Source organism: Amblyomma mixtum, chromosome 10 (assembly GCF_055824585.1).
Source record: "Amblyomma mixtum isolate Tamu chromosome 10, ASM5582458v1, whole genome shotgun sequence".
NCBI classification, from domain to species: domain Eukaryota; kingdom Metazoa; phylum Arthropoda; class Arachnida; order Ixodida; family Ixodidae; genus Amblyomma; species Amblyomma mixtum.
In genome coordinates this window covers 167,801,701-167,945,879 of record NC_143021.1, presented here as the reverse complement: position 1 = coordinate 167,945,879, position 144,179 = coordinate 167,801,701, and the positions used below count along the sequence as shown (strand labels likewise).

Here is a 144,179-nt window from a genome sequence, read left to right as displayed (position 1 = left end):
AATTTGACCCAGGCTATGCTTTCTATGCCTTCAGAACATATGAACTGCATGTGGCGATCAGTCTATTTGCAATATAAGCTGAAAAAAGATCACAGGAGAAAAACGGAAAAAGAAATAGGCGCATCAAATCAAACCCTTGTTTATGGAGCAGTGAAGAAATTTCATGCAAAAAACAATGCCAGGCATGCCATATATATATATATATATATATATATATATATATATATAGGAATTAAAATTGCCATGGCTGTGGCTTAGGAACACCAATTATTTCTCCTCTGAAAAGAAGAAAAACTGTTCTGATTACTTTTCCCACACTTTCACTTCAGAAATTCCTCGCGCGTTTCCGTGCTCCTGTCCCATGGTGTTCATGTATTTCTTTTCATTTGATTTGCGATGCTTTTGTAATTCAGAGTTATTCGCATTCACAATTACCCTGCGTCCTACACGAATTATATATTTCTTGCGCCCTTTATGCTTCTTGTGACGCTTTTCTGCAACCTTGGCGCTACTTTTGGCTACTTTTGACACTTCGGCAGCTGGTTGGCTACTTTTTTGGCTACTTTTCAGCTTTTTGTGGCTACTTTTAAAATTTAGGACCTGGCAACCCTGCCTGCCATGGCGTTGTGGCACGTGCGCGGGTGGAGTCGCGTCGTTTCGCCACCGTTGGTGCGGGTGAGTGCGTCTGCGGTTTTCTCTTTGGAGCAGCTGCATGCGGCTTTGGCAGCGCTGCGAAGCCAGGGGACGCACCAAGCATTCCGGTCAAGAAAGGCCGCGTCGGACAGACCCCGGCCGACGGAGGCGAAATCCGCAGTAGCGATTCTGTGGGGGCTCACTTGCGTGCAAGTTTGTGCACGTGTACTGACGCTGAACTATCCCCAGCCGAAAAAAAGCGTAAGCACTTGAGAGTCTCGAGTGGCACTCCCACGCAGTCCTCTCTACAAAGCGAAGAATATTTGGACAGCGGAGGAGGCAGCAAACCGTTGAGAAAAAAGGTTAAAGAAACAGAAGGTGCAGACGAAATCAGCGCATGCAAAACGTTCAGGCAGGAAATTGCAAAAGAAAATGCCTACAATAATTTCAAGGGAATTTCCTTGTTGTTTGAAGCAAGGAAGGGAGCATTGCGGCACACAGCATTCCTTGAAAGGAGCGAAAGCTCAGAGGAGCAGACCAAAGGTGAAACAGTCGTTGAGGCTTAGCAGTACCCACTGCCGTGCGGCTCGGGTATTCTGTTCATTCATTGAGCTCAGGCAATTCTTTTATTCTAATTGCTGCCCTAAAAGAGCTGCAACAGCTACAGTTATCAGCAGCAGGTTTTATGCATATTGCCTTGGCCACCAGGGGCACTCGATGTTCTGCAACACTTTTACTGTCTGGAAATCATACAAAAAGACGCATCTTTTGTATTCTTCCCCGCAAGGTGGTGAGTTGCGACGCCAGGGGTTCCCGAGCATCCCCGCAGGGGGATGATGGTGCGTCACCAGGGCTCAGCCATGCCCGGGGAAAAGAGGCCACACTCTCACCTTGTGTTCCCAGGAGAGAAATTGGGGTTCCATCACGACTGAGAGCAGGCTGTCGGGTGGCGTTGCCATCATTGTTAAAAATGCAGTCCCAGCTCAGGAGCATAAACTGAAAAACCACATTAGAAGCTGTGGCGGCCATCCTGCACACATTTACAACAATTACAGTGTGCTGCGTATACCTGGGGCCACATCTCAACGTAACCATTCATCATTTAGAAGATCTTTTAGAGCAGCTGCCAGAGCCATATTTAATACTAGATTTTAACACGTACTCCAGCTTCTGGGGTAGTTATTGAGGATTTTATGTTTCGTAGTAACCTTTGTCTCTTAAACACTGGCAAGCCAGCCTATTGTTTAAAATGAGACGTATGGATTTATCTCTTAGTTCAACCCCTGTGTTCACAGATTTCAAATCAGACGTCGTAGACAACCCATATGAAAGTGATCATCTACCTGTTCTGACCAGCTCAAGACCTTCGCCAGGAGCGAAGGGGCACTGTCCTGAGAAAAGGCCAGCCTAGAAAAAATGGCTGCCGACAACCTCAGTCTACACACACTAAGTGAACATCCCTCAGTCCTCTGGAGTAGTTGAGCAAAATCACAAAGTATGGAATACACAAGAATGTAGACAAGCAGAAAAGGAACAAAACAAAGCTTGGGGAATTTTCCGTGGGCATCCGACGCAGGAGAATTTAATAAACTCTAAAGAGGCCATAGCGAGAGCCCGATGTGTTATCCGCTGCAGTGCAGCCATTCCCGGTGTAGGAGGGAGGGACTGGGCTGTGCGGCAGCACCACCTCTGCACCGCCACAGCATGCATGGCTGTCAGAGCTATTTTCAATCAGCCAATCATGAAAAGCCTGCACGAGGCATGCGCAAGCATCAGGGCGTGGTTACACTCATGTCTTATTAAGTGCCACTTGATTCCTTCGGGTAACTGCTGAATCATCGAATGAAGCTTGCTGGTTTGCCATTTGCTCAGTCTCACATAAGCAGAGAAGTTAGTAAAGCTGTTTGGCTCTGATATAACATTTGTACAAGGGAAAAAAGTGTATGACTAAACTCGTGTGCTTTTTATTTATCAGATACTCTATGTCTTTGGTGCAGGGAATAAAACAGGAATGATTAGTCTATGGCTGACTCGTAATGCGGGCCACCTGGAGATGCCCAGCTGTGTGCAGGCTTGTTGTTGTCATGCCTCTGTTATTGCCTTGTGCGAACGTGTTGGGAAAGATGTTTTCAGCTCACTCTCACGGGGTTCTTCAAAGCTGCAAATTTATTTTAAAAGCATGGAAACAGTGCAAATTGAGGGATTATTAGCAATAAACCAGGCTACAGTGGAGGACCGCAAATCTATACATGTGCTTCGGAAGCAGGCTGGGTGGTAGCTACTGTGAAGAAGTAACGTACTGCCACGCATGGGGAGGAAGCGAAAGAGAGGAAGTCCAGCATCCTGCAGCCGCACCAGGCTCTGGCCGACCTGCCTGGCATTTGTGAATGGTAACAGGATCATCACATCAAGGAAGCGTAGCACCCAACATTAATCCGGCCGCAAATCACATATGCAAACTTTTTTTAGCTTAAGGTTGCAAATGTTTTTTAAGAGCACAGAAACCCATGCAGTGAAGCTTGTTGGTCAACATCATGGCTGAGGTGTTATTAGTGCATGCAGTTAAAGCACATAAGTTTCCCCCAGCTGACTGGTGCCTTGCTAGACTGAAAACTACCAGCTCTGTTACTCTGACTGCAGTTAACAAATACGTACACTCCGTGAATAAACACACTGCACCTGGCCTTGATGAAATACATCACGGAATGCTGTCTCAACCCTCTGTAGATGCACTTTTGAAATCATTTCATTTCATTTGATCTCATTTCCATTTAAAGAAAATGGTGGAAACCGAGGCAAAAGCTGCATGAAGCAGCCTGAAAGGCCCCCAGTCCCAGCACAGTGGCAGCAGCAGAGGAAACACAGGCACAGTTTCTTGCAACACTGTTAGCAGGGGATAAAATGAGCCAGCCTATTAAGCTAGACAACCTGAATAAATTAACAAAAACAATTGACCGGACACACATTGGAAGATATGATTTTGTGGGTGTTCCACAAACGTGTGTATCAAACTACGCATACATACAGAAACCTTTAGCAGAAATTGCTCAAGAAGGAAAAAAAATAATAATTCATTGAAATTGTGTATGTTGAGTGCAAGAGTTTATAAGTTTCTTAAAGTTGGTTAGTGAGAGATTACAGATGCTTATTATGCCTTGTGCGAGATATGAATTCAGTAGCCTCGGAAGTGTATTACACAGCATGTGTTGTACATAGTTAGCCAAGTTTAGCTACTAGGAAAAACTGCGGAGTCCTGCAGAAAGCCTTTATAGTGCCATTTTTGATACTTAAAAAGCTGCCAACACCCCCTAGTAGTTATAGCCCTTATCACCTGTCTTTCCAAATCTTTTGAAAGTGTCCTGAATGTGAGATTGACGTATGTCTTAGAATCCCATGAACTGCGGTTTTAAAGAAGCATACTCTACAAGCAACCGTCTAGTCACTGTCCTATAAGCTTTTATCCATAGACAATGCTGTCTCGTGGTCTTCTTCGATCTAGAGAAGGCATGCGACACAACCTGGGTGTTCGGAATCCTGTGTGACCTGGCAGTCTTAGGCATCTGTGGGAGGTTGCTGAAAGTTTTCAATGACTTCCCCTCTGACCGTTCTTCAACTACGTCTCTGTGCCAGTCTGCCAAAGAATTGGGAGAGTGGTGTGCCTCAGGGTTGTATTTTAAGCACAACACTCCTTGAACTCATCTGTCATACTTTCAGTCTGTGTTAACGATCTTCACACCAATTGCATGTCCTCCAATGTCATCATCGTCATCATCAGCCTGACTACACCCACTGCAAGGCAAAGGCCCTATGTCTCTCTAATTAACCCTGTCCTTTGCCAGTTGCGTCCACTGTATCCCCTGCAAACTTCTTAATTTCATCCGCCCACCTAACTTTCTGCCGCCCCCTGCTACGCTTGCCTTCTCTCGGAATCCACTCCGTTACCCTTAAGGACCAGTGGTTATCTTGCCTTTGCATTACATGCCCTGCCCAAGCCCACTTCTTCCTCTTGGTTGCGACTATTATGTCGTTAATGTGCGTTTGTTCCCTCACCCACTTCGCCCTCTTCCGATCTCTTAACGTTACACCTAACATATTTATTTCCACACCTTGCTATGTTGTCCTTAACTTAAGCTGAACCGTGTTTGTTGGCTTTTCCGTTTGTGCCCCATAGATGAGTACTGGTAAGGTACAGCTGTTGTATACCTTTCTCCTGAGGGATATTGGTAAACTGCCATTCGTGATCTGAGAGAGAACCTGCCATATATGCGCTCCGCCCCATTCTTCCAGTTATTTCCCTCTGATGATCGGGATCAGTAGCTGCCCTAAATAGGCATATCCCCTTCCAGCACCGGTTGTGAACTGCTGGCCTCTTCCGAGACTGTTCAACATTACCCTGGTTTAATCTCAAGAGCTGTGTGGCATGTTTTGCAGTTCACCTCCTGAGTGGTTTAACATGGCGGCAAGGAGTGGCTCATGCTAAAAGTGAGCTCCCCACCTGTGCGAAGTGTGTCACGGCCAGGTGATGGGACAGACAACTTGCAACAGTGGCTTCCGAGGAAAGGCCGATGCAGAGCAGGCAGATGAGGGCAGTAGATTTGTGGGGATAACTGAGGGCCTTGTCGTGGCTGTTCTGCTGCTCTCTGAATGGCTTTCCACCAGCTGTCCAGTGGTGCTTCTGACGCGCAAGTGCTGGGAAAATGCGCCCTCAGTTGTGAGTGAAGAATCCCCGGAGAAGCAACCGACAGGTGGGCCACATGACCTTGTGAGAAAAGTGGCAGCCGAATTGATGGCTGGCCGCTCGGGAAAGCATCACACCAGGGCACATTGTTTGACCGCTCGTGGTATTATATGGAAGACTGAACGTCAAGTCATGTGGTGACCGCTGATCCAGATCATGAGAGGGAGAGTAAGGATGGGGTGGAGCGCACATATGGCAGGTTCTCTCGGATCATGAATGGTAGCTTACCAATATCCCTGAAGAGAAAGGTATACAACAGCTGTATCCTACCGGTGCTCACCTATGGGGCAGAAACGTGGAGGCTAACAAAGAGGGTTCAGCTTAAGTTAAGAACAACACAGCGAGCTATGGAAAGGAAAATGATGGTTACAGTAAGAGTGGGAGGTTGAATCGGGAAGAAAAAATTGGCTGGGCCTTAGCTAAGGTTAAGCCTGGATATCTCGAAGCGAAAAGTTGCGGTGATGCTTATGGTTTAGCTTATGGTTATGCTTGGTGATTTAGCCTATGAATATGATTACAGTTACAGTTAGCTTATGGTTATGATTTATGAGTAGTAGTAGCAAGATGATCAGCCATAAACATTGAGATTGTCTTTGCTGTGTTGTTTAGTGAGACGTTCTTCTCGTTGTTCGGGTGTCTCGGACGCTCATTGAGCTTTCAGCCTTTCACCTCTTCGCTCCTTTTGAGCCAACTCCCGTGGCAGCACTTCTGTATCGGTAGCATCACTCTCTTCTCCTTTCATGTGGAATGCGCACACCTATTCTCTGGCAAGCGGTTATATAGCCGGCCTCCGCGATAAACACGCACTTGCGGCGAACGTCAAACGATGACGCATAGCGCGCGGCAGCGTGCGCCTGTTCTATGGGCAAGCGCACCTTATATACCCCTCCTTTCAAATGCGCACGGCTGCGGCGAAAGGTCAAGCGGTGGCGAGGAGGAGAAGCGGCGGCACCCATGCGCCGTGTGCGACGTCACTCGTGCTCCGGCATACGCCGGCTCACGCAAAGCGCGGTGTTGGCTAGCGTAGTGAAGCTTTTCGCTTCAGAACTGTGCTTGGGCAGGGCATGTAATTCCGAAGGCAAGCAGTGCAGGGTATGTGGGACTAAGGTTTACGGGCGGTGGCACAGGAAGGGGTTAATTGGAGAGGCCTTTGTCCTGAGTCATGCTCATGAAGGGGTTAAAGAGTGGGGGGGAAATTCCAGTGATGATAATTTAGTGAGATTAAATTAGGAGAGTGAGTGGTGCACATGTTTCTGACCATCTTTGCAGTTGAAAAATCTGTCCGGCACAGTTGCTGTACCCGGTTACATTACTTGGCTGCACTCTTGTGGGTGGTTATCACTGCCTTGACCGAAATCCAAAACACGAACAAAAAAATTGACCCTTGTGGTAATGCAAATTTCACAGCAGCTAGGGTGCAAAGTGGCAGTTGGAATGTTTATCCAGTCTGGGTTACGCTACTACACTCGCATTCTGTGCGGGGGTTGAGCTCTGGCGAATGGCATCGCGGGTGATGCCATTGTGTTCAGATCAGTGACTGCATTCTGGCTGCGGAGCGTTGTCATGCATGACATCACTCACTTTGGCACAATCCAGTGTGTTTATTTACTTATTTATACAAAATACCTACATTGCCCCCACTGGGGCATCGTTGTAAGGGGGGAACATCATAACAGCAACATATGAAATACAGTAATTGAGGCAAATGATGCAGTATACTGAGAAGGCCCATGGACTATGGGAGGAAAGGCAAAAATGAAAAGAACGTTGCAGAAAGAAGAACACGCCCGCCACAGACGCGGAGAAAATGACATTCAAAATACAACACTGTTTTAGCTGCACAAAACTAGAACACAATGCACCAGGGTAATTAACTTAATACAACCATATTAACAGGTGGTTTTGCAAAGCGTCGTAAAAAGGTGTGGGAGGGGAAGCAGCAATTTGTGCAGGCAGACTGTTCCAATCATGTGCTGGGAAAAAAGTATGTTTGAATGGGTTAATTCGGGAATTGTACTCGCGCACTTCTAGTGGGTGGTCAGTGCGGGCGGAAACGTAACTTGGCTCATGTATGTATTTCTCTTTTGGAATATCACTTTTTCCATTAAGAGCATTATGAAAGAAAGGGAGTCTCAGATATTTTCTCCTTTTTTCAAGCAACACCAATGGCACAGGTGCCCCATGGCTCTTTCTTTTTTTTTCAAATTCAAATCAAATCAAGTTTATTTCATATTTACAGTACATGGTTGTGGGGTATATACATCAGGAGGCCCAAAAGTCGAGACTGCACATAGGGCCTCCTGGCTTTTAACAGCACAGGTGGCAGTTGTGGAGCGCATGCAGTATATTTGAACGGGCATGTACCTGCACAAAGAAGAAGACGGGACACAACAAAGGAACGCACACGACGTATACAGAGCGCAACTTCCGACTGGTTTATTTTCATAGAAGGCAGATACGGTACCTCGATACAGAAGCAGTCCCTCGATCCTGGCACATGCAGAAGTTAAACTTGGGAGAGACACAAGAGAAGCCTCTGATATTGCTAACACTAGTGACAAATGCATTAGCACTGCTGGACAAAGAGGTAACATTCTTAGATGGACACGTGTGAATTCCTTTTCTTGTTTGCCTTACCTTCGTTTTCTTGGTGGCTTTTGTTGGCCTAGCCTTTGATTGGTGTCTCGTTAAATCAGCCTTTCTACACCGGTTTCACCAAGTTACTGGCCTTTCGGCTCATAGTTGTTTCTTACTTTTTGACACTGGTATTGCTACGATGAGCAAATTTTATGCATTGACCACTTTGTTCTTTTTATTCACATTGAGACTGCTTTTGCTGAGAGATGTTTTTTATGCTCTCTTCATCGTTCACCTCATGCATCATCTTTCCTTTTGTCATGGTCTTTCGTGCATTTGATTATTGTATGGAAGGATATCAACTTTGCACGTCTTGCTATACGATGGTACACTTGGCTGCGGGATGCTGACGTGAACAGTGCGTATATTTGCCTGTTAATCTTGTGATTGCCCAGCGCCGGTACAAAGGTATCTGCCTTCTACGAAAATAAACCAGTCGGAAGTTGCGCTCTGTATATGTCGTCTGTGTTTTCTGTCCCGTCTTCTTCTTTGAGCAAGTATGTACCCGTTCAAAGATGGACCAACTCGCTCAGACAAGAGTTTTACATGCAGTCATTTGGTGCAGGTGTCCGGTGGCTGGCCACACACTCGGTGCGCCTCCTCCTCGTCTGGTGCGCCTCCCTTCCCCGAGCTGTTGGTGCGCCCTGAGCAGGGGTACCACTCGGCCTACAGCCAGCCGGGCACTGGGCGCATCTATGACAAGAAGCCGTTCCGGTTCGAGGTGAAGAAGGGCCACGTCTACCACTGGTGCACCTGTGGGTTCAGCCACACCCAGGTGCGTCCCCCCCTCACAGGGTGGCCACACTTGCAAGGGCCGGTTCGTTGCTGGAAGGGGCAAGGGAACATGCCTACTTAGGGCAGGGCAGGTAGAGACCACCGCTGCGGGTCATGAGAGGGAAATAACTAGAAGAATAAGAATGGGGTGGAGCGCATATGGCAGGTTCTCCCAGATCATGAATGGCAGTTTGCCAATAAAACCTCGAGAAAAGTATAGACCGTTTACAGAGAGCAGTTTGGTCTGTCCACGACAGATGGCGCCACTAGGAGGTCCGCCACTTCTGGCCTTCGAAACCAGCGTTAGCAGCATCGGCGCGTAGTGTGAAGCGCTGCTGCGCAGCTTGTGTACGAACGTCAAGTGACTCTTAAACAACCCAGCTATGATACGGATGTCATGAGTATTGTTCAATTAATTTAGCTGTTCGTTAAATTAATATCAAGAGCTAATATCTCTGTGGTGTAGTGCCGGAAAAATAGATGAGCTTGTTACATAAAAAAAACCGCGACACAATTGCCGTCCTTTTTGGTGGAGCTGTCTTGTGAGTTCATGCTGCTTCCAAGCAGAACAGAACGTTAATATGTTGTTCCACGAAAAAATAAACAAATCACAAACTCTGCGCGCCAGTTTATTTCAGCGCCAGCAGTAGCTGTGGGAATGGCAGAACGAGCGTACATGCCTGCTGTCACCGTCGACAAACACTGATCCAATACATCGAATGTTGGGTGCAATGAGTGCTCCCTTGGCATCGCACAGTGCTCGCTAAACTGTCGTGCGCTAGCACAGGGGAAGCGGCAACTGAGCTTTTGCAGAAGACCTCAAAGGAGACGCTTCGACATGCAATTCTGTCACCCATTCCAAAGCTCTACAGAAGTGCGCTAATGCATGGGACAGCGGTGAAATTTATCATGAGAGGACTTTCCGCTTATGCCGACTGTCTACATCAGCGGGGGCTGAACACCGGGGCAGTTTTCAGCTTTACTTAGCAAGAGAGCACGGTCGAAGGTCACCGAGCTGCTGAAGGGTCCTTGAAGAGCATTCTTTCTTTGGAAGCCGGAATGTTAACGGGGGATAAAGTAAATATCTGGACGATCGGCCGGCGATCACACGCACGAGGATGATCGGTTTTAAGTCACGTGCACAGTGCTGAGCAGCGAATGTTCCTGATAGCTGGGAACGCATATTCCTTCATTCGGCAAAAATATTGAGCTCTAAAAAGCAAGCTTCCAGACACTGGCCCGCTTTTAATCTGCAGTTCAACAACAAGTTATGCAGTGCACCAATAGCGTTACAAGGTGAATTGACTGAAAAAATATGAACACGCCGTTAGCTGACCGCGGTCTGTTGACACATTCGAGCCGATGCGGGCAGTTTGAAGGAAACGAGTAAATGTGCTGGTTGAAGCAAACATTTTCCAGCACCAACACGTTCTGTGCGCAATCACAAGAAATTTTTGTGGCGTCTGGCAGCTCGTTATCCACAGCGAGAGCCGGAGAAGCGTCTTGCAGCTGGGCACCAGCGCGCCGGCAGCCGCCGAAACAAGAAGGCCCGAAGGCCGGCGATGGCGGAATGGTCATGTGACCAAATATGGCGGCGCCCATGCTCCCGCGCTGTAAAGCGTCTATACAACAGGTGTATCTTACCGGCACTCACCAATGGGGCAGAAACGTGCAGACTAACAAAGAGGGTTCAGCTTCAGTTAAGGACAACGCAGCGAGCTATGGAAAGAGAAATGGTAGGTGTAACATAAAGAGATCGGAAGAGGGCGGAGTGGGTGAGGGAACAGATGCGCGTTAATGACATCCTAGTCAAAACCAAGAGGAAGAAGTGGGCTTGGGCAGGGCATGTAATGCGGAGGCAAGATAACCGCTGGTCCTCAAGGGCAACGGAGTGGATTCCAAGAGAAGGCAAGCGTAGCAGAGGGTGGCAGAAAGTTAGATGGGCGGATGAGATTAAGAAGTTTGCGGGGATACAGTGGCTGCAGCTGGCAAAGGACAGGGTTAATTGGAGAGACATAGGGCCTTTGCCCTGCAGTGGGTGTAGTCAGGCTGCTGCTGCTGCTGATGATGATGATGGTGATGATGTTACTTTGCTTGACACAAGAAAAGAGTGGGAAAATAGGTTTTTTTTTTTTATTTATTAATACTGCAATCCCAGGAAGGGATTTTCGCAGGGTGAGCATACAGAAAATAGGTAAGTACAAATATTAAGAAAAAAAAAAGTACAAAGGCCACAAATTAATAATAAGCAACAAAAACACAACAGCAAAAATGAAAGGCTCAATGACGTAACACAGCAAAAAAGTACAATAAGGTTTGGGGCATATAAATACACTACTATCAAGTCATCAGTGAACATGGTCAACAGGGAATTAATTAAATGAAGAAAGAGCACCAAAACGATCACAATATTAAATTCAGGTCATAAAAAATGGGAAATGGGAATGCATGACAGAGGACATTATTGTGCACTGAGGTTGCCGATGAATGATGTTACAGATAGCTGTAGGACTTCGTCGTTAGTAAGTTGATTCCACTCCGTTACTGTTCGCGGAAAAAAAGAATATTCAAAGCAGTTATTACGCTGGGTGGAAGGGGTGATTGTAAGATTGTGACGTTGTCTTGTAGAATAACCTGAAGAGAAGGATATTAGTCCATCAATGTTAATTTTAAAATGACCTTTGACCAATTGGTATAAGAACTTTAGTCGAGCAACGCGATTCCTTTTGGTTATAGATATTAAAGCAGCCCTGTTTAAGAGGTCACTTACTGATGTGCGTCCATAGCAATTGTAAACAAAACGTACTGCTTTCTTTTGTATTTTTTCAATTTTATTTACGTTTGTTTTGGTGAATGGATCCCAGATTATTGCCGCATAATCTAGTATTGGAAGGACAATTGATTTATACGCTAGAAGCCGAACTTGGGGTGTGGAAAGTCTCAATGCATGCCTAAGAAAGAAAAGTTTACGGTTTGCATTATTTACAGTTTGATCAATGTGTTTAGTCCAGTCAAGGTTGTTAGTAATCCATAGCCCTAGATATTTGTAGTGTGAGACTTCGGAAAGAATGTTGTTATCAAATGTTGTTATCGGTTTCTTAGACTGATGAAGCGAAAGAAAGTGCACGCCACGGTACAAATTGGCACCGTAGGCGTTGGAACATGTCACCAGTGTGCTTGCACTGGCTTTCCTGCACACTGTCGGTTTTCTGCAGCAAAAGCATCATGGAAGCTTGGGCATCAGACATGAAAAGAGGGCACTGTAGGGCTCTAGGGAATCGGGGATATTCAAAATTCCGCAAGTGCGCTTTCCCACATAGCCATGTTGCCCGAAACAAGATGGCCGACTTCGCTATAAAGGAACTGCGTGGGCTGCAGGACAGGCGCTAAAGGTGTGGACAGAATGTAAGAAACGTATTTCGGAAGAATCGAGCAAAAAGCCAGTCTTTCTTGCTTTGTTTCAGCTGGAAACGCATGGTGAGCCATCCTGTTTTGGGCAACATTGTTATGCGGGAAAGCGCACTTGCGGAATTTTGACTATCCCCAATTGACTTCCATTCAGACACTCGTATGGCATCGTTGTTGTCAGGGTGGAACCAGTGGAGCACAGACGCAGGACAAGAAAAAGGAGGCACACACACCACACCGCTGGACTTGCAACTGATTTATTTGCAAGAAAACCAGCACATTTAAAGGTTTCCCTGCGCACACTCTGGACGATGGGATCGACTGTGTTAAGATAAAAGAAAGCTATATTCTTTATCCGTGATAAAAACCGAGGGATCGCTGACACACATCTGCTTGTTTTTCCTGATTAAAAACGCTTCCAGAATTTCACGCTCGCGTCTTGTTCTCCCCCCGACCGATGATGCTCGTGCGGTGAAGCAAAGGAGAACATCCCTCGCATACCTCAACATGCGAGGCCAAAGTGCTGCCAGTGCCTGAATTGAACGTTGTTCGGTGCTGCCTCAGACGTGCATTGGACAATGGGATGCAGTACACCACCCCCACTTCACACGAAGAGAACCTCGTCTGGTGCTTGGTTTTACAGGTCCCCTTTTTCTGCGGACCACCAGAAATATGGGCGCACAAACCAGACAGTTTCCGGGGGGCAGAAAAAACCGTAGTGACACCGAATTTTTGTGACACTTTCTTTAGACCATGCGATGTCTTGTTGCAGTGAGGAAGCACTTCAATCTTCTTCCTGTTCTCTTGCGATGGACTAACAGACTTGGCCGACAGTTTCTTCATCTTATTCCCCAGCCACCGCAAGCAAAACCGACGGGGGAAACCCAGAATCCGACAACCGCGCAACCTGCTCGGCCAGGCTTCGCTGCATGACATGTGGGCAACTTTTCTTGAGAGCGTTCGAAAAACACAAATTTGCGATGCTGCGTTTCACCAGCTTCGAATGAGCCGATTCATATGGCAACAGCGACTTTCCAGTCCTGGGCGCATACTTCCAACACACGTGCCCATCGGGTAAAAAAGTCAATTCTAAATCAAGGAACCTAATGGTCTTGACAGAAGGAATCTCTTTGGTAAAAGCCAAGTTGTTAGAGCATGCGCTAAAAACATTTAAAAGCTGGTCTGCCACAAGAGTGAGCTTGTCAGTTTCATTTAATTTTAAAATGACTAGAAAATCGTCCACATATCTGAAAACCCTAATAACACGTGTGTCTTGAATGGAATCCTGTAGAATTGAGTCAATTTTTGCTGAAAAAATTTCGCAGAGAACTGGCGCTACACACGAGCCAATGCAGATACCTCGGTTTTGCACCACGTACTTGCTGTCATATTGAACAATTGTCGAATTTAAATACACCTTCAACAGCTCAAGGAAAGATTCCAGAGATATGCCACACTTATTCTGGAAGGAAATTGTCCCGGTTCTTTCAATAAATTCGCGTACAGCACAAAAAAAAAAGTGTCTAAATAAAGTGTCACAAAAATTCGGTGTCACTACGGTTTTTTCTGCCCCCCGGAAACTGTCTGGTTTGTGCGCCCATATTTCTGGTGGTCCGCAGAAAAAGGGGACCTGTAAAACCAAGCACCAGACGAGGTTCTCTTCGTGTGAAGTGGGGGTGGTGTACTGCATCCCATTGTCCAATGCACGTCTGAGGCAGCACCGAACAACGTTCAATTCAGGCACTGGCAGCACTTGGGCCTCGCATGTTGAGGTATGCGAGGGATGTTCTCCTTTGCTTCACCGCACGAGCATCATCGGTCGGGGGAGAACAAGACGCGAGCGTGAAATTCTTGAAGTGTTTCTAATCAGGAAAAACAAGGAAAACTGTGTCAGCGATCCCTCGGTTTTTATCACGGATAAAGAGTGTAACTTTCTTTTATCTTAACACAGTCGATCCCATCGTCCAGAGTGTGCGCAGGGAAACCTTTAAATGTGCTGGTTTTCTTGGAAATAAATCAGTTGCAAGTCCAGCGGTGTGTGCCTCCTTTTTCTTGTCCTGCGTCTGTGCTCCCCTGGTTCCACCCTGACAACATTATGAACCAACTGGCCCCGCAGTTTGCGCTCCTGTATGGCACCATCTTCTCTGGGGCTACCACTGGCCCCAACCACCACACTATGCCTGTTAGTAAATGTGGCACCCTCTGGCACCACTGGCAGTTTGTTCCTGAAAAACGATTGTGAGCACCCCACTTTTGGGTGCTAGCTCTGTTTGCAGTCTGGTTGGCAAGCCTGCTTGTCCTCTGTGCGTGGGAAGCGAGATGTGGGTAAACCTTATTCCGGTCTGGCACCAGTGTGCCAGCCCTGCAGTCGCTAGGTCGCCATCACGATGGGTCATCTACTCGAAGGAGCATTTATTGCTCCCGAGTAGTACAGTACAGCCACAAACAAACAACTGCGTGGGAGTGTTTCGCCTCGGGGTGAAAAAGGGGGAAAAGTTGTGGGGTTTTAATCGGGGAGATAATTTCGTTTTCCCCCCTTAACCGCGGCTGACCCAGTTTAAAAGCGCCGGACCCCATCCTGTGGTCGCGTACGCTACCGACCATGGTGGGCCTTGCTCTGCGGGAACAAAGGAATGACACTCTGGCTGACATTAACAAGGCATTTATTGCTACAGCAACAATAACGCCAGCTAGCAACAAAATACACTGAGGAATCGTGGATGTCCGACTCACCAGCACGGTTACGAGCGAACGTTCGCCCACGGTAGGGCAAGAGGGAAACTCCGAGGCCGGACAGGACGAGCTAGCCCTGCGCCGAACGTCCGTGCACTTTGCCGGTGCCGAGCAGAAGAGGCCCGTCTCTCCCCCGCGCGCCATCCGTGGAGCTCGTGTTTTCTGCGATGCCAGCGCCCTCCCCTGTTAGTTAAAGTAACACAACTAAGGAGGGTGCGTTGCGGGGGAGCTAACCACAGGGGACAAGTTGAGGGTGCATTGCGGGACAGCGAACCACAGGGGACGAGTGCGTCCCCACAAAGTGCACGTGAGAGTAGGGGGTCTCCTTGCACAGCAGTGTGGCTCCAGTGGGGCTGTGTGGAGACCCAAGGGCTGCGTGGTTGTGCACTGACAGTGGGCTGTTGCTGTTACACAGGGTGCGCACAGATCCTTGAAACCCTCGAAATCTGCCCAATTCAAAAATCCAATTGTCAAGGCCTTTAAAAGTACTTGGATCTTTTTTTACCTTTGAAATCTAGAGGCCCTTGCACTATGTCAGTGTGCGTTAAAGAGCGCCAGGTGGTCGATATTTCCAGAGCCCTCCACTAGGGCGTCCCTCATAGCCTGAGTTGCTTTGGGACGTCAAACCCTCATAAATCATAAACCAAACAACAGTCGGCCAACTCGAGAAATTCTTGAAGCCACAGAAGCCGCTAGGGTAAAGGAAGCATGTGTCAGCAGTCCCTCTGTCAGCTGAGGTTTTTAGCAACAACTGGATGACACCGCCCTTGTCGCCATCAACAGCTGTGGTATGAATCATCTCTTGTGATCCTACCTTGGCAAAATCATGAGTGCTCACTCACACAGGCCTGGTGGGCTCAAACTCGCTTAGGTTCACAACTCATTTGGGCTCACCCAAACTCATCAGAGGTCAGCCACTAGACTCACTCACGACTCATTTCGACTCGGGACTCACCTGGCCTCCCTCGCCCATTTCAACTCATATGAGACTCGGCCAGTCTCACCTTGACAGCGGAATCGGTTTTACGGCCCAGGTTATGCGCCTGAAGGAACAAACTGCAATACCTCTGCTTGTACTTTTTTTTTATGGTTTTGTACTAATACTCTACAGTTTGCTAACAATTTCCTACAACCTTTTAAATCATACGTCAGCACTGCTGGTTTGTGTCTTTTTTTTGGTCTATGCAGTGCTGCCCTTTGTCCAGAATAAATTTATTATCAGGGTTTTAAATCGGGCTGTTGCAGTCATTAAACCGTATATTACATACACCCTTCTCGAGAGTGGCAAGAGCCTCCCGTAAAGACTTTGCTTGTTTAGAACTGCTACATTGCTACTGTCTATGTTGTTGCTATATATAGTTGTATAAACTAACTTTACCACCATTCAGAGTTATCTATGTGGATGAACATTCAAGGCCCGTGTAGGGAATTCCTTATCTAAGCAGTTTTCACCAGAGAATGGTGTCCCTCAAGGCGGTGTTCTTAGCTGCACGCTTTTCGTAGTCAAAATGAATTCATTAAAGAGCAAGAGGTATTAGACCCAAGCCTGACATCACACTTAACGGGCAGAGAGTATTGCTGTCCAAAGAGACCACCAATTTGTTGGTGTCATAGTCGACGTCACACACATTGAGGACTTGGCACTCTAAAGATGCTGTCACGCCAGTCGTGGGGCACAGATCGAGGCTGCCTGCTGAGTCTTGTAAATGGGCGTAGTTCTGTTGCGTGTAGACTATGGCTCGGTAGTGACCACCTTGAAAATGCTCGATGCAGTGTGCCACCCGGTCTGTCGTTGGCAGTGTGCCACCCGGTCTGTCGTTGGCTGCTGGTGCTTTCCCTGCAAGCCCAGTGGCCAGTTGAACGATGGCGGCAGTTCACAAATGTGACATACTCTACGAAGGTATCATCTCATGCTGACCACCCTTGCAACACGCTGCTATTGTGAAACCCAACCTGCTGTCTGAGACCCCATGTTTACCCATGCGTGAGAGCCTAATTAGTATCCCCCCTTTAAGATCATCGCGCCGTTTGTTCCATTGCCGCAGTGTTCAACGCATTCATGGTTCAACCAATACGTACAATTCCTCGTTTTTGCCAGCTGCCATAGTGGAATGTCCTTCCAGGCAGTGTTGTGCATCAAGTTAATTCCCTAAAATTTAAACAGACGTTGATCGATTTATTCCCCTAATAAATCCTGTTGAAGGCCCTTTCTCTTTCTTTTTGTTTTGATTACCTACTCGCCTGCTTTTCTATTGAAGTGTTGACAACCGTATCTACATGTGTCTAAATTTATGCTCCCAGCTTTAACCCAAAGGGATTACTGTTCGCCCCCTTATGTAATGCCCCCTGGGGGCCCGTAAGGGTAAATTAATGATGATGATGATGATGATTAGAGTTGCCACATTTGTCCAAGACGTGCCAGTCTCTGATATTCTGGTGACTTCTTCCAAAGACGTAATTTCTCCCTGGGAAGTGCGTCCAGTTGACACACCTTTTCGTGGGGCCACCAAGCATGGGTTGGCACAAAACAGCACTGCATGTCCCTGCAAGCAAGGTATCAGTGATGCCCCTGATGCCTCCAGGACTTCTTCAGTTTCATGTGCAGTTTGCAGCTGGGTCAGTTTTTCGAAACGAAAACAATGAATAGACACACAAGCCTGTATACTGCAGAATGTCATGGCATCCTGTTGGCTGTCAGATCCATCCTACGCAAGAAAATCCCAGCCTGTGCTATTTTGGTCAGATTCCTTAGGTGCGATTATCGCCCTGTCCTCTGGGAAAGCCTGTTATGGGAATTCCCTCCTGAAATGCACATTGAACCTCAAGATTACAATGTGCTGGGTCACTGTGGCATTGGTGGAAATGAGGAAGCAGATGGTTTTTTTTTTATTTATTTAGTTACCCTCAGGGCCGTTAGGCATTACAGAGGGGAGTGGGAATAACATACAACAACAAAAAACAAAAACGACAGCTAAAAAAATTGAATATGGTTACAGCACACACTGGTATAAAATCAACAACAGCATTGAAAAAAAGCAACATTGCAGAAAACAAACTACAAAAGAAAACATCAGCCAATAAACTAAAACAAAGTTATACACATACTTATATAAAATTAATAACAGCCTTATAAGATTAATGACAGCCTTACGAAATGTAGCAGTATCAGTAATTACAGCAATATTGTGGGGAAGGTGATTCCAGCTGACACAAGTTCTGGGTATGAATGAATCGTGAAAACACCTTGTACGACAAGGAGGGATCCAGACTTTTTGGTGGTGATCAATGCGTGCTGAAATACACTGTGGTCTCTTTTAATAACTTCTCTTTAGGGTAAGGATTATGATAAATTTTGTGAAAAGTACGTAATGAAGCTATTGACCTGCGACAGGAAAGAAGCGGTAGGAAAAGGTTAGCTTTCATGGCAGTTACACTACTAGTACGATGATAGTTGGAGAGTATAAAATGACAACCGCGGTTTTGAACTGATTCTAAGTCAGAAATGAGAGATTCAACCCCAGGGTTCCACACTGATGAAGCATATTCAAATTTAGAGTGGACCAATGTTTTGTAAAGTAGTAGTTGCCAGTAATAGGTTGTTGCGTCAGCTGGCGAACTGAGTCTTATCGATGTTAACCAACTTCTATACCAGGGCCTCAGGCCACATATTAGGACTGGACTCCGCAAAGAGTGGGACAAACAAGCAAAGAGCAGACAATAAAACCAAGGATTGGAAGGTGTGCCACGGAAAAGCGAAATCGATTCAGAGGAGTTGCTCTCTGCAGACTCGGACACCGGCAAAACAGTGTGCGAGATATGGAGCCCACATCTCAGTTGTGCACTCATTAATCTCGTGCCTGAGATTGGACACCTGCCAGAGATATATGCATTCAAAATACCAATGGACCCTTCTTTACTTTTAGGTGATGCCTGCATGGATTTTAAGTTTTTAACCCACGTGGGCTTTTCAGAAGAGATCTCATATTCCGAGCAACCTCAGCCCCTCCTCACTGCAATGGATAGGGCTGAGCTCAGCCAGGGGGCCTCGCCCTTCTTGAGGGACTCTGGTTGAGACTGCCTGGCTTTTATGTGTGTAACGCCTCTTGCCACAGATTTTAGGCGCTGTGCATCGCTTTAAACCATTCCACCTGACTTATATACGTCCTCTTGACACACATTGCTAACTGCTCGTCAGCCCTCTACACCCGGCGTTGATATTAACATGTGCTGTATTCTAGCCCGTGCCGACCAAAAACCTTGTGTCTGGCACTCTTTGGCCTTAGATGCCCTTGTGGTAAAAAAAAAAAAAAATCTGGCATCGCAACAAAAACTTCCCACAGGAGCAGGCATGAATGAAGTCTACGGAGTAGTATGCGCAGGAGCAGCCCCAGGTAATATACACTACACCATGCTTGCACACCTGCCTGAGGCAGTCCTGAAATTCTACAAAATATGGCTTTCAGGGAAGGTGCCTGAGACATGTAAGGAATCCTTTCTTGAAACCACCATCCAGTCCTGGTAGTTGTAGACCAAATGCACTTGCCAAGGGAATCGTTTGCAATTGTGGCGAACCTCCAAGCAACCTTTGCTCTCGAATCCTTCTCGACGTACATCAGTGTGGTGCATGCTCCGCCAGAGGTCGTCTTGGAAGCACAGTGAACGAGGTGTTCATGCCCAAGCCTTGCCTGGAGGAGGACACCACTGGGAGGTTTGGCCAGCAGGTCTATTCCACTGGTCCCCGCAGGGGCATCTGCAGCTGTTGGCGAGTGGCGACGCGAGGGTTTCCTGAGCATCCCCGCAGGGGGACGATGGTGAGCACCACGGACAGCCGGGTCCGGGGGGGAAAAGGGGATCCTGGTGTCAGCCGATCTCGGCGGAGGCAACAACGCACCACTTTGGCCCCAGCTTCGTGTAGACGGCACCTCCGGCCTGACCCGACCGGGGGAAATGGGCCTTTTCCTGCCCTCCCCTCCGTCTCTCCTGTCTCCTCCTCGCTTCCTGGTTTTTCCCAGCGGCTAGGGTCGGGGAGTAGCTGCCCTGGGCAGCCGACGAGGGCAGGGCTTCCCGTCCCCTCCCACGGGGGGTGGCTAGCCGAACAGTGCACGTATTTCACGGCTCCCCCTCCCCAACAAAGTGATTGCCCTCACAAGAGGGGGATGTTGCAGCTCAGTTCCTCACGAGAAAAGAAACGTTGTTCACAGTGAAATAATGGAGCAACCAGCCGGAAAGGTGTCCCCTTTTCAGAGTTGCTACAGAGTAACACAACTAGGAAGTGGTGGCCTACTGCTTGAAATCAAAGATAGCACGCAACTTGAGGAAATCCCAAACAGTGTGTCTTTCGGAGAGACTGCTGTCTCTGTCACCGCACACTGGTCCTTGAATACTGTCAGTGGTGTAATTTCTGCGAATGATTTTCTCCTGCGCACCGAAAAAGAGATGTGGTAAATGTGCACCAAATAAAAATCACAAAAGATGGCAAAGAAATAGGAAGCAGACACTCAGTTCTTTGAAAACGTAGCACAAAATAGGACACGGATGACTCAGAAGTGGACAGGACAGGCGCTAACTTGCAACTTTATTTTTGAAATGCCACCGCATCTAGGATATGGGATCTGATCACCACCATCAAGCAATGAGCATGTGCAAAGAGCACAATCAAGATTACAGTGTGTGGAAAGTAAGCAAAAATTACGATAAAATAAGAAAGAGAAAAACACGGTGCCGGGGAAACAAACAAACAGAAAAGAGACATCGCGTACTGAAACTTATACTGAAAAAATGCGCTTTTCAAGCTTGTCAAGGTTAACTCTTGCCCTACCGCGCCCATTGAGCATCGTTAGCTAACCATGATTTCATGCCCCGATTTCAGAACCTTCTGCATTGCTAATGACCACGCTGCAGATACAGCTTGTAGGCAAGGAACCAAAGTTTTGTTTCTGATTGAGTTTTTTTCTGTTCCGCGAGGGGGCACTTTCTAACGCACTGCGAAGAAGTGAAGACGCGGACCTGCGCTCATTGCCCGCAGATGACGCCTTTGGCGCTCGACTTCGGAGCCTTCCGCGTTGCTTACAGGCACGATGCGCATCGGGCTTGTAGCCAGAGAACTCAAGTTCTGTTTCTAATATAGTTTTTCTTGCCCCTACAAAAGTGAATTTTTTTAGCGCGTTCAAAGATGCAGTGCCATCGAAGTCGCTTGGCAGCCTCCGCATGCGCGGCAAGACATGGCAAATCTCAGGACTCCGTTTCGTCTGCGAGTGATTTAATCGACGTCCTGTGCAACAACGAGCCTGAAGATGTCAAAAGGCGCTGAGGATGAGTGAGTTTTCACAGGATGGAGACCAGCCTGAAGCAGAGGCGGCCACGCTCCAATGCACAACTATAGGGTTTCCAGTCATTGTTTTGCAGCAACAATACTATTAGAGTTAGAAGTGATTTTCTTTTTGCAGGTAGTCACCAATAGAGGAACAAACATTTTGCATATTTCAGAAAAATTTTAACATTTTTTTCTTTTTTGATGCAAGCAAGTCTTGCAAGTTTTGTTCAATTTTTTCCTAAAATTTCATTTTTAGCAAATAAAATTTTTTGTTGCAACATGCAATTTGTTATTTAAACATATGAATAGAAAGCACCTTTATTCAGCTCTGTTTTGGGTATTGCAATAAATATTGAATGCAGTAGTTTTAACAGGAAAAAAAATATACCAAAACCTTCAGAAAGTGGCCATTTCCCCCATGGTAGGGAAAGAGTTAAGAGCCAAACAAATAACGTGGCAAAAATGAGGAGATAAAAACAGATCGACTAAAAGATGAAGGGAGTGTACAAGGCTCCACGCTAAGACAAGCACGTGGTGAAGAAAGGCAGACTGGCAATGGGGAAATTACATTTATGGGCACGGCAATGGAAGCAAAAGGTAGCAGAAAATTAGGCCCAAAACAGACGAGGGCTGGGATGTTGTATATAGTAAAATGAAAAAAATCTGAAAACTAGGAAACTATGAAATATATGCATATGAAAAAAGACTGAAAGAACGAAACAGAAAAGGATAAAACGAGAAGTGTAAAACATGAGTGTAGAGGGCTCTGTGCTAAAACGAGGGGGTGAATGGGATATGCAAATATGAGTACTCGCTTTTGCCTGCACCACACTGCCTGAATCCACTGAAGTTGGCTACAAGAGAATGCGTGCATTGTTTTAATTGGTTTGGCCATGGCTCCCCGAGTTGCTGCGGTCACCAAGCATGCACAAAATGTGCCTCAAGAGAGCATAAATCTGGCAACTGTGGAGCATCAACACTGCGAAGGCAAACTCCCAGCGTATTCCAGGTGTTGCCATCATGGTAGATGGAAAAGGAAATAGTAACATTGAGGGGGGATGTGGGGATCAGATTGTAAAAATCACGAAACGAGTTCATTTTTGAAAAGCACACTTTTTGCCATCTACAACACTGTTTCTTTGTTGCACTGAAATATTTCACCCAAAAATAAACTTTAAGCTCTCCAAATAGGTATATTTGCCTGCATCTACACATACACAGTGTGTGCTAGCTTACGACTTCCAGGCATGTTTTCTCGAAAGTTTGTTTTGAGCTTAAAGGTGCAGGGAAGAGGAATCTGAACTCATCTTTTTTCCGCGGGAACTCCATCTACACGTTCCGAGCATTCTTAGAAACTTCGACTGATTTCCCTGTGTGGTCGATTTCCCTAATTAAATCGGATTGAAGTCTGGCTCCCGCCTTTTTTTTTTTTTAATTCCCCCCATACGGTGGGTGGAGTCGACCAACGCGTGGAGTGCCTTTCAGCCAGATCTGTGGAGGCTTGCCGCTCTGCCATCGGTGGAGTAATACGTAGTAATCCATAGTAGCATATAGTCTGCGCGTATTTTTATTTCTGAGGGCTTATTTTGCGGCTGTATAATCTGTGAATGAAACTATTTATTCACGGAAACCTAAAAAACAAAAAAACCTCTGCCTCTCCCGTAACCGAGAGTAGAGTAAGCATGAAATGTTTACGGGCATAACACATTGCTTGTAGATGGTACTAGTCAAAATCTTGAAGTGGGTCTAGTGTTCGTTGTCGGCAGGGCAGGGGCGAGCAGTCTTCTTCTGTGGAGTATCACTCACAAAGCGATCGCTTTCCGCAAGACGCTTCCTACCTCTCGTTTTATCAAGCTTTATTGCTCGGCTTAAGCAGCTGTGACGGTGGCGGCATTGAAATGTAGGAGGATGCAGAAGCATACGCGGACACGACGAGACGCAGGCCTGACAAGAATGTATATACAGCGCGTTCCAATACTCCGTGAGCGTGTATACATCTGCCTGCCAGAGGGGGAAAGGGCATGAGCTGAAGGTCCAGCGGCCGGTCTTTTACATGCGTGAGTGTAGGACCGTAGCGCCTTCTTTGGGGAGGGCGCGAAAGCAGTTTTCCGCCGAAATCCCTTCTCGCCCTGGAGCTCCCCTCTTTCTCTAAGCGGCCTTCTTTCAAAGCCCCTAACAGATCACGTTTGACAACGAAGTGTATCGTGGCATTTATGTGCTTTTTGCACGCGTTGTTAGAAATCGGAAATTATAATTCCGAGCATTATCAAATGCACAGCTCGAGTGATATCTTGATCAACATTAAGAAGACACTGGCAGCAGCTATTTTTTGTGACTCGTTTGGAGAGCAACCGGCGCTTGTATGCCGGTCCCGTAGGAGGGCTTAGAGAGTCTCGTTGAATCTCGTTAAATCTCGTACGGTGCCCGGATGCTCTTGTTTCAGTACCCGGATGAGTGGAATTCAGCGCCCGGATGTTGGCTCTCGGCCTCGGCGTGATGTCACCACACTGCCGACAACGGGAGCTAAAAGCATTTCATGCGAAAGCAAAGCCTCCACGGAGCTGGCTGAAAGGCACTCCATGCGTTGGTCGACTCCGCACACCGTACGGGGAGGATTAAAAAAAAAAAGGCAAGAGCCGGACGTTAATCCGATTTAATTAGGGAAATGGGCCACACAGGGCAATAGGTTGAGGTTTCTAAGAGTGCTTGGAAAGTGTAGATGGAGTTCCCGCGGCAGAAAGAAAGACGAGTTCGGATTCCTCTTCCCTGCACCTCTAAAGCTCAGCTCAACTAGGTGCCTTTCATAGCCGCAACAGATGTGCCATGATGATGCTGTCGAGAAGGGGCATCCTGCACCAAGCTGCCTTCGACCCTCCTCCTGACTGTCTCCCACATCACGTTGCATGATAGCCTAGGGGGACCTGGTGTACATTGGCTCAATTTATGCCTGTGTCCCTCAAGAGGAAAATATACAACAGCTGTGTCCTACTGGTGCTCACCCGTGGGGCAGAAACGTGGAGGCTAACACAGAGGGTTCAGCTTAAGTTAAGGACAATGCAGCGAGCTATGGAAAGGAAAATGATGGGTGTAACGTTAAGAGATCGGAAGAGGGCGGAGTGGGTGAGGGAACAAACGCGGGTTAATGACATCCTTGTGGAAATCAAGAGGAACAAGTGGGCCTGGGCAGGGCATGTAATGCGAAGGCAAGATAACCGCTGGTCCTTAAGGGAGTGGATTCCAAGAGAAGGCAAGCGTTGCAGGGGGTGGCAGAAAGTTAGGTGGGCGGATGAGATAAAGAAATTTGCAGGGATGCAGTGGCTAAGGACAGGGTTAATGGGAGAGGCCCTGCAGTGGGTGATGATGATGAGACATGTATTGGCTCTCTCTCTTGTCCAGAACCCACGAGATGTAACCTTTCCTCCTCTAGCTTCGCACCTCTGTTTCCTCAGGCACGACACAAAGGTGCCTGTCCCCACAGCGCAGATAGGAGGCTGTGCGGACTTTCTTTATCCAGAAAACAAACCCAGCGTGCTTCCATAAGCGAGGTGCCCCCTCCTTTCTTTTTGGAATTTCACTCGTAGGACCTGTGTGCCAGGAGCCTTGAATAGACGACTAGCGAGCTGTGTCAAGTTTTTCTTTCACTGAGACATGCAGCACTGAATTTTATTCTAAAAACCATTTCTTTACTGCTCTTTTACCCCTGCCACCAAGCCCATCATATATTTTGCTCGAAACGGTCCGTTTATTCACGATAGAAAATGGCCTCCAGAACAACTGTGAAGGCCTTCTAGAAATGGCCTGCAGTTGCTAGCCAATGACGGCAACTGTGGCTGTCGCCAGTATTAGAATATGCATGTGTAGCATCACGGGTACACTCATTGACAAGTTAGAAAGGGTACGGAAACGCGCTGCAAGGTTTGTGACTGGGAATTATAATTTTCATATAAAGAGCTGAGAACTTCGCAACTGTATTGGGTGGAAGACATTGGCAACCCCAAGAAAAATCTGCAGGCTGAAGTTGTTGCGCAGCATTTACAATGATTGTACCGGTATTAATGAAAACACTTATCTAAAGTAGCCACATTACATTTTGAAGAGACTAGATAACGTGAAAAAGATAAGAGATATCAATGCCGCATTAATGTATTTAAGCATTTGTTTTTCCCTAACACAATCCTGGGCTGGAATAAGCTTCCAAATGATGTGGTTTATGCACCTGATTTCGAAAGTGCTGTTGAAATGATAATCTGGTCTATTTCTTCCAGGTCTCGTGCGTTTACCAGCGCTGTGGCGGGGTGTTATCACTCATACTACTTGTGAACTCATTTAGTCTTCTTTTAGTATGTTGTGTTATCCTTGCTGACATGTTTCGCACTATCTTCTTTTGTTATTGTATGTAGTCATATCCCCCCTACAATAATGCCTCATGGGCGCTGTAGGTGCTTTTAATAAATAAATTAAATAATAAATGCCGGTGCCAATGCACCACAAGCAAGGCGAACAGACAGCCCCCCCCCCCTGGTGAGAGGCCTTTTGGACCAAGGCTATAATAGGGCAGCCGCTTCATGGTCGCTGGTTTGCAGGAAATGCCATGGCTTTAGTGTAGACAGTCCCTATTCTTCGGCCTGTCCAGCTTCCGAATTATTCCGTGTATGTCACCAGGTGTCGCCAGCAGTTGGAGCATACTATGCCGGCGCATCATTCCTGGCTCGCTCAGTGTTCCTTGAAGTGCAAAAGAATTGGCCACCTGGTGTCCAGGCCCACGCTGGGAAAGTGGCGGGAGGGAGGTGCAAACATTATATTAATGTTGCTACAATCCGCTTGAAAACCATTGTGGCCATGAAACTGCAGCAAGCTATTCAACCCTAATCTGCCGCAGTGAAAACTGGCTTCTCCTCTGGTCATTGTAGGCGGAACACAAGCATTGTCACAACTCTATTTAGAAAGACGGCCTAGTTCGCTCGTGCTGCTCAGCTTTCCTGCTGGTAGCCTGCGTGAGCACATCGTGGAATGTTTTTATGGATACTTGAAGGAATGGGTGAGCGCTAAAAACCACGGAAAAAGGACGAACACACAGGACGAAGCGCTTTTCCGTGGTTTTTAGCGCTCACCAATCCCTTCAAGTATGTATTTCCAACTAGCCCCAGTAGTAGCTCTTTTGTCTTTTGTTTATATGGATGAAAGAAGAAATAATGAAACTTCCGCACAACCAGTTTGAAACAAGGACCATGGTGAAAAAGAAAACTTACTGTGACACACGCATAGCGAGGGCCTAGATGGATACAGCCAGAACACGAAAAAGGAGTGTAAACACTGTCTGAAGACATTAAAGGGGTAGAGACACCACATTTTTGTGTTGTACCTCTGGGTTGTAAATAATGCGTAGCGATTCAGTGAGCATGGAACACCATCTTAGAAGCATGAACTCTCATTATATAATTAGCACCAGGCCATCTCCCTTGCCCCTCGAAGAGCCTTCACGCATTTCACGCCGCCTACATAATCAGTATAGCATTAAACGCATTTACGGAAGAACCTTAGCATTCAATTCATCTGCACTTCCACGTGCCATTATTCTTTGGAATGATCTTCCCAACTGTATCGCATCTATCGGCAACCACCAATCATTTCAAGACCAACTGCACAAACATTTTCTTTAACGACATAGTGTCTTGTTTCAGGTTGTTCTGTGTCCTTGGTTCCCTTTTCTTCTCGTTGGTATTTTACAAAGTTTTGGTTTCTTGTGCAATTTCAACCATTTGTATGTTTTTTTTTTATGGCTACTACTTTTTCTTTTGATGTGTATTGGGCACATGCGATGCATTCTTGCTACTAATTTAATTTTTGTTGCTTGCGGTGATGTATGTCTTTTAGTACGTTTTGCCCTGTATGTTTATAATTGTGTTTAATTTTTGCATTGTATCACGCGTTGTTTTTAATTTATTCTTACTACTTGCTTAATCCATTGTTTTTGCCCCCCTTACTCAATGCCCTTCTGGGCCCTGTAAGGTATTTTGAATAAATAAATAAATAAATAATAATCGTATTATTTGTACCCAGCAGTTTCGGTTTCAGTTCGTAGTTGCCAGGTTTTGCCAGGCTCTTGCATGACGTCAAAAACCAGACAATGCGTTGTCACGTGGGTCCGGAAAGCCGTGACGTCGTGTAGGCATGTCGTCTGCTTGACACGCACGTGGTGCGCGTAAACACGGAGAGCCGGGCGGAGGGCAAGTCGCAATGCCGAATAGCTCCAAGTCGGAAAGAAGAGTTTTATTTCGGCGAAGACACCGATTATGAGGAATCGCGGGATGACGCAGACGAGGAAGAAGACGCCGCGGTTCGAACCCCGACAACCACTTCATTTTTGATCCGCTGGCCAGTGATTCCGAAGAGGAGGCAGGCGTCAGGCCCGACGCAGCTCAGATTGTGCCAGCGAACGCCGAGCGTGTAGGCAACGTCAAATGGTAAAGGCGCGTTCACACTAGGCCGACGATCGGCCAATTTCAGTCTGGTGATGGTCGGCGGCAGCGATTTTTGTGCCGTCGACGCGTCTGTCACACGCCGACTGAGCGCCGGTCGTCGCCCGACGAGCGCATCGCCGAGATAGCAGCCGTCGGCCGACCCGTGTGTCACACTCTGCCGACAACAACGCCGACCTCACGCCGACGTTGTCCTATCCCGACAGCTCGACGCTGCTGCTTCGTGCGCGCTGCTCGTCTGCTAGCTCCGTTGCCGAAGGCGTCGTGGAAATCGAACTTATCTTCTATTATGGGACGAGTTCGCACTAAAGTGATGTGAAGAGTAGGCCTTTTATTATAGCACAGTAGACTTCCAAAGCGCCGTCAACTGCGGCTTCGAAGCGAAATCACCTAGGCCTAGCGACGACTAGGGCAACCTGGGACCAGCGCGCAGAATTCAGGCGCGTTCACATTAGGCCGACGGGACCCCGATGCCAACGGTCGCGTCGGCCAACCTGGTCGTTCCCCGACTATCCAGTCACACTGCACCGACGACGACACCCCAACTACCAAGCGTCGTCCTAGTGTGACAACGCCGCCGACCAAGGATGCCAACGAGACCCGTCGGCCGACGTGTCTTGGGCAGATCGGTGGCCGAGCGAAAACATTCGCCGACCAAAAGCAAGTAGCGAGCTCAGAGCGCGAAGTGCAATCATTATTTAGACAAATAATGCACGCGCAGCAACATTCATCAAGCCACACCGATCGTCGCTTGCGAACTGCTGCCCCACTGCAAGCAGGGACACACGGAGCGGTGAGCATCGCTGCGCCGCTCTACCCAAGCTCCGCCCACAACCGGTGTCACACTTCGCCGCCGTGCAGCAGTGCCTGAGCGCTGCTTGGGATGGTGTACAAATCTCATAAGAAAATACAAGATCGCCTTGTTATCAGAAAGACTGCTCGAGCAGCGACAAAGCATGCCTGCTTATGTTTCGAGCTTTCAGCAACGGCATCGCTGGCGGGCGCTCCGGGCGAAGAGCTCTTCTGCTGCCTGGTTGCCGTGGTCGTCGCTAGGCCTATAGCCTCTTTCGCATCGAAGCCGCAGCGGCCGGCGTTTCGGAAGTCGCCTGAGCTATAACAAAAGACCTACTTTACACATCGCTTTGCAGTTAACAGCATCATCTCACAATGAAATAATAGTATGGTAAATCTCTGCGACGCCTTCAGCAGCGAAGCAAGTGGGCGCCAGGCGAGCCGGACCCCAACGTCGGGCCAGCAGCAGGTGCGAGGCGGTTGCGGCAAGAAGTTTGCTCGCAGCACAGTCGTTACCTTTGCCAGCAGCTCAGTACTGGTCAGCGATCCTCAAAAATGACACATTTTTCTCATTTCTTATCCCAGGGTTTATTATTTACGTCAAGAACACACTTTAGCTCGCTTTTATGACGCCGGCAGACGGGATCCAGGCTGGCCGGCCGGCCGGCATGCTCGGCGTACTTCACGTTCGCACAAGAAAATACATAACATCCATGATACCAGAGAATGCTTCCTAGATTAGAGCACCGGCAATATTCCTCTGCAAAAGTGGATCTTTCGGCAACGCCGGGCGTAAAGCACCGTCGCACTCGCGAGCGTGCAGAAAAAAAGACTCGTGAGCACTCGTAACCAAGGGTGCTAGGCCGCAAAACCGCAAAACTTGGTCCCGTACGTCAGAAAACTGTGCAATGACGTAGAAAATACTTGCTTGTGTTTTCTTCTCTGTTCCTACGTCACATTGATGCACTAGCGATGGCTCAGACTTCAAGAGTGAGCATTTTCACAAACTTTAAAATGAAATTAAAATATGTTCTAGACATCCGTTAAATTTAATACTTCGCTCTTATGGTCCTCACATACAAAGGAAACGTATGGCAGTCTTTTGTACAACCTTGGAATTTGATGTCTCTACCCCTTCAAGTGGCTTGAGTGACAAGTGCTGCTGCAGTGCACCCCTGTAGCTGGACGCAGTAAATGGGATGGTGGAAAGTGACCGGGCGTAATGCCAATCAAGGTGAGCCACGAAAGACTGCAGCCATGAGGGCGCTTGGCTACTTCCAGTCTGCGCACAGTGGGCTTTGTGAAATCATGCTGTGTGGTGTTGTTCACTTGGTGACAGCTGCTACCTGTACGAATGCAGTAGGACAGTGGTGGCAAGAGCGATAACGGAACAGGGATCCTTTTACGGCAAGAGGAGCCCACCCCGAGTCATGTTCTAGTTGTTCTTCATTGGCCGCTCCAGGCGGCCAGAGAGTTTTGGGGAAAGACGGCTGTTGCTGATCACTCTAACCGTAGCGTGTGGTTCTTTCGCCTCATGCGTGCTATTCCATCGTCGCTCTACTGCCAGGTGTCAACGCATGCATGCCTCCTCTCCCGTGTTGCAGCCATTCTGTGACGGCAGCCACCGGAACCCGCACCTCAAGATCACCATGAAGCCTGTTCGCTTCGTGGCGGAGGAGACTCGCTCCTACTGGTTCTGCAACTGCAAGCAGACTGCCAACCGGCCCTACTGCGATGGCTCGCACAAGAAGCCACACGTCCAGGAGGGGGTGTCCGTCATCAAATGACTTGCTGTGCTGCAATAAAACTGTGTAGTGCATATCTGCTCCAGGGACAGCTTCTCATTAGTTGAATTCCCGGCCAATTTCTTCTCGATCACGGCCAGGGTATAATCGACTCACCTTCGTTCCCTGACCCGCTGTGCTCTGTTCCCATCTCTTGTAGTTGCACTTACTGTGAGACAGCCGTTTTCTGTAAGCACGTGAGGTGCGTCGGAAAATTGAGAGAAAAACATAGTCTGAAAAGCATAGGCTCCACTTGAGTTGTTTCCCATGATTAGAGACTTAGTATAGCGTGTGAGCACTTATGTACGTTATGCACAAGCATTTAGCGGGAGGTTACTGTGGAAGTCGCAAGAGCACTTTTAGTTCACCGTACAACAAGCTGAACGCAACGATAGCCAAGGCTGGAGTGGCGCCATCTAGTGTCATAACGTAAAAACATTTTGTGTCCTACTTTTCGCGCTTAGCCAAGGCATTGGCCAAGCTTATCCAAGTCGTATCACGTAGATAGCCTGTTGCATGGCGTCCCCAAATTAGTCATGCTACGAGCACTGCAATGGGCCAGCTGACCCGGTTATATTAACTCTATGAGCTGACCACAGAGACGGCTACTTTCGGCAAGGCTATGACTACCTTGGCGCAAAAATCTAAATCAAGCCAGTCCACAGTCGGCGGTGTTTTGTTTATTTTATTTTTATTTCAGTATACTGCAAGCCAGAGTTGGCCCAAGCAGGAGGGGCATACAACTAAAAAAATTTCTAAAAGAGCATCAGCTACAACACCGCGAGTCAGTAAACAGGACACAAATCCAGAGTCATCAAACAAGATACTAGGAGCCATACAATAAGTTCTTGAGCTCCTTCTCAAAATTTCTAGACTTACATAGACCCGAAGGAAGGCCATTCCACTCCGCGACAGCGTTCGGAAAAAAACTGTTCTTAAACCCACTAGTTCGTGCAAAAATTGGTGCTAATGACTGCTCATGTACATGACGTGTTCTCCTAGTGCTCGCCAGCTTCACACAATCAGGAAGATCTGCCTTCAAATTTCCAGACATGTAATTATGAAGCAGTACTAGACGGGTAACTTTTCTTCTTATTGCCAAGAACTGTAAATTACTCTTTCGAATTAATGCAGTTGGAGAGTCTATCCTTCTATATTTCCCATAAATAAAAGGAACTGCTTTTCGCTGAACACGCTCCAGTTGAGCAATGTCTTTCTTGTTATGCGGGTCCCACACTGCTGCCGCATATTCAAGTCGGGACCTAACACAAGCCTTGTATGCAGTGATTCTGGTACTCACGGGAGAGTTTCTGAGTTTTCTTTTAATAAACCATAACTTCTTTACTGCTGATGAGCAGATGTCAGCTATATGAGTGGACCAAGTAAGTTTGTTCGTGAGGGTTACTCCGAGGTACTTATAGCTTTCTACTTCTAAAATGGGATGATTGTGAAGTATATAACTGTGAAATCTGGGTGCTTTTTTTCTTGTGATTCTTAATAATACGGTTTTGTTTGGGTTAATATCCATGCCCCAGCGCTCACAGCAGTCTGCAATTGCTTGCACAGTTTTTTGAAGTGACAAGTGGTCAGAATCACTTACTACCTCTTTAAAAATTATACAATCATCGGCAAACAGCCTCACCTCTACATCCTTTTCAACAATATCCACTAGGTCATTCACATAGATTAAAAATAACAGGGGTCCCAAGACACTGCCTTGAGGAACCCCTGAAGTCACATGCAGCATGTCAGGACAAGAGTCCTGGATTGCTACAAATTGCTGCCTATCTGTAAGATAGGCATGCACCCACTGAATTATAAAAGAGGGAAGTCCAATCGATTGAAGTTTAAACAATAATTTTCCGTGAGGCACCTTGTCAAATGCTTTACTAAAGTCAAAAAATAAGACGTCTGTTTGTCCGGAAGCATCCAGGACTCTTGAAAATTCATGCACTACAGATAAAAGTTGGGTAACAGTAGACATACCTAGGGTTAGGAACGGCGGAATCGTTATGCAGGATCCAAAATAGGGCAGGCTTATCACTCATTCGCACTGCTGTCGACGAGAGGAGGCAAAGCGAATATCACACGTTCCATTTAAGAGCAATGAATATGCCTAAAAACCCAATAATATGACAATTTCCCTCCAAAGCTGGTGACATGGGCGCCGCCATGTTGACAACACTATTTTTCCTGGCGTACGCAAGAGCACGCACGCTAAATTCGAAATATAGCATAAGTAATGTGAACGTATGTAAAACCTCTCTTTGAAATAGTGTGGCGCATGCGCAATACGAATGACGCTATTTTATAGCATTCGCTATGCCTGTGCGTATGTCTACGTATGCTATACTAACGCTCTCTATTCGCGTTGGAAAGGCCAAATGGCATCGTGGTGGACCAATAGAAGCCATCAGTGGTGACAAAAGCTGGTTTAGGTTAAATCGCCATGGGGACTTGCCAGTAGCCACGCAGATCCAGGGAGTAAAAATTAAAGTTGCACGTAAGTCTCCTTATGTGCGGAAATGCAGAAACATTTTGAGTTCCGTTGCCTCCTCTGTTACTTAGTAATGTAATTAATAACTGATGGGAATTATTTGATTAGTTGATCCATCAGTTCATTTATTTTATTATTCAATTTCATTAATTTTAAGGCAAGGGCTGGTACCACGCGCATGGCACCAGTGCTGTAGGGGGGTTATGCACGGAAATGCATCATACTTGAATAAAAAGGCAGCGTAAAAAAAAAGACGACCACAGGAGGAAGATGTGACAAGCTACTAAGAAAGGGCTTTACTTTCCCGAACAGTTAACGCCATGCAGGTGCACACGAGGCAGTGCTGGCCTCCTTGACAGGTAAATCTTTTTGCACATCTACAGTCGCAGAAATAACGGGTATGAGCAGCGAAAGAAAGCGCCAAGAACCAACAGACATTGAAGAAAAACTAAACAACAAAAGTCAAAACGCGCGTACGAGGCGGTGTTCTTACAGATGGCTCTCCAGAAAAGCGCGCTCGGAGGAGTACAAACTTTCTGACGCGCCGCTAATACTTCTTTGTGGATGTGGCAAGCAAAACTCTGTTTGCACTTTAGCCCAGAACCTTTGCTTCTTTAAAGCGGGGCCTGTTGTGTTATGTTTAGAGGATGCTCCTCCCTTAAACGATCATTAAGATGGCGCTAGCATCTTCCGCAGGAAAGGGAGTGATGTCGACCACCACGACGGCTTCTTGATGTTGCTTCTTGTAACCACGCTCAACCACCCCGCAGATACGGGGGCATAGTTTAGCCAACTTATTTGGCACCGAGAAAAGAAGCGGCGGCAAAAAAGTTTTATCCGCCATGGTGGCTCAGTGGTTAAGGTGCTCGTCTACGGAGCCGGAGTAGCCGGGTTTGTATCCGACCGTGGCGGCCACGTTTCAATGGAGGCGAAACGCAAGAGGTGCCCGTGTGCTGTGCGATGTCAGTGCACGTTTAAGATCCCCAGGTGGTCGAAATTATTCCGGAGACCTCCACTATGCCACCTCTTTCACTCCCTTCCCTTATGGCACAGTTCAGGTGTCCACCGAGATTTCCTTTTCTCGAAAACCAATTTACCACTTTTACCAAATAAGTTGGCTAAACTATGCCCCCGTATATGCAGGGTGGTTGAGCGCGGTTGCAAGAAGCACCATCAAGAAGCCTTTGTTGGGAGTGGTCTACATCACTCCCCTGAAAATGCTATGCAGGGGCGACGCAAGATAGATTGAACCTGCAGGGCAGCCTGTCGGTAGCCCTGTGAAGGCCGCAACAGATTTTCAGCGCACATCACTCCCAGACATCGGAACTCTGGGCGAAGGTCTCATTTTCCAAGGTTAATTCTTAATCCGCCGTGCTGGTTCCAGCCAAACAGACGACCCCTGTCTTCTTGGAACTGAGCCACGGCTTCAGACGAGTAACCACATTCTGGCAGTTGTTTAGTTTGGTTAATTGGGGTTTAACGTCCCAAAGCAACTCAGTAGAAATTGCAAATCCTTGAGGGGTATTCCACACGCAGTACTACAGGTTTTCTCATTGAATTTAATCCTAGTGCCAGTGTAAATAATCTAAGCACTGACTGATTAATCTGCATGCCATGTAATTTAATCCGAGTGCAAAATATTTAATCTAAGCGCCAGCGTATTTAATCCAAATGCCAACTCTGACAATCCCAGCGCCGACCACTTTAACCCCAGTGCCAATGCAAATAATACAAGTGCCAGCTGTTTTAATCCAGGTGCCAACCAATTTAATCCACACGCGGAAAAGGAATGTGGTAGAAGACTCCAAAACAGAGAACACAAATGCCAGGACTAAAGCTGAGATAATATTTCAAACCATGCGATGCGTAAGCGAAGTGCCCACATATTGCGTAGCTTTCATCAATATTATAACCAACACTGCCTTAATACAAGTGTTTTAAAATGCCATTTAAAACGCACAATATCAGCATTAAAAAACTGCACAGGGGCTCAGTGCTATGGCTTACTGGCTCTTTATTATGACAAGAGAGCGGAGGACTGCGCAAATGCGTGCACTGTTTATAACGAAACATTTAATTCACTGTCTTCAATAAAAGATACGATCATTTGTTGATAAACCGTACCTTAGTTTAGTCCTGCGTAGTTTGATGAAGAGAAGAAAGACAAAGTTTCAAAGCAGCCGGCAAGTTTTGCGCCTGCCTTTCCTTGCTGCCAGATTGTCGTCTGCTTTTGCACAATATGCTAGGACAAGACATGTGCGTTCATTCTTAGAAATCAGTGAACTTTCTTTGGCAAGATATAGCATTGATTTGAAATGGTTAAAACATTTTGTAAAGACACAGAAGACAAGAAAGTTTCAAAGCAGCCGGCAAGTTTTGCGCCTCCATTTCCTTGCTGCCAGATTGTCGTCTGCTTTTGCACAATATGCTAGGACAAGACATGTGCGTTCATTCTTAGAAATCAGTGAACTTTCTTTTGCAAGATATAGCATTGATTTGAAATGGTTAAAACATTTTGTAAAGACACAGAAGACAAGAAAGTTTCAAAGCAGCCGGCAAGTTTTGCGCCTCCATTTCCTTGCTGCCAGATTGTCGTCTGCATTTGCATAATGGAGTAAAGCTGGACGGTGGTGGTGCTTACTTGTATACTGTAAGCAGGTGGCAGTGCACGACGTTTAATTCATCTCGTATGGACATTGTAACGCACACTATTTTCTTCCATGGAAGCCAACGAGCCGTGCTCTTACGTCCTAATCGAACACTGAAAACGAGGACCACCATTCAAGCCCCAGATGCACCAAGAAGAAAGAACAGCAAAGTCTCTGAACATGACAGGGCCAGAATTCTCGATGTGTCGAGGCGTGGAGGAGATGTGAAAAAAATGGCAGACACGCTGGGCATCAATTTAAAGACAGCAAGATCCACCGCAGCGACCGATAGAGGCACATGAAGAAAGGCAGAACGTTGAAGAAATGAGGTTGTAACGGCTCTAAAAAATATTGTGGACAACAACCCTGCTTGCACGCAAAACACATGAAGCAGGTGGTGGAAGAATTGCCCAGAACTGCCGTTTACCAATATCCCTCATACAACAGCTGTGCCTTACCGGTACCCACCTATGCGGCACAAATGTGGAGGCTAACACAGAGGGTTGAGCTTAAGTTAAGGACAACGCAGTCGAGCTATGGAAAGGAAAATGATAGGTGTAACGCTAAGAGATCGGAAGAGGGCGGAGTGGGTGAGGGAACAAACACGCGTTAATGACATCCTAGTTGAAATCAAGAGGAAGAAATGGGCTTCGGCAGGGCATGTAGTGCGAAGGCCAGATAACCGCTGGTCCTCAAGGGAGTGGATTCCAAGAGAAGGCAAACGTAGCAGGGGGCGGCAGAAAGTTAGGTGGGCGGACGAGATTAAGAAGTTTGCGGGGATACGGTGGCAGCGGCTGCCGAAAGAGAGGGTCAACTGGAGAGACATGGGTGAGGCCCGGCAGTGGGCGTAGTCAGGCTGATGAGGATGGTGCCGTCAGCACAAGTAGCACTGATCGCCTACTGGATGCACACGGCTACTCGATGAAGTTGGTGACGCAGAGGCCGATTGACTGTAGCAGAGATGGCATGGAACGCACCCGCAAAGTGTGTGCGCAGTGGCTGCAGTGTGAGGGGTCCCACTTGTGCAGGTTTTACGTAGATGAGACTAACCACAACATATGGTGTCCGAGGAGCTTCGGCCATGTGGCTAAGGGATAACCTGCGGTGCAGACAATGACTGGCACCAAAAGAGCAAACCTAAGCATTATTGTCTGCAAATGGTGTCATACATTGGACGGCTGTCGACAAGGTTCACTGGGTCATGTTCAATGAACATATCAGCCCGTGTCAAAAGTTCAGAAGCGGTTTTTATTTTTGGCAATGCTCACAGCCAAGCGGAACAGGCAAGCCTGGCCAGCCAGACACTGCCTCCTTACAGCCTGTTTTTTAACCCTGTGGAGGAGGTGTTTTCGAAGTGCAAGTCGGAAGTCAAAGCTTTCCCCAGCGAGCGAAGAGACTTGGCGCTCATCATTCCGTCCGGATTGACTACAAGGGAGCATCAATGTGGTTTGTTGCTCGACACTCTATGCAGCAAATACAGTGGGTAGAGTGCGCTGCTTTCGACCACCACAACTTTCTTTTATACCAGCAGCTTTGCGTGGAGATGATCTGTAAAATGTGTGAGGCCACACTCTGAGCCACCCAATGTCCCCCAGAAAATAAAATTGCATTTCTAAGACGGCCCCTTATGTGCTTGTATAAGCCTAGATTGTTAGCAACCTACACCGCTATAAGCTGCCAGTAGCTATTCTTGACCTAGGCTGTAAGCTACTCAAGTAACACTTGTTGCTGGGCTAGTCGGTGCATAGTTCTACGTACAAACATTAGCGCAAAAAACGAGACAATCCCAAGATTGTCTCGTCATCTTGTCCACTCTTCTTAAGGTCTCGTTTTTTTGTGCTAACGTTTGTACGTAGGCTGTAAGCTCCGGCGTAGCTTCGCTCACTTTCCCTTGTAAAACTGAATAAGCAGTAGAGTGAAGAAGCGCTACCCCAGTTCTCAGCACGCCTGGAAGAACTCGGCTTTACACTATTGCTTCTACTAGTGGTGTTGAATCTTTGTCAACGCCTCCCGAAAACACTTTGCACCGGTTGCATGAAAACAGCCAGCGGTATGAAAACAGTATGAAGGCCGTAATTGCAACTAGCATGCAGATTCAGCACATATGACAATCGATAATCAGCAGTGCTTACCCAGCTAATTAAAACACGGCAGTCACAAGCGACAAGAGTTGAATCAAATACTGAGGTTTAACAGCTGCTCATGACTCTTTTATGTTGCAAGGTATGCGAAGAAAACGAAATAGTGCATGAGAATGTGACTCTTAGGCGTCGCACGGGATGAGAAATGATCTAAACTTCGCTTTATTTCTGGCATTTGTGTTGTGTGCTTTAGAGTCTTCTACCGCATTCATTTTCCACACATGGATTAAATTGGTTGGCACCTGGATTATTTGCGTTGGCACTGAGATTAAATTGGTTGGTGCTTAGATTAAGTGCTTAGCACTAAGATTAAATTACACAGCATGCAGATTGTATCTGCCAGTGCTCAGATTATTTCCACTGGCGCTAGGATTAATTTTTTTTTTGTTTATTTCTCCTTCGGGCAACATACAGGTATTGCCCACGAGGCAAGAAAAAAGGAGGTGCTGAACCTCCTGACTGGGTCTTGTCCTCGCCTGGGAGCAGCAGCAGGAGCGGTATTGCATTATACAACAAAAAAAAGGCTGTCTTTGCCATCGCTTACACAACAGACGCATCATAAACAGTTCTTGTAAACATATACAGATAATAAAATAATAATACACACTAAATCATATACCTTATATGTTTTTCAAAAAAGAGCTCTTCGAATTGTCGCGCAAAACATTCAGCATACTCATCTAGATGAATTATTTGCCGTTCTTGGTATCCTAAGTGTATACGACCTAGTAACTTATAATACCGCTTCCTCAATTTATCAGATATTGCACAACACACTGAATTTAACTACAGTACGTCTTCATCGCTCACTACGCACCAACACGTCTACTACAAGACATCGGCTCTTGCTTCCTACCATACACACAAATTATGGTCGGCAAACGTTGCAATTTACGGGTCTTCATTTGTGGAATAGTCTTGATTATAACATTCAAATTTCACCTACACTTCATGCCTTTCAAAAACAAATAAAACATTTTCTACTAAGTTCAACCTAGTGTACATTCGTTGGTGCTTTTTTTGTTTTTTTTCTAATTATAACATGTTTATTTGATGTTTTCACTAGTATCCAGTGCCTACTGCTGTAACATGCTTATTGCTATATAGTTGCCTTATTTGTTGCTGTCGTCTACATCACATGTGACAGCTTATAGTGGTCGGGGCCCTTAAGCAAATTTTGTTGGGTCCCTGAAGTTCTGTGTTTGTATTTCATGTTTTATGCTAAATAAATACTTACTTTCTTTCTTTCAAAAATGGTACAGAAATGCAATACATTAGGGTTGTTCGAACCGACATAGCATTCCCTGCTGAAAAAAAGCTCTATGATGCAACCACCCCACAGACCACACAATCCGCATGACAGTGGAAACACCTGCAGGTCGACGGCCTCTCTACCGTTTGCACTACGGACGTCTTGCCCGAAGCTCCTTCGAAGGCTGCCACAACAAAAGCAAGAAAGGTTCCCCCGTTCAGTTGCATCTGATTTGCACGATTTACAGAACCTTATCTCACAATTCGACCCAGACATAATTTCACTTCCTCCTATTAGGTCATTCTCTCTCACAAATTCCGGCCGGGGTGGCGGCTATATTTTTTCATCGGGCACATGTGCTGCCACGTGCGGAAATACGTCATAGCCACATGACAGCAAAATATAAACAAAAGCGCAAAAAATCGCCATAAACTTTTAAAATGTTCACTTAAAGCTTAAATGCTTACCTAAAATAATACAACTGTTAGTTTTTCTATTTAGATTAAGTGTTTATGAAGCTTATGATTTGAGGTAGCTAGGCTAGCGAGGCTGGAGGCGGACTTCTTGGAGCAGTACTAAATGAGTTTCGTCCACACCGTTGGTTCGAAGGCACTTAGTTCGCCCATACAGAGATACTTGATGCCGAGCAAGCGTACGACAGCGTACGACCCCATGCCGTGCTTTTGCCCATGTTTTTACCTCCCCGTCGCACTCGGACCTGGGGCCTCCGGAGCTTCTCCTGGCCGACATTCTAGGTCTCTGTGAGGAAAACACAGTCGTCGTGCACTTCGGGTCCTCGATCGGCCCCATCGCAGTGAAGAAAAGTCGGCACCAAGGGTGTGTGTCGCCGCCACTCGTATATTCTATATGGCGAGCATCGAGTGAGAGCTCCTTAGGTTGGAGATTGGTTTCCGCCTCAGCTGGCATGGATGGCGACCGCTGACTGCACGGTATTCGGTCATTTCAGCTCCTATAGGTGGCGCAGCTGCAGTACGACAAGACTCCGCTGCCATGGTGTGCGTCTCTATAGAAGCAAAGCAGCTTCTTGAAGTTGTGCATATTTCCTGTAAGATTCAGTGCCTAGATAACTCATTTTCAGACAGTAATATGAGCCCATGCTTGTGTTTGGCTACATTACAGGCTCGAAATAAATGTTCATCGGTATGAGCATTAAATTGCTAGTTCGCTAGGGCCACGAACACTCTTGTCAGTGTTCACACATACACCAAACTTTTGGCTGTGTCTCTTTTCGCCGTTTACTGTATGTACGATGATAAGAATCGGACTTTATTTTTGCAATTTTGGCGGTTTTTGGCCCTTAGCCGAAAGCAGAATTATACAGCTTAGTTTGTGGCTATAGCATGACTGCATCGACCCATTCGGTCTGACGCTGTATTTGGAGTCTACACAGGGTGGTGTTTACCCGCATATATACGGTATGTGAATTTCTCTTGGCTAGTTTCTTGATGCATCTATTTGGCTATTTGTCTCGGATCTCGGCTAGTTTGTCTGTAGGTTGGTCACATGTGTGGTATTTGAAAAGGCAATGTATACCGTGGTTTTAAGCAATAGCCAGCGGATCATTTCACCTTAATGGAGCAGCTGAAATTAGCCCTCAAACTGTGTTTTCGACTAGCGAAAGAAGAGCACTGTGACCAGACCAGGGTCATTGCCTGCGGTTATTCAGCTGCACTGCTCATTACATCCAAGAAACGAAAATACTACTGTGAAATTCTTGCCATTCACATCGCCATTTCGCAGCCACATTGCAGCCAGAAAGCCGTGTTTAATCTAGACGTGAATCAAGATGACAGCCGTAACGAACAGCTGCAATGCAGTCAACTGCGGACGGGAATGAAGGGAAAATCTTCGTCTGCTGCAAAAGTTCGCCACAAAATCTCACCAATATACTTCATATCAGCTCAGTGTCTACACACTGTACTGCTTTCACGCAGCTGCAATTTGTTACTGCGGTCGTGTGACCAACACTCCATTCAGGAATGCCGTGACAACACGGTGTCGTAGTGTCAACAAATTATTACGGCACTGAGAAGCACATGCGTCGTGGGGCTGAAACGCTTTGTTAACTTGCCCAATGAATTTATTAACTGTTTTTTTGCACTTTTTACTTGGTGGCAGGGACAACATTTGTTTGCAACGTTCGCCGATTTGCATGTCGTGGAATAACAAAATATTCTGACACATACCTTCATGCTCCAAACCATTGCGCTCGCGCTGCGAGGAGCAATCACTGGTTCGCTGCTTCAGAAAGATGCCACGCGACGCCGCCACCATCGCTGGAAATAGCCTTCGTGGATGATCTAGTACTGCTTAAACAACTGTCAGAATGTGCTTACTCATCTGAACCTGCGGCTCAGTTCCACGAAGACTGTGGCTGTCTGTTTCGCTGGAACCAGCATGACGGATTAAGCATTAACCTTGGAAAACAAGACCTTCACCCAGCGTTCAGAGTTCCGATGTCTGGAGTGGATCCAGATGTGCGTTGAAAATCCGTTACAGCCTTCACAGGGCTACCGACGGGCTGCCCTGCAGGTTCAACCTGTCTTGTGTCACCGATGGCTCTAGGCACCTGTTCTGTCTTTCTCCGTCCTCGTTAACATGAAACCGTACCACCTCGCCCAGTTTTCCACCCTTTCGCAACTCTAAGGGGCAATCGCTGCGTGATGGTTGCCAACCTGTGCCTGTCACCTGGCTGTCATGGCCGGGTAGCGAACGAGGTGTTGCAGGGCGGCTTTGAGGCTCGAGAAATGTTGTGTATAGGGACCGGGCGGCCATTGTATGGCATCATCGTCGCCTCAGCGGAACAGCGCCACCCGTGGCTCATCAGAGGAATGAGGAGGGAGCAGCGTATGTGCTCGGAGAGAATGGCTCTACGCGCCGTTCTGCGGTGCGGCTTTCAAAGCTTAAATAATCGCGCCCAGTTTTTATGATCAGGCAATCTCGTAAAAGGCCGACGCCATCGTGGGCTGCAGACGAAGCAGTGCGTTATCTCTGGAAGTGCCATCTGCCCATTCTATTTCTTCCAGGCCTAGAAATTGTGCATCGGGGTTCACCTCGTGTTCATCCGTGTGTGCTACTAGCGCCTGCAACAACCAATCGGGAGCAGGCGACCATTCGTCAACGGAGCGAACGATCAGCATCAGTGAGTGCCATGCTCGCAGTTCATGCGTGTAGTTTTTGTCGCCGGTTGCCTGTAGGGAAAACCTGGCATGTTGTAGCTTGTTGGAAAAATGAAAGCAAAATGTGTTGAAACTCAAGATCGCAGAGACCAATCGAATATCTAGTTTTTCGTGAAGCAGTTTCTCGTGAACGCTCTCGCTGCCTGGTCAAATGTTTAGGGGAATCCCCCAAGGTGGAGTAAATTTGTAATAAGGGAGTAATTACTCATTGGCATCCACCCAAGCGCAGCCATACGGCTACAAAGGAAAGCTATACAGCTTTCTCAGAAACTTCGTAGTTAAAGAAAAATTCGTCCTGGTCCGGGGTTCGAACCCGGGACCACCGCTACACCGGAGCAGTCGCTCTACCAACTGAGCTAACCGGGACGGCAAGCTTATGGTAGGGCGAGAGCGAATTGATCAATAACTCGAAGTGGGAACAGTGTTGGTCAAATGCCAGTGTTGGTTCGCGGTGTTGGTTCGCTGTGTTGGTTCGCTGCCTGTGTGACAATTTAGATGCAGATGCAATTTAGATGGCAAGTGCGACATTTTAGATGCAGAGCTTGCGACAGAGCGCCCCGTTGACAAATTGAACATTCTGGAAACAACAGCAGGTACATGACCGAAACGAATCCACATCTAATCATTGCAATGCTTGTTTTCGCAGATACACATGATGAAATTGAAATTCGGCCCCTCCTGCCTCTTGCATAAGGCTGTTCGTCCTAAGGGCGACACAAGCCAGTTCACTGAAAGCAATTCGCATTCTCACCTACTCCACTCCCGCCAGCACTCACTGGTTCACAAATACCAGAAAATGTGTAATTACACGGTCTGATAGGTTGACACGCTATTACCACTTACTGACAGGCCGAATCGCCGCACCTGTGTTGAGAAGTTTAAACACAGTCGGTGCTCATGTCGTTGCACTTGTGTCTATGGCACGGTTATGCATTGTGGACTTTTTTATAGTACATTCGATGTGATTTCAGTCGAATAATTTATGACAATGCATGGCAGAGTTTACTGTCCCGTGTGTCGTCATCATCATCATCAGCGTGACTACGTTCACTGCAGGGCAAAGGCCTCTCCCATGTCTCTCCAATTAACCCTGTCCTTTGCCAGTTGCGGCCACCGTATCCCCGCAAACTTCTTAATCTCATCCAACTACCTAACTTTCTGCCACCCCCTGCTACGCTTGGCCTTCTCTCGGAATCCACTCCGTTACCCTTAAGGACCAGCGGTTGTCTTGCCTTCGCATTACATGCCCTGCCCAGGCCCTCTTCTTCCTCTTGATTTCGACTAAGATGTCATTAACCCACATTTGTTCCCTCACCCACTCCGCCCGCTTCCGATCTCTTAACGTTGCACGTGTCGTTTTCCTTTCCATGGCTCGCTGCGTTGTCCTTAACTTAAGCTCAACCCTCTTTGTTAGCCTCCACGTTTCTGCCCCATGGGTGAGTACCGGTAGGATACAGCTGTTGTATACTTTTCCCTTGAGGAATATAGGCAAACTGCCATTCGTGATCTGAGAGAACCTGCCATATATGCGCTCCACCCCATTCTTATTCTTCCAGTTATGTCCCTCTCATGATCCCGTGCGTACCGGTGTGTTTTTGCTTCTTACACTGCCGTGGCTGCATTATTGCTCTTTGTAGTTGGGTAAAAGTCCGTGTCACCGCTTCCATTCGTGCCATGCTGTGGAAATTAAATTAGTATTTTTGTTCAGGAGTGCGAACTGCTGGGCTAGTTGGTTCATATTGCATGTAAAGGGAACCAGCGAAAACAGACGCAAGACAAGAACAAAGAAGGCACACACCACAGCGCTGGACTTGCAACTGATTTATTGCGATGAAGAATTGCTCATTTTAAAAGAATTTCCTGCCTGCGCACACACCCTACAGACAATACACTTCGCGCACCACATGGTGACATGGCTACTATAAAGATAAAAACTTGCACTCCTTTTCGGTGATAATCACGGACGGCTCACTGACGCATTTCTGCTTACTCTTTCTGATCAGGAATGCCTGCAATAGCTCACGCTCACGTTTAGATTTCCCCCGCCTGGTAATGCTGGCAGTGTGAAAACTAGGAGAACATTTGCAGTCCTTGACATGCAAGGCTAGACTGCTGCCTGTGCCAGTGCCCAAAGTTGTGCGATGTTGCCTCAGGCCCTCATTCAAGCATGCTCCGGTTTGGCCTATGTAGATTTTCCCGCATGACAATGGGATTGAATGCACCAAACGAACACTCTGCTGATGGTTAGCGAGAACCGCTAACCATCAGCAGAGTGTTCGTTTGGTGCATTCAATCCCATTGTCATGCGGGAAAATCTACATAGGCCAAACCGGAGCATGCTTGAATGAGGGCCTGAGGCAACATCGCACAACTTTGGGCACTGGCACAGGCAGCAGTCTAGCCTTGCATGTCAAGGACTGCAAATGTTCTCCTAGTTTTCACACTGCCAGCATTATCGGGCGGGGGAAATCTAAGCGTGAGCTATTGGAGGCATTCCTGATCAGAAAGAGTAAGCAGAAATGCGTCAGTGAGCCGTCCGTGATTATCACCGAAAAGGAGTGCAAGTTTTTATCTTTATAGTAGCCATGTCACCATGTGGTGCGCGAAGTGTATTGTCTGTAGGGTGTGTGCGCAGGCAGGAAATTCTTTTAAAATGAGCAATTCTTCATCGCAATAAATCAGTTGCAAGTCCAGCGCTGTGGTGTGTGCCTTCTTTGTTCTTGTCTTGCGTCTGTTTTCGCTGGTTCCCTTTCTATGTAGTATTCTTGTACGACGGCATTTTTTTTTTTCTTTCAGGTGGCGATGCTCCTGATATTGGCGCACATGTGGGGTGGCGAAACAAGGTTGTGGCCAAATCTGTGAAGTCCCTGCACCATGCAGTACTGAATTAAAACAGCTTTGCCAAGGCCACCCAAAAGTTTGATCTCTTAAAATTATGCACAGATTACAGTTTGGCAAGCCAGGCGCTGCGCTTCATTCTGTGTCCGGTATTAACCAGAGGCGGTGGTTTTGTTTTTGTTCGCATTTCATTCACTAAGTGCGCTGATGCGTAAGCTTGTTGTTGCAGCAAGTAGTTCACCAATTACGTCCTCTGCCAATGCAAATCGGGGCCGGTGGGAAAGCGGTGAAAAAACAGACAGTGCAGACGTGCTGAGACCTTCGCATTACATGGTGCGCGTACGTACTGGCGATGTTTTTTTTTTCTATTTTCGCCGACAACTGCCACAGCCTGCAATAAAACATTGATGTCTAGAGGATGTTGGTGTTTGGTACAACGGTGCCGCTTTTGTTGTACAGACGCAAACACGCGCTTGGCCGTTGGCTAAGCTGCCGGACGTTGCTCCCGATTATCAGCCCAGGGGAGGACGGCAACAGGGGGTATCGGGCAGGGCACGTGTCTGAGAGTATTATTTTTTTTTTTAATGCGATGTTGATTGCCTCAGGGCATAAAACGATATGAAATGATAGATGAGGACGCCTAAATAAATGAGAAAAGGTTCACTGATGTAATGAAATCGAGCAGTGAATGTTGATGAGGTTCTTGTGTCCAAGCAGTGTATGAAGCACTATTGTTTGGCGGAAGACCCGCTGCCGCCAGGTGCCGAAGTCTTGTCGGCTTCAGCGCCACAGCAGGTGGTGAATGTCGGCCTCAAGATTTTGGTTCTTGCAGACTGGACACCCGGGGCGGGGATGTACACCTTGGAATTGGGGCCACTTTTGTGTCCCGGCCGGAGTTGGGGCCACCCCGACCCTGCACGGGTAAGAAGACCACGAGGGAGGGTCACACCGCACACGGAGGGATTGGAGCACGGGTGTTCGTTTCTTGTTAAAAGGAGGGTGGTGCCATCCAGAGTGAGGACTCGAGGCGAAGACGAGCTTGGGGTCACAAGGCGGGTCGCAGAATCTGCACGGCTTTGCGAACTCGGGAGGACCCACTCAATTCGGATTGGCTGCGGGATGCATGCCACGAGACGATGGATGTCCTTAATGACACTCCATAATGTTCGTCCGTACTCCCCTGCCCACTCCTGGTAACATGGTGCATAGCCTCCACAAATGAGCACCCTGGCCTCTATGACCAGAGTGTGGCAGCAGCTCCGGTTTGAGGCACGAGCGGTGGGCTCTGCAAAACCTACAGCACTGACACCGATTTGATCAGGCAGTGGAGAGTACACTATGCTGAATGTGGGGGCAAGCAGACAAAACCGCAGAACACTTGGCCCTCCGCTGCCAAGGCCTCTCTAATCTCTAGTCCACCAAAAGTGGATACTTATTCCTTACTATATGACCTGATCGCACTCAAAAAGTGGTAATTTTGATAAGTTCATGTTCAGAACAGGAGGTGTGCTTCAGAAAACCCTCACACAACATGGGCTAATCAGTAAGCACAATCAACAGCATTCTTTTGCACATTCTGTTGTTCTTTGCCCCCTTACTGAATGCCCTTCTGGGCCCTGTAAGGTATTATGAATAAATAAATAAATAAGGTGCTGGTCAGCATTCCTGTTAATGTCCACACAGTAAGTACATGTCCCACTATGTATAACATTTTCAACATGGGCTGTCAGTGCCTCTGCTTTTAGCAACCCGTATGCTCAAGTATGCGCCAGAAGTAAGCGTACAGTTTTTTTCAATCCTCTCGCCACAGCAGCATATTGAAGAAAAAAACGGAGTTGGCCGATGGGTAGAGTGTTAAAATGCAACCGTGTCGTGTGATGGGTCCCGTTTCAGCTCACAGGCTCCCTCCAGCGGTGTTTGACAACTCGAGACCCGAAACACCACTCTGGAGGCCGAACGGCTGGCCCGGCAGGGGAGAGGCACTCTGCGCGCGAGACATTTTCACCTGCTAGTATATCGAGGACAAACTGAAGTTGGCCTGCACTGCATTCTAACAATGAACCTCAACCCTGATGATTTATTACTTATTTATGGATCCTGCGACCTTCTACACCAAATCATAGCAGGTGGGAAACAGTGTGTTAAGCTGCAAAAACACAGACACATAGGAACAAAGCAGAATTGCACATACAAAATCAGCAAGGCAAGGTCATCAACAACAATCATTTTCAAGTGCACCTCAAACAAACGCAACGATGCCCGCCTGACAGCATCGTCCGTGAGGTTATTCCAATCAATGGAAAAAAAAAAAAGAATATTTAAAACAAATCACTCGCAAATTTAATGCCACTATGGACAGAGAGTGGCGATTTCTAGTTTGGTACCCCGAGGAATAAGTAAGGATATTAGAGGTGTCAACTTTGAAATTATTATTAACTGAAAGATAAATTTTAAGCGACATATGCGATTTATGTTAAAAATAGAGGGTAAGCTGCTTTTTTCTAGATCACTGACTGATGCTTGCCCGTAAGTGTTATATATAAGCCTTGCTGCTTTCTTTTGGATTCTTTCAAGGTTATTTATGTTTACGTTTGTGAACGGGTCCCAGGTAATGGCTGCATATTCTAAGATTGCTCTAATAATAGTGTTGTATGCAAGGAGGCGTGTAGCTTTTAGAAGTGAAGAAAGGCACAAAAAAATGAAACAGAGGTATCACTGCCACAGCCATTCTAACACATAATGGCATCTAATCCGGTGCGCAGATTCCCGGGTAGAGGATACACTGCCTCCTTCCACTTGAGCTCTTCCCAGCTTTGAAGAAAACAAGTGTTTCATTTTTACACCCAACTTTCTAAGAAGTAAACGCCTCTTTTGCTACCATATCACTGCCCGCAGAACTTTTTCCAGGGGGAGGCAGTGGGTTAGCACCAAAAACGAAATATTTGTGCAACAGGGCAGAAAGCTGAGCTAGTTGGTATGCGTTCTTTCTGAAAAATCCAGGCACTAAGAAACAACGGCATAGAGGGGACACAGTGCTTACTCGCAACTACAAGAATTTTTATTCAGAAGCTTCGACATATACAACAACAAAAACCCTGCCCTGTTGCAGGGTTTTTGTTGTATATATAGAAGCCTGTGAATGAACATTCTTGTACATGCGAGTAAGCGCTGTGTCCCATCTGTGCCGCTGTTAGCGCCTGGATTTTTCATAATGAACTATTTGTGGTCTAAACTGGGCACACGAAACAAAAATTAGAAGCAGCATACTAGTGCTAGGCTTGGAGAACAAACATCGGAATTTATTAATTAACAAAGAATTGAGCTCAATAAGCAGAATCCGATAAGTTAATATCACCTGAGCGTGCTAATCAAGCTGTGTAGCTGTTTTCTGCTAGTGCATAAATAATATCCGCAATTCCCCCCCCCCCCCCCCCCCCCGGCCTTTCCTTCCGGACGCCCATGGCAGTGTGAGTCACTTTGTTTATGATTTTTTAACGAAGTATATACAATATGCAGAACGTGACACACACCTTGAGGCAAGTACAGCACTCTGGGGAAAAGAATTCCCTGCACAGTGCCATGCATGCTTCCCCACCACAGCGCGCAGCAGACACGGAGGACGAAAGAGAAGCCAGGCACGACAGGTGCTTGTTGCGTCTCCTTCGCTGTGGTGGAGCATCAATACTCGACCGACTTTCTCCACTCCCAGTGCCTGAACTGAATGGACATCAGCTGGTGCCAAACATCAGTTTTTCCACTCACCATCCAACCTGATGGGGATCAACATAACAGTGGTTTGAGAATGCAGTCACATGATGTCAAGAAGCCTTGAGAACAACCACATGGTCACCATACTTTGGGGAAAAAAAAATACACAAGATTGAAACAAGAAAATCAAAATTTTCCGTTCATTACTTTATTAACTGCTCACTTAAATAACTCCTTCAGAAATTAATCTTTATTCTATCATCAAAATAACAGCTCCGCAGATTTCCAGATGTAAGCAAAGCAATGCTTTGTTGTATGCCATGTCCTTGCATTTTGTCCATTTAGGCCTAATTCCATGCTTCATGACAACCAAGAACTGGTGCTACAACACTAAAAGAAGAGAATTGATAATTTGTTTTGTGAAAGCACCAGTGGGAAAAAAAAAAAAAAAAGCTTCTGAAACGAAATGCTCAGTGTTGCCTGCCATCACTGTCTTTGGATTGTGCCTACTTGCAATGTGTTATGTGCTTTATTTTCTGAACATGCGTCAATTAAAAACTGCATTTACAACAATACATACTGTGTTTCCTAATCAGCTGCTTCAGAACGAGTGTTCATCCTGAATGCAACTTACCTGGTTTGCTATATCTAGTGCGAGCAAACAGATTTCATGGGAATTTCTTATTAACAAATTCAAATCACCTTGCGACAGCAGCACACATGTATGGCCCTTGAAAAATTTTATAGCCGTTTAGATTGCTCATGTGGCCCAGGATCCCTGGCGAGAAAGAACTGAACAAAGCTAACTGATCAGGGCAGGATGACGAGGAATGCAGGAACAGGTTGCACTTGCTCAAGATATATGTCCAATCCTTCTGCGATATAAGGACCACCAATTCCCAACTGAGTTTGCATGGTATGGTAGACAAATAGCGGCACGCAGCTAGCAATACTTCACACTGCTGCATGCAAAACACCACTGTATGGGTAGGTGGCATGTTGGCTGCTCTCAGATTTTGTGTGCAGAAGAAACACTGGAGGGGCTCCAGGAAGAGCCTCACTACCTGAAACACGAAGCCTTCATAGAGAGACTGGAGACCTTTCGTCACGAGACCGTGCAGGCACCAGAGGCTATAATGGAAATAACATTCCGACAGACATCGCTTTGTGCCACACCAAGGCCTCGTAGAGCCCTGGGGTGGTATTCTCCCAGTGTCGCATTTTGTGCCATGTCCACTTTGCTCTTCGCTGATTGGCTCGAGCTGCGGCGACGGCGGATCCGCCTTCCTGCTACGTCATCGTGACGTCGCCTCCATTTACTACGCTTTGTCGAACAGCAGAATGCGCTGAAGCGGTTCGCGAGGGTGACGAACTAGGAAACTGATACTAGACGCCATGGATCCCACTCTCCTTGCTTGGTTTTTGAGCTGCAAAGAAGAGTGCCGTGTCCGCGGAAATCACGACTCGTTTGCCTTGACCGACGAATCTATTCGGCGGCATTACCGGCTGCCGAAGGGCACAGCACTGTGGCTACCGTCTGCTGAGCCAGGCTGCTGCTAGCCATGCGACCTTACTTTGCATGTCGTAAACAGACGACAAAGCAGACGTTGCCCACTGCAGTGCACACATTATGCTGCTTGAAATAAAAAATAATCATCTGTGCAATAATTAACAACTACTAATCAAAGATACGAAACTACTGCTGCTAGTAAATCACCAGTGGTTAATTTTCGCTCGTTTTCCGTTTCTTTGAACAACTGTACGCACATTTTTAGGCCCCGCCCTAATTTGACCTGTCACAAAAGGCGGCACTGGGAGAATACCACCCCTGGAGACAAGAGGGACGGCTGCTGAGGCACAGTCGTGACTCCTCCCACCGTGTTGCATTCCTCTGTGCAGCTGCTGTCCAGGAGAAGAATTGGCTGCCGAAAGTTTATTTCTCCACACTCATTGCAGTGGGAAAAGGGGGGGGGGGCTTGGAGTAGCACAGCAGTGCCCCATGAATACAACGACAGCAGTACCCCGTAAAAAGAAAGAAAGAAAAAGGACAACAGTGCAACCCTGACCGCAAAAGAGATGCCACATAAATAATAGGAACAATAGACAACACAATGCACCAAACCTATTTACAGTGATGCCACAGTGGACTCGAAAATGCACATGGCAGGTAATAACCGTTTCTTTGAGATGTCTGGTATACGAACATTATTTGCTGCCAATATGTTAAGGTGATTTCCTAGGTTATAGGATAAGGACTGTTTAAGATGTAAAGTACGGCAAAAGGGTAGAAGCCAAGGTAAAAGACATCGGGTACTGTACACTGGTGCGTACTGATGTAGATTAAAGGCTGCGAGGAACAGTTGATTATCATTTGTTTTAACTGCATTTTTGTATGCACATAAAATATGAACGGGTGCAATGTATCAACAGCCCGGAGCTAGACACCTGGCACTGTTGCCCACGCTTCTTTCTTCCCCTGAAGGCAGTGAAGAGGTGCACAGGCTATGCACGTGAGCCAGCTGCCAGAATCTCCTCTCGGGAGATGGGAAGCCCGAGCCACAGGGCAGTATTGCTAATCCTCGCAACGGTTGTGGAAGCGCAACAGTCTCTCATTTCATCTCGTTCCTTTTTCCCTTCCTTAGAGGCCCGAGGGCACAAGGGGGGAGCAAAGCCACGATTGGTACCAACGAGGACAAGAACGAGAAAGAAAAAAAAAATAACAGTGAAAAGGAATAAGAATGTACAGCAGCACCGAAAAGGTGATGCAATATGTAACAAGCAAAAAAAAAAAAATGAACACACGAGTAAACACAGGCTAAGGAACGGAAAAAAGCAAGGACAATTGTCTGTATCAAGCACAACACATAATTGAAAAGATTGCTCTCACGAAAAATGGTCCTTTAGTATTTCACGGAATGATTTGCGATTAGTGCATGATACAATGGTGTTTGGCAGGGCTATTGCGTGCGGGAAGAAAGAAGAACTGAGTGCTGACGTGCGACAATTGATGCGAGCGATGCTATGATTGTGGGAGGCCCGTGTACTGTCAGTGCACGTTAAAGAACCCCAGGTGGTCGAAATTTCCGGAGCCCTCCACTACGGCGTCTCTCATAGCCTTAGTCGCTTTGGGACGTTAAACCCCATCAACCAACCAACCAACCTATGATTGTGGTTCGAGCGGCTAGACGTCCCGTGGGGGGGGTTCTAGTTTTGCGTGGCGTGAGCGCGGATGATAACAGAAATGATGCACAAGACAGAGGCGAGATATGATGCGGCGTGACACGAGCGATGGAATGGAGACTGACTGTTTCAGTGCAGTGATGCTGGTTAATGACATGATGAGGTTAATGACATCACTTTCAGCACAGTGTTCCCTGCCTGACTAATAAGAATATCGTTATGGACCACTGGGTTGTGGACAGTTTGTTATGTACATCATCATCAGCCTGACTATGCTGAAAAATGTTACACAAAACTGATGATGATGGTGAGGTGAATTTCAGTGGCGGCCCAAGGGCATCTGCGGCCATAGAGTGCCGTGGCACGAGGTTTTTCTTCCCTCTCCTCAGGGGTGGGTGGGGGACCCACTCCCCAAGCATTTCACCCGCAATAAGCCGAGAGCTCCAGGCCGGGGGCAAGCTTGTGCCCCACTGTGTACCACCCGCACGCGAGGCGCATGCTACAGTTGCCGGAGATTGTTAGCACCCTCCGCTGTGTCACAGGCCTGGCCACCACCCTGGTCAGACCTGAAGAGACGACCTTTTGTTGAACCCTTGACTACCCCTTTAAGGGACAATGGGACATGTACGTCTCCACTTTGTTCTTCATACTGAAGGGCTCGTAAGAGGCAGTAGGATGCAGAAGTCCGATTTATGCTGGGCTACCACCTATCTTAAGGTTTCGAAACTTTCATGAAAATGATTTCAGCCGCATCCACTGAATGAGGTAGTGAGTCGAAACCAAGTAAGTCTCACAATTGCAGCACGCGTAAGAAAAATCATTGCATCATTCCGCAAACCCAAACAAATTACGGACAGTAGAGCACTAGTTACACCTTGCCTCTTATAAACACAACTGATTAGTTACAGTATGCAGATAACGTTTTTTTTTTTACCTCACTGAGAGTGCATTTCTGTAAAAATGTTTTCCACACTGCGTGTATGTTTTTTCTTCTTTGCCGCAATTGTACATCCCCTTTTCTACAGTCTTTAGTTGAACATTATATGAAAGTGCCATTTCGCCCTGTTGTTTCTGTTAAAAATATTTTTCATTGCATAGTCCACTCTTACGCCGAAGTTACCAAGTTTTTGTACGGGGTGCAGCCCCTCGTCAAGCCTTTAATAGGCTTTTTGGCTGCGCCCCTAGCATCTTTCTGATGTTGAAATAAAGGTTACTCACTTACTTACCTTGGAACTTCGTTCTTTCTTTTTTTTTGGCACCACACCACCCGTAACTAAACATTCAGAGCCAACAGCAGCAAGAAATGAGGGGGAAAAAATGGACAAAAATGGCTGGCATGCTGGATGAAGCTTGGATCATCAGCAAAGAACACAACCCGGTGAAAGTTGTACAAAGGCATACATACCATTGCTGTTCCATGACAATAAAAGTAGTGCAAACAAGCCAACAATTACAAGTTCATTAAGTGGCTTGTGGAAACAGTGTGTGGAAACCCATGCAGTCAATGGGACAAATAAGTCCCACTTTTTTTCCTGAACTATTCTTACTAAAATTGTGATATTTGTTGAGAACTGTTTCTGTGCACTGCATCTGCCCAAGTAATAAAGAGCTATAGCAGTCTTTACTCTCGGACAGCGTGCTTGCCGATAAAAAAAAGTGGAGGAGATTCTTTTTACAGACAACCACACAACTGTTCTTTATCTCCACCACATTCAACACACTGGCAATGCTGGAGGTCAGTGCATGGCTTCTGCTGCTTGGTCCGTGCACAGTCCACCTGCAGCAGAAGGTGATTGAGAAGGTGAAAAAACGAAGGCAAGAAAGGCACCAAAAAGACAACAAAACGTAGACACCACCACAAAAATTCAATCAGTTTTCTGTGCATTGCACAGTACGTCATGCCAATTTTTTTAACGCAATAATGTGAGCAAAAAATCAGAATTGTGCCACCTGCCCCCCACCCCCCTCCCCCCCCCCTGCCCGCCCGCCCGCCCGGCTTGTGAGCAAACTGTCCACCGTGGCAGCTGAAATATGGGCTGGTTGCAGGAGAGCAGCTGAGGTTGTACAAGCCCCGCCATGTTTGAAGCAGCCACTGGCCGGGGCATCATTTAACCGCCGCACCAGGCCGCTGAAGGGACTCATTAATGACACTATATCATGTCACATACACTCCAGGCGAAGCTAAAGTGTCCTCTCAACTTTCCACAAAAAGGATGAGAAACTGCATGACCACATAATCTGGGCCTCTCTGATGAATAACCTGGGCTGCAAAATTTCCCAAGCGATGAAACAGCACAAACGAACAAAAAAAACAAATACTAGAACAAAGTGCATTTCTTGAAGACGCTGGTGCTAACAAATGGCAAGCCTAGCAATGTCTGTGCCTTTTCTAGTGATCTCATGTAGGCCGTTTACTTATTTATTTGTTTGTTGTTCCTCAAAGGTCCCTTTCGGGACATTACATGAGGGGTGGGGACAACACAGCAAAAATATTATACATTAATACAAAATGGACAAAATATACGTTGATGAATAGGCTTCCTCGATGGTGGTCTTGAAGAGTCGATGATTCATGATGGTGGCCACTTCAGCAGAGAGGTCATTCCAGTCACGGGCGGTCTTTAGGAAAAACGACTGCTATGTGCACATTCAGGGTAGACAGCATTCGGGTGGTTATGGCGGGAAATGCGATGCACACGTGGAATTAATCGGTTGGCTTCTGGAAAGTGGTGAAAGAACTTGTGAAATAAGCAGAGACGTGCTGTGTTCCGACGAGTGACTAGCGTAGGCAATTGCAATCGTGATTTCAGCGCTGAGATGCTGGTATGATAGGAGTAGTCAGATGAGGTGAACCTGGCGGCATGATTCTGAACTGACTCAATGGTATTAATTAGGTTAGTTGCTGTGACACCGGCCCCCTCTCTTGATAGTTAAGGTAACTAACAACTTTGGTTGGTTGGTTTATGGGGTTTAACGTCCCAAAGCGACTAAGGCTATGGGAGATGCCGTAGTGGAGGGCTCTGGAAATTTCGACCACCTGGGGTTCTTTAACGTGCACTGACATCGCACAGTACACGGGCCTCTGGAATTTCTCCTCCAAAGAAATTCAAGCCGCCGCGGCCGGGATCGAACCCGCGTCGTTTGGGTCAGCAGCCGAGCACCATAACCACCGAGCCACCGTGGCGGCTTACTAACAACTTTCAAAAAAGGGAGAGTTGCAGGGCGTGCCCCTCCTCGAGACTGGCCGTGGGAGGGTGCATCGCGGGAAAGCAGACCAAAGGGGAAGACAAACTTCCGGCCAGGGCCTGCATGGGTGCTCAGGGAGTGTGTTCATTGGCAGACGAATGGATGCACCATCATGGTCATCTCCGGCAGGCGAACCTGTTGTCCCAGGTTCAACCAACCGTCGAGCACAGTCATGGACGCTGACGTGCCAAGTCCCGACACATGCAACCCAGCCTGATCTGTCAGGCTACAGGTGTAAAATCTCCTGTCCCGGGATTCCAACTGAGGAACCAAGGCAGCCAAGGGCTACAGAAGCTGTAGCGTCCCCTCGTCAGACACCCACCTCGCTGGTTGCAACAAACGGCGCGACAGCGACAATGAAGTATTTCCGATTCCCTGCCAGCAAAGCATACGAGGCAATGCAACTATTTCTCCTCACAACGAACAACTTTCAGAGCAAGGTCCCACTTGAACAAAATGCTTTTTTTTTTTTGGTGCAGACACGTATCCCCGTGTATCTTATTAGGTTTCACCAAAAATGGCTGCCAAAGACAGTTTGCCCTTTCACTCGTACAGCTGACATTTCCTGCGGGATTGGAATTAATGTGCAGACATGTGCATGCCTAGATGCGATGCGGTGAATGACTGCTTGTGACGATTTTACCAATGGCTTGGACTTTGCCCTTGCGAAACCGTGGCTTTTTGGCTCGCTTCGCTGATGAAGGCATAGCGAAAGCGTTCATTTCAATGCAAAGCTGTCGTGTCGATGGAAAGTGGTGAAAACAAACGTTTTATGAAAAGCGGTGGCTAGTTCCAAAGCTTCAGTTCTGGAGAACGTTAGGCCTGGTGACACCGAGCAGGCAACAACCCACAGCCGCCTGTCATGCCAGCTTAGGGTGCACGCTAGTCTCACTTTTGCAGCGCATGCCAGTGTCACGGTTACATTTTTTTTTCTTTTTCCCAGTCTGTATGCACCCCGGCATTGACAGGCACTGCGTGTGATGGTGGCTCCAGGCGGATTGCACAAAAAAGACAAAGAAGAAGACGCCAACACAGGAACACTTCACCGGTTTCCTTGCAGTGCGCATCGCGAAATGATTTCCAAGACCAACTGGCGATTTCAAGGGGCCTGTGACCAGTGCGCAGCGACGCCTCGACTGCTGTTGCAAGTACATCGGTTCACCTACTAGCCTCGTGCTTTGCCGAAAAAGTGCATTTTTACTGAAGGGCTAGATCTGCATCTGGGATGTGAATAATTTAACAGAACTTCTGTTCGTGCTAGGTGGTGCATGGCCTATTTTGAAATGAATTTAAGCACACACGAAGAGGAAACACACAGGACATTCATCTGATTTATTCCCAGGGAAGAGAGCAAAAATGTATACACAAAAGGAGACATGCCCAGTGAAGAAACACATCGTCAGTTCACAATGCGCGCTCGAGATGCCTGTACTCTGCGTGCAAAAGATTGACACACAGTCATGCCCCCTCTTGCTTCTAATAGTTCACGTGCCATCCTCTCACCGCCTCTGCCAAGTATCTTAATCTCCTTCAGCCGCGGCTTGCACGCTCTGCAGTTTGCACAATGCTCTGCCAAATGTGTCCCTCCGCCTGCGAATGAATCAGATGGAGCAACAGCGCCTGTGTTTCCTCCTCGTGTGCTTTGCTTAAATTCATTTCGGAATAAGATGTGAATAAGTTTCCTGCTGGACAGAAAGCGAGTTGTGGGCGGAGAGGTCGGCCCCACGCTCCCCTCAGGGGGGCCACCCACCCGTGGCGGAGAGGACAATGCTCCACGGCCCGGACTGCAGCCGTGCCAGAGACTGCCCTGCAATGCAGAGAGAAACAGCACTGGGTGGCGGGGAGCACTCTCAACAACGCGTCTGCCTCCTTAGTGGAGCCCAAGGGTCCCAGAAATGTAGTCACAACTGAGCTGGTGGCCTTAGATCTTACAGAGACTGGAATGTCATTGGGTCATTTCTTACGCAGCTTTAGTGAACTTTCTTGTTGCATTTTGTTGCTCTTATTTACATGAACTGATGGCCAGAGAGTTCCCATACCCGATGACGTTCTCTAAAGGCATGTCATCCCGAGACACTATGTCGAGAGTAAGAGGTCGCAGTATCTGACCCTGCAACTCGTTAAGCTAATTGTAAATTGCTATTTATATGTGGCCTAAACAAAAAAAAATAAGAAAGTCATCAGGTATGGGAATTTGCTGGATATCAATTCATGTAATTAAAAGCAACAAAATGCAACGAGAAAGTTCACTAAACCTGAGTGACAAATTACCAAATTACACTCTACTAATTCAAGATAACTTTTGATCTAATACCACCAGCTCAATAGTGATTCCATTTTTGGAACCAGGAGAGAGAAACACATCTGTGTGCAAAATTTCATGAGATTCTAACCACAAATAAAAAGGTCAGTTTTAACAAAGGCCCTCGTCCCCACTTAATATATAAAAACAAGTCATCACTGAGGACGATATACAGTATGCTCTCTTAGTAGATGTTGCCAGCCTCAAATGTTTCTGCATAAAAAATCTCACGCGGGGCTTGTCTTGCATACCATTTTTCTGCCCTTCCACTGTCTGTACCTATTCAAGGCAGAAGTAAAGAATTTGATTTGACTTGATTTACGGACACTGCAGCTGAGCACTAAGTCCAGTTAGAAGAGCACATGTCCCAGCTTGAGAAGGAGCAGGGAACCAGTCACTTGTGCAAAACACCTAGAAGACAGTGTGCTCAGTGCAATAGTGAAGACGCACTACCTGATGAGGAGAGGCCTCAGCAAGGACCTCGCACCAGATAATAGTTTCTTTGTCTGCAGGCACTGATCCCTGTCAGCATTCGCCTAGTGAAGTGCTCTAGCTGAGGGTTCTCCCGTGCAAATACTTCATCCATAGTATAACAAATGGGAAAATGCATCATTTTAACAATGGGAGATGCGTGTGTGTTTGCAAACAAAAACCTTGTCATCATCATCATCATCAGCCTCCTGACTACACCCACTGCAGGGCAAAGGCCTCTCCCACGTCTCTCCAACTAACCCTGTTTTTCGCCAACTGACCGCAAATTGCCACGGTGAATGGAGGGCATCTCCTTTGTGACCGAGACCGCTACCCCCACATGCTCCAAGGGTGTCTGGGAACTTAGGCTTAAAAGTGTGACAAGTGGTGTCACATGCACAGTAAACAAACTACAATCATCATCATCATCAGCCTGACTACGCCCACTGCAGGGCCTCTCCCATGTCTCTCCAATTAACCCAGTCCTGCGCCAGCTGCGGCCACCGTATCCCGCAAACTTCTTAATCTCGTCCGCCCACCTAACTTTCTGCCGTCCCCTGCTACGCATGCCTTCGCTTGGGATCCACTCCGTTACCCTTAAGGACCAGCGGTTGTCTTGCCTTCGCATTACATGCCCTGCCCAGGCCCATTTCTTCCTCTTGATCTCAAATAGGATATCATTAGCCCGCGTTTGTTCCCTCACCCACTCCGCCCGCTTCCGATCTCTTTACATTACACCTACCATTTCTCTTTCCATAGCTCGCTGCGTTGTCCTTAACTTAAGCTGAACCCTCTCTGTTAGCCTCCATGTTTTTGTGCAAAGTACAATAGATCAGCAGAAACGTCCATGGAAACTTAAAACACGTCAAAGGATTTCAGCATATCTTTCAAGTTAACCAAATCTTCTATTCATTACAGCAGCATGGGGAAGGCCATTCCAATCTTTTGCAGTTTGGATGAAGAAAGACTGCACAAATGTTTCTGTTTTTCGGCAATGGTATGATGATACCTGTTGCTTGTTTTTGAGACAAGCTGGAAACGAGCAGTGCTTTGTGACATAGGTGCTCTGAGCGTGAACACACAACTGGTAGCAAGCTTCGTGGCAATGGTGTCTAAAAGGGTGAAAGGTACTTTCTGCATCCATTCTGCATGCTTGGCTTGTTGTTCCAGACTTGGGTGTGTGTGTGTGTGTGAGGAATGTGAAGGGGTTATCTGCTCTAGCTGACAGGGCCCTCAAGATGACAATGAGTATATCCCTTTCAGGCGCCTTGTGCACAATCGTGTATACAGCAAACTTACAGCTTTTTCTGAGAAAATGTAGCACTTAGCAGTGATTTCATTTTTTAAGTCAAATTGAGCACCCTTCTTGTTGCTGATAAGTTCTTTTTTGGAACCATGTAGCGAACGCAGTAAGTAATATTTCACACAACAGCGACCTAGGTAGCACTTTGTCAGCCGTTTTTGTGCAGACAGATTTTGCCGCGAGTAAAAACATCAACTATTATTGCTCAATTTCGAGCGTGATGTGCATATTCGAAGCAGAAAGTGATTCCAGGATCCCTAGGGCGTTTACCTGACACACGAGAACACTTTGATGGTACTATTTCTAACAAATCTGACACTTTTACGGAATTCTCCACATCGTAGTAACAACTGAGCTGCTGGTCCTTCACGCTCGAAAACTAACAAACTCCCTTTCTGGAGGCCTGAACGTACTACTTGGGTGAACAAATAATTGATTTCGGTGAAAACAAAAAAATGGCGCCTCAAAGGGCTACACAGAGGACTGCTCACCCCGGATGGCGGCATTGTTGGTCATCCAGTGGCGAGCGCCCAGGGGCTGCGACCACCAGGGGGGCAGCCAGCCGACAGGATGCCTGCCCCGGGGAAGGGAGGGAGAGAAGCACGCGGTCGTCGTGACACCAATTCTATGGCAGCCACCTGAACACTTATTCAAGACGGCACACAGGTGGAGCTACCGTAAAAACCGTAATATAGGTCGAATTTTTTTTCAAAAAACCATGGCAAAAAGTCAGCCCCCGTCTTATTGGCAGAAAAACTGCGGAAGTCTTGCAACAATGGGCGGCTGAAGTCAACCGCTCCCATCACCATCGCCACCAGCAGTAGTGCGGTATGGCACAGCCAGTTTGCGTTTCCGCTGTCACAAATTGATTTTGGCTTGTGGCTGGGTGTTGTCGGCGTGGAAGTCTCTCCCCGCAGGGATGGTGCGCAAGTCTTTTGGAGAATGCAGCATAAGCAATGCGCCAGACAGCACAGACGATGATGCCCTATGGGGCAGCGAGAGGCAATTGCCATCCGACTCGAGTTCGGAGGACTCTGATGGCTCGGAGTAACGCTTGTGCACTTCGTGCCCTTCTCTGTGCTGCACACCCGGCCAATTCTTGAACACTGTTTGCCAGCACCTTGTCACGGAGCGGCGAAAGCAGCGAGAGTCAGCACACATGTACACATGTCCGTAATCGCGCTTGCTTCACCGCTCAGCACCGTCAATAAGGTGCAGAGAAGCACGCGGGTCGATGGTCGCTGATACTGTTAAAGAATTGGATGGGTGCACAATGACAATAAATACTGTCACCATTGTGCAACTGATTGAGTCGCATTTGTTTCAAGGTAAGAGTGTCTTTCCATACTTCTGCCATTGAAAAAGATTTTTCTTTTTTTCAGACTTGGTTAGTTGTGGGGCCAACCTGGTACTATGGTTTTCACGGTACTCTGATGGAGGAATAAATCCCTTCGTGTGCAGACACCAGTGGGTTGATGTGATCCCACCGGATGACACAGAAGGTGGCTGAGGGCAGAAGATGAACCATAAACAGCTCCCGCCATAATACCTTATCTACAGAAAAAAAACAAAAACAAAACCATTACTGCACTTGGACTCGATCGTAATGCGCACCCGTTTTTGACGGTCAGGAAAAAAAGTCTCTTCAGCTGTAAAGTGCACTACATCTTCATGCTACCTGCACAAAGAGCCAGGGATAGGGCATCCCACACAGCTCTGCCTGCTTTGCTGGCCTGTGGGCCATTTTGGTTTGGGGGTTTGACGTCCCAAAGCGACTGAGGCCACGAGAGACGCCGTAGTGGAGGGCTCCGGAAATTTCTACCAACTGGGGTTCTTTAACGGGCACTGACATCGCACAGCACACGGGCCTCTGGAATTTCTCCCCCAAAGAAATTCCAGCCGCCGCGGCCAGGATCGAACCCGCGTATTTTGGGTCAGCAGCCGAGCACCATAACCACGGAGCCACCGCGGCGGCCTTGGGCCATTTTCAATAACGAATCGGACAGCCACCCTTGCTGAAGGCTGGTGCGAAGCTCAGGTAAACAAGCATAAGCAGTGGGACTGTTCTTGGAGGCCATCCATTTTTCGCCATGCCTGTCATCACGTCAGGGTGCACAACTCTGCAGCCTGCAATCCAACCATATGACTTACTGTATACAGGCTTACGTTTAACGCATACTTAAATCAAATAATCACATTACAAACAAGAGCCCTTCGTATTATAACACATAGTAACCACACAGATAGATTAAAAGAACGTCTTGCTGGGCAAGTTGGTAACTGTCCATCTTTGGTTACAGGCGCGAAAAAAGACACAACACAAGGCAGAAAGACGGGACGAAGCGCCACCCACAACTGATTTATTTGAAGGCAACATGCACAAATATATGCCGTCTTACATGCAAGGAATTAGAGCGAATGGGTGAAAAAATCGTTCTCAGCCTTGTAAAAAGATATGGATGTGTCGCTTTGTACAAGGCTGAGAACGATTTTCTCACCCGTTCGCTATCATATCAATCAGTTGTGGGTGGCGCTTCGTCCCGTCTCTCTGCCCTGTCTTTTTTTCGCGCCTGTAACCAAAGATGCACACACTCGTTCGTGGCCTCTGCAGGGCTTCAAGCTGGCTTGTGCGGCCATACACGTGCTAAGGTACAACATCCCCTTACCGCCACCTATTTCCGTTTATCCATCTCGTCCAATTAGAAATTTTTTCAATAGCCATTTTACCTTCCACTTGTCAACAATGTGTACATTATTGCCCATGCCAGTGCCATAATTTGGAACCAACTACCTGCTAACTCAAAAACAGGTCAGTTTCCAATCGCCGAAATAAAAAATTGCTCCCAAAGCAACCAAAAGTCAACTCCATTATAAAACAGTGTTTTTCGTACATGCATATCAGATTTTGTCCTAGTAACTATTTATAATTTCTTGAGTATTTCGCTTTTCTTTGTATTTAACTACTGCATCGCTGTTGCACACAAATTTGATGCATAATACTGAGTTGTCTTGCTAGAATTATTTTTGCATTTCCTGCATGGGACCCAAGTCTAGCCGAGAAGGTTAAAGCCTCAGATGATTCGCACGTACCTTTTTTTTACCAGCCGTGTGAATAAAGCAGATTTGATTTGAATTTGGATCTCAGTAGGGCTGTTTTCATGATCGCTTGCCTGGGCATGGTCTCCCTTCGTGAAGCTGTTTGTGAGCCTCCAAAGGCACAGACTTACTTGGGCCTGTGCTGGTTGTTAACATTATTTGGACTTGATGATCTTTTTGGAAGAAACCCAAAGCAATCAATTTGCGAATCAGTTGCTAGATCCTTCAAAGATCTGCCCTGTACGGCCTCGGAGTTTAATGTCTCGCAGGTCTCCGGGAAGTTTCCTCTATCCAACTGTTAGGTTCCACGGTCATCATCACCATCATCGGCCCGACTACACCAACTGCCGGGCCTCTCCCATGTCTCTCCACCCTATCCCCGCAAACTTCTTCAAACTTCTTCAGAATGCGTTCTCGTAATCAATGAAGGCCGTACACAGGGGTTGGTTATACTGTGCGCATTCCTTCTCTACCACCTGACTGATAGTGTGAATGTGGTCTATTGTGGAGTATCCTTCATGAAAGCCTGCCTGATCATTGGGTGGATTGAAGTCTAGGGTTCTATTAGTGATGGTCTTAGTAAACGCCTCGCTGTCAACGATCGGTCTGGTATTGAGATCAGCTAAACCTTGTGCTCCCCTAAGCCTACCGACTGTTGCGCCAGAGAAAATCGAAAAAAATTGCCTCGGCCTAACCACCCGCTCGTTCAAAAGGGCTCAAAATTTGCACAAAGGTAGCCCTGCAGTGGGCGTGGTCAGGGTGGTGATGACGACGATGGCGCTAGGCCTGCCGCCATTAAAAATCATTCCAACACCATCCATAATGTAGTCCTGTCTTCATTGGCTTGTTGTCAGGTCACACTATTACGTTTGGGTTGAGTGCTTGCCTGATTTGGTCAAAATTAATCGGAAATCTTTGTCTGTGCAGACGGCAAACCAAAACTGCGAGCAGCCGCCAGCAGCGCCCTCCAGATGAACAAGCACGCACTCCACCGGGCAAGGAGGGCCTGGGGGCCCTCGTTACTACCGTGGGCACAGATGGCGCTACAGGCACGACTGCTGTGAAAGTTTGAGATGTTCGATTAAATGGAAAATCAATCAATCAATCAATCAAACAACCATGAGGTTCAGCGATGTCAGAGTAATTGGGGCTCGTGCACCCTGATGGGCCACATTCACCCTATCTAGGCGTCAGTGGTGGAGAACAAGCGAACCCTACCCGGTGTAGTCTGGTGCCCTGTTGAGGCTGCCCACCGTGGCCACCTGGTGGCAACCTGCAGCAGCAGAGCAGGTGGCTCAGGGGCTACCACCCCTGTCTGGTGGTGGTGGCCTACCCTCACCTGTGGCCAGATCCCACTGGAGGAGCACGGAGGCCGAGTAGCAGCCGCCGCCCACCGTCCTCCTCCTGCACACAGCCAACCCCCCCCTCCTCTGCACAAAGCTGGGCTGGTTGAAAGGTTGGCGCACAAGACTCGGACACAGACGGAGACGGGACAAGCGCTAAACATCAACTGAAGATTTACTACCACAAACAGGTACTTAAAAACACTTCAGTGGCACATGCCCACACTGGGTTAGAACGAGCACAAACTAATCAAAATGTGGACAACATGGACTACTTTTGCCTCGGCGTAGCGGGTCAGGTAGTCGGTCGCTATAATGATCCACTTATTTCCAGATGTTGATTTCGGAAAAGGGCCAAGCAAGTCCATGCCGATCTGCTGAAAGGGCCTTGAGGGGGTTCAATGGGGTTCAGAAATCCTGCTGGTCGGGTTGGAGGGGTCTTTCGTCGCTGACAATCTCGGCAGGTTTTCACATAATGTGCGACATCAGCAGACAGTCGGGGCCAGTAATACTTGTCTTGGATGCAGCGGAGGGTGCGAGAAAACCCGAGATGTCCAGCTGTCGGCTCGTCGTGTGAGGCCTGAAGAACTTCTCCGCGCAGACTTCCAGGTACAACAAGGAGGTAGGCTGTCTTGTTCGCTGCAAAGTTTTTCTTCATGAGGACATCGTTCTGTAAACAGAGTGAAGACAATCCTCGCTTGAAAGAGGCTGGGGGTGAAGAAACCTTGTCTTCCAAGTATTTGATGACGCATTTTATGTTGGGGCCCGAGCATTGCTGTTGTGCAAAAGAGCTGGAGCTGATTGGGTCCCAGGAACGCGTTCTCATCGTCGTCCGGCGGCGGTGCATCTACAGGGGCTCGTGACAGGCAGTCGGCGTCAGAGTGCTTGCGTCCGGACTTGGAAGCGACGGTTACATCAAACTCCTGGAGCCGCAGGCTCCATCGAGCGAGGCGGCCGGAGGAGTCCATCAAACTGGCGAGCCAGCACAGTGCGTGGTGATCTCTGAGAACCTTGAACGGTCGTCCGTACAGGTAGGAGCGGAATTTCGACGTAGCCCAGATGATGGCAAGGCACTCCTTCTCAGTTGTCGAATAATTAGCTTCGGCTTTGGACAGGGAACGGCTAGCGTACGCGATGACCTTCTCCACTCCGTCAATTTTCTGAGCGAGGACAGCGCCTAGGCCCACACTACTTGCGTCGGTATGAATTTCAGTCTCGGCGTTTTCATCGAAGTGCGCGAGGATCGGTGGGGACTGTAAACGACGCTGAAGTTCCTTGAAGGCTTCCACTTGCGGCGCTTCCCATTTAAATGGCACGTCTGCATTTGTCAGGAGGGCCAGTGGCTTGGCAATGCGCGAAAAGTTCTTGACAAACCGTCGGTAATACGCGCACAGTCCGAGGAATCTGCGCACAGCTTTCTTATCGGCCAGTGGTGGAAACACTGCGATAGCAGCGGTTTTCTGCGGGTCTGGGCGTACTCCCTCCTTGCTAACAATGTGGCCCAGAAACAGCAGCTCTTCATAGGCAAAGTGGCACTTCTCTGCTTTCGAGGGTAGGCCGGATGATCTGATTGGGTCTAGTACTGTTTGAAGCCGTTTTACGTGTTCCTGAAAGTTCGAGGCGAAGACAACGACGTCATCTAAATATACCAGACAAATCTGCCACTTCAGGCCTGCCAGCACTGTATTCCGCACCAGCCACATTTCAGCAAGTAAGGGATAAAGACCAAACGGCATCACCTTGAACTTGAAGAGGCCATCTGGAGTGTTGAATGCGGTCTTCTCGCGATCTCTTTCATCGACCTCAATTTGCCAGTAGCCGCTCTTAAGGTCCATCGATGAGAAATACCTGGCGTTGCAGAGCCGGTCCAGTGTGTCGTCGATGCGAGGGAGGGGGTAGACGTTCTTCTTTGTGATTTTGTTCAAGCGGCGGTAATCAACGCAGAATCGAAGTGCACCGTCTTTCTTTCTCACTAGAACAACAGGTGCCGCCCAGGGGCTCTTTGAAGGCTGAATAACGTCGTCGCACAGCATTTATTCCACTTGGTCCCGGATGGCTTGTCGTTCTCGCGGCGACACTCTGTAGGGGCTCTGGTGGAGAGGTCGGGCGTGCTGGTCGGTTACAATGCGATGCTTGGCAATCGGCGTTTGTCGGACCTTCAGCGATGATGAGAAGCACTCGCTGTAGCTTCGAAGGAGATGGCGGATCTGGTCTTGTCTGTTCCGGCGCAGGGCTGGGTTTATGTCGAAAGTGGGCGAATTCTCTTGGTCAGACGAATCTTCTTTGGATGGGTCGGAGAGCGCAAAGAAGTCTCGTGCGTCGGATATTTCCTCAAGGAATGCAATCGTCATTCCTCTGCTAACGTGCCGGTATTCTTTGCTGAAGTTAGTCAGCAGTACTTCGGCTTGTCCTTTGCGGAAATGTGCGATGCCTCTGGCGATGCCGATTCCTCTTGGCAGCTCATGCAATCTGTTCTACGGGTAGCTCATTGACGAGACGCACTGCAGCCGAGGAAATCTAAGGGTGGCTCACCGGTGGGCCGTGATGCATATGAATTAAAGCTCAAGAAGTGGTAGGGTTTTAATGTAGTTAAATCGAGTAAATGTGCGAAACCACATGTTTATCCTGGTTGGTTCAAGGTTTTGCTTTGCTGGGTTGTCGGCGCGTCTGGTGACGATATCAGACTTGGGTTCATCATCATTACTTCGCCAGTTGCGGCCACCCTATCTCCTCTAATTTCTTAATCTCATCTGCCCACCTAACTTTCTGCCGCCCCCTGCTACGCTTGCCTTCTCTTGGAATCCACTCCGTTACCCTTAAGGACCAGTGGTTATCTTGCCTTCGCATTGCATGCCCTGCCCAGGCCCACTTCTTCCTCTTGATTTCAACCAGGATGCCATTAACAAGCGTTTGTTCCCTCACCCACTCTGCCCTCTTCTGATCTCTTAACGTTACACCCATCATTTTTCTTTCCATAGCTCGCTGCGTTGTCCTTAATTCGCGTTAAGCTGATCCGATCTGTTTATCTATTTATTTATTTATTTCGTTACTATCAGGGCCGTTGAGGCGTTACAGGTAGGAGTGGTAAGTATACTTGTACAAATAAAACACAATAAGGAGAGTAGTTGGCACAGGTGATGAAGAAGAGCGGATCCAAAAACTTCTGGTTCAGAGATGGAGGCGATGCTGGCGGGCAGGTGGTTCCAGTCGGAGCTGGTCTTGGGGCCAGGAAAGAAACTGGTTAGTTCTGCAACTTGGAACACTCACTTTGAGGCGGTGGTCAATGCGAGATGATGCATAACTCGGAACAGCGAAAAGACCTTGTTTTAGCGATTGATTAGTGTAATATATTTTTTGGAAAGTGAAAAGTCTAGAAAGATGACACCGGAGTGAAAGATCTGGAAGGTCTAGAGTTCTCTTCATGTGTGTGGCGCTAGAGAAACGCGAGTAGTTAGACAAAATAATACGGGCTGAACGATTCTGAATTGATTCTAAAGTGTTAATCAGTGACTTAATGTTAGGGTCCCATACAGAAGACACATATTCTATTTTAGATCGGACGACCGTTTTGTACAGTAGTAGTTTTAAACTAACCGGAGCAAGTGAAAAGTTACGGTGAAAAAAACCAAGCATGCGATTAGCATTGTTAGTTATGTGTTCGATATGCGTTTTCCATGAGAGGTCATTGGTAATGTATACGCCAAGGTACTTATATGCAGAAACAAAAGCTAAGGGGGAGTCATTTAGAATATATGGATGCGGGTTAGCTTTGTAAGGCATTCGTGTTACTTTCACTGCTTTACATTTAGATACATTAAGCTTCATTAGCCAAGTGTGGCACCAAGCAGAAATGTTATTAATGTCAGACTGAAGAGCCAAGGTATCGGATGGGCTGGAAATTTCTCTGTATATTACACAGTCGTCAGCGAACAACCTGATAGATGATGTTATGAGATCAGGAAGGTCACTAATACAGATTAGGAAAAGCAGAGGTCCTAGAACAGATCCTTGAGGAACGCCCGATGTTACTGAAGAAAGATCAGAATCATGGTCATTAACATACCGAGTACGAGCGGCCAAAAAACATTCAGTCCATTTCAATACATCTGCTGAGTTTGAGAAGCAGAAGAGACACGATCTGTTGGTGCGTTGCAGTTCAACACGACTGGCTGCAGCGACAGCACAGCCAGCGAAGCTGATCTGTTGGCGCTCCCGCGGGTTTGAAACCGAGTCACGGCAGTATTTATTTTATTTCTGCTGGTGCCCCAAGGTCGGGGACACCACAAGGTGGGTTTGAGCGCGTTAAGTAGTGCTTTTGTACCTAAAAATTTCTGCTGGAGTCAAAATGCTCGTAAAATTTTGCAAACTGTTGACGTTATATTTGTCTCATTTCTCCTTTATACATGAGCATTGTTAAGAAAATCGGTGTTCAGGGCACTCCTGCGCGGATGAGGAAAGGTGGAACCTATAGGAGAGGAGAAATTCAAGCCAGCCTGTGCCACCATTATTGCAAGTAAACCGAAACAGTTTTGGTATGATTCCAATGCAGCATCCACTTAATCACCGAGTCCTTTTTGGCGTTTAAGCACAGTTTACAGCTGTACTAAGAGGGTTTTAGTGGGGCTAGTTGTAGTCAACAGGGTCACACACAATTGCGCTTTTGAAAGAGACCTGGTACAACACAGGGACGACACAAACTCTGGTGTGCAAACTGTCAACTGAAGTTTTTATTGCAATGAGCACACATATATAAGCTTCACATGTCATGAAGCTTATATATGTGTGCTCATTGCAATAAAAACTTCAGTTGACAGTTTGCACACCAGAGTTTGTGTCGTCCCTGTGTTGTACCAGGTCTCTTTCAAAAGCGCAATTGTGTGTGACCCTGTTTTTATTTATTCAATACTGCCAGCCGCCTTTTGGTGGCCAAGACAGCTGCACCTTCTGCAGCTGGAGAAACAGTGCCCCCCCCCCTGGAAGAAGACCCACCCTGGGGAGGCCTCCAGCAGCAGGGCAAGCAAGAGTGTGGCCTGGCCCTCCTCCTCGCCAGCTGCCGCATAGGCATCGTAGTCCAGCAGCGCCCTGAACACGAGGCCCCCGTCTGTGCACAGCTGGGCCACCAGGGCACTGGCCACCAGCTCAATGTCCAGCACGGTCGCATGCTGCACCCCCCCCCCCCCCCCCTCTCAGTCAGGGACAGGACAGCAGCAGCAGCAGCTCACCTGTGCCACCGGATGGTGGGGAGCCGTGCTGAGGGAGAGCAGCGTGGCATCCAGGTCCACCTGCTGCTGCACCCCGACCGAGGACCAGCCCCACTTGGGCTTCCGCTCACCTGCACCCTGCTGGGGGAAGAGCACTTGCAGTTCTTGCACACTAGGTGGCTAGGGTTACAAACTTGCCCAGCCCTTTTCCCAAAGTCCACATCTGCAAATAAGTGGATCATAATAGCAACCGACTACCTGACCCGCTACGGCGAGGCAAAAGCCCTACCGAACGGAACAGCAGCAGAAGCCGCCAAATTTTTCACGGACTGCATTCTTCTGCGACACGGCTCATCACAGACAGAGGAACAGCATTCGCAGTGGAACAGACGCAAGCCATTCTCCATTACAGCCAAACCAGCCACCACAGGACAACTGCATACCACCCGCAGACCAACGGACTGACCGAGCGCCTCAACAAAACCATCGCCGATATGCTCGCCATGTATGTCCATGCCGAACACAAGACCTGGGACGTCATCTTGCCTTACGTAGTCTTCGCCTACAACACCGCTGTGCAGGAGACCACCCAGGTGACGCCTTTTAGGCTCGTCCATGGCAGAGAGGCCACGACCACGCTGGACGCCATGCTACCCAACATTACCCAAGAAGAAAACATCAACGTCGCCGCCTACCTTCAACGCACAGAAGAAGCCCAAAGTCTTGCCAGATTACGGATCAAAGACCAGCAGCAGACCGACGCCACACACTACAACCTACAAGCAGAGAATGCAAGCCAGACAGATTCTCGGTTTGGACGACTATTTGCCGCCATGAATTGAGTGAAAAACTTTTGCGCCGCTATTTCGGCCCGTACAAGGTTTTTTGTCACGTAGGTAAACTGGTCTATGAAAAAGTCCCTGACCAACTACATCCCAGCAACGCTGGGTACAACCAGAAGTTGTCTATGTCGTCCGTCTAAAGCCATATTATGCGTGCTAAAGGACGCCGTGTTTCCACACCCAGTGTATATTTTTCCGCAATCCGTTTTTAATGGTTTCTAGTCACCTTATGTTTTAAAGCATTGGGCCAACACTCCTTTGAGAGAGGAGTAATGCCGCGAATCTTCGTAGTGTTTGTTCATTCTTCAAGGCTGCCGGCACGCCGCTTATTTTGATTCATCGCATCCAGGCAGAGCCAATTCTATGTCGTTCGAGAATGTTCTAGTAACTTTTCTAGCTTTCTCTCGAATGTTCGCTATCAGCTTTAAAAAGAGCACGGCCGAGGGTGGCGGGCATTCTGTTCGACGACTGCCGAGCACGCTTGTTGCTACGCCGCCGCCGAGTGATTCAGTTCTTTGCGGGCGCAAGTCAGCCCAAACAAAGAGCTTCGTTTAGAAGCCATTCTCGCTGTTTTCCTGTTCGCCGGACTGCAGTCACCGCTACATGACAATAAGGTTCGGTAATTTATTCCAGTCGCTTATGGTTGCAGGAAAAAATGAAAATTTAAACATGTTATTCAGAGCAGCATACTCTTGAATCATTTTACCATTATCAAAACGGGAGCTTGCATGCGAGGTTTTAGCGGTAATGAAATTATGATTGTTCATTAGGATCTGTTTATTGTACATTAGGTATAGGTACGTTAACTGACATTCACAACATCTGGATTTAAGTGTGTCAAGGCCAATTTACCTGATCATTTCTGTTGGGCTATCAGTTTTTTTTATATTTGTTGCAAATGAATCTAGCTGCGGTTCTTTTGAGTCTTTCTAACCTGGCTATGTTTTTGTCACTTAAGGGGTCCCACAGGTACGAAGCGTACTCCAAACATGGTCTGACTAACGCTTCATATGCTGCCAACTTAGCAAGGACAGGGCTTTTGAAAGCGCATGCCAGACAAACCAGAGAGACTTAAAGGCTTTGGTGCAGATGTTACTAATATGGGCATTCCATCGTAGATCTTCTGTACTAGTAACGCCTAGATATTTTACACACGGTTATTCTTTAAAGGACAACTCCGGTGATTTTTCAGCCATTTTAAGTTAGTGGCTGTTTTATGTTCCTAAGAACCTCCTGTAATGTGTACGATACAAGGTTTTCAAAAGCAACCCTAAAATAATTTTCAAACAGCAAAAAACGCAAAACTTGAATCCGAAACTGCAAAACTGAAACTGGGGAGGCTGTGATGTCACTGGTGTGTTCGCCGTGCTGTGAACTGCCCGAAGATATTGCAACTACCCTGAGCCGCGCTGTCGACAGAGTGCGGAGGACAGCGAGCCTTTAGAAAGACCTGGAATTCAGGCTGGTTCACAGCAACGCAATGTGCAGCGATTCCACTGGACACGTCGCTTTCAGCAGACAGAGATGACAAGTGAAGTGAAGTGAACAGACACGTCGAATCATTCCCCTTTCCGAAAAGGGGCCCTTCCGCCGCCCTCAGCAAGGCTCCTGGGCATTTGCACCCTCTCGTAGATGCTTCCATTCCCTGGCCTGTGGGAAGCTGCGCAGACCGGGGAAGTCCTGTACGGCACAAAGGGGAACCTTTTCAGACATAATAAATGACTGTTACGAGGACAGCACGGGCGCTTACTCCCAAGCGACAGCATGCGAAATATATAGCCCCCCTCCCAGCGTATGTGCACACGTACAAGGCACCCAGAGACACCATACAAAAATTTTAAAAACAGAAGTGTCAGTAACGCAGCTCAGACATGAAGGGCACTTACTGTGACAAGATCCATGCATGGTGTGTCTGGGTGCCTTGTGCGCAGACGCTGGGAGGGCCACATGTTTTGCTTACAAGGGCAGGCCAGTTGGTGAACCACGATTCTTTAAAAGACAGCGCTGACTTACAACTAAATTTATTCATGGAAAATACATGTATATATACACAAGGCAAGATGTGCGAAGGTGGCAAACTGGTAAAATGCGCCAAAAAAAATTGAGAAAAAACCTAATGACGTGTCGCGCGCTTCGCCAAGTACGCCCGTTCTTTCTCAAACAGCGCAAGAGAAGGGGTGCTGACGCAAAGGTCACCCAGAGCTGATATCCTTTGGGCCTCAATTATTTCCCTCGTGGTTCGGTCCACGCTTCTTCTGAAAGTTTGGCACCTATGAAACATGGGTTTACACACTTCCTGATTTTCTTTTGTGCATTCAGAGCAGTGAAGCAGCAGGTTGCGGTCTTTGTAGGTAGCCAAATCATTTTTATGTTCCCTTAATCTGTCGTTGAGGCAACGCCCTGTTTGTCCGACGTATATTTTTCCACAAGATAGCGGAAGTTCATAAACAATCCCTTCAGTACAATCTACATACCTGTTTTGATGCTTTTTCTTGCATGCAACCCTTGGCTTTGTCACGGGGCAACTCATGCGACTAAGGATGGAGAGCTCACACGGGGCGGAAAAGGCCACGCGAACATCTGAACGCTGCGCTAGCTTCTTTAAGTTGTGCGAGAATGTATGCATGTAGGGAATTACTGCCGTTTTTTTCTGCTTCCTTGATGACACTGTGTTCGCCTTTTTGTTCGTGCTTGAGCAAGGCCTCTGCGACAGATATCTGTGGATGCTTCGGGCGGCCTGCTGACGTTAGCCTGAACGACTGCCGAGCGAAACTGTAGTCTTGTAAGTGCTCACAAGATTTCTTCAGGGCGTTCTTGAAACATGAATTAACAATAGCTCTCTTAACCAGTTTGGAATGCGCTCATTGAAATTGAAGTAGTGGCTTGGTGGATTGGGGTTCATATGCCCAACAAACGTGATTGTCAGTAAATACAATCTTTAGATCTAAAAAGCGAATTGTTCCATGTTCCGGAAGTTCGTGCGTCAGAGTTAGTGGTTTAAGACCCTCACGAAAAATGGTGAGTGTATTAAAAACATCATGCTCGTAAAATCCAGAGCTGATGTTAAAAATCACTAAAAAGTCATCTACAAATCTAAAAACTTTAAAAACATTGGTTCCTTCAAGACTGTCGCGCAGTAGTCGGTCATATTTGGATAAAAGTAAATCGCAAAGAATGGGAGGCAATGCAGGAACCAATGCAAATTCCTTCTTTTTGGAGATAAAAGCTGTCTTCCCACTTTGCGAAAGTTGAATTTAGATAAAAAGTTAAAAGTTCTAAAAAAGCATTTGTGTGCTCTCTCTTGATTAAACAGTTGGAGTAAGCGCCCGTGTTGTCGTCTTTCTTGTGTTGTGTCCCCGTTGCGCTTAGAAATCATTTATTATGTCTGAAAACCAACTGGCTCAGCAGTTGACCCTCTTAAAGAACCTTCTCAGCTCCCATCTGTTTCACGCAGCCACACGGGACGACAGGAATTATCTGTGACAAGACATGAAATGCACTCCCATTCCACAAAGCACCAGCGAGTAAGCACAGCAACTGGCTGCGACGGAGCACGTCAGGTGAACACCACCCATACGCACCCATGGCCACTCATGACAAACACGAGCCAAGCATGAATGAGACGACACTTATGATACGCACTGTGGTTATGGCACTCAGGTCGAAAGTCCCCCGGATGAGGTGCAAAAAAAGACACAGGCACCAGAAGCCCACGTGCAGGCTGCATGATCGCTGCTGCGAGCGTTGAAAACGCTAATGCGAGAATGATGAGCATGGGACAGAAAGCAGCATGCCCTGTCTTCATCATCATCATTTATTTGACCCTTAAAGGCCCCTGGGAGGGGGGGGGGAGTAGTACATTCAACATGACTCACATTGGTGGGAAAAAAAATAATTAAAAAAAGAACAAACAAGAAAAAACACACACAACAAAAGCATAAAGAGAAATAAAGTCACCAAAGGGAAATGAAACAGTTTATACGGCAAGATAACACATCAAACGTTCTTTAAACCTTACTGGATCGCTTTCAATGACAACCGATTCCGGAAGCCGATTCCAGTCTCGAATAGCGGCTGGCAAAAGAGATTTCTTAAAGGCATTAGTTGATCCGCGTAAACGTTGGATGCTCATGGAGTTGAATAAACGGGATGACGTGCGCACAGGAGGGACTAGAAGGGACTCGCGTAGGTTAGGATAGTTGTGATATAATTTGTGCAATAAACATAGGCGAGAAACTTTGCGTCTAAGGGCTAGTGAGCTGATAGCGATGGATGACTTGATAGCGGTAATGCTGTGGTGAAAATCGTAATCTGAAGTAATGAAGCGTGCCGCACGATTCTGAATGGATTCAATGGTGTTAATTAAGTAAGCCTGGTGAGGAGACCAAATTGCTGATGCGTACTCAAGTTTAGTGCGAATGAAAGTCTCGTATGCTAGTTTACGGATTGATTGCAGAGACAGTGAAAGTGACCTTCTAAAAAAAACCCAGTGTTCTTGATGTATCAGCAACGAGTTGAGTGATGTGTTTTTCCCACGTCAGTTTGCTGCTGATTGTGACACCTAAGTACTTATATGATTCAACCTGTGAAAGGATAGTTGATTGAAGAGAATAAGGATACGTAATATTGGAATGCTTGCGTGAAATTTGCATAAATTTGCATTTAGTGATGTTTAGCTCCATCAACCATTCGAAACACCAATTATCTATTTTTTGTAAGTCGTTTTGTACGATAACCTGGTCGTCGTGAGAGGAAATGCGACGATATAACACAGAGTCGTCTCCGCGAAAAGACAAATGGACGAAGATATGCCGGATGGGAGATCATTGACAAATATGAGAAAGAGCAGGGTCCCAAGCACAGAACCCTGCGGCACGCCTGAAATCACTTGATGAGTTGCTGAATGATAACCGCCGATGACGGTATATTGAAACCGGTTAGTGAGGAAACAGTTAATCCAGGATAATGTGAGGGGATCAATATTGAGGCAAGAAAGTTTAGACATAAGACGTCGGTGCGGGACGCGATAGAATGCTTTTGAAAAGTCTAAAAATATGACATCGGTTTGAAATAATCGGCTTGAAGCAGCTTACTGTGAGGCTGCCCGAGTAACGCCGAGTGACTGATGTAAAAGCTCGTTAATCCAAACTTGAAGGAACTGGAAAAATGTAGCAATTATCCAAAGTCTGGACTATGAAATGATCCTGACAAAACTGACACAAACCGCTTTCACTGCCTTTTGGTTAAAGACATGCACCCTGCTTGTCTGCTGCTGAGATGGGCACAGTGCTTTCTACATTTCCGCCAATGCTCTGCTGTGCAGCTCCGAAAGAATGAGGGCCCCCTGGTGATGGAGCTGTCTCACAGCAGGCACGGCACGAGCGAGGGCGCCCAGTTGGGGGAATGCGCATCCAAGTGAAGATATTGACAACAGAAAAGAACACATCAGCACGGCAGAATCTTGAGTCATACAGACATCGTCTAACACACTAAACAGGACTCTACATTCTATCTAGGCTAAATCATTAAAAACGCTACTGAGTGCTACAAAAGGACGGATCCGTGCGCCGATTGCTTCATAGTGAACAAGGGAGCCGTAGCGCTCCTAAAACGTCGTTCCATCTTTATTGACTTTGGCCAGTGACCAGCAATCCTCATCACCATGATTCCTGACCAGACGGTATGCCGTCAAACCCTCGACTGCAGCTGTGCTCTGTTGGCTGGCTGATGTGTGGCTGCCATTTTTCTTTTCTTCAAATTTAAGCAGCGCTAACTTTTACGAGGAATACACAGAGGTCATGACAGGACGGGCGCTGACTCCAGCTGTGTTTATTGAACACGTTTTTCGTGGAACACACCAGAAAAGACGACCGTGAGCGCATGCGCATCTGCGTCTGACCACAGAAGGACAGGCCAAGAAAACGGGACGGGGGGCAAGAGTAAAGTGAGGTCACTTTTTTCCTTCTCAATGGTGACAGCAAAGGTAGGTTAAGGTGAGCAGAACGCATTTCGCCCCTTTATTTCAAGCAGTCTGAATTCGCTGGCATGCAGGGAGACAGAGGTGGGGCTGACGCACATGTCGCCTCTTGCCTTGATAGAAAATGCTTCGGGTAATTCCCGAGCTAATCTATCTTTGCTCGTGGTCAGAATTCTGATCCTGTCAAGCCGTGGCTCACAGTTCTCATCGTTTAGGTCCTTGCAAGAACGGCAATCGCCACGCACTGGAAGAGAAGTCGAGCTGACAGACACACACACACCTGCAGGTCCAGCAGCAGCAGCTCCTGTCCCATGGGCAGCAGCAGCTTTCCCCGGCCCAGCAGCCGAGGCCAGCCCCCCCCCCCCCCGGGGCACAGGTAGCTGGCGTGCAGCAGGGGAGGAGGCCCCCCTTCCCGGCCCGGCACCCCCTCCAGGGTCACGTGCCACACATCCAGCCGGCTGCACACAACAGGCCCCCAAGATTTCCAGAGGAATGCATAGGAGAATGTCTCCATCTGAGCTGCTCATTAAAGGGAAACTGCACAGATTTTAGAAATCAACAAGCTCAAGAGGGTCGACTGTGTGAAACTTGAATGAATGAATGAATGAATGAATGAATGTTTATTTTCGACAGAAATACAAAAAAAGTCTGTCGAGGAGGCTGAAAAAAAGGCAACGAATGCCTGACTAAGTGTCAGCCCCCTTTCTGAAAACACAAAACACTCGAGCAACAGGGGGTAAGAAAAATTACATAAAGTATATACATACACTTAAAATGGAAGGTAAGTAACATGCAATCAATAATAAAAACAGTGAACGCAAGTTACACTTTCAAGGAAAACAATCACAGCTGAATAGATAACAGGTACAAGTTCACTTTCTTTTGAAGTTTCCTAGGTAAACTTGCAGGTAAAGCATGCCAAGTCTTTTTGGGCTAACACTTGAAATGGTGACATAACCACCGATTAAAATGTGGACATCCTTCAAGCTTCTCAGCAGCGCACAACGCCAAGTGGGGGACGCATGATGACGTCATCGAAGGCATCGGTACATTTCCAACGCACAAACACCTGGTTTGAAGGGAAAAAAACAAACGCCTCAGACGACAAAGCCCACCTAGCATTGTTTGGCAGCGTCTAACGAGTCAGGGCAGGGTGTGGCTGATGCCAGCGGTAATTAGAAATCATACCTTCCGTGACATCACACTGAACATCCCTGCACACCTGCCGTGCATTGAGGAGAAGTGCAAAATTCAATCGTCGATTACATCACTATTTTAAATGCTAGTGCAAAACCACTTGGCATGGTTTACCTACAGCCTATACAGTTCTCGTGCATTGTTGCGCTTACGAGGGAACTTGGACACAATCAGGGACGACACAGAACAGATGTGCGCAAATGTGTTGTCCCTGATTGTGTCCAAGTTCCTTCGTAAGCGCAACAATGCACGAGAATAACAACCACCAACTAGCCCAATTTGAAACTCTCCTAAAGCCTATACAGATTTGAATCCTTCAATATCACGAAATTAGCGAAAAAGGGGTGCACGTGCCCTTTAACGGGAAATTAACAGATGAAAGGAGAGAAAGTACAAGGAGAAATGACAGATGATTTGCGTACTTAGGCCAAATTCAAATCAGCTGCGCTAGCAGTTCGTTTTGCACTCTGGCGTTGAGATAGCAATAATGGGTTAGCGACCCTACGTCTCTAGGGGTCTTCCTCCTGTCGAGCACTTCCCTTCTATGGCAGCTGCTGCCACCAGGGGGGGATGTGCAATGCCAGTGCACGTTAAGGAACCCTCATAGCCTGAGTCACTTTGGGATGTTAAACCCCCGTAAGCCAAACCAGGTTGCTCTTAGTGGGCAGCCTCTCAGGAGTGATGGAGCTGCCGCCTGACACGGCGAGCAGAGCTTCACTGCGTCCGTTGCGTCCGACTATTTAAAAGTTGAAATTTATTTTCTTTCTTTTCTACAGAAACAGGGAGCCGGGGCAAAAGGCCAATTGGCCTGACGCAGTCCCAGCACCTGCAGCAGGGGCAGCGGTGTGCAGCACATACCATGGATACACAAGCATGATAACATCACCGCAACAAAATACAAAGAATTGGTGACACTATTTACACAAAACGAGATGGACAAGCACTGTATTACAAAGTGTGGCCTCAGTATATAACACACAGGAGATATAATCTATATACATATTATAGCGCCCGGCGACGCTATAAAGCGCAGGCGCTGAGATCGGCGTTCCCGCGACAGAAGAAAATAAAGAACGACAGCGCGTGCTCGGAGCGCACGCCCGGCACGGGCAGTTCGGAACTAGAAGCCTGCCACGCTGGTCGTCTCTCTCTGGTGCTCCGCTGCGACCCCGCAAATCCTCAACAGTGGTGACCCGGACGTGATCGTGCCTTCTATCCCAGCGGCGTCCTAGCATGGCGTACTGGCAGCACCCAAGTTTCGACCCGCCGCTCCCGGCGTTCCGGCCTGCAGGCGTCGGCGGGTGGTTCGCCCAACTGGAGGCTGCGATGTACCTGAACGGCATCACCATCCAGCCGTTTAAACACGCAGTCCTCTGCGACATCCTCCCGCCCGACCTCCTGCGTCAGCTCACCTACTCTGCCTTCGGCGGCCGGCCATACGATGAGCTGCATGCGGCCGTCTTGGCGGACTTCGGCGCCTACTACGTTCCGCCGCCGCTCTACGACGTAGCGGACCCGTTTTCGCCGCCGCCAGCCTCTGGCCCTGCACCGGCCTCGCTCGCGCCCACGCAGCCTTCATCAGAACCCGGCCCGCCTCAGCAGCCCCTTGCCGCTTCGCCGCCACTCCAGTCCAGCATCTCCGGCCCGGCTTCTTTAGCACCGACCGCATCAGACGCTGCCGCATCGCTTCCGACAGCACATCCTGCTACCCCGGTTACTCTAGCAGCACTGTGCGGTGACTCCACAGCCCCAAGTCCGCACTCATTCCCTCAGCAGCTCGGTGAGGTGCCTGGCCCACCGCGGTTTGCCACGTCAGCGAACTCAGCGACAGATGCGCCTCGCGCCACCCTGTTCAGCGCCTCCGGCCATACCGCCTCCCACAAGGATGACACAGCGTCTACGGCACAGCCCGGTGAGCAACTTCTCTCATCTGCAATAGCGCCGCCGTCAGTCGAGCTCTTCCTGGACGAGTGCCCCATTCCACCAACTTCTGTGACCTACTGCGTAGCATCGCTGCCAGCCCAAAGCTCACCTGCCGCCTCATCGCTCATTCCGGCAAAGCCGTCAGTCACTGACCTGAGCGATCGTGCTAAAGGCGAAGTGAGATTGCCGCCGCCGCAGCATATGCCACACACCAGCCCCACTATCCCGGCGGCCACATCGCCTGCCCAAGAGGCCCCACCCCAAGCTCTTAGTACTGTCAACCACTTCTCGGAGTCTGACCCTGGCAGCTCGACACTGCCGCAGCAAGCGTCTTTCGTGCCTGACTTAAGCCACCTTCGGCAACGAATGGTCGAGCTTCACCCACCGAGTAGTGTGGCAACTCTCCATCCACCAGCTGTGTCTCTTGCTGTCCGCCAGCCGTCTGATGTAGCAGTCTCAACTACACGGCCTGTCACTGCCACAACCTTCTTGCAGACACCCACAGCCGACCATGCCCACATGCGCATCGACACTGGCGAGGTGCTCCGGACTGCCACTCCCGTTTCAGCCAAGCACCTGAGATTGAGCCCAGCAACTTGCTCCGGCATCGTCACAGCTGTCACCGTTGTGTCGACGGTCCCACCACATCTGCTGTCAGTCCATGGAGCCGTTTCGGCTGCTCCTGCGCTTGTGATCGCGTACACGGTGCGTGAGATCCCCATGGACATCAGCTGCAACGTTCCAACACCGCTGACACTTGTGTCAGCGGGCAGCACTACAGTCGGTGACGGCCCGACCATGGCCTCCCCTGCCCCCATGTCCATTGTCAGCTCGGCACCCTGCATCATTCGCCCTTTGCGCAGCAGCCAGGCTCGTCCACCTGAGCCGGCGCACTCCACCCAACTGCTCTTCCCGGCCCCTGACCTGAACTTACCGGACCTTGCAGCGACCCCGTGGGGACACTGTTACTCTAGCTGCCTGCTTGCCTGCCGTGGCTACTCCATCTCTGCCCCGTCGGCACGTACCTTCCGACGTTCCGTCTAGGCGGGGGGCCCTGTAGCGCCCGGCGACGCTATAAAGCGCAGGCGCTGAGATCGGTGTTACAGCGCGCGCTAGAAGAAAATAAAGATGGACAGCGCGTGCTCGGGACTAGAAGCCTGCCACGCTGGTCGTCTCTCTCTGGTGCTCCGCTGCGACCCCGCAAATCCTCAACAATATAAATGCAATGGCATAACAAAAATGCAAGTAAAGAAGCACTGCATACATTAGAGACAGTGTCAATAGAACACAACATACACAATAATTATACAAAAGAGATGCACAGGCACTGCACAGAAAACAAACTGTGTAAACATTGAATTTTTACCGAAGACTAAAAGCGTAGCAATTTAATAAAGTAACATGGTATGCAGTAAAAAAGTAAAAATAGCAAAATGTACGCCAAGAACGAGACAACCTTAGGAAACTTTTCATGTTAATAAAGGGTCGGTTTGTAACAAAAGCATCTTGATTTTTTTTTTTTTAAACCATTTAGAGAGATGGTAAATTCAGTTTTAAGGCTAAACACATTGAGAATAGTTGGTACGGATTCTTGGTACCACTTTCATTATTTTGCGGAACGGGTACCTCATTGTCGGGGTATCATTGGTGCAATCATCTAATCGATTTTTGCGTACATGCTGCAGCAGGCGAAAGTTATGACTATAGTTGGTGCAGTTCTCCATGGTCCAACTAGGAGAAACCCCCAAGGGGGAGTCAGCTGGATTTAGTCCACCCAGGGGAGCAGATCCCTTCGGCCTCACCCCACCGTGGTCAGCACAACTGGCGGGGCGGTCGTCTCACGCTCCATCCCAGGACCAATTTCTCTCCAATCAATGGTGCTAACCTTGCACACACTGGTGTAGTTTAGATTCGCGCATCATGTACACATAACTGTCAATACTTATCTGTTTTGATCCCGGCTGTGTCATGTGATGGTTGTTAGAGCGCATAAAAGGCAATACTGGAAGCGTTTTTCGAATAAAAGTTGGAAGTTCTGCACTCTATGTGAGTACGTCTTTTCTGTCTCTGTCCGTGTTTTTTTCGTGCAGTTTAATCATGAACGACAAGCAAATTCCTAGGCCTAGAATTTTTGCACCACTGACAGACCTGCAAACTAGCGCACATTTATTGTTGGTCAGACCTCATTTGCTTCCTTAACACTTTACTATGACAGGATGAATTACTAAAATATTTTTTCCCTCCAAACTGCGCCGTACTGGGACAACCTGCTATTCTATCTCCAAGTGTGATATAAGCAAAAGTGTTCAAAAACTAGCAGGGTTTCACAGCCTTTGTGTCATTATTACATTCTGCAGCTTCCTCTGCTTTCCACGGCTGCATTTTTCGTGCGCTACGGTGTTTTGTGATTTTGCATTACGTGCACACTTTTGTTATGTGCACTCCTGCTTGCGTCCAGGCCCGCAGAACAGGAACTGTTTCCAATTCTTAAGTCTGCTTCTTTGTAAATGGCTCAACTATGCTTCGTCTCACAAGATGTGTGCATCCTTACGGAGCTCTCTCCTCCAAGCAATCAAGCAATCAGCAATTGAAAACATAGTTTGGACTGGTAGATTTAGAAGGTGCCTCAAGCCCTAGACAAAACCTATGTGGAGGCCGGCTGTCAGGTTGCCATTTTCCAACATGGCGTTGGCGGAGTCGCCTGTGTCGCCATACTCTGACAGTCCGCTGTTTTCCCAAGCAGGCGATCCCAGTTGGCTTCTTGAAGTGCTTTGCGTTGAGAGTGGGGACAGTTCAAGTACGAATGCGCTCACCCAGGTCAGCGAGCGAACGCTTTACGAGTGGACAACGCAGACGTTGAAGGCGGGCCAAATGTTGTCCCCGAAGAAGCCAGCAGCGTTACAGTGATAGACAACGCACCATATCATTCTGTGAAGCAGGATAAAGTGCGGCGGATGAGTAGCCTCAAAAAAGGACATACAGACTTGGCTGTCTCGAAAAGTTGTCGAGTGGAGTAGCAACATGGTGAAGGCTGAGCTCATGAAGCTCGTCAACAACGTGAACCCAGGTGGGGACCGATACCGTGTGGACTGCATCGCCGAAGCTGCTGGCCGTCTCATTGTGCGCTTGCCACCCTGCCACTGCCAACTGAACCTGATAGAGCTTGCTTGGAGCGATGTCAAGGGCTTCGTCGCCAGTCAAAACAAGACGTTTAAGCTATAGGACGTGGAGCATCTGGTTTGGCAAGGCATCATGCAAGTCAGTGCTGAGAAATGGAAGAATAACGTGCAGCATGTTATTAGTGAGGAAGATGGGATGAGGAAACTGGACCATGTCATCGACGATGTTGCTGACCAAGGACCGCCTACTGTTGTCGCCCTGGAGGACGACACAGCTGAACGGAGTTGTGATGAGATGAGCCCCTTCAGCGTGCTCGCAAAAGTCGGGACCATCCAGTACTGTCACAGTGAGAGTAACGAAAATGAGAACGGCATCGTCTCTCACGACATATGGCAGATGCTGTAGAGGAGGGTTCTGGATTAATTTTGGCCGCTTGTGAGTTGACTTTCGCGCAGCACATGGGCTTGTTTTGCATTTCGCCAACATCGACATTCGACTGCCTCGGCCTGCATTCGACGCAGCTCAATAGTGTAGTGACCGTGATGGAATAAATAAATTCATATACACATGACAGGAACATTGAAAATAAATGTCACCTGACAACGCAGAAACTGATACAAACAGGTGGCGACAAAAAAAAAAGAAAAAGTGGGGCCAGTCTCTTTGGAACGGGCGTCCACCTGTCCCAGAACACACAGATGAAAGAATTAAAAAGACATCAAGTGCCACCTGCTAGAGGTAGAAATAAGCTAACTACTAGTACGCCTTCTTTAACATGGATGGAGCCACCTGTCAGTAATTGCCGAGGCGACAGGCACGTAGGAACCCACTAATGTGGTGCACGCCATTCCGATTGGAGGTGTGGGGACGCCTTCGTCCCCTGCGTTCGCTTTCCCGCATCGCACACCCCACTGTTGTTAGCTCCTCCGAAACGCGCTCTTCTCAGTTTTGGTTACTTTAACTAACAGGGTAGGGCGCTCGCGTCGTAGCGACACCAGCGCCACGGATGGCGTGTTTTGCCGCTCGCATGCGGGGGAAGGCTAGCTCTCTTCTCCCTGGGATCGGGAAGCGACCGGACGTTTCGCTCGCAGCTTCGCTCTTCGTCGACGGGCGCTCTTGGTCGGAACTGGCTCCCGCCGAGCCCGTCCCGCTCGGCCTCGGAGTTTATCCCTCTGCCCTACCGTGGGCGAACGTTCGCTCGTAACCGTGCTGGTGAGTCGGACATCCACGATTCCTCAGTGTATTTTGTTGCTAGCTGGCGTTATTGTTGCTGTAGCAATAAATGCCTTGTTAGTGTCAGCCAGTGTGTCGTTCCTTTGTTCCCGCAGAGCAAGGCCCGCCGTGGTCGCCGTGTGCTCGGTAGCGTACGCGACCACGGGGTGGGGTCCGCGCGGCTTTGAACTGTGTCAGCCGTGCTTAAACAGGGAGAACGTATTTATCTCCCCCGATTTAAACCCCACAGAGGAGAGAAATCCACCTTTCGTAGTGCTGCAAACATCTTGTTGGTTTATTGGTTTATTGGGGTTTAACGTCCCAAAGCGGCTGAGGCTATGAGAGACGCCGTAGTGAAGGGCTCCGGAAATTTCGACCACCTGGGGTTCTTTAACGTGCACTGACATCGCACAGCACACGGGCCTCTAGAATTTCGCCTTCAAGAAATTCAGCCGCCGCGGCCGGGACCGAACCCGCGTCTGAGACGGAGTGTAATGACACAGCAGGCAGAAAATATAAGCTTAGTTTTTGTGCTCTGACGTTTATTACGCGATATGGTTTTACTATTACCACGTCAGTCAGGCTGATGATGATGATAATGATGACATCCTGCTTGGAAAACTGGCTGTACTGCCATTAATTGGGAGTCAAAGAAAAAATATTTCCCCTGGATTACGGTGGCTAACGTACCCGTACTCAAAAACAAATATAAAAATTTTGTTACTGCCGCTAAAGTTCAAGAAATTGGCATGCTGCCAACTAATAACAATTAGCACATGGTCCATTTTGGGTAGCTAGTGTGAGTGTGTAAAAGACCAAATCAAAAGACTTGAAGGCCCAGAGATAGGCGAAAATTTTTTTACCCAACAAATGTCTTCCTATTTTCCCACAACACTTGCCTGAAAATGGGAAACTAGAAGGAAATGGATGCTGGCAGGAAGTTGTGCTTCCTTTTCTTCCCCACAGCTTGCTGCTTTTTTTTTTGCTTGTTTTATGGAGGCTCAACGTCCCGCAGCGACTCAGGCTACGAGGGACGCCGTAGTGAAGGGCTCCGAAAACTTCAACCGCCTGGGGCTCTTCAACGTGCACTGACGTCGCACAGTACACGGGCCTCTAGAATTTCGCCTCCATCAAAATTCAGCCGCCGCGGCTGGGATCGAACCCGCGTCTGTCGGGTCAGCAGCCGAGCACCGTAACCACTGAGCACCGCGGCGGCCCCACAGCTTGCTGAGAGTGACGCCCAGCATTTTTACCTGAAAGTTATGGCTGCCGAGATCACGTTGACATCGACCTTTGCATGCAAGCTCCATGTTACAATGAGTACATGGCATGCAAATGGCATTTTTCAATCCATGAAAAACCCAGCTATGTTGTCCGTGTGATAGAAATTCCCCAGTGAAAATGAGCAAATGGACGTACCGACACTGGCCGACCACGAGCACACGGTCAGGGTCGCACGGCCACTGGGTGACGCTGATCAGCAGCTGCCCCTCCAGGCTGAGGCCCCCAAACAGCACCGCCTCACGCACCTGCCACAACATTAGCCCACACCCTGAGCCGATGCATGACGACAGCAGGGAAACTCAGGTAGTTCCGTACCTTCACAGAGTGTCTCATAATCTCAAGAAAACTGCAAGAAGATACATGTACACGTGCTCTTCTCCGCCCCAAGCAAGCTATCAGAAGTTTGTCCCGTGATGGTTAATAAGAAAAAGCCGATTTGTACTATCAACCATCAACTAGGTTTCACCCATTGCACCACTAAGGTAGTGTACAGCATTCCACTCTCTTGCAACAGTGTGTACAGAGGTCAGACTGGACGCTGTTCCATTGAGAGAGCTAGGGAGCGTCACAATCTGGTGAAAGAAGGGAAGAGCGGCAATCTTGCTATCCACTGCTGGGACTGTAATGACGAAATCCACTGGTGGCTCCGAAGCGAGGCGCTCAAATCGCAAAAGAGCACTTCAATCCAAACCGCCTCGGAGGACAGCGACCGTCGTCGAACAGCGGAACATGCAGAGCGCGCAGCGGAAGTACTGGTTCCAGAAGTTGAAGTCTCGCAATCCTGGCGCCAAAATACTCGTAAGCAGATGACGAGAAGCGGCGAGAACAGCGGTGAGCAAGCACTTCTTTCGCAATGGAACCTACCAGTCGTTTTGTTCATGTTACGCCTGAGGTGCACCGCATTTTGTGAACCTCGTAGGCAACGAGGAGCACAGTTGTTCTCTAGGTAAGTTCATAAATGAATATATATCGCATGTCTGCAGAGTGTTTACGGTACGGAACGGTTTACGGTGCGACGGTTTACCAACTCTCCCAGTCTATCACTTTAGGGCGCTTCGCAGGGGCTTCTGCGAACTGTTTCTCGAAAAATGCTTCGAAGAGGTACTTTTCGCTGTCGCTGCTGCTGTCTGAGTGCTCAGACTCGGATTCCGACGAGCTCTCATCAGACAATGGGAGGACTATTGCCATTCCATGCGATGCCATAACTGAGAGTTGCAACCGCTATGATGCAGACGACATACGCGCAAAAAACGCGCGTGAAAGAAACAAGGCTCAGTGTTTCCTGCTGACATTCCTGCACGCGGTAAAAATAACCAAAAATCACGTTTGTTTCGGAAGTGACCACATCAACCCAGTGCGCTCCGTGTTGAGCAGAGTTGCTCCAGCACGACCAGCGGAATTCGCGCGGTCGGTCCAGGTCGACCAGTGGAACTCGAATTTGTCGTCACAGAGCTGCTCCAGCACGACCAGCGGAAATCGCCATAAGTGTACACCCATTTTTCGGAAAACTAAGTTTTTTGGGCGTGGAAAGGATCGGATGGAAAGAGAGATTATTGAGGCATATCTCATTAGAAAAGCAGGTGGTCAGTGTTTTAGCACTGCTTCCTTGTCTCTTCTCGATATTGAACTGGCATTTTGGACCATTGCGGTTGATTGCCACGAGACGATAGTAGCGCTGTACTTAAGCACTGGTCTCCGCAATAAAATTCAGCTGGAAGTGCAGCATACGTCCTGTCGTACTTGTGTCTATTTTGTCCCCGTTTTTTCATGCTGCTACATTTTTACGATGGATCAATACCAACTGGCCCAAACTTGGGTGCTTTTGTGATGGAAATAGCTGTGAGTGAAACAGGAGAAACATCTCTCTTCTTCCACTCCCTCCCCTCATGGCGCGGCAGAGGTGTCCACCTAGACGCGAGACAGCTACTGCGCCACTTCGTTTCGTCAAGATGAGCTCCTCATGTCAGGGATGCTAGGAGAAGGCTTACAGTCGAGCCCACTTATAACAAGGTCACAGTAAGTGGACTCCCCATGCTACAGCCATGCTAAAGGAGGCCCTCTCTCAGCCCTATCCAGGCTCTCTAGCAAGGCCGCTGGCTCTGCGCCGAGGCACTTCCGGCAAACAGGCTGCTACAGAGACGCCACACAACTAGTCGCCACTGAAGCATCCGGCCTCCTTGTCATCATCTCCACAACAATCTTGGCAGCTGGAGAGCGCTTACACATCGCATACTGTGTGTGCTATGTGTGTGCACGGCTCTCTGATGTCATCGCCCCTGCAGACCAAGTCATCTTGAATGTCTTTGGTTATCTCAGGTCATGAATGGCAGCTTACCAATGTCCCTCAAGAGAAAAGTATACAACAGCTGTATCTTACCGGTACTCACCCATGGGGCAGACACGTGCAGGCTAACAAAGAGGGTTCAGCTTAAGTCAAGGACAACGCAGCAAGTTATGGAAAGGAAAATTATAGGTTTAACGTTAAGAGATTGGAAGCGGGCGGAGTGAGTGAGGGAACAAACGCGGGTTAATGACATCCTAGTCGAAATCAAGAGGAAGAAGTGGGCTTGGGCAGGGAATGTAATGCGAAGGCAAGGTAACCGCTGGTCCGTAAGGGTAACGGAGTGGATTCCAAGAGAAGGCAAGCATAGCAGGGGACGGCAGAAAGATAGGTGGGCGGATGAGATTAAGAAATCTGCGGGAATACAGTGGCTGCGGCTGGCGAAGGACAAGGTTAATTGGGAGAGGCCTCTGCCCTGCAGTGGGTGTAGTCAGGCTGATGATGATGATGAGCTTTGCGTGAGTGATACACTGTCGGGAATCCAACCTGAACTCTTGGGTGTTCTACTGCCGTAGTTCAGGGGCGCATAAATGCACTGAAGCAAATGCACTCCACAGCAGTGAGCTCCATCCAGTGGCTTGAATCATTTCCGCAGCCATGAACAAACAGATCTTAGCCTTTGACACATCTTCTTCCTATTGAGGTTTCAGGGTGTCAGCTAACTTAAGCGTCTTATGACACATTTTGTTCCTGATGAGGTTTCAGGGTGTCAGCTAGGTTAGCATCCTATGACACATTTTCTTCCTGATGAGTTTTAGGGTGTCAGCTAACTTAGCGTCCTATGACTTTCTTCCTGATGAGGTTTGAGGGTGTCAGCTAACTTAGCATCCTATGACACATTTTGTTCCTGATGAGGTTTCAGGGTGTCAGCTAGGTTAGCATCCTATGACACATTTTCTTCCTGATGAGGTTTCAGGGTGTCAGCTAACTTAGCGTCCTATGACACATTTTCTTCCTGATGAGTTTTAGGGTGTCAGCTAACTTAGCATCCTATGACACTTTCTTCCTGATGAGGTTTGAGGGTGTCAGCTAACTTAGCGTCCTATGACACATTCTCTTCCTGATGAGGTTTTAGGGTGTCAGCTAACTTAGCGTCCTATGACACTTTCTTCCTGATGAGGTTTCAGGGTGTCAGGTAATTTAGCGTCCTATGACACTTTCTTCCTGATGAGGTTTTAGGGTGTCAGCTAACTTAGCGTCCTATGACACATTTTCTTCCTGATGAGGTTTTAGGGTGTCAGCTAACTTAGCGTCCTGTGACACTTTCTTCCTGATGAGGTTTCAGGGTGTCAGGTAACTTAGCGTCCTATGACACTTTCTTCCTGATGAGGTTTCAGGGTGTCAGGTAATTTAGCGTGCTATGACACAATTTCTTCCTGATGAGGTTTCAGGGTGTCAGCTAACTTAGCGTCCTATGACACATTTTCTTCCTGATGAGGTTTTTGGGGTGTCAGCTAACTTAGCGTCCTATGACACTTTCTTCCTGATGAGGTTTCAAGGTGTCAGGTAATTTAGCGTGCTATGACACAATTTCTTCCTGATGAGGTTTCAGGGTGTCAGCTAACTTAGCGTCCTAAGACACATTTTCTTCCTGATGAGATTTGAAAGTGTCAGCTAACTAAGCGTCTTATGACACATTTTGTTCCTGATGAGGTTTTAAGGTGTCAGCTAGCTTAGCATGCTACGACACATTTTCTTCCTGATGAGGTTTGAGGGTGTCAGCTAACTTAGCATCCTATGACACTTTCTTCCTGATGAGGTTTGAGGGTGTCAGCTAACTTAGCGTCCTATGACACATTTTCTTCCTGATGAGTTTTAGGGTGTCAGCTAACTTAGCATCCTATGACACTTTCTTCCTGATGAGGTTTGAGGGTGTCAGCTAACTTAGCGTCTTATGACACATTTTGTTCCTGATGAGGTTTCAGGGTGTCAGCTAACTTAGTGTCCCATTACACATTTTCTTCCTGATGAGGTTTGAGGGTGTCAGCTAACTTAGTGTCCCATTACACATTTTCTTCCTGATGAGGTTTGAGGGTGTCAGCTAACTTAGCGTCTTATGACACATTTTGTTCCTGATGAGGTTTCAGGGTGTCAGCTAACTTAGTGTCCCATTACACATTTTCTTCCTGATGAGGTTTGAGGGTGTCAGCTAACTTAGCGTCTTATGACACATTTTGTTCCTGATGAGGTTTCAGGGTGTCAGCTAACTTAGCATGCTATGACACATTTTGTTCCTGATGAGTTTTCAGGGTGTCAGCTAACTTAGTGTCCCATTACACATTTTCTTCCTGATGAGGTTTGAGGGTGTCATCTAACTTAGGGTCTTATGACACATTTTGTTCCTGATGAGGTTTCATGGTGTCAGGTAATTTAGTGTCCCATTACACATTTTCTTCCTGATGAGGTTTGAGGGTGTCAGCTAATTTTAGCGCACTATGACACACTTGGCCAAGATGCATTAGCAGCTTTTATCCAAGAAACCACCCAGAAATGTCTCGTGAAAAAACTGAACTGATCTGAATGTCCGCTGAGCATCATCGTCGGCGTAGTGTGACAAAGTGATATACATGCGCCGTATGCAAACTGAGATCGGCCGAACCGAGCCACTTGTTCCAGACCTCGGTGTCATCCCTTTCCAGCTGAACAACCAGGTTTCCTGGCATTTCGAAAGGTGGTGGTATGAAGTCAGTGTGTCCCAACTTTTGGGGTCCACGTGACCAGGGTTGTTGATCCTCACATCACAGCACACCCCGGCGCTCATAAGCCGGAACCAAAATCACTCAGCGGAAATAACACGATAATAAACTATTTACCATGCACATATGAATCACGAAGCACGTATCACGCGTCCTGGGCTGATACCCAAATACCTGCAGAAGCATCTAAAACGACCGAACATAGCGGACCCTTTTCGCATCAGCAACTCAAAGGAGGTCACTGAATTTTTAGCCAAACAATATGGTGTTTTGAGGAGCTAATTTTGGCTTTTTAAAATGTTTAGGAATTGTTTTATTCTATTCCCCAAGCTGAGATGTTAGAATCGGTAAAAGAATGCACTGAGAGTTGGGGAGCGGTGAGATTTCAAAATGCTAGAGGGGTCTCGGTAGAAAATTTTGTAGCTTTTGTAGCTTGTAGTTTAGCAGAATGGAAGGTTGGGCCAGTTGGAAGCTGTTCATGATGAAAATTCTTCTTTGTCCTGTTGTCTTCTTTCTATGTCTCCGTTTTGTCTGCGCCCCCATTTTCATCTTGTAGGTTCATTGTCTTCCACTTTTATTCGTTTTAACGACAAGTTGTATGTGCAGAAAAATTAAATTTGCATAACCTCTCACATAGCTCCTATTTAGTGAAATTTTTCTAGTTTGCTGTGACAAGCGTGCTGCAGCGTGCTTGAGAGAGGAAAAACGATGCGAAATGTTTTAGATATGTGGATGATTATATTGTATTTGTGACTGAAAGCAACAAACCACAGGTTGTTAAAACAGTTTTACAAAGTCTTGGCAAATGTTCAGGCAAACTAAGGTTTACTCATGAGGTACCGTTGAATGGGTGTCTTCAGTTTCTAGAGCTGTGTTTGTACTTTGACCAGGGGCACCTTTCACGGGCATACCCGCCACTCATTCAAAAGGACATTCTGGCTTATAATTCGGCTTTCTCCAAATTGGTTAAGCGGGGTACTGCAAAAGGTTGCCTGCCCTTGAGAGGTTGTGCCACCATAAAATTGTGGACAGCCTGTAGATGCAGGCAGTTTGGTTTGATTTATGGGTGTTTAACGTCCCCAAGCGACTCAGGCCACGAGGGGATTTCGACACAGACACGGGCCTCGACCGCCACAGCTAGGATTGAACCCGCGTCCTTCGGATGAGCAGCCGATCGCCATAACCAGGGAGGCAGCGCAGTGGCTTCCCTGGTGGAACTCGGGGCAGGCGCTCATGGGAGACGGCTGAGGCACACTGGATGAGAAAAGCTGCAGGTGCACATACGCACAGCCGTGAATGACACCAAGAAGCCAGCCTGCAGGCCTGGCATCGTCCTGCCATGTTAGGACGCTGCCTAAACTGTAGCAAAACCGTGATCTGAGCTAGTTGCTACACAACTTCACCAGCGCTGCGACGAGGAACAAAGACAGAGAAGGAAGGACAGGGACAAGCGCTACTAAGAACTGAAAATTAAGAAGAACTTCTTGTTGGGCGAGTTGGTGCATACTGTTGTAGGTACGAATTTCGCACAAAAGACACACACAGTTGACACAGTTGATCAGTTGACAAACACCAGTTGATAGTTTGTGCTCTTTCAGTCTCCCTCGTCTTTTTCCTGCGTGTGTCTTTTGTGCGCAATTCGTACCTACAACATAACAACTGAAAGTTTATTTGAAAAAACACACAGGTTATATACTCTCAAATGACAACCCGAAGCGCCTGTGCTTCCCGTGAAAAAAGCACACAAAAGAACGCTAGGAATCCAGATACGAAATTTCATACTCATGGATGGATATAGAAGGTGTGCTGATGCACGTGTCACTGTTCTTGTGAATGTGACAGGCCTTCACACAACTCCCTAACTCAACACTCAAGGGCTAAGATTAAGTTTAGACATCAAGATCAGTTGAGTTAGGGAGTTGTGTGAAGCCTATCACATTCACAAGAACAGCCACACGTGCGTCAGCACACCTTCTATATCCATCCATGAGTGTGAAATTTCGTATCTGGATTCCTAGCGTTCTTTTGTGTCCCTTCTTGCTTGAAGCGCAGGCGCTTCGGGTTGTCATTTGAGAGTATATAACCTGTGTTTTTTTTTTCAAATAAAATTTCAGTTGTTAGCATAAGCACTTCTCCCTGCCCTTCCTTCTCTGTCGCAGCGCTGGTGAGGTTGTGCCTAAATGACTGGCTGCGAGAGCACCACGGAGCAGTTAGGGAGCGCAGCCAAACAATGCAGGCGTTGCATGTTGGGGCAGATGCCAGGCCTACCGGGGAAGGCGATAACTGTGCCAGCATACCTTCCCTTGCCTTGCCACAAAAACAAAGGATGCACTTGAGAGCCACACGTGGAACTGTGGTTTTTTCCTTTTGCTCTGTTTCAATCCTGCGTGCACATGTGCCACGGAAAGGCAATTGTGCACCTCCCGCCCATTCCTGCCGCTTTGTCCCGGTCTCTTTTTAGTCCGTCATGCACTGCCCTGCTTTCTGCCTCGACAATACGCAACGTTTGAAGCAAAGAACACACCAGCGAAGAATTTGATGCGGGCAGAGTGGGTAAGGGAAGAGACGCGGGCTAATTACATCCTAGTCGCAATCAAGAAAAAGAAATGGGCTTGTCATGTAATGTGAAGTGAAGATAACCGCTTTAAGGGTAACGGAGTGGACTCCGAGAGAAGGCAATCGTGGCAGGGGGTGGCAGAGATTAAGGAGTCTGTGGGGATAACATGCCTGCAGGTCGGGTTTAACTGCAGAGACATGGGGAAGGCCTTAGTCTGGCAGTGGGCACAGCCAGGCTGATGATGATGATGACTCAACATCAAGAAGTGAGCACAGGTGGTGAGAAGGCTATGCAGCCAACGCTCGTTGAAGGGAAACTGCACACGTTTTAGAAATCAAGCGAGCTCAAGAGGGTCGAATGTGTGAAACTTGAAGGTAAAGCATGCCACGACTTTTTGGGCTAGCACTTGAAATAGTGAAGTAATTGCCGATTAAAATCCGGAAGCCCTTCAAGCTTCTCCGCAGCACACAACACCAAGTGGGGGGCGCATGATGACATCATCGAAGGTATCAGTATACATTTCCAACGCACTAACGCCTGCTTTGAAGGAAAAAAACCAGCGCCACCAAAGGCAAACCCTGCCGAGAGTTGTTTGGCAGCGTCTAATGTGCCAGGGCAGGGTGTCGTTGACGCCAGCGGTAATTTGAAATCATACCTTCCGTGACGTCATGCTGAACTTCCCTGCACTCCTGCGGTGCATTGAGGAGAAGCGCAAAATTCAATCGTCGCTTACATCACTATTTTAAATGCTAGTGCAAAAACACTTGGCATGCTTCACCTACAGCCTATACAGATTTGAATCCTCCAATATCGCGAAATTCTCAAAAAAGTGCTGCAGTTGTCCTTTCAGAGTAACAGATGGTGCGGCTGGCACAGAACAGGGCTGCTTCAAGAGATACCAGAGAGGCCGTTGTCCCGCTGTGCATGATGATTCGAAAAGCCGACACTGGCCGAGAGCGGCAGCTGACAGGAGTCTCGAGAACACAGCTGGCCTTGGCGAATTCAAGGTGCAACCCTCTGGTCTGGCCCCCTTCCTGCATGGACGCTGCACGAAAATGCTGCACGGTCATGTCGGAGTCTGACCTGATCTTGATCAAATTGCAGTCGTCGCTCACTCTCCAGCTCCTTGTGCTGCTGTTGGGAAAGCAACACTACGCTAGTGGCCGAGCCATTTCGCGGAGCTCTGCCTGCACGAGGAGCGGGTGACCTCACAGGGCGCACACCGCAGGCTCTCCCTCGCCTTGCCAACAGTCCCCCCCCCCCCCCCCCCTCTTCCTTCCCCTTTTCATTTTCACCATTGCGGCCCCTCTTTCTTCTTTCACTCCCCCCTTCCTGTACGGTGCAGTGGTTCAGGTGTCCACCGAGACGACTGTGCCATTTCCTTGCCTCAAAAAACGCTGAATGGGTGGTGGACTTCGTGACAGTGCTACAACACGCTGTCGCGTTCCACTCCTAAAGGCGATGTTTAAAATTAATCAGTGGTTAATTAGTATTTAGTCATTAATCAGTAATCAACCATTAATTAGTAATTGCCATTACTTAACAATTAGTACTTAATTATGTGCGGCGTCATTCAGCGGTGCTGTCTCCAGTGCCACCGAGGCAGTCAAAGTGGTGCTTCCGCCTCTGCTCACTTCAGAAAGTCAAGGTGTCCCCTGAATTTTCGTTTTTAGGCTTGTGCTGCTGACTTGCCAGGATCAGCCTTTTGTTCGCCAGTTACTGATGAGCAATCCACCGGGGCATGAGCAACATCAATGTTGGAGCAGGCCTCGAGAGTCGAAAGAGCTCACCCGGGAACCACCAGAGAATGCCTCGCCCTTTCAAGGTGCTGTGCTGGAAGCTTGGCAGCCTCCGCTTGCATCAGTTGGGGAAGATGTTGCTTCTCTGGGCTCCTCTCCACTTTCTCTCCGAGTCCCTCACAAGAAGAGCTCGAGCACCAAACTTAACCTACTTGTGCCGCTGCGCCCCCTACTTCTGGCCACTTGAGCTTCTTGCGAACGGTTGCCATAATCGTCCACAACTGCGCCCACGTCAACGCCTCAAAGCCCAGCCATTCAGGCCTGCAGCGTTCCTCTAACCGCTGTGGGGACGCGCTTTACTCATCCCCTGTGCTTCACTTCCCCACAATGCACCCTCCTGTTACTTTTGCCATGCCATGTTAGTTTCTTTAAGTAACAAGGGAGGGCACTGGCGTCGCAGCGGCACTAGTGCCACAGATGGCATGTTTGCGGCGCGCGCGCGCGAGGAAGACTGCCCTCTTCAGCTCAGGACCAGAGAAGTGCGCCAACATTCACATGTGACGCTCTGCTCTTCGCCAGCGGCACGAATGGCGAAGCCTCGTGGGGAGGAACGTTTCCCCCCATTTCGTCATGACCGGCTGCGGTGTATCCCCTGCCCTATCATGGGCAAACTTTCACTCCTAACCGTGCTGGTGAGTCGGACATCCTCAATTCCTCAGTGTGTTTTGTTGCTAGCTGGCGTTATTGTTGCTGTAGCAATAAATGCCTTGTTAGTGTCAGCCAGAGTGTCATTCCTTTGTTCCCGCAGAGCAAGGCTCGTCGCGGTCGGCGTGCACTCAGTAGCGTACGCGACCACGGGGTGGGGTCCGCGCGATTCTGGGCTGTGTCAGCCGCGGTTAAACGGGGAGGAAACGTGTTTATCTTCCCAGGCCTTCTTTCATGATCCAATGGCAAAGGGTGAATCACTGATGCCCCTGACTGCCTTGTCAAGGGATGATTTATTGCGCGCACTCAGTCCCTCGCGCCCGAGTCCCCACTTGTCCACAGTTCACGCATCGTACACAATGCGCACCGAGCTCACACTCGGGCCCACTTCGACCGCGCACTCTCTGCGCACCTGCCCGCCACCTGGCATCCCTTCCCCTCCGCCCCGTGTTGCCAGCCATACGCAGGATCGCATCCCCTACTCCCATGTTGCCAGCTGTCCCCGTGTCCCCTGCTGGTGCCACCCGCACTGGCCCTTACATCCTCCCCCCCCTTAATACGTGCAAGCGGGCCTCCACGGTGGATGGTATGGCATCAGCTGGTCTGCGTTGGCCACACCCATATGCCTCCTTGAGGCAGGGTCTTTGAGCCTAAAGTTGTTCTTACCCACGCGGGCGGTGATTAGGTAGGGCCCCGAGCGGCGGGGGGCCAGTTTAGCAGTGAAGCCTGTACTTGCATTGCTTAGAGTGTGCTTGTCGCGGAGCACCAGGTTGCCAACTTTGTAGGTGGTTGGTTGACGATGCTTGTTGTAATGTCTGGCCTGTTCGGCCTTCGCTGATTCCTGGTGTTCCCTGGCCATGGCCAATGCATCCTGCAGGTAAAGGTTTAGCTCTGTGGCGAGTGCATGGGGTGCCGATGCAGAATTTTCAGCACTAATCTGCTGCCTATCTGCCCAAGGTGTACGAAGTTCCCGGCCATAGCACAAGAATGCAGGTGTAAACCCTGTCACCACACTCTCCGACGTCCTCGGGGAGTCGCTTGTCGCAATCGCAGTGGGAGGAGCAGTAGTTGACAATGGTCTGCTTGACTGTAGCACTGTGACGTTCTACAGGCTGTCCGGCAGGTCTGTAAGGGACTGTGTGCCGCTCTTGTATGCCCCAATGCTGCAGTCCACATCTTGCTAAGGAAGGGTTTACCATTACCGCTGGAAAGAGGTGCACCGTGCCGGCAGAAAACTTCCACCGTCCTGTCAACAATGGCTTTAGCAGTCTGTGCCCGCAGGGGAAAAAGCTCGATAAACTTAATGAATGTGTCTAGAACTGCAAGGATACACTTGTGTTGCCGCGGAGTTCTGGGCAGTGGGCCTACCCGCTGAGGACGGCCAAGTGCTGTCCATAAGTCCCTGCGGCTTCTGGCGACGGGGCTTGAAGACCTGGCACTGCTGACACCCTCGTACATAGCGAGATGTGTCAGAGCGCACCCCCAACCAAGTGAAGCGGCTCTCGACACGTCTTAAGGTTTTGAAGAAGCCTGCATGTCCACTGAGTGGATGGTCATGATCCAGTTTAAGCACCAATTCCCGTAGATGAAGGGGGAGCCACGGCACAGCTTTGCCTCCGCATGTCCAAAGCAGAACTCCATCGGGCGCTATATGGCTTTCCTTGGCCAAGTCGGAGACCATTTTTGCTCTTTTGGGGTCGTCTGGTAGGACTGCCGCCTCAAGGTACCTGCAGCAGCTGCTGCAGCAGTGGGTCTTCCTGCTGCTCGTGCTTCAGTTTTGCACAGTCGGTTAGGGGTGGGGTGTCGACAAGGTTAGCCAATGCCAGCGAAGCGAATGGTGAGCGGTGGTTCCTCGAGTTCTATTGGAAACCATTCTTCTGCCAAACTTGAAGGCATTGGTCCTGGATGACCAGTCGGGAAACTGCTAAGAGCATCGGCTGGAATGTTGGCTCGGCCTCGGCGATGCCTAACTGTGCACATCAGCCCCTGCAGCCGCAAAACCCAGCGTCGCACCCGACCCGACGTGTGTTGAGCATCCATGCCAGCGATGCATGATCACAATGAACCTCAAAAAGACTTGAATTCAATGTAGGGCCTGAATTTTTCCACAGCCCATACAACTGCCAAACATTGCCATTCTTGTACTGTGTAGTTCTGCTCTGCTGCGGTTAGGGTTCTGCTAATGAACGAGACTGGCCGAAGCAAGCCTCCTGAAGTAGACCCGCCGCAATGCCTGTGCCACTAGCATCAGCCTCAATGACGAATGGTCTGTTCAGATCCGGTAGGGTGACAGCCACCTCGCCTGCCAGTGCAGTCTTCAGCAGCTCAGATCCCCACAACCAGTCTGTACCTTTCCTCAACAGCAATGTTAATGGTTTTGCCTTGTCAGAGAATGAGGGTATAAAATTCCTGTAATAGCCAACTAGGCCCAAGAGTATCTGGAGTTCTTTGACAGTACGAGGCGGGGGGGGGGGAAACAGAGAGACAGCTTGCACCTTGTCTGGGTCCGGACTGCACTCGCCAGGTTTAACGATGTGTCCAAGGAACTTGACAGTCTGTTTGCAGAAAGAAACTTTTGCCGGGTGGTCTGAGAGGCCGGCCCTGTCAATCCTACGCAACACCTCTGCACCTCTGGTCCAGATGTTCTGCCAACGTGTCGGAGTAGATAAGAATATCGTCCAAGAAAGCCATGCAGTAGGTATGCTTGGTTCCCTCTAGCAGTTTGTCCATTAAAGACTGAAACGTCGCTGGCCCTCCAGCCACTCCAAATGGCATCCTCTTAAACTGGAACAGGCCCTTGTGGCGTATGAACGCAGTCTTCTGAACGTCCTCCGGTGCTGCTACAGGCACTTGCGCAAGGCCAAGACTCGAGAACCATTTGGCACGCCCCAACTGTGCGAGGACCCAGTCAGTACGAGGCATTGGGCACCTTGCTAGGCGGTACCCACCGTTCTTTTTCTGCACAAGGACGGGAGCACTGGCCCATGAGCTGGTGCATGGTTCGATAAGGTCTTGCTCCAGCAGTTCTCATATACACTGGTCCATTACTGCACGCTTTTTTGCGTTCACTGGGCGCAGTTTGCAACGAACTGGACAGTGGTCGCCTGTATCTATTCTGTGGGTAATGAGCGATGTGCAGCCAGGATAATTTTGGAACGCGTGCTTGTACTGACTGAGGATGGCTGTCTGGAGAGGCCCTGCTGTCACTTGGCCTCAGGTGGAGTGTGCGCTTCAATAGCAAACAGCGGCTGCAAGAAAGTAGCTAGGTCCTCATCCCAGTCCTCCATGACAGGATGTTGCTGTGCAACTCGTGTGGAGCTCATGGCCAGCAGCCGCTGTGCGCTGGCGAGAGGGTGCCTTGCTGCCAGTGGCTGGGGATCCATCCCGAGTGTCCATCCGCCGAGGCCCATACGCACAGAAAAGTGTTGCAAGGAAGTCTCGTCCCAGAACTATGTCGTGGCAAAGCTTCTCCAAAAGGAGGAAGCGCTGTTTCCGGCTGCTACCCTGCCATCGGATGCGACAACGCACGGAGAGAGTTGTCTCTGACCATCCCTCTGCAAGCCGGAGAGCCTGTCGTTCTTCTCTGGTGCTGGCGCCACTTCGTTTCGCCGCCTCGAAGGCTCGCGCGTTCATCAGGCTAACGCTGGCGCCAGTGTCGAGGAGGGCGTAAAATACACTGTCGCCGATTAATACCTCCAGCAGAGGTTCTTTCCCGCCGGTCGTCGCTAGAACTTGTAAGGAGGTTGCGTAGCCGTTGGCCGGCACAACCGCTACACTCGTCCGTTTCCCGGACAGTTTGCTTGGAGGTGGCCGACCTGACCACAACGGAAGCAGCGCGGTCTGCTTCGTGACCTGCCTGTAGGACAGACGCGCGCTAGATGGCCTCTGCCACCGCACCAGTGGCAGACAACAGCACCAGGTGCAGGCGTGGGCCATGCGGTGCCCGGTGCGGAGCGGCCGCCCTTGTTCAGTGTGTGAGATGCAAGCCACTCGCCGCCCGGAACAGCCAAACTCATAAGTGGCCTGGCAACCCTGACTGGCTCCGCGCGTTCCCTCTCGGAGGGCCGAGGCGGGGAGAGAGCCTTCGGCCGCGAGCGGAGACGCCGCCGTCTGTATTTCAAGCCCTTTGTTTGTAACTGTTGTTCAACGGTAGAATAAATGCATCCGTGCTCACATATGGCGCAGTCGACGTACCGAACCTCGGTGTAGCCCGCCCATTCGAAGCCGCAAGCCACTTCACCGAAAGCCAGAGTCAACGTGTGTCGAGCACCAGCAACCGAAGCCCACCGCCTGTCTCACCGCCGCCGCCGCCGCCATGCCGCTCATAAACTGGGAGGGAGCCACCGCCTCGGACCTCGCTGGTTTTAGAGTGGACTTCTTGCGAGATGAACTATCGCAACACAATTTGGACAATACTGGTTCCAAGGACGAACTTATTTCTCGCATCCTTGCTGACACTGCCGCAAAACGAGTCCTGCTACCGGAAACAACTGTATCAGTCACCGAGACGCAGCCCGCGCCAACTCAAGGTGACCAGTTTTTCCAACCTATGCCAGTGTTCAGCGCCGACCCCGTACAGAATATGCAGATTTTGACCGCCTACCTTCAAAATGAACTAGCTTTGTCACTGTCACAAGCCTCTACGAGAGCAGTGCATGTAACAACTTTGCCGGACTTGTCATCAACGCTTCCGACGTTCAGTGGCGACGGAGGGTTATCCGTAACCCGATGAATAGACGATCTCGAGCGCACCCAACAGCTTGCCTCTTGGGAACCCGCTACCCTGCTAGCCATCGCCCTCTCAAAACTTCGTGGCCCAGCCGCTGACTGGAAGGAAATCACTGGCCACCAGGTAAAAACTTGGTCAGAGTGGAAGGAAGCGCTTATAGCGCAGTTCGGCGAGCGACTGTCGCTTATACAGTGGCAGGAACTTGTCGGTGCGCGTGAGCAAAGCCCCGGTGAGAGCCTGGTTACCTATACTCTAGCCAAGCTCAAGATAATTGGAAGGTGCCCGCTTTCATTGACTGACAAAGAGTGCATCGAGTATTTAATTCAGGGCATCCGTGATGAGCAAGTGGCTACAGCGATCGTCGTTCAACGACTGTCCCGGATTTCGTCAGCATCGCTTCGGAAGTTGATCGTGCCATGGACCACTCCCGCATAACTAGACTGACAAAGCCATCCACGCCAATTTCAAGTCGACAGCCGCATCCTATCACCTCCAGTGCTACAGCCACGACCGAGAGCACTGCAGACATCCGCCAGCCTTCCTGACCTATAAATAGCACCTACCAGCTACCAAACCGTGCCCTCAAGAATATCCAACCTGCCACCTGCTGACCAAGAACATCGGTACGAGGCAATCTCTTCCAAGTATGGTGCACCTGCATACAGACGAGGGCAAGACCTAAGCGAAGCGGTATGCTATAGCTGCAAGAAAAAGGGCCATCTGGCTAGCAACTGCACTGAGAAAGGACAGCCCTCCCGAGACAAGACGCAAACAATCCCTAACGCGCCAGCAGCATGTGTCGGCCGCACCGAGGACCCTTTGCTTGGATCCATGCTCAGGTGTGCGGTTATCACTGCTCACGTCAAGGGCCTTGGAGAGATCAATGCCTTCCCAGACAGTGGTTCGAACGTCACTATCCTCGCTGCCAGCCTAGCTGAAAACCTCAGCATAGAGCCGTGGACAAAGCCACCCCTTCTCGTCGTAGGAGGAGCCTCCGTCGTGCCTCAGGGATCTGTCTTCTTGCAAATCAGCGTAGGCCCCCCTCTCTGCAGTTGTGGAAGCCGCAGTCCTTCAGAGAAATGCCCTTCCCCTTATTCTGGGAGAGGACTGGTTTTATGCTGCTCAAGCGGAACTTCATTTCAGGCCGCCACACCTTCCTGTTATCTGCCAGCCCTCTACAAACACTGTCGTGCTGTGCAAAGAGGAACTGTTACCGCGTATGTCCAATGCAGTGATACTTAAAACATCAACTTTGTCTCGCTTTGACCCACCGCATACCACCAGCGAACCCCTACAAGTGGATTTTGAACCAGACGAACACGAGCCCGTGTGGAGCAAGCTCAACAAGGCAGCCCAGTCTCAAACTCAGCCAGCAGACTACAAGAGCCCAGCCCAGCCAGCCTCATGCAGCGTATTTCCTTCTGAGCCATGTTCATCCACGCCCAACAGTTTCCCTGATATCATCATCGGGACTTAACTCAAGCCCGAAGAGCAGCAAGCAGTGAAGAAAACAGTGCACCGCCACTCACGTCTCCTTGCTACCAGCCCTGATGACATTGGCCTGTACGAAGGCATCGAGCACGAGATCAACTTACTGCCGGATGCAAAGCCTTATGGACGGCAACCGTACCGCTACACAGCCAGTGATCGGAGGTTCCTCGAAGCCCAAACAGCATCTCTTCTTCAAAATGACACCATCCGTCCTTCATCTGGACCTTGGGGATTTCCTGCCATTGTTGTGACGCAGAAAGACAAGAAGAGGCTATGTGTCAACTACATACCTCTTAACAGGATGACCATGAATGTGCTCCAACCACTGCCTCGCGCTGATGACATTTTCGACGACCTAGCAGGAAGTTCTCTCTTTGCAATCCTTGACCTCTGCTGCGCTTATTGGCAGATTAAAGTAAAAGGCGAACACCAAGAAAAAACCACCTTCATCACGCACCAGGGAACTTTCAAGGGGACAAGAATGCCATTTGGGCTGAAAAATGCACCAGCTACCTTCCAGAAAGCGATGCACCAAATATTTTTTCGACTCAAAGCCCGACAGTCAAGATGTGGTGTACGCACATATCTTGACGACATCATCGTGTTCGGTGATAACGTTCCAGAGTTTCTCGATCTCCTAGACGAGACCCTCACTCTCCCTCTACAAGCCGGCTTCAAAGTTTCTTTGAACAAATGCAAGTTTGCTGTCCCCAGTGTGAAGCTTCTGGGATTTATGGTCTCGGAACAAGGGAAACAGCCAGACCCATCAAAGATTGCCGCAATCATGTGCATGCCCACGCCACGCTCGTCAAAGCACCTGTTATCTTGGCTTCAGACAGCTAACTTTTACAGGCGCTTCATCCCGAACTTCTCGAAAGTTGCCGCACCTCTGCAAGCTGCCATCCGAAAGGCTGACTTCGAGTGGACAGTTGAGTGTCAACAAGCCTTTGAAGCCCTTCGTGCCGCACTTACAACAGCACCTATACTGGGACACTTCCACAATGAAACTGCTGTGCCTACAACCTCTGCAAAAGACGCCTTGAAACATCTCCACTCAGTGTTTTACAGGTTCGGTGCTCCTGACGATTGTTTGTGTGACCATGCCAAGTCATTTCAATCACACCTGTTCAAGAACTTCATGCATATGCATGGTGTGAACATACACTTCGCAGTAGCTTACAGGGCAGCTAGCAACGGACTGGTGGAACGTGCCAATGCCACACTTGTGACCGTCCTCCGAAAACTGTGCAACAATGATCAGGCACTCTGGGTCTCCAAACTCAATGAAGAAGCTTTCGCTGTCAATGTAACCCGCCACAGAAGTACAGGATTTTCGCCATTAGAGCTTCTGTTTGGATTTTTGCCGAAACTCCCATATCAGAAAGTCCGCACAACGCAAGCCGCCGACGTTCGTGACAGGCTTATGAACTTGCCAGACCTTCGCAGCGAGGCTGCGAGTAACTCCCAGGAAGCTCAAAGGAACCGCAAGAGAGTCTACACCGGCACCCACCGCAGCGCCTCATTTGACGTCGGAGACTTTGTCTGGGTGCGAAGGCAAGAGCCAGTACTTGGCGGAACTGAAAAGCTCGCGCCAAAGTTCAAGGGACTCTTACCAGGTGACACGGAAAAGGACGCCCGTCACCTACGACGTTCGGCGCATAACGAACTCCGCTACACCCTCACCAGATGCGCGTACAGTGCACATAAGTCAAATGAAACTGTACCACGCTCCGTACTTTGACCTAGTGCTAGTGGAGCCCACATGCGAAGTCGTGCAACCTATCCCGAGTCCTGATGAAGACAATGCCGAGCAAATTCCACCTATGACCAATGAGACGGATCAGCCAACTGGTTCAGCGAGTCAGCGACCTCAGCGTCACCGTGCACCACCCAGGCGACTGCTTGACTACGACTTTGCCTTAGTGGACTAATGTTCCTGTCCAAGAGGACTTGGACTTGCAGGCGGGGTGGGATGTGAGGTGCAAGCCACTCGCCGCCTGGAACAGCCAAACTCATAAGTGGCCTGGCAACCCTGACTGGCTCCGTGCGTTCCCTCTCGGTGTGCCGAGGCAGGGAGAGAGCCTTCGGCCGCGAGCGGAGACGCCGCCGTCTGTATTTCAAGCCCTTTGTTTGTAACTGTTGTTCAACGGTAGAATAAATGCATCCGTGCCGTGCTCACAGGTGAAGCCACGGACGGGTACTGTGCACGGGCATCCGGCGGCGCCCACAAAGAGGCCTCGGCTCGCAGCGTCGAGACGCGAGCGTGTCGGGACGCGAGCACCGCCGCAGGCCGAAGCGACCAGTCCTGTCGCGATGAAGCGTCGGTTGAGGCCGCCGTGACGGGGCAGTGACGATGCGGAGCGCCGGAGTCAACGAAGGCGAGGTCGGGCGCGGTCTGCGTGCTTCGCAGTGGCGGTGGCACGTAACGCAGGCGGTGCCACGCACGCTCCATTATAGGGCCCGCGGCCTTTGCCCTGTCGCGCAGGTTCGCGAAGTCCATATTACTGGTCAGGTCCTGGAAGGTTGGATGCATCTGCCGCCTCACCCGCTCAACCTTCTCCGCGTCGGTAACAGGTTCCCCGATACGGTCACAGTATTCCGCTATGACATGTATGAATTGTTTTAGATTTTCGGCGGGGTGCTGTGTGCGTTCGGCCAGCTCTGCCTTCAATTTCTCTTTATAGTCCACGGCCGCAAACTCGCCCTTGAAGTCCTCGGCGAAGGAAGCCCAATCTGAGTGGCCGCCGATGAACCGCCACCACTGTTTCGGGGATAAGTTGAAAGCGACGATCGTTCGGGATGCCTCCCAAATCGCAGTATTCAACAAATCGATCCAAGAACGTTTGCGGGGGTTTACTGTCTTCGTAACCTCTGAATTTCGGTAACGGCTCTGGGGCCTCCCTCACTGTCAGAGCCCGCGACGTGCTAGGCCTAGCTTCATAGGCTGTCGTGTCGATTGATGTGGTGAGCAGGATCTCACGCACTTGCGCTGCCAGTTGCTCTGTCGTTGCAGGAGTTGTTGCACCAGGGTCGTGGCTGTGGTGGAGCTTCCATCGGGCGTGGACATTCCGGCGTTGGTCTCCATGTTGATTCCGCCGGACGAGCCCCCACTTGTCAAGGGATGATTTATTGCGCGCACTCAGTCCCTCGCACCCGAGTCCCCGCTTGTCCACAGTTCGCGCATCGTACACAACGCTCACACTCGGGCCCACTTCTACCGCGTCACCCGATCACAACCACGCACCCTATGCGCACATGCCCGCCACCTGGCGTCCCTTCCCCTCCGCCCCGTGTTGCCAGCCATACGCAGGATCGCATCCCCTACTCCCATGTTGCCAGCCGTCCCCGTGTCCCCTGATGGTGCCACCCGCACTGGCCCTTACAGCCTCACCTGCGTGGCAGAGGTGTGGCACCCTTCTCCACCCTGAGGGCCTGCAACTGAGGGCCCAAGTTCTTCAGCCGAGTGGCGCAAGACAAGCGCTCCCAGACGGAGAAAGTGAATAAAAATTTGCCGACATGCTGTCAATGTTTAGCACAAGACCTGCCATATGCCACAGTACAGAAGACAAAGCGTCTGACCCTGTTCCACTGGGCAGAGACATTTGGACGATGCGACATGTCCAGCTGAGCTCGCAGGTCGGCACTTTGAGAGGCAACACAACCAAGTGCACCTGGCAGGTGGTCCACCCACCCTGCACGACAAGCCTCGAGTCGTTCACCCCTGGCTGCACTGACCATGTGCAGGGGTCGTCGTCCGGGCAGGAAGAGCCACCACTGCAGCCGGTAGGAGCACCGGGGCAGCAGCGCAGCGCTGCTGCTGTCGGCCACGTACGACAGGAGCCACTGCTCCCCCACGAAGCCCAGGAAGACGGCCCTGCATTCCACCAGGTCACACTGAGGCACTTCCAACATTCCCATTCTCCAACACCATTCTGTGAGAGTGCACAGAAAATATGAATACCATACTTTCCAGTGCATAAGACGCAGCTTTTTCTCAGAAATCTTGCTGGTGCATCCTATACAAGGGTGCGTCTTATACGCGAATTTTTCAATTTCTTTTGGAGTTCAGAAGTTACTCAGGTTCATGCTCAAGCTTTTTTCACCAAAAAAAATATCGCTGCCAATAACACGATTGTAACACAGATGATACTTCAATACAGGGACCGCCGTGTGCCACAAAACAGCGGGGATGACGCCTTCCGGGATCACAAACGCAGGGCCATCTCAGAGGCCCCAAGCAAAAGTAATGTAAAATGCCAAAAGATGGTTACAATCTCGCTTCTTGCCATTGTCAAGACAAGCTAAGACAAGCCAGTGTTTTTTCTATTCACCCTCTGCAACTTTGTTTGCTCCATGTATGTAGCACGTACGTAGTGCGTGTTTCAGCCGCGCTGCCTCCAGAAATGGGAGAACTTTTTGATAGCGCATCTCAAGATGGAGACTTCGAAGGTGTTGCCTCCAGAAATGGGAGAACGTTTTGATAGCACATCTGAAGATGGAGACTTCAAAGGTGTTAAGTAAAGATAAAATCTTGTTGTGTACATATGGGAGAGCTCTTTCATTTTTTCTTTCTTTTTTGCTAAATCTTGGGCGGGTATGGCGTGAGTGTTGCCTTTTTCGATCACTTAGTGTTGCATAAGAATTTCTCACAGGTAAGGTGCATATTGCGATGGCCACGCAAGCGTGTTTAATCAAGCCTCACTAGCCTAACTGGGGTGCGTCTTATATACCAACTTTTTCAATGACAGCCTGCATATATGGTGGGTACCGGCAAATACGGTACTCTTTGCGAAGTAGGGGCAAGGTGTGATCATGCTTGTGTCTGGTTTTCCACATTGCAGAGCACGTGGTTCTGGAGAAATTCCAAGTTTTCTATTTGCAATCCAAGGAAGAAAGCTCAGGTGAGCACGTATTGTGCGGACGGGCTGTATTTGATTGGCTACCATTAAAGCAGACGGAGAGCCAGGATTTCGAAACTTCATGTACAAAACGCGCTGTACGTCTTGCTGCTCTTTCCAGTATGTTTTTTGTGTGTGTAGAGATTATGCCTGCATATTCGAGTGTGGGCCCAATGAGTGATAGAGTATATGCCAATTTCCTAACACTGCTGGGTGTTCCTTTAAAGGATGCCGTTTCACCAATATCCTCCAGCAAGAATTTTTTCATCATGCCTCTGAAGAAGCTGGATTATCTGCCACAAAATCTGAACCTACACATGTAGTATGTGCCTTTCTCTCTCACCCTTTTGCAGGCCGAAGTGTCGGCACGCGATGTCAGCGAGCGATGCCACAGCCGACCAACGACAATGGCTGCTGACGGAACTACATGCCTGGCACCACAGGTTTGAAATGCTCGGTTCGCTTTTCACTTCATTTCATGTACTGAAAGGACATGAGGGGGCGAGGGAAAAAAGCTGCCTTACGGGCAGCTTGACAAGCTCGCACCCCCTGTCACACACGGACAAGGGCAGACACAGTACATGAGCCAAACATTAGGAATTACATATTATGTAAAGCCATTAGAGTAAATAGATAACATTTATTATCAAAACACATGAGAACTCCATATATACTGTAATGACGTGCAAATTTCACAAACCAGAGAGTGGTAATTTTTCATTGTCGGGCAAAAATATGTCAGCATAATACCCACCATTTTCACACAGACATATACACATCAAATCTATATATTTATCAGAATGCATATACCATAATAAAAATCAACTGCACAATACGTCAAAGTTTCCAATCTGTCCACGCATTGTGTGGTCTCTATTAAGGTTATTTAACAGTTTTGGAATTACATTACACAACATTTGCACTCCATAGTTTGTTCGTGATGAGGGAACTGCCCAGTGTTCTATGGGTCGTGTGTGATATGGGTGAATGTTGTGACCTGTGTCAGCTAACTGTGAGAGGAAGTTACTTTGTTTTTCATTCTTCACTAGGGCCTTGCATAAACAGAAATCATAACAGTGTTCTATGTGTACTAAGTTAAGTTTTTTAAGAAGTGCAATAGATAAACATATTGGAGGTGAGCTTGTAATAATTCTTACAATTTTCTTCTGAACACGACCAAGTTTTGCAATATTATTACATCTACTCCTGTAAGTGGCATGAACACTCGGTAGCCTTACATAATGCAAGAGTAACCTCACACACCCGTGTCAGGGAGCGCATAAGTTTATGTCTCAAGAGGCCTTTTTGCAGATGACATTGTACAATTAATGTGGTCTGTCCAACTAGGCTGAGAATTAATTACAACACCCAGGTACTTGTTACATTTAACTTTAGAAATAGGTATATAGTAGTCGAACCTCAGTGGCATTCTGTTCCTCAGTGGAAACCTCAGCACTCATGCAGGCATTGCGGAATCAGGGTGTGGAAGAGTGCTATGTGAACATATTGGAAGATATCTACAACGGCTGCACGGCTACCCCCGTCCTCCATAAAGTCAGCAATAAAATCCCCACAAGGAAGGGTGTCAGGCAGGGAGACACGATCTCGCCTGTGCTCTTCACTGCCTGCTTACAGGAGGTATTCCGGGGCCTGAAGTGGGAACAGTTGGGGATAAGAGTTAATGGAGGATACCTGAGTAATTTACGATTCGCTGATGACATTGCCTTGCTAAGTCACTCAGGACAAGAACTACAAAGCATGATCAATCAGTTAGACAGGCAGAGCAGAATGGTGGGGCCAGAAATTTGACATGCAGAAAAGCAAAGTAATGTTCAACAGCCTAGCAAGGTAAGAGCAGCAGGCAGTTGATGGTGTGGTGCTGGAAGTAGTGAGAGAATATGTCTACTTAGGACAGGTAGTGACCGCAGATCCGGATCATGAGAGGGAAATAACCGGAAGAGTAAGAATGGGGTGGAGCGCATATGGCAAGTTCTCTCAGATCATGAATGGTAGCTTACCAATATCCCTGAAGAGAAAAGTATACAACAGGTGCATCTTACCGGTACTCACCTATGGAGCAGAAACGTCGAGGCTAACAAAGAGGGTTCAGCTTAAGTTAAGAACAACGCAGCGAGCTATGGAAAGGAAAATGATAGGTGTAACGTTAAGAGATCGGAAGTGGGCGGAGTGGGTGAGAGAACAAACGCGCGTTAATGACATCGTAGTCGTGACCAAGAGGAAGAAGTGGGCTTGGGCAGGGCATGCAATGGGAAGGCAAGATAACCGCTGGTCCTTAAGGGTAACGGAGTGGATCCCAAGAGAAGGCAAACGTAGCAGGGGGCGGCAGAAAGTCGGGTGGGCGGATGAGATTCAGAAGTATGCGGGGAGACAGAGTGGCGGCAACTGGCAAAGAAGGACAGGGAGAGAGATGGGAGAGGCCTTTGCCCTGCAGTGGGCGTAGACAGTGTGATTATGATGATGCCATTTTGTTTGTTGTTATGTGCACAAGTACTGTTTTGTCTACAACTGGTCCCCATTTGTCCCAGCGGTTGGTAGCGTGGTTAATAGCAGCACTTACTCAGCCAGGAGCGCACTCAAGTGAGATGCATGGGAGAAGAAGAGACCAGTCGGGGTCCTCCCCCTCCCAGTGGGGGGAGTGCACTCACCCCTGCCGCAGCACCTCGTGGGGCACCAGCTGGTGGAGGGGGAAAGAAGCCATGGCCAGGGGCGGCCACCTCCGCACCACATCGCCCCACAGCTGCACACCAGGGGGGGGGGGGGGGGGGGGGGGGGGGGAGGAACACACGGCCAGTTCCAGTTTATCCCCTTTGGACGAGGGTTACACAAAAGAGGGTGATAAAAGCACCTGGGCCCTTAGCAAGCTGCTAGCTCGGGCCCACATGCAATAAGTGCACAAAATAGCATACCCAGGCGTCAACATAAGGAAGAAAAATATTACACAATATTGCAAAATCATCATCATCACCATCAGCCTGACTACGCCCACTGCAGGGCCTCTCCCGTCTCTCTCCAATTAGCCCTGTCCTTCGCCAGCCGCGGCCACCGTATCCCCGCAAACTTCTTAATCTCATCCACCCACCCAACTTTCTGCCGCCCCCTGCTAAGCTTGCCTTCTCTTGGAATCCACTCCATTAGGGACCAGCGGCTATCTTGCCTTCGCTTTACATGCCCTGCCCAATATATAGAAGATATTACACAAAACTACAATCAACTGAAGCAAGCATATGCAACCAATGAAATGAAGGAAATGAAGGAAATGAAGGAAATGAAGAGGACGTTCGTTACAAACACTGAATAATATATAGATACAGATTCAAGAGTATTAGACCATTCTATACAAACCAAGTAATACACTTTTTATTTGACTATGTTTCTGCTAGAGATTGCAAGTTATTTTTATAGATAATGTCCTTTACCAAGCGAGAGAAATTTGGGCTTCTTTTAACCCTTACTGGAAGAGTGTTCCAGATTTTTTGTACCAGTGTATGTTAATAACTGCCTGCTGTATGTGTTGTAAAAGTCAGCTCTACTCAGACCGTGGGTGGCCAAGAAGTGACTGACATTTTCCCTGCCATGACTGCCTTTCGGTCAGCTGTGTCCCCCTTTCCCCCATCAGAGCAGGGGACCACGCCCCCCCCACCATCAGCCTGACTGCGCCCTTGCTGTATTACAATTGACTTGCCACGTAGCGCTAAAGAGACACGGGGAGACACACAGGACGGGCGCCAACTTACAGCTGAAGTTTATCGCGTGAAACCAGGCAATATGACAGAGAAGAGGAGATGAAAACCTTTGAAATGAGGAATCACTCAAGCAGCGTTATCGTCGAACAACGTTTACGGATTAGCAGACATGGAAAGCATTTCCTTGTCAGATAGAAACTCTGAGGCATGTATGCTCCTTTTGCGAATGTTTATTCGACGCCTCTACGATTTCCCTGGTAAGCTGATCTTTGTGGCAATCCATGACAAGAGAGCTTTTGAAATCCGGATAACAGCCAGGACACTTGTTTGTCTTTCCATCTTTTTCTTTTTGCACTGATATGGCCCCTGGACACCATGTCTGGTAATCCGTAAACGTTGTTCGACGCTGCTTGAGTGATTTCACGCGGTAAGCCCGCCCTGTTCGTCTCCCCGTGTCTCTACGTGGCAGGTGAACCGTCACCCACTCGTCCAAGCTTCCACTCTTGCATTACAAGCTTTTCTCCAGAGGAAACCACAATATGTGCCTTCCATCATTTCGCATGCTCTCTTGTAAAAAAACACACACTCTGCCTCATGTCTCCTTATCACGAATACACTCAAAGAAAAATAATTGCAAGTTCCTTGACCAACTTTTCTGTTACCACTGGGGAATTGTGACAAATGAACCAGACCCAAATAACGTGTACAACATTTTTCTTTCCCTTTTTCTAACGGCTTACAACAACAGCTTTCCACCTACTGCTGGGAAACAAAATATAACAAGGCCATGGATAAGCCATGACCTTTATGAAACAATCAAAGAGAAAAACGAAACCTTTCAGGTATTTCTAAGCACTAAGAATCAAAGTGACTTTAGAATATTTAAGAAAACGAGGAATAAGTTAAATGCAGATATCAAGCAAGCTAAATGCGTGTACTATGGAAACAAATTCTCAGGCACTGTAGGAAATATGCGTTTGATGTGGACAACACTAAGGGAAATAATCTCAGCCACCCAACATGAAAAAAAATCCTGTTCCTTGCACAGGGCTTAATTGACGAAAACATTGCAAACCTTCTCAGCACGCACTTCCTTGCAGTTGGTGCCACAAATGATATTCACGGCACATTACTGTGGGAATGATGGTTCAATGTTCTCAAACTATATTTCTCGCTCCAACTTGTGCTCAACATAATCACGACGCTGAACCTGTGCACCAGGCGGCGATGATGTGGAAGCTTCTCCTGTTAAAGGGGGGAGCCTGGTCTTGAAAAGAAAATTTTATTAATCTAGTCATAGTTAAGAAATCTGCCGGGCACATGTATTTTTGTGCGCTGATTCTAGAGATGTCATTTAATTTCATGTAAAACAATTCCTTGAGCACTTATGCCCTTTTTATGCAAGTATTTTGTGAAGAGTTTCAAAGAAAATTGGCTGCGGGAAACTCACTGAAATGTATGCCATTGGGTTCTCTTGGTACCAAGGAATGCAATAAGGGTGAAATTAACATCCTCGCTATCATGGAACTTGAGTTACAGTGCACTGAAGCTGCCACTTCAGAAACAGGAATACACACTTTTCGTCTCGTTTCTGAAGCGACAACTTCAAAACCCTGTAACCCAAGTTCTATGATAGGCAGGAAGAGAACCCAGTGGCATACATTTCAGTGAGTTTCCCACAAGAAATTTTTTTCAAAGCTCTTCACAAAATACATGCATAAAAATTGCATAAGTGCTCCCACGCATAAAAATTGCATCGCGGCGGCGGCAGCGGCCTTGAGTCGGCTCTCGTGAAGTCATGTCACCATGCTATGCACACAAGTGTTGAAAGGCACGTAGTCGATCGGTTGGTTTCGGCGGGGTTCCCATGCACGGTTATCACAGCAGTTGCTGAAGCCCTCCTAAGAAAAGTCAAGTGTGCGATGTGTCAGAAGTCGACTGAGCCGATCAAACAGTCCGCGAGAACAAAAGGGGGGCCTTATGTGCACAGGGTCGCGCACAATGTGAAGAACGTGGCAAAGCGACATGGCGTGCCGGTCGTGTTTTCTGCCCCACGAAGGCTTGGCCAGCTATGTGCGCGCATTGGGAGCGATAAAAAGAGCTCCTGCACCAAAAGGCACGGCAAGCAGTACGTGAAGTGCTGCACAGGTGTGGTGTATGAAATACCACTGACCTGCGGAAAAGCCTATGTGGGCCAAACGGGGCGGTGCGTTAATGACCGCGCGGCTGAGCACGCATGATCACTAACAAATCTAGGAGGTGCACATCTTTCGCAGCACTGCTCTGAGTGCTTTGTGTGCAATCGTGCGGCAGAACATGGGCCGGGGCAAAAAAGATGCCAGCAATGCAAGAAGTGTGAGCCACGGCTTCGGGAGATTCTGGGCAGGAGTGGAGATACGAAGGCGCGGGAGATTTTGGAAGCATTCCACATTAGGAAGAAGGGATTAGATTGCGTGAGTGATACCTCGGTCCGCCTTTTCAAGACTGAGATAGCATATCTTCAACGGTTTTGTTGATGCTGTTGTACCGGTGTTTCTATTGCGCATGCCTTGAATTTTCTATATATTTGCTGGCTTTGCAGTAAATAAAATCAGATGAAGTTAGCGCATGTCCTGTGTCAGTCTTTCTTGTGTACGTCTTAATGCAGCGCTATTGCCATTTCTGTCCCTAGCTTTTGCATCTTTGCTTTTTCACAGAATTCGTACACCGGAAAAACATGGCTCACAAGAGCGTGACGGGCAGGACCTATGTCCTTAGGCATGTTTGGGCCTTCTTTATTATTGCGAAAGCAATACTACTTTCACTTTCAAGCCTTTGCGGTGCGACGGCGGTGCACATGAAATTACCTTTCCCATGACCTCTGTGTGGCGTCACGCTGAAGAGCTGGGCGACCATCTCGCGCCATCCGTGCGCGACGGCGGTGCACATGAACGGCGGCCTAACTCCCGCTCTCTCCGCCAGGAGCGCCACAGGTGTTGTGGCGTCACGCCGAAGAGCTGGGCGACCATCTCGCTCCATCCGTGCGCGACGGCGGTGCACATGAACGGCGGCCTAACTCCCGCTCTCTCCGCCAGGAGCGCCACAGGTGTTGTGACGTCACGCCGAAGAACTGGGCGACCATCTCGCGCCATCCGTGCGCGACGGCGGTGCACATGAACGGCGGCCTGACTGGATTGGATTAGATTAGATTACATTAGATTGGATTGTATAACCGATGCATCGCCACAAGTCTAACCACAAGCACCACCACCAGCTACACTACCAGCTGAACCATGACTTAGGTACGGATATTGCTTTCGCAGTTACCGGGCTTAACCAAGCTAAGCCACAGCGAATTTTTTTTGCTCAACGTTTCTTTCGTGTTCCCTGATTCACTTGTTAATGCAGCGCCCCGTCTGCCCTACATAGGAGTGGCCGCACGAGAGGGGAATCTCATAGACAACTCCTTCGACGCACTTCATGAGCGACCGCCCATATTTGGGGCCACACATCCCTTTTCTTTGTGCAAGGCTGAGAGCAATGTTTTCACCCGTTCACTATCATATCAACTTTGAAGATGACAGCATTCCTTGCATGTAAGATGGTAGATATTTGTGCATATTGCCTTCACAACACCGCGTCAGGCATACATCATTTACCCGTCCTGGTTACACAGGGTGCTTTCCTATGTGGCATCGCTTGCTGGCCGGCAACCTACCGTGAGCTTGGACATGAAGCGCCGCTACCACCTACTCCTGGCTCACCGCCACTGCAACTGAATTTGGACGCCACCGACCATTTCATCAGGCAACATACGTCTTCGACAGTGATCCACGTCACAGCCAGCCGGGGATATAACAGTGGCGGAGCAAGCAGTGGGTTTGGGCACAACGCCGCGTCAGGCATGCATCATTCACCCGTCCTGATTACGCAGGTTAGTTACATGGAAGGTGCTACTTGTTCTACGAGTTCTGATTACTGTATGCTTGCGGTGTTGTGCCCAACAGAGTTCTGCGTTAAGGTGAAGCGCTTGATATTGTCTGTGTCGCGATGTTGTTCCTTTGCTTGGTCCTTGCTTCTACTTGCTGGTTATGTGGAGACAAACCCTGGACCTCCTCCTGAGCAAATAACTCAAGAGGTATTGCTTGCTTCTGTGTTGCAAACAGTGCAAAGGATTGAGTCCTGTCAAACAACGATACTAAATGAACTGAAGGGTGTTGGGGAAAAACAGGATGCTGCAGATGTTGCAATACAACAGCTCACCGACAGAGTTACAGCGCTTGAAGCCATAACAGAGGTGTATAGCAAAACCGATGCCAGCATTCCTGACCCTGGTTTGCAAGAAATCACAGCAAAGCTGGCTGAGGTTACCGCGAGATGCAATGACGCAGAGAACAGGCTTCGGCGCTCGAACTTGCTGTTTTTCTGACTTCAGGACGAGGAGAATGAGAGCTGGGATGATTCCGAGCAAAAAATAATCACCTTCTGCTCCGAAAAGCTGGGAATTATGGTTACGAATGCCCAGTTTGAACATGTCCATCGGCTGGGAAAGTTCGACGTCCGTGAAGATTAGGCCCATCATCGCAAAATTCTCACTTTTCAAAGATAAGCAGCAAATTATTGCGTGCAAGGCACGAGTCACTCTATCCAAGAGGACTTTTCATGGTCAACCAGGATAGCAAGGAAAAAAACTGCTCGAGTTCGCCAAACAACAGGGTAAGAAGGGCAAGATAAGCTGCGCATGGGCAGGAGAGTATACATGTACGACAGCGCCACTGACTCAGTGGTATTATCCTCAAGATAGCTAGGCCGGAGCACAAACAATCCGCCACTGCCCAGGTCATCTGTCACTGATCCACAGTTATCTTTAACAAACATCCGAAGCCTGCTCCCTAAGCGTGACGAACTATGGTCTTTCTAGGATGATGCTGACAGCGATATCGTGGCACTCACAGAAACTTGGCTGCATCCAGATGTAGCGGATGATGAAATTTTTCCCAGTCTTTATTATTTTATTTTATTTTATTTAGCAATACTGTAAGCCTTTGACAGGCCTATACAGGCAGTGGGTTACAAAGGTATTCACAATGTACAACACTTTGTAAAATATATTAACATTAGAACTTGTTATCTGAAACAGAACATCATTCCAACCAAAATCAAACGGTAGAAAAGAGCAGGAAAAAAAGAGGAAAAAAAAGAAAAAAAAAGAAAAAAAAAGCTTCCGCATTATGGCACTGAGTGAAACAAAGATTCTACCTTATTGACAAAGCTAGACACAGAATCGTCGTCAACAACATCCCCTGGCAATGGATTCCAAATCTCTACGGACGACGGAAAAAAAGAAAACTTAAAAGTATTGCACCGTGTGACGTATGGCCGGATGTGCTTATCATGATTTTTTTCGTTTAGTGTGACGGTGTGGTGGCTGCAGATACTGATCTTTGTTGATGCGCAGCGACCCATGGTACAGCATGAAAAGAAACTTCATGGCGGCAACACGACGCCTGCTCGCAAGTGTGGGAATGCCTGCTTGTGTTCTAAGAGCACTGACACTTTCAAACCGGGAGTACTTCGAGTAGATAAATCGTAGTGCTTTATTTTGCACCCTTTCCAAGGAATCTGTCAGGTACTGTTGATGCGGGTTCCAGACTATGCTACCATATTCCAGAATTGGTCGGACTAGAGTTTTGTAGGCTTTAAGTTTTACTTCAGGAGGAGCCTTGCCTAATTTTCTCCGTAAAAATCCTAGTGTTTTAAACGCTTTTGCACAGGTGTTGTTAATATGTACATCCCATTTCATTGTGCGTGTAAGTGTTACCCCTAAATACTTAACAGACAACTAGGTCTAGAATATTAGAACCACGAGTTGGTTGATTGATAACTTGAAAAAAATTAAAATCTAACATGAGGTTGATAAGCCATCAAGAAAGCATTGCCTTCATTTCTCGTCAGCACTGATTCCATCCTCGAAATAGTGTGGGCTGCTTGTACAACATCATCAAAGAAAGTGTTGGTTGGTGTCTGCTACCGGCCACCTGATTCTGATCATTCCTTCATTTCACAGCTTCATATCAGTGTTACGTCCGCCATCCAAAAATGCCCAGCTGAAATCATTTACCTGGATGGCGACTTCAATTTCCCTCGGATAGACTGGTCAAGTTTGTCATCCGCATGCCACACCTCAGTTGAGCTTATCAACCTCATGTTAGATTTTAATTTTTTTCAAGTTATCAATCAACCAACTCGTGGTTCTAATATTCTAGACCTAGTTTTCTGTAGAGCGCCTGAAACGGTCCGCAAAGTGCTATTCGTAGATGGTTCTAGCGATCATAAGCTTATCCAATTACAGCTTACCGTCCCATTAAAATTTCAAGGTACTACATCTAGGCAAATTCGGGATTATAATAAAGCCAATTATAGCGATATGAATATCGCACTGAACGGATTTTTCATTCCAACCTTCTTGCCTTCATTTTCGGACAGGTCTGTTGGACAAAACTGGATGCTTTTTAGGAACACTATAAAAAATTTAGTGTATAAATATGCTCCCTTGGTTTCTATCTGAAACGATAAATCTAACCCCTGGTTCAATAGGTCTCTGCGCCGTCACCGAAACAAAAAAAAGTGTTTGTACAGAAGGGCTAAACTTGTGTCCACGCCATTTGCTTGGCAAAAATACCGTGAATGCCTAAAATCTTACTGTACTGCTATCCGCGCTTCTAAAAACAAATACTTTTCTCATGACCTGCCTGCTCTCCTAAAATCTAATCCGAAAAAATTTTGGCGCGTGATATCTCCTGACGGGACTCGTAACCACATTTCATTGTGCAATGCCGACCTCACACCATTTTCGGACACTGAATGCCCGCATGAATTCAACAGATATTTCGCGTCTGTATTTACTCAGGAAGATCACTCCAATGTACCCAGTGTTCCTGACCTTGATTATCCATATATGGCTCCTATTAACATCACCGCTGAAGGTATATCTCATCTCATTACAAACCTCAAGCTCTCCACTAGCGCTGGTGTTGATGACATTAATTCTAAAATATTGAAGAACACTGTATCGACTTCTAGTCAAATTCTTTGCCATATCTTTCAGCAGTCTTAATCATCTGGCTTGCTCCCTGCAGACCGGAAAGTTGCCAAGGTCATCCCTGTGTTCAAGAGCAGACATAGAAATTCGCCAGAAAACTGTCGCCCCATTTCACTGACATGCATATGCGGCAAGTTACTTGAGCACATTATCGCCTCTCACATTTGCGGTTACCTGGAACTTAATTCTTTCTTTTTTACTAAACAGCATGGCTTCCGAAAACGATTTTCTTCTGATACGCAACTGCTAGAATTCACGACTGACCTGCACTTCAACATGGACGCTAAGCTACAAACTGATTGCATCTTTCTGGACTGTGCTAAAGCTTTAACGTGTTGCACATTCCCGCTTGTTCTCGACATTATCTGCTCTTTGCCTAGATTCTTTGACCCTGACATGGCTTCGCAACTTTCTTCCTTTTCGTCACCACAGTGAACAATTTCTCCTCCCCACTCGGTGACGCAACATCTGGTGTGCCTCAAGGCAGTGTTCTTGGCCCTTTATTGTTTCTAATATACATTAACCATCTACCCGCTGGCATATCTTCTTCCCTGCGACTTTTTGCGGATGACTGCATCATTTGCCGTCCTATCAATTCCTTGAATGATCACCTCACTCTCCAATGTGACCTGAACCTCATCTCGGACTGGTGTACTAAATGGCAAATGTCGCTTAACTCGACAAAATGCAAGATTATCTCTTTCAGCCGCAAGCATACAAACTCTAGCTTTTCGTACATCATAGATAGCACTACAGTGTCTCGGGCATTATCGTACAAGTATTTAGGCGTTCATCTGACGCATAATCTTCCATGGGCCACACACATTCAAGCCATCTGTGCCAAAGCCAGCAGGTCACTAGGGTACCTGCGTCGCAATTTGCTAACCTCCCCTAACAGCATAAGGAAACTGGCATATCTCACAATCGTACGGCCGCAACTAGAATTTGCATCACCTACATGGTCTCCATATCAAAAATACTTAATCAGCATGTTAGAATCCATCCAGAACAGAGCTGCTCGCTTCATTACACGCAAATACAGCCCTGACGGCAGCATAACAGCAATAAAACTTGATATCGGTCTCGAGCCTTTAGACATTCGCCGTTCCATTGCTCTTTTGTGCTTATTTCATAAATATCTTTTCAGCACAAGGCCATCTCCATTACCTCTTGAAACGCCTACACGCATTTCACGCCGCCTACATAACCAGAAGAGCACAAAACGCATTCACGGTAGAACCCTCGCTTTTAATTCATCTGCACTTCCACGTGCCATCGCTCTTTGGAATGATCTTCCTGACAATATCGCATCCATCGGCAACCATTAACCATTCCAGGATCATCTACATAGATATCTCACATGACATCGCCTTTTTTTCCTATCTTTGATTTCCTTTGTCCCAGTGTACTTTTGTTCCTTCATTGCCACTACGTTTTGTTTTGGCCGTATGTCCGGCATTCATGCTACTATTAAGTACCTTGTATCCTATGTATAATTTCGCCTTTAATTTTTGCTTTGTACATTAGTTTCTTTTAACTTAATCTCTTGTATCTCATGTTGTATTAATTAGTTTCTTTTGCACATTTGTCGTTCTTTGCCCCCCTTACTCAATGCCCTTCTGGGCCCTGTAAGGTATTGTGAATAAATAAATAAAAAATAAATCAGTTGTGAGTGGCGCTTCGTCCCGTCTTTCTGCCTTGTGTTGTGTCTTTTTGCGCTCCTGTAACCAAAGATGGACAGTTACCAGCTTGCCCAGCAAGACGTTCTTTTAAGAAACGTGGAGGCTAACACAGAGGGTTCAGCTTAAGTTAAGGACAACGCAGCGAGCTATGGAAAGAGAAATGATGGGTGTAACGTTCAGAGACCGGAAGAGGGCGGATTGGGTGAGGGAACAAACACGAGTTAATGACATCCTAGTGGAAATCAAGAGGAAGAAGTGGGCCTAGGCAGGGCATGTAATGCGAAGGCAACATAACCGCTGGTCCTTAAGGGTAACGGAGTGGATTCCAAGAGAAAGCAAACGTAGCAGGGGACGGCAGAAAGTTAGGTGGGCGGATGAGATTAAGAAGTTTGCGGGAATACGGTGCCTGCAACTGTGCACAGGACAGGGTTAACTGGAGAGACATGGGAGAGGCCCGGCAGTGGGTGTAGTCAGGAGGCTGACGATGATGTAGAGGAGGAAATTCGCACTCCCTTTGTGCCTGAGAGTGAAAGCGAGGAGCTCACCTGGCGACAAGTGAGGTCCCCCAGCAGCCCTCGTGCCGCCCTGGGCCCCTGCAGGGCAGCAACAAGTTTCACCCAACTGCCAAGGATGCAAAGCCAAACCAGTTCCGAGAAGAAAACTGATGCCAACCAATATTTTTATTTTTGCCCAACGTTTCGGGACCAACTCGGTCCCTACTTCAGGGGTGACTAAGGTGTGCCAGCAGCAGCGGGGTGCTGCCTTCGCTCTCCCTTTGTTAGCACGTGGCGCAGTCCACTAACGTACGCGGAGGGGAGCGTTCCTGGAGTCCTACTCATTGTCGCCTTTGTGAGCCGGATGTGTCATGGCTCCACATGTCGCCTCTTGAACAGGTTTGGCCCCACGGACAAGACGCTCGCCTCCTCCAAGGCTATTCGGTGGTCGGCGCGCTCACAGTGTTCGGCGAGGGGGTTGGATTCCGAATTCATTAGCCGGATGTCATTCGTGTGTTGCCTTATTCTTTGGTGGAGGTTTTTTGTTTCGCCAACATATGAAGCCTGGCACTTGGAGCATGGGATTTTGTAAACGACACCCGGTTGTTTTTCTCTGGGGACGCCGTCTTTCGGTCGTGGTAAGAGGCGGCTTACTGTCGAAACAGCCTTGTGAGCCACGTAGATTCCATGTTTTCCCAGAATGCGTGCAAGTGCCTCCCTGGTTCCCCTCATGTATGGATGCACAACGCGCGCGCGTTTTGTTGCTTCATTGTTGGCTGTTTCCCCTGTCCTACGAGCCTGAAGACGACCAATGCGTTGAATGAAGCCACGTGTGTAGCCATTCTTCTGTAGGTCGGCGAACACGGTGGCCTCTTCTGCTTTTTTCTCCGCTTTGCAGGAGCAGATTGACTTTGCTCTTCTCAGAAGAGAGGAGACGACAGATGCTTTGAGGCTAGCAGGGTGGCTGGAATTAAAATTTAGAAGCTAGTAGGGTGGCTGGAATTAAAATTTAGAGGCTAGTAGGGTGGCTGGAATTAAAATTTAGAAGCTAGTAGGGTGGCTGGAATTAAAATTTAGAGGCTAGTAGGGTGGCTGGAATTAAAATTTAGAGGCTAGTAGGGTGGCTGGAATTAAAATTTAGAGGCTAGTAGGGTGGCTGGAATTAAAATTTAGAGGGTAGTAGGGACGCTGGAATTAAAATTTAGGTAGCGGCCGGTATTGGTTGGCTTCCTACAGACACTGAACTTTAGATCTGCCCCTTCTCTTCTTAGGAAGACGTCCAGGAATGCAATGTGTTGTTGTCTTGTCATTGTTCATTGTCAACGGATGAAAACTTTAGGGTTTTTCTTGAAACAACACCAGTGCCTCCTCTTGGACGGCCTCCATCGTCAGGTTGGCAGCAGTCACCGAGACGACGGAGCCCAAGGCAGTGCCGCTGGTCTGCTTATAAAATTATCTTTTGAAGGAAAAAAAGCTGTGCTGCACAGGCACAACTCCACAAGCTGGCAGCGTTCTTCTGGGTTCAGGCTCACCCTGGTGCCTAGGTCAGCATCCGCTTTGAGGGCTTGCTTCGCTGTGGAAACGGCAAAGGGACGTTCGTAAAGAGTGAGACCACGTCGCATGAAACCATGCACTCATCCACTTCCAGATGAACGTGGGACAGACGTTTGACGAAGTGGCCGAACGTGCGTTGATGTGTCGCCTGTCAGGGGCAGCAGGAGGAGGTAGACCGAGAGTGCCTCAAGCGGTGAGGTGGTGAATTTCTGACAGTCCGTAAAAGGCTGATGCTGAGTCATTCCAGCATATCAAGCCTCAGCAGAGGCACTTTGATTCCGGGTGGTGCTTGAAGCTGGACGCTGAAATTAAGTTTGTTCATTCTGGTCTGAAGTTGCAGAGTTGGATCCTTTCTTAATTTTTCGTAAGCTGCGCCGTCGAGGAGTGTTGTCACTTTTTCCTCGCAATCCGGTCGGTCGAGAGCCACCGTTACAATTCCTTTGTCTGCCGGGAGGATGACGATGTTTTGGCCGCTGCGAAGGTCTCGGAGAGCTGGCATTTCTCCTTGCAAGGGGTTCTGCGGCCGGGAATGTTGGAAAGAACCCCTATAGCTTTTAGCCGAACTTCTTCGCAGGCGGAAGATTCAACATACTTGATAACGTCCTCCACAGCTGCCATTAGTTGTCCGAGGGGTGGCCTTGTTGATGTGGTGTTGAACCCGTGGCCTTTCGCCAAGGCAGAAGTCTCGTTTGCAGACAGCGATCTCGATGGTAGGTTGGTGACAAAGTTGGAGACGTCACCAGGCGGTCTACTTGACTTGTCTTTCTCCTTTCGAGAGTTTTGCTGCGTGGGACGACTTCTGCTTTTCTGCTGTGCTGGAGGAAACACTTACGGCCTTCAGTGCGTCCAACACACCCGCGAGTCGATGTCTTCCCGCAAGTCGATATCTCAGCTGGTCTGAAGACATCGCAGGTCGAATATTTCCTTGCACACCTCAACTCAGTTGAGCCTTTTATTATGTTAACAAAGGAACGAGAAGTGAACAACACATTGCCATTGCTGGATGTCTTCTTAAGAACAAAAGGGGCAGATCTAAAGTTCAGTGTCTATAGGAAGCCAACCCATACCGGCCGCTACCTAAATTTTAATTCCAGCCACCCTGCTAGCCTCAAAGCATCTGTCGTCTCCTCTCTTCTGAGAAGAGCAAAGTCAGTCTGCTCCTGCAAAGCGGAGAAAAAAGCAGAAGAGGCCACCGTGTTCGCCGACCTACAGAAGAATGGCTACACACGTGGCTTCATTCAACGCATTGGTCGTCTTCAGGCTCGTAGGACAGGGGAAACAGCCAACAATGAAGCAACAAAACGCGCGCGCGTTGTGCATCCATACATGAGGGGAACCAGGGAGGCACTTGCACGCATTCTGGGAAAACATGGAATCTACGTGGCTCACAAGGCTGTTTCGACAATAAGCCGCCTCTTACCACGACCGAAAGACGGCGTCCCCAGAGAAAAACAACCGGGTGTCGTTTACAAAATCCCATGCTCCAAGTGCCAGGCTTCATATGTTGGCGAAACAAAAAACCTCCACCAAAGAATAAGGCAACACACGAATGACATCCGGCTAATGAATTCGGAATCCAACCCCCTCGCCGAACACTGTGAGCGCGCCGACCACCGAATAGCCTTGGAGGAGGCGAGCGTCTTGTCCGTGGGGCCAAACCTGTTCAAGAGGCGACATGTGGAGCCATGACACATCCGGCTCACAAAGGCGACAATGAGTAGGACTCCAGGAACGCTCCCCTCCGCGTACGTTAGTGGACTGCGCCACGTGCTAACAAAGGGAGAGCGAAGGCAGCACCCCGCTGCTGCTGGCACACCTTAGTCACCCCTGAAGTAGGGACCGAGTTGGTCCCGAAACGTTGGGCAAAAATAAAAATATTGGTTGGCGTCAGTTTTCTCTCAATTACCTAAAGAACCCAACTAGACGGACTTCCATCAAAGATGTTTTCATTCAAAGCCAAAACAAACTAAAAATCCTCCTGTATGGCATATTGCAGCGTTCGATTGTTACGTATGAGGCAAAATTTTTTCATCAATCCCATCCCACAATTTGGTCACTTGTCGGTACCTTTACGGCTGCCACAAGTACTCGACACTGAAGCAGTGAGAAGTCAGCCATGTTAGTACTGACTCATTTCAATCGAAGGACAGTGAAAAAAACAAACTTGAAGGCACACACAGTGAGCACTTACTATCAACAAAGGCACTTATTCAAACGTTCAATATAAATCACCATCATTATCAGCCTGTCTACGCCCACTGCAGGGCAAAGGCCTCTAACCTTGCCCTTTGCCAGTTGCCGTCACTCTATCTCCCCGCAAACTTCTTAATCTCATCCGCCCACCTAACTTTCTGCCGTCCCCTGCTACGCTTGCCTTCTCTCGGAATCCACTCCGTTACCCTTAAGGACCAGCGGTTATCTTGCCTTCGCATTACATGCCCTGCCCAGGCCCACTTCTTCCTCTTGATTTCGACTAGGATGTGATTAACCTGCGTTTGTTCCCTCATCCACTCCGCCCACTTCTAATCTCTTAACGTTACACCTAACATTTTTATTTCCACACCTTGCTATGTTGCCCTTAACTTAAGCTGAACCGTGTTTGTTGCCCTTTCCGTTTGTGCCCCATGGGTGAGTACCGGTAGGATACAGCTGTTGTATACTTTTCCCTTGAGGAATATAGGCAAACTGCCATTCATGATCTGAGAGAACCTGCCATGAGCGCTCCACCCCATTCTTATTCTTCCAGTTATTTCCCTCTGATGATCCGCATCAGCTGTCACTACCTGCCCCTTTACCACTTCCAGGACCTCTTAACCAATTGTGAACTGCTGTTCCCCAGAGAGAATGTTCAACATTACTTTGGTTTTCTGCATGTTAATTTTTAGCCCCACCGTTCTGCTCTGCCTGTCTAATTCATTGATTATGCTTTGCAGTTCATGTCCTGAGTGACTTAGCGAGGCAATGTCATCAGCGAATCGCAGATTACTTAGGTATTCTCCATTAACTCTTATCCCCCAACTCTTCCCATTTCAGGCCCCGGAATACCTCCTGTAAACAGGCGGTGAATAGCATAGGCGAGAGTGTGTCTCCCTGCCCGACACCCTTCCTTATTGGAATTTTATTGCTGACTTTATGGAGGACTATGGTAGCCATGCAGTCGTTATAGATATCTTCCAATATTTTCACATGAGACATCTACACCCTAATTTGTGCTATGCCTGCATGACAGCTGAGGTTTCCACTGAGTCGAATGCTTTCTTGTAATCAATGAAGGCTATATAGAGGGGTGCATTATGTTCTGCACATTTCTCTATCGCCTCATTGATAGTGTGAATATGGTATATCGCCAAGTATGCTTTACGAAAGCCTGCCTGATCATTTGGTTGATTAAAGTCTAAGGTTGTCCTGACCTTATTAGCAATTACCTTAGTAAATACCTAGTAGGGAACAGCGAGTAAGCTGATCGGTATGGAATTTTTTGAGTCCTTGACGTCTCCTTTCTTATGAATTAAGATAAGTTAGTGTTCTTCCAAGCTCTAGGTACGCATGAGGTCCCAGGGCATTGCGTATACAGGGTGGCTAGTTTTTGTAGCACAATCTCCCCTCCGTCCTTCAAGAGAATTGCTGTTGCCTGATCCCCACCAGCTGCTTTCCCACTTTGCATAGCTCCTGAGGCCTTCCTTGCTTCCTCCTTCGCTACTGGCGGGATGTCCCATTGCTGTGCTCGACTGCCTCCCTCAGTAACTTGATGATTACAATCGCTAATGTATAGATTCGAGTAGAAGTCTTCGGCCACTCTAATTAGCTGATCCATGTTGCTAATGACATGGCCCTCTTTGTCTCTTAGCGCATACATCTGGTTTTTGCCTGTGCCCATTTCCTCTTGTGAAGCAATGCAAAAGCGACAAAGGACCAATGAAAGAGAAGACGACAACACGGGAGTTGTCTAACAACCAAAGGTCTAATGGAAAACCCAGGAGTTATACAAGAAGTGAAAACGCGCAAAACTTGAAACAAAACACAGAAAAACATCAAGGATTACAAGGCAGAGGACAGGCACTTATCGAGGAATGTTATTTCGTTTCTCTGTAAAGCAACGGACGGTTTTGACACACGTGTTTGAGTTCTTAGCGATGCAATATGCTTCGAAAATTTCCCTGCCTATCTGGTTACTACTCGTGCATGCCACTGACGTATTATGCAAGTACGGCGGGCAAGGATGATCTTCCCTGTTCTTTGCATTTGTGGCAGTGCCGCACGAGGTTAGAAGAAGGGGATTTGATTCTGGTCAAGGGGACTTCCGTGCCCTTTCAGTGTGACGCTTCTGGAACCTGGCCACAGTTTGTCTTTCCGCACGACCAAGGACCCTTACGCGCCACCCCTTTTCTGCAACCAATGAATTCACTCAAGTAACCACAAACAGAATCACGCCAACTTTAGACTTCAATAAACCAAATGATCAGGCAGGCTTTAGTAAAGGGAACTCGACAATAGAAAATATTCACACTATCAATCAGGTGATAGAGAAATGTAACCAACCCCTATACATGGCGTTCCTCGTTTACTAGAAAGCATCGGACTCAGTGCAAACCTTAGCAGTCATGTAGGCATCAGGGTGTAGAAGAGTGCTATGTGAAAATATCAGAAGATATTTATAGCGACTGCACAGCTAGCATAGTTTGCCATAAAGTCAGCAATAAAAAAAACCCAATAAGGAAGGGCATCAGGCAGGCAGACTTGATCACGCCAATGCTATTCGCCGCCTGCTTGCAGGAGGTATTCCGGGGCCTGCAATGAGAACAGTTGGGGATAAGAGTTAATGGAGAATACGTAAGTAATTTGCGATTCGCCGATGACATTGCCTTGCTAAGCCACTCAGGACAAGAACTGCAAAGCATGATCAATCAGTTAGACAGGCAGAGCAGAACGGTGGGGCTAAGAATTAACATGCAGAAAACCAAAGTAATGTTCAACAGCTTAGCAAGGGAACAGCAGTTTATAGTTGGTAGCGAGGTGCTGGAAATGATAAGGGACTACATCTACTTAGGGCAGGTAGTGACCACTGATCTGGATCATGTTACGGCTCGGGTTAGCGTGGCCAGTTGTTGCAACACCAAGGGGGCTCGTCCGGGATGAGGAAACGGTCTGAAGTTCGAAGATTGGAGATATCAAAAACAAGCAGGTTTAATGGCAAGAAACTAAGACACTTATTTACATAAATTTACAAAGAAGAGCAAGGAATCAAAAGTTAAGAGTTCATGACGTCGAGCGACTGGATGAGCCTTTTACCCAGGGCCCAGAGCCTTCTGGAAAATGACACTGTTGGTTTTCCCTTTTCTTTCACAGTTCTCGCGGTGCTGTCCCGAGTCAATTTGCCGGCCCTCGCATCAGCATCTACACCTGCCCTAGCATTTCTCAAACGCTTGTCGCGTTCGCGAGCTTTCTTGCGTAGCGACGCTACTTGCGCTTTGCTCATAGTGCTAGGCGGTGGCTCAACTGTCGAATTGTTCACTCCCGTAGTTCCGTCTGAGCACCAACGCTCATTTTCCTGCTGTCTTTCTATCGGAGCAGCTCATCCAGTCGCTCGACGTCATGAACTCGTTAACTTTTGATTCCTTGCTCTTCCTTTGTAAATTTATGTAAATAAGTGTCTTAGTTTCTTGCCATTAAACCTGCTTGTTTTTGATATCGCCAATCTTCGAACTTCAGACCGTTTCCTCATCCCGGACGAGCCCCCTTGGTGTTGCAACAACTGGCCACGCTAACCCGAGCCGTAACAACTGGTGGCAGCGGTGGGATTCTGCTACCTTGAGTTACAACAATCATGAGAGGGAAATAACTGGGAGAGTAAGGATGGGGTGGAGCACATATACGGCAGGTTCTCTCAGATCACGAATGGCAGTTTACCAGCATCCCACAGCTGTATCTTACCCCAATACTCACCCATGGGGCGGAAACGTGGAGGCTAACACAGAGGGTTCAGCTTAAGTTAAGGACAACGCAGCGAGCTATGGAAAGGAAAATGGTAGGTGTAAAGGGTCATGACATGGTCTACCAACAAATTGTGCTTTTACGTTCGAGCTACTAGCCACAGTTTTAATCTGTGCACTTTAAGAAAGTAGGGCTCTATGCAAGCACTTGAGCTAGAAATTGTAATTTGAAGTTATTGGCCCCTCCCTCAACGGCCATTTCCAAACAGCCTCACTCGTTTGGTACAAAAATGAACCCACTCGAGTGGCAGCTGGAGAGCACTTACACATCGCATACTGTGTGTGCACGGCTCTCCGATGCCATCTTGAATGTCTCTGGTTATCTCAGGCCACGAATGGCAGCTTACCAATGTCCCTCAAGAGAAAAGTATAATACAGCTGTATCTTACCCCAATACTCACCCATGGGGCAGAAAAGTGGAGGCTAACACAGAGGGTTCAGCTTAGGTCAAGGACAACGCAGCAAGTTATGGAAAGGAAAATTATAGGTTTAACGTTAAGAGATCAGAAGCAGGCGGAGTGAGTGAGGGAACAAACGCGGGTTAATGACATCCTAGTCGAAATCAAGAGGAAGAAGTGGGCTTGGGCAGGAAATGTAATGCGAAGGCAAGGTAACCGCTGGTCCGTAAGGGTAACGGAGTGGATTCCAAGAGAAGGCAAGCATAGCAGGGGACGGCAGAAAGATAGGTGGGCGGATGAGATTAAGAAATCTGCGGGAATACGGTGGCGAAGGACAGGGCGGCTAATTGGAGAGAGATGGGAGAGCCCTTTGACCTGCAGTGGACGTAGTCAGGCTGATGATGGTGATGAATTCTCTCCATATTAAAATTTTTTACGTCAGCAACCTAGCACTCGGTATAAATACAGAGCAAGAAAAGTAGGAGAAGGTAACAAAAACCAAAGATTAGCTACTACAATCTAGAAAGGAAATCTCTTTCCCCATATCAGTGCAAGGGACACAGTGATCTGCCTTGGCAATGCAGTGAGCTTCCATGTTCACAGATCATGGCGTCAGTGAGCCGTCCCTTGCACTGACTGGGAAAGATTTCCTTCCTAGATTTTAAAAGCTAATCGTTAGTTCTTGTTTCTTTGTCTTGCTTTTCTGACTACATGTTCATACTGCGTGTTTCAGTAAGCACTTTTGTTGACAGTAGGCGCTTGTGTGTGCCTTCAATTGTCTCGTCCCGTTTTTTTGCACTGTCCTCCCACCACAGTGCCCCACAACGCAGCTGGAAATCAAACCTGTGGCCCAAACACTTTTGGCCAAACCTGCTCGCGTTTATGCAAATGTATACGAGAAGAAAACAATAAACACAAAAGAGAACAGAAACCAAGGAGAGGTAATGAACTCGCATTATTCTCAACATCACACATACACAGAATAAGAAAATATACTGCCAAACCACCTAGCATAGTTATACTATGCTAAAAGAGTTTAAACTAACAAGTGCTTTAATGTACTGGTCACTAGAAACACCTGCGGTGAGATGAAAGTAACGACATCAGACGGAAGACTTGGCAACCATGAAACACTAGTTTAGTGCACTAGCAGGGAATGTTTAAAATGCTAGCTTTTTTGCACTTTCGCCCACTCCTGCATTTAATCACCAGCGCAGACCGTTGGGGTCATTCACGCACCGCTGAAGAGCGCGCACAAAGAGACTCAACACAAGAGGCAAGCGAAGAAATCTTTTTGGTGAGCACGTAAACTGCGCATGCGCCAACAAACAAAAAAAAGGAAGCAGGATTCTTGAGATAAGTTGGAGGTGTCAACAAAATTTAACAAAAAAAAGTGCACAGGCGATCATACTATGTGATGGGCCGTCTTTGAACTCCAGAGAAGTCGCTTTCTGGGCCCGGAAGGCGCCCGCTAAAGTAGTTCAAACGACATTTTTCGGTCCGACGGATCTCAAACTCGCCGTGGTTAAAAGCAGCGCGTACTATGAGCGCGAGACGACGGTTTCCCAAAAGCGTGTTCTCAATGCGCTCACATGCTCTGCTAGAAACCAGCGCACCTTAGTCAGCGTTGAGGTGGCCATCTCCGGAGGCTACCCTGCTGGGCGTGCACGCAAATCACACATCGCTGCTGTACAGGCGACTTCGGGCAACGAGAACTACATTCCCGCGTCCGTTTTCCAAGTTTGCGCATCTGGCCTACAGGAGACACCGCAGTTTCGTATACAAGAAAAAATTTTTTTGTGTGTTGTGTTGGGTTTAATGGCGCATAAGCGGCTAAGGGTGCGCCAATAAGGTTTAGAAAAACTGGTTTAGCAAAGTTTGAAAACAATGTGTATAAAAACGGTGGTGTAAAGGGCCTAAAAGTTACTTTTACTACCTAGTTGATAAAAGACAAGCATTTTCGAAATGGCTGTTTGCAGAAGCTCTTAAAAGTTGGTTAACCTCAGTGGACATCCTTGGCTTGGCAAGGATCTCGAGGCTCCCTTATCATAGAGTTTCTTACTATTACCTAGAGGGAAAGCTGGCGGCGCTGCACTTCAGCCACCATGGACGCCCAAAGCATCATGGGGCGGTGAGCTACTTGTTGCGAGACAGTCGTAGTTTTTCGGGAACATGGAGTGGCACTACTAAAATTTTTCATTCCGAAAACGCTGTTCGTGTGTGCGCAGACGACTTTCGCGCGAACGCAGTGGGCAAAACCCATAGTAGTGAAAACGCGACGACACACGACGCCAATAAAAGGTTTCACTTTTCCCAAATGCCATTAAAAAACCTCTTATAGTATTTAAGCGACAACATCTTTTTTGAAAACATATTTACTTTTAAAAGTGCGCCTGTTAAGTACGAAATATTAGTTTCTATAGTGTTCATTACTAGGCCAATAGGAGAGCGAGTTGTCTCTAATTTTGGGCAAACTTTGCACTTAAATGCTTTTCTGCTCGTTTGTTGCAATCATTAGACAAGATATTGAATATTAGGACGTTTGTAGTTATCAAACAGCTTTATTTTTCTATTATATTTTGGCCAAAAGTTGCAGTTCCGCAACAAGTAGCTCACCGCCCCATGATGCTTTGAGCGCCCATGGTGGCTGAAGTGGTCTCGAGGGGTCGCCATGCAAACTCCCATAGACGGGCCAACGTTTTTAGATCCCTAAAAACGTTGAGACGGGCTGCCAGCTTTCCCTCTAGGTAATAGTAAGAAACTGTATGGAATATATATCCGTGAGTCTTCGGCGGCGGCCGGCGTTATGGCCGGCCATGGAGGAAGGAAATGGCCGGCGTTATTGCGACCGCGGGTGGAAATAACATGGAAATAACGAAAAGCCGGCCCAAAGCGTTATTTTCACCCATGGATTGCCTTGGCTTTGTTTATTGTTGTCGGACGGGATTTGAGCCGCCGTTTTTGCATCGTTTGCTTGTTTGATCAGCCTCCGTCAACGCGTGGACGTGTGATGGTTGCGCTTGGATTTTAGGCGGTGTGGTAAAGTCATGCAGGCGTTTTGCATCATTCTCACCGTGTATATGTGACCTTGGCTTTTGCGTGGCGCGCTGTGATCGCTTGATTCGTTGTGAAAGGATTCTTGTGCGGTTGCGTTGTTTGGGTGCTTGCGCTTGTGCAGTGCCTTGAAAGACGCTCCAGCTTTCTCCGGAAAATCTTGTGTAGCGGCCTTTATTGGCAAGCGATGACTGGTTGTTAAGGCCGGTTAGAGCGGGCAAGGGCAGGTCCGGTCCCGGAACAGTTGATGCTTTTGCCGCGCGTCGGTTCTGCTGCTTCAGCTGCCGATCGTCTTCCTCTTTGCACTTGTTATAATTAATCGACATAAATACGCTTTCATTTCGCGTAATTTATGGGTTGGGCGAGTAGGCATATGTGCGCTCATTCGTTTCGAGCATTCAACCTGATTTGCGCAGAGGATATATGCTAGGGTGCCTCGATGCCAGCGCCGCTTTTCAGGGTGGGGACACCCTTTGTACTACCCTGCGCCGCCTCTCGGCGCCATGTTGGTTCTTTCCCGCCGGCCGTCGACCTGAGCGGACGTGCGTGCGTGCGGTCTGTTTTACTATAGTGCCTAGAATATACTGGCTAGTGTGCCGAGGGCGCGCGCTCGCGTGGCCGCCGCGGTGATGCCTTCCCGAAGCCACCGTAGGGTGGCGCTGCCAGTCGCTAAGGTGCCACCGCGCAGAGTTCGCGGCATTGGCCCGGCGTTGGAAACTAACCATGCGGTGCGCTTTTCGCTACGCAGCCCATCTTTCTCCGTGCTTTGAGAGCACTTTTGTTCAAAACCTTTCTCGACGGAAGATAAACTCAACGGCCTAACACTGTCCGTAGAAAATCATCAACCGAGATAGCGCCGCGAGACCGACGATGCGTTGTACAAGTACTGTGGTTGTACCGATTTACTACCAGATCCAATCCGTAAAATTTTTATTCTTTTCACCGTACACTGAACACGCTGTACACTGTACAGCGTCACTGTACAGAACCCGGGCCCTGAAGTGAAAAAGAAAGGTAAATTAAATGCCGAATATCCAGCGAGAGGCCCAGCTTAGCAACTTGAAACAAACACCGAAGGCTGACAGCTGCGGCCACAGTATCCCCGAAAACTCTCCGATCCGGATTCGTTGCTGATACATGGGAAATTTCGATCACGATTTTACTCGATCCGAATTCAGTTGACTGCGATCCGCGCATCTCAACCGCGACCGTAGGCTGTTGCGCGTACTGTCATGCTGTCATGCTCAACCAGCAGTATCCGGATGGCTGGACCTCGCAGCGGCGACCATTCTTAAATCGCGATAAAAAAATTTTCACCCCAAACGGATCGATAGCGATCGGAAGCGCCCGTGTGACACTGGTATTAGGAAATAGCATCCATAGCTTTTGCAAAGGTTATGACCCAAGGGATTTCAGTTCTACAGTCCAGTGCTACACTTCTGGACATGTTATGCCGATGTTTTTTTGCAGTTCAACCGCGCGTACTGGAATTTTGATATATCAGTCAGACAATATTTAATAGCGTCGTGTATGTGCAAAAAAAATCACAGGGGCTCTTTCCCAACATTGCATCTGTTTGCGATGATCGTATGTAATGAACACATGCAGCCTGAAGAGGGCTCGTGCATTTCATTTGGAAGTTAGAACTCGCTTGATACAGAAGTAGTTTTTATGCAGGTATCTGCGAATTTTCGTTCCATCTTTTAAGGGAAGAAAAGGCAAGAACGAAAACAAAAAAGTGATCCTATCAGTGATTCTCTTCTACAAAGGGCTACAATATACTGCAAACTGTAAAGCTACAGCCATAATAAACAGGTAAAAATAACTGGTCACTGCTAAAAGTTTGTACAAAGTAAGCAAGGCACTGAATTATTTATTAACTGAACAAAATATCTGAAGTTGGTCGTTGGAGAGACCGTTCATCAATAGTTATAAAGAGAAGTGCCTAGAAACAGTACACAGCCATACCATTTAAGCAAGGCACTTTACATATACAGAAAGGAAAACACTGTATTGATATTAGCAAACTAGTTGCAGTGTCTGAACTTCAACAATTTTTTTCGTTGCCTTTGTGCCTCTCTGTCTTTGTTTAGCCCTTTAACATAAAACGTTATTCCTAGCAAAACATAAAACAACAATCCACAGCCTGGTTGCTGCCTCGTGTTCGGGGCAACCAAGTTTTTGCAAGGCCACTGAACTGAAGCAACTCAAGCACGATTAGTCGCTGCAACTTTCACTTCATTTGCTCAAATCACAGAGCAAACAAAACCAAAGAAACGCGCATACGCAAGCTAAACACAGTGCACAACACAAGGCTTGGCTGGGCAACTGCAGCAATCCAGCACCTTTACGACAGGAAGCGCCCTCTGGCGGCGAAAATTGGAAGGCAGCGCTGGCGCTGCCACCTCCTCCCATGCGGAGACCCCTCCGCTCGAGACACTAGCCAGTATTCTAGGCACTATAGTTTTACTGTCCTCGTGGAGTTGTGGAGCGATAGCTCGCGTTTTGTGTACCGCCTTGTGAAGTGTTTGCTTGTTCAAAGAACATGACTGGCTGTTGTGTCCCTCTGTGCACTGGATCGAGCGCGAAAGGGCAACGGGTATTTCGTTTCCCCCGCAACTCTGAACGAAGGAAGAAATGGGCAGCGCAAGTAAAACGCGACAACTGGGCACCGACGGACACAACGAAAATATGCGAGGTATGAAGGATGGCGCTGCGATCGCCGAGGTGAGCGGACGCGTTCACATCGGCTCTGTCTTCTACAGATGTTTTCGCAGCGATTTCAACAGCATTTTACCGCCAATATTTCACCAACGGATCCGTGAAGTCGAGAGGCATCGACGGATACCCAGTTTTGAGGTGGGCCACCATTCTTCTCAGAGATATTGAATTATCTGCATTCCGACCACGCCGTAGCTTCGCTGGGCCTCGGCGCGTTCGCCAGACGCTAGGCCTAGCGGGCGCAACAGCTGCGCGCCGCTGACGAACGCGGCGCCAAGTGTACGGACTGTTTTGAACGAAGCGGCACAAGCCGACGAACGTCACTCAAGAATGAACGTGCAAGTGATGGGGGAAGACATTTCCGCCGAAGAAATTACCGAAGAAGCCGGATGGAAGACCGCCGGAGAGCGGCGTTCGAAAACCCGAGACCGCGGTACGAATTCGACGCACGACATCGATGCAAGAACGAACGCGCATGGCACCAGCCAGCAAGGTACGAAACCCAAGAATGTCAAAGGAAAGGTTATTAAAGCGGGACGCATGCCCAGACTACCGAAGGAGGAAATCAAAATCGTGGTTCGACCACAAGGCGGTCTCGACATCGTTAAGGTCGGCGCCCCGACGGTCACCGCCGCAATCTTCGCAGCCGCTGGCATAACGGGAGACGAAGGTGCAGAAGACACGGTCTGTCCCAACTCACACCAGAACATCGTCGTCGTCAGCACAGCGAAACGAACGAACGCGGACCGCTATGCCAAAATACGGCAAATTGACATCCAAGGAAAATCACATGCAGTCAACGCGTATGAAACGGCACCCGATAATACAACCAAGGGAGTGATTCATGGCATCCCCATTGCGCACGGACCCCAGGCACTGGACGAGAACATCGTAAACCCGAGAAACCCACTTGCACTGGCGGCCAAACGCATAGGCACTACGACCACGGTCGTTATTGCCTTTGACGGACTCAAGGTGCCCAACGTCGTCAGGTACGGCGCAACACTCGTCCGTTGCACGTTGTATCGCAAGCAAATTGACATCTGTTACACGTGCGGACGCCTCGGCCACCGTATGGACGTTTGCCCAAATCCCGCCAACCGCATATGCAGGGGATGCGGAGACCGCGACCCCGACAAGGGACACCAGTGCTCGCCCAAGTGTAACCTGTGCGGCGGCGCTCACATGACGGCCGACAAGGGCTGCAAGGCAAGGTACAAGACTCCGTACGTGATTCGCAGGCGACGATGGGAACGCCAAAACGCAAATGCCCAACTAACGCAGCAAGACTTCCCGCCCTTCCAGCCGCCCAGACTGAGATCAACGTCGAGTTCGCGTGACGGATCCCGCTCCCGCAGCCGGCAAAGGGACAGCCGCGATCAGAAAACATCGAGATCCAGGACACCAACTCCCGGAGACAAGGTGAGCTGGGCGGATACTGTCCGGGGCACCGCGCGGGAGGGGGTCGTAACAGCGCCTGTAGTCCCAGGGCAAAATCAGCAAAATCACAAAGCCGATAATGGCATTTTAGAGGCGCTCAGGAAAGAGAACGCAGAAATACGAAAAGAGAACGCGGTAATGCGCGAACTAGTGCAAAAGCTCATGCTGGAGGTGCAAGAACTCAGACGCGAGCACGCCGTGGTGGAACAAAACAAACAAATCGCACAACAGCAGGCGCCAACGAGCGTTCCGGACGCGAACGCGCCCGCCCCGAAGAAACGCGCGCTACAACAACAGCACGAGGGTGGTTTCGAGACCCAGGTTCCAGCCGAAATTACAGACATCAAGACAATGCTGTGCACAATGCAAAGTACCATTGAGACCCTTCACGCAACAGTCCTCGGGCTAGCAAACAGGACCACTAACCTCGAAGGAAACATGCAGATAATAATGAATCACTCCGTATTCACGCAACACGGACACGTGCCGGCTAGCTGTGATGTGGGACCGAGCCACCATCAAGGGCAGGCGGACAACTCGCTTCAGCATCAACATGGCCAATGATAAAGGGATAGTAATATGGCAGTGGAACTGCCGTGGCTTCGCCGGCAAAAAGGCGGTTCTACAGCAACACATCCGGCACGCAACACGTAAACCGGACGTAATATTACTACAAGAAACACTCACCAATGCGGCTACTTTGACTGGCTACAAAACGCATGACAGCAAAATCAAGGGGAGGGGTGTATGCACGCTCGTTAGGAAGCGTCTCACATTCGTTGAACACGAACTAAGTGGCGTCCAGATGGAACACGCTTTCATCGAACTGATACCCACCAAGCAGAGGAAACAAAGTATATTCATATTGAACGTTTACAGCAGCCCGTCAAAACACCGCCAACGCTTCCGTGCGCTGTTTCAGAAGACGCTGAAGATTGCCGGGTCCCGGACGCTGATTGCAGGGGGCGATTTCAACGCGGCAGACACAGCATGGGGTTACGGATACAGCACGACCAAGGGAAGACAACTCGGACAAGATGCGCATGAACTCGACTTCATGTTACTTACGGACCCGGCGCACCCGACAAGAATCGGTAACTCTACTACCAGAGACACGACCCCGGACCTTACGTTCGCCCGAAATACCGGGACGACGGCCACCACGTGGAAAAACACGTCGACCGACCTTGGGAGCGACCACATGATCGTCGAAATATACGTCCAGACGCCAGACAAGGCGCAGGGCAGTAAGCGAAAGTTCCAATGGACCGACTGGGAAGACTTCAGAAAGAAACGAGACCAAAAAGAATCTGCAGGTGATACAATCACGGACATCGAAGCCTGGACCCGCTCGCTGGTTGCAGACGCCAAAGCGTCAACCAAGACCGTCGAAACTGAGGTTGAAACTGACAAGATGGACAGCCGCCTGGCGCATCTCATCGAGGCGAAGAATTCGATCCTGGCCAGGTGGAAGGGCCAGAGACTCAATCGGAGACTTAGAAAGAAAATAGCTGAGATCAACCGCAACATCGAGGAGCACTGCCGAACGCTCAACCGCCAGCAATGGGACGAGTTATGCAATGCAGTCGATGGACAACTGCACAACGGGAAATCGTGGAACCTGCTCAGGTATCTGTTGGACGAAACGAAGACCAAATCCCACCAGAGTGACTGCCTCGCACGTCTATTACACAGGGAGCTCGAGAAGTACGGTGAAGATGCAGTGACCGACCAGTTACTAGCCAAGTACTTGCCGCACACGTCGACTGCACAACACGGCCCTTATGATGGGGATCCGAATGTAGAATTGGATAAGGACTTTAGTGCAGAAGAGATCAGGACGGCGCTGCACAACCTACACAGCAGATCGGCGCCAGGCCCTGACGGTGTGTCGAATCGCGCCCTGAAGAATCTTGACGACAAATCCGTGGAACAGTTAACGGCATTTATCAATGACTGCTGGCAGCGCGGCACCCTCCCGCAACAATGGAAAACTGCGAAAATGATACTAATCCCGAAACCCGGAAAAGCACCGAGCCTCGAAAACCTTCGCCCCATATCGCTGACGTCCTGCGTCGGCAAGACCATGGAGCACGCATTGCTTAACCGCTGGCAAGCCCACTTAGAGCACAAAGGGGCATACCCACCATCCATCATAGGATTTCGCCCACAATTGTCCACGCAGGACGCAATGATACAACTGAAGCACCACGTTCTTGATGGCAAGACGAGAGGCACCAAAGCAATTCTCGGCCTCGACCTTGAAAGCGCGTTCGATAGAATCGCGCACTCGGCGATCTTACACCAGATATCGCGGCATAACCTTGGTGTACGCACGTACAACTACGTTAAAGATTTCTTGACAGACAGGCGAGCTGTTTTAGTGGCAGGGGACCTCCAGCTAGAAGAGCAAACGCTGGGGAGCACCGGCACCCCGCAGGGCTCCGTCATCTCGCCCACGCTCTTCAACCTGGTCATGATCGGCCTAGCAGAAAAGCTACAAGAACTGAAAGACGTCCGGCACACAATATACGCCGACGATATAACCCTTTGGGTGCACAAAGGCAGCGACGGTCACATCGAAACGGCACTGCAACTAGCAATCGAGACAATAGAGGAATACCTAGAGGGTACGGGTTTACGATGTTCGCCGAAAAAGTCAGAACTCCTACTCTACCGCCCCACGCAGAGGGGCAGACCACCCGGGAGTGGTCGGAATGCGGCAACGACAAAGCGCGAGTACGAAGAGATCAGACTACGTACGAGAAACGGAGCAACCATCCCGATAGTACACACAATTAGGGTCCTCGGCATGATAATCGAGGCCAACGGCGTCAACGGCGAAACGATCACTAAATTAAAGCACAAGACAGCTAACGCCATGCGAATCCTCAAGAGGGTCACTAGCAGAAGAAACGGAATGAGGGAGGAGAGTCTCACACGACTCATACACTCTTTCGTCATTAGCCATATTGCGTACGTTGCGGCATTCCACAACTGGTACAAGGGAGAAGAAGCCAAGATCAATGTCCTCATTCGCAGGGTGTACAAGATAGCACTGGGTCTACCCGAGTCTACCAGCACGCATCGCTTGCTCCAGCTCGGACTTCACAACACGCTTAGCGAAATCGCCGAGGCGCAGCGCACTTCACAACTGGAAAGATTAACGGGAACGACAGCAGGCCGCCAGATCATGGAAAGTCTCGGCATCCGTTACCACGTACAACAAGGCCAGAAAGTCGCCATTCCAAACGCGATCAGACAAACGCTAAGAGTCGACCCGATTCCACGAAACGTCCACCCGGAACACAACCGGGGAAGAAGAGTGGCCAGGGCCAGAGCTCTCCTGCACAGCCATGGAGACGATACGGGGACAAGGTTTGTTGACGCCGCGGAATACGCAGAACGCTCGCGATTCGCGGTTGCGGTCGTCGATTCGTGTGGCAAAACGCGCATAACGTCAAGTGTAGCGTGCGAACGCGCAGAAGAGGCGGAGGAAGCGGCGGTGGCACTCGCCCTCACGGATCCGACGTGCACCGTGGTTCTCTGCGACTCGCGTCAGACGGTTAGAAACTTCGCCAAAGGATGGATCTCACAGAGAGCGGCCCAAGTCCTGAGGAACCGGCAAGTCCAGCAGGAGGTAGAATTCCAAACCAGAATTCAATGGTTCCCGGCGCACATGGGAGAAGTATCGAGGACGTATCGCAACCGCAACGAGACGGCACACGCCAAGGCGCGCGAGCTCGCGAACCGCGCCGGCGACCGTCGTCCGTGGAATAGCACCAAAGACTGCTTGACCAGCTACAACGAAATTACCAAGGCCCTCTGCCTGGCCCGCCGAACCTTCCCTCCGCCCAGCGACAAGCTGGACAGGGCGCACGCGGTGACCCTCAGACAACTGCAGACGCTCACGTACCCCAACCCGGAACTATACCACAGGCTTTACCCCGGTACATACCCGACAAATATATGCAAGGTCTGCAACGCCAATGTAGCCACTTTAACTCACATGCTCTGGGACTGTACCAAAAACCTTCACGGTGCTAATTCCGGAACCCTCCCGCCGCGGTTGGCCGCTGCCTTGCGCAGCCCCAGCCTCGGGGACCAACTCTGGGCCGTCCAGCAGGCCCGCGAGGCGACGGCGAGGCAGCGCCTCGACGTCCCCACGTGGGAGACCTAAGGCCCCGTCGGCGAAAGCTCTGCAGGACTATGAATAAAGTTGTTACCAACCAAAAGGTAGATGATTTTGTGACACAGCGTTAAGATTGCGTCCCTTTGTATTCATTTTCATAAAGAAGCAGAATGTAATCTTGGCGTGCCTTTTGTATTAATAAGGCGGCAGTATGGTGTGATCGGTTTGACTTGTTGCAACGGCGAGCTTTTTTTTCTAGCTAGAAGTGTCGGGGAACTTGAGAACTTGTTTCTTTGATGAGTTCGTTTGGTCGTTTGTAAAGACATTAGTAGTTTATTTGTTCGACACGGGTGTGCGTGAACCAAGTGCATTACGATTCTATTCTGCTTGTCGGCTCGTCGTTCAGTGATATACTGTGGTTGGTTTTTCATTGTTACAGCTCCACTTCGATCAGGATCAATTTGAATTGAATCGTCAGGATGGACGACGGCTGCTCAAGTGGAATGCCTTGCCTACTCTCTTCGATTTCAGGCGTACGTAAATCTGAATATTTTTTAGCTTTTGACGCGTGAAATTTCTAAACGGTGCAGTCATATTTTAAGTGCTTTTTCCTTTCTTCTCTTATCAATTCTGTACATGGTTCGTGTGCAAATTTATTGCTTTTCTTTTCCCCCGACTGCACTCGTTTAAGGCTTCTTTGAGCATGTAATGTGCATATTTAACAAGCAAAAGACGTTTAACAAGACTTACAAGCTAGTTGAGCAGTGCAAGCGTATATTCATTTTGTTTTCAAGTATTTGTTGCTCTAATTGTTAGCAGGCTTTTTTCTCAAAGTTGCTGTTTTTTTTTCACCATGAATTTATATGTCCTGAGACAGCACAAACTGCGTACAAGCTTTGAAGCTTCGGCTAGGTTGTTTTTAGAAATGTTTGACAATGCATAGATGGTTTGGTTTGGTAATGGGCTTTAACATTCCAAAGCGACTCCGGCTATAAGGGACATAGATACTTATGATCAGTATATTATGTTTTGTCAGCTTCCCCAGGAGCACAACCATATCGAGGCAAAATGAAATGCGCTGTGTGGTATTGCATGCTTTGAGAGATGAAACTTCATTGCAGAGATCTGATACTTCTTTGCGGAAAGAAATGTTTCTTCGTAGCATGCTAATGCAGAAGTCTGCTCAAGCATTTGCTGCATAGCAGCTGCAACTTTGTTAAGCAACAAAAAGCAATAAAGCGCTCGTGTTTGTCCTTCTCTTGTGTCGTCTTTCATTGCGCTATTTTTCCAATTCGTAAAACTTTATATGGACATTAAAAATAACATTTTCTTTGTGCGCGGACAAATCGTTAGGGACGTTGCCATTTGTATACCTGATATTTACATTTCAGAGAAGTTTCCAGCTCACTCTAATACTTTTGTCGCATTTTCATGATTTTTTTATTTTTAATTTTTCAGCTCGGCCCAGCCATGGAAAGCCTCCATGTCCACGGACACTGCCAACAGCCCCTGTCATCGAACAAAGTCCACCTCTTTCACAAGGGGATTGTGAGGAAAGTAATCACTCCTCCGACATTACTGAGCACAACAAGAATGTGAAAAAATCCAGTGATATCTTTTCTCTGCAACCAAGCAAGTTGATTAAGAAGTTGCAGGACTTGCAAAAAAAGAATACTGCACTCAATGAGCGGCTGTTACGTTCCAGAAAGAAACTAAAGAAAGAGGCAAAACAAAGAAAGCGTCTTCAAGACAACATGTCTGCTTTGACTTCCAATCTGAAGTTTCTCAATGAAGACCAGAAGTCTGCCTTGCACAAAAGAAACAGAAAGGGATGCGTGTGGAGTGCCGAGACTGTGAAAAAGGCTCTCCAGCTTAAGTTTGCCTGCGGCTCAACGGGCTATGATGTGTTGTTAGAGCAGGGAAACCCTTTGCCCTCTAGAAGAACTCTTTGTAGGCGTCTTCAACATCTCTCATTTCAGCCTGGTGTCCTTAAAGAGATATTCGACATCATGGAAACAAAGGTTGCGGCTATGGCAGACATTGAAAAAGACTGTGTTCTTTTTATGGACGAAATGGAAATAAGGAAGGGACTTGAACTCGACCGTGGCAGTGACACATTTCTTGGAACAACGACACTTCCAGAGAGTGACCAACCTGCTAACCATGCACTTGTGTTTATGGTGGGTGGGATGAACACCCGATGGAAGCAAGTGATCGCCTACCACTTTACTGGGGCATATGTTTCCGGAGACACACTGAAAGACTTCGTGTTCCACTTGATTCATCTGTGCACACAAATATCACTGCGTGTGTTGTGTGTAACCTGTGATATGGGTTCGTCTAACCGTGCCATGTGGCGGGCTTTGAATCTCTCCAGTTCACGACATTCAGTGACTGTGTGCAGTGTACCACACCCATGTGATGAACAAAAGGAACTTCACTTCATGCCAGACCCTGCGCATGTTCTAAAAAACATAAGGGGACACCTTGTGCGTAAGGATGTCATGCGCCTCAATGATGACATTGTATCCGAACATGGATTACCAAGTGCCGATGTTTCCGTACAGCATGTTGAACGTGTAATTGATCTGCAGCGAGATTCCCAGCTACAGGTGGCCTCGAACCTTACTGATGTTCACATATCAAATGGCCACTTCACGAAAATGAAAGTTGGCATTGCCGTGCAGTTTTTTCGAGAAGTACCACCAGCTATTCGGTTCTGGATTGAAAAAAAAGAGCTTCCTCCTGAAGCAGAAACGACAGCATGGTTTTTCGACCTTATCTTCAAATGGTACACGCTCATGACAGCGCGCCATCCTGTAGTTGCTTTGAGCCATCTCCATGAAGCAAAATACAAGCAAGCCATTTCAACTCTGACTCTTGCTTCTGATGTGATCAGGGGTCTCCACATTGGCGTCAAGGGTGTATGGAAGCCATGCCAGACCGGCGTCGTGATGTCAACGGATGTGATAATGAAACTGCATGCTGTTCTGATCAACGAGCATAGGTACACATTCGTGCTGACTGGAAGGCTTGCTCAAGACTGCCTTGAGAACCTGTTCTCAGTTGTACGAATGATGAGTCCCGTACCGAGTGCATATGATCTGAAAAACGCACTGAGAATAGTGTCGGTTAGTCAATTCCTCAAGGTACCGAAGACGTCAGGATATGAAATCGATGATAGTACCTACCTTGTTGATTTGCTTTCAGCAGAAATTAAACAAGTGCAAAGCATCACCCAGTCTGAAGAGAGTGATGAGAGAACAGACTTCAATCTCGACTTAGAGGAAGTATCTTCTCTTGAGGAAGATGTGCTTGCCCACTTGGCAGGCTTCTTGTTAATGCCAATTGTCCGCAGTGTGGAACACTGCTCTGTGTGCATGTCCATGCTAGTGGCTACAGAACCTGGACAGGAACATCACCTTACTCAACTAAAAGAATATGTCCAAGGTGGCAGAAATTTAATTTATGCCAGCAGACAAGTGCTGGACTTTGTCTTTCAGTGTGAGAGTGCTTTCAAGTCCTTCGCTGAAGCTGAAGACCTAACCCGTCTGAGAACGCCTTTGAAAACACTGAAAGAAATTATTGCAAAACATATAACCTTTCCAGAAAACCCATGTTGTCTCCACAAAGATGGGATTAGAAAACTTCTGGAGCGCTTTGTCTCCACTCGGCTTCGCATATATCTACGATGGCTTAACACTCCAGAGAAACCAGCCGAGTGTTACGCTAGCAAGACTGTGGCAGGTACGAGCCTACAATAAGGCAAGCAATGAATATTGTAAATAAATTTTGTTTGATTGCTGGAAAATGTTCTTAGTCATTTTTCCTCTTCAAGAGGCACTTGAACTGCTGTCGGTCTACTCATGCAACATTTCATTTTTCTTCTAGTTACACAAATAGGATTAGAAATTCATAACAAAATTATTATTACAAGTGCTGCGAACTCAAAACTCCATCCAAGTGTAATAAAAATTGTAATAATAATTCCAGTGATGTTTGTGGGAAGCGTACGAGTGAAAAAAGTGTATAAAAAAGGGGGTAACCACGCAAGAAAATATTGCCACCTTCAGGTTGCGATACACGGGACGTGTGTCGCACACCCTCTTTGGAAACGAACTGTTTATGTAAGCAGACTGCTAACCAGACGGCAGAGAAGAAAATTTACATTTACATCACGGTGCTATTGGCTTTACACGCCCGCCTCCTGGTCTCTGACCGATAGCTAACCTGCCGCCGCAACACACCCGGCGCATTCGAAAGAACCAAGATGGCGCCGAAAGGAGTGGGTGTCTCCACCCTGAAAAGCGGCGCTGGCATCGAGGCACCCTAATATATGCCAGACGTACCCGCCGTCTGATATCCCAGTGTTGCCATACTGTAGTGTTGCCAGACTTGCGCGACTCCCAGTGTTGCCAGGCTATAAGGTTGCCAGATTGTGAACTAAAACCCAGTGTGGCCAGACTATTTGTTCCGTCTCCCTTTAACATTCTCCTCCGCCTACAGCTACGCTGTCGCGCCGGAACCGCCCAGCTCGTTAGAGCAGCCTTGCCCGGAGTGGCCGCCGCCTGTTCGCCAAGCGAAAGAGCACGTCCGCGGCGGTTACGAAATTGTTTTTTTAGTGACTTGTCGAGCAGACGGGTACCACAGACGAAATCTGCCGATGCGTGGCCCCAGTGAGCGTATTAAGACGAGACAAATGCGTGATTTTGTTGAAATAAGCGTGCTATGCTCAAATTCACTTGTCGAGCAGACGGGTACACCAGACGAAATCTGCCGATGCGTGGCCCCAGTGAGCGTATTAAGACGAGAGAAACGCGCGATTTTCTTGAAATAAGCGTGCTATATGCTCAAATTCACTTGTCGAGCAGACGGGTACGACAGACGAAATCTGCCGATGCGTGGCCCCAGTGAGCGTATTAAGACAAGAGAAACGCGCGATTTTGTTGAAATAAGCGTGCTATGCTCAAATTCACTTGTCGAGCAGACGGGTACACCAGACGAAATCTGCCGATGCGTGGCCCCAGTGATCGTATTAAGACAAGAGAAACGCGCGATTTTCTTGAAATAAGCGTGCTATATGCTCAAATTCACTTGTCGAGCAGACGGGTACGACAGACGAAATCTGCCGATGCGTGGCCCCAGTGAGCGTATTAAGACGAGAGAAACGCGCGATTTTGTTGAAATAAGCGTGCTATGCTCAAATTCACTTGTCGAGCAGACGGGTACACCAGACGAAATCTGCCGATGCGTGGCCCCAGTGATCGTATTAAGACGAGAGAAACGCGTGATTTTGTTGAAATAAGCGTGCTAAGCTCAAATTCACTTGTCGAGCAGACGGGTACGACAGACGAAATCTGCCGATGCGTGGCGCCAGTGAGCGTATTAAACGAGAGAAATGCGTGATTTTGTTGAAATCAACTTCTCTGTTTTTCCGCATCTTTCCTTGCTAATAGCAATAACACTAGATTCTCTGAACAAAACAATATGTTTCTACCAAAAGTGAGTACAAATTATGGAAAACAAACTGCTTTTTTCTCCGCCATCAAAATCTGGAATTCATTACCACTAGCAATCAAATCCGCACGTTCGCAGTCCGCTTTCTACACTTTACTAAAAAAACATCTCTCATCAACCCATTCAGCTTCATGCCATGCTTAAGTTTGCCTTAATCTTATTTTCTGTTCCCCACTCTGACAGCGAACGGTCATATTGTTACTCATCTGGAACCTCTTTTTTTTCCTCCGCCTATGTTTTATATCTGCATTTATTCAATGCCCATTGCTATCCGATGTCTTTTTGTGTTCTTTCTCTTGCTCTTATGCTTTGCTGTTTTATGGCATTTTTGTTAAATTATGCCCGCTAACTATTGCATAACTTATTCATTGGCGCAAATTACACTAATAGGTTTTAACTTAATTGTATACTTTTGTTCCATCTCCCCTGCCAAACTTGTGCACTTTTCTTATGTATTCCTGATGGGAGGTTCCCCAGACAGTTTTCACTTTGGGACCTCTTACTGTACTAACTTTTTTATGAAACTTACAACTCATTTGTATTTCGTTTTAATAAACCTTTAAAATCTGCGCGAAAAAAAAAACCGTTCAAGAGGCGACATGTGCAGTCATGGCACATCCGGTTCACAAAGGCGGCGACGAATAGGACTCCAGGAACGCTTCCCTCGTCGTGCGTTAGTGCACTGCGCCACGGGCTAACAAAGGCAGAGCGAAGGCAGCACCCCGCTGCTGCTGGCACACTGCTGCGCTTCTTGCGGCAGTACAGTATATCTCACAACAATCACCTCAAAAATGGGCTGTTTTCTGTGATTCAAAAGCTGCCCTACAATGTCTTCAATCTGCCTTGAGACATAGCGACCATGAGCAACTTACAGCGGAGATACGATATCTGCACCACCAGGCAATCGAACAAGATCATGAAATCATCTTCCAGTGGGTACCAGGCCATAGCGGCATTGTTGGTAACGCCTTAGCTGACGATGCT

At 48.3% G+C, this 144,179-nt stretch overlaps 2 protein-coding genes and 1 long non-coding RNA gene across 26 annotated transcripts; 2 read left to right on the top strand and 1 right to left on the bottom strand.

The window, feature by feature from the left end:
* Positions 1 to 608: 608 nt before the first annotated feature.
* Positions 609 to 30,333, top strand: LOC149327676 (uncharacterized). Its single transcript, XM_089562891.1, has 3 exons — positions 609 to 675; positions 8,574 to 8,783; positions 30,112 to 30,333. Exons 1-3 carry the CDS (start codon positions 619 to 621, stop codon positions 30,292 to 30,294), a joined length of 450 nt encoding a protein of 149 aa, XP_089419017.1. The 5' UTR covers positions 609 to 618; the 3' UTR covers positions 30,295 to 30,333.
* An 11,066-nt stretch (positions 30,334 to 41,399) lies between these two features.
* On the top strand, positions 41,400 to 47,879 carry LOC149327675 (uncharacterized). Its single transcript, XR_016286492.1, has 3 exons — positions 41,400 to 41,992; positions 44,826 to 45,788; positions 46,761 to 47,879. It is a non-coding gene; the product is annotated as an uncharacterized LOC149327675 (long non-coding RNA).
* On the bottom strand, positions 44,818 to 128,080 carry LOC149327674 (uncharacterized). Of its 24 annotated transcripts, XM_089564138.1 has the most exons (14): positions 127,948 to 128,080; positions 118,441 to 118,488; positions 108,095 to 108,186; positions 104,266 to 104,404; positions 84,408 to 84,517; positions 75,817 to 75,994; positions 68,739 to 68,858; positions 68,506 to 68,678; positions 63,513 to 63,577; positions 63,392 to 63,446; positions 59,569 to 59,651; positions 56,752 to 56,808; positions 48,398 to 48,637; positions 44,818 to 46,851 (listed from the first exon to the last, which is right to left on the bottom strand). In XM_089564138.1, exons 1-13 carry the CDS (start codon positions 127,969 to 127,971, stop codon positions 48,546 to 48,548), a joined length of 1,236 nt encoding a protein of 411 aa, XP_089420264.1. In that variant the 5' UTR covers positions 127,972 to 128,080; the 3' UTR covers positions 44,818 to 46,851; positions 48,398 to 48,545. The 24 variants fall into 24 exon arrangements, with proteins under 24 accessions (XP_089420264.1, XP_089420243.1, XP_089420244.1 ...); XM_089564117.1 differs by lacking the exons at positions 44,818 to 46,851; positions 84,408 to 84,517 and adding an exon at positions 71,010 to 71,239 and having other exon boundaries at positions 48,315 to 48,637; XM_089564120.1 differs by lacking the exons at positions 44,818 to 46,851; positions 48,398 to 48,637; positions 84,408 to 84,517 and adding exons at positions 53,354 to 53,532; positions 71,010 to 71,239.
* Positions 128,081 to 144,179: the final 16,099 nt, after the last annotated feature.

What these genes read in the sequence shown, in the direction of transcription:
- LOC149327676 (XM_089562891.1), top strand. Translation starts at nt 619, where the DNA reads ATGGCGTTGTGGCACGTGCGCGGGTGGAGTCGCGTCGTTTCGCCACCG. An exon ending in TTTCGCCACCGTTGGTGCGG is followed by an intron (nt 676 to 8,573) that starts GTGAGTGCGTCT and finishes CATTTGGTGCAG; the next exon opens with GTGTCCGGTGGCTGGCCACA. An exon ending in GTGGGTTCAGCCACACCCAG is followed by an intron (nt 8,784 to 30,111) that starts GTGCGTCCCCCC and finishes CCCGTGTTGCAG; the next exon opens with CCATTCTGTGACGGCAGCCA.
- LOC149327674 (XM_089564114.1), bottom strand. Translation starts at nt 127,971, where the DNA reads ATGGCCACCTCAACGCTGACTAAG. An exon ending in CCACCTCAACGCTGACTAAG is followed by an intron (nt 118,489 to 127,947) that starts GTGCGCTGGTTT and finishes GCTGCCCTGCAG; the next exon opens with GGGCCCAGGGCGGCACGAGG. An exon ending in GACGACGACCCCTGCACATG is followed by an intron (nt 75,995 to 104,265) that starts GTCAGTGCAGCC and finishes TGTTGTGTGCAG; the next exon opens with CCGGCTGGATGTGTGGCACG.